The sequence below is a fragment of the Buteo buteo genome, chromosome 8 (genome assembly GCF_964188355.1).
Source record: "Buteo buteo chromosome 8, bButBut1.hap1.1, whole genome shotgun sequence".
NCBI classification, from domain to species: domain Eukaryota; kingdom Metazoa; phylum Chordata; class Aves; order Accipitriformes; family Accipitridae; genus Buteo; species Buteo buteo.
In genome coordinates, this window is record NC_134178.1 from 36207973 (window position 1) to 36320912 (window position 112940).

The following is a 112940-nucleotide window of genomic DNA, read 5'->3' on the forward strand; positions in this document are numbered from 1 at the left end:
GTCAGCAGCTGAACACCAGCAGCATGGGGGGGGCAGGTCCCCGGTGCCTGTCCATGTTTTGCATGAAGACTGGTACCTTAGTTAGCCTGTATAACGCACGGGGCGTTCAACAGCTGCCAGCTGTGGGGACACAGCCTCGACCTCTGCCCCGTGTGTCCCCGGTGGGGACGGTTTGACCTTCCCACGGGGGCCTGAACTCCTCTGACAGCCCCAGGCAGAGCCCTGTGGCCGTGTCCAGGGCAGGCTGGCAGCACGGGTGCTGCAGGGGACACAAGGGTGCTCTGCCTGGGACCAGTCACGGGTGCCCTGCAGCCGGTTCTCGCTCTGGCAGGTCCGCCACAACGTTTGGTGGAGCGCAGAGGCAGCGACAGCTCATCTCCCGGGTGGCAGAGCCAGGGCAGAGCCATTTGCATCTCATGCCTAGCACTAATGACCTTTATAGAAGTGTGTACCCATGATGATGCCATTCTTTTGTAATGTCACATTTTGTACTTGCCAATTTTATATTTATCCAGTGACTATCTGAAAGGCAATATGCACCTTTTTCTGTTTGATTAACTTGCCTAGAAAGCTCACAATTAGAGTTGGTAACAACATTTACTGTAAGAGTTTTCCACCAAAAGGTGTCTTCAAATAAGATCTAAAATTTTCATTAAAGGTTATTTTCATGTTTCATTTTGGAAAAGCTTGAGCAAGTACTTCTTGAAAGCTCCCCTGTTTCAGCATATTTCACCATATATTTCTTCCCTTAACAATTGTGGATAAATACTACTTACGTTTCAGAATCTCATCTTAAATGGTTGACTTTTTGTCCCCTTTGGGGTCAATGCTTTTTGAAACCTTGAACTTCTTCAAAGAACAAAGTGTATTGTAACTACAACTAGTCAGACTAATGGGCCTTGACAGTGCTTAGGGCAATGGAAACCCTCATTTCAGTGGCACCCTCTAGCTGCTACTGCAATAATTGCATAATCCGTTTTTCGCAAAAGGACTTACGAAGAAAGGAAGTCAAGCGCTCTTTGTATTCATTACTTGGAGTGGGTCTGCAGGGGAAAATGAGAACACTAAATGCAACAAGGACTGAAGAGACAGGAGGCTGTGAAATGAAAATAATACATAAATGTAAGGGAAGTGGAAAAATAAGTGGCAAGGAGAAGTAATTAGGGCAACAAAAGATGTATAGACAAACAGTGAATAGCACTGAAGTTATCTGCATGAAAGGGGACACGTCTGTAAAAAAAGGTGGCCCAAAAAGTAAAGGGAAAGAGGGATTTTCATCACTATCAAAATGAGGTGTAAAGACATGTAGGGAAAGAGAAGTGTGGTGAATTGATTAGGAAAGGAAGGTGGGTGGAGGAAGAAAAAGAAAATCTTCTGTTGGTGCTTTAAGCAGGTTTGGGCAAGCTTTCCAGGGGCTGGAATATTTCTGTCCCTTACCTGTAGCAAGCAGCTAGCACGTACTGTAGCTGGTTAGCACCTGCTGAGACGTTAAGTGACTTGCTGAAGACTTCAGTGAACTGCTGTCTGCTGCCTCCTCACTGGCCAAAATGCTTCCTGCCTCTGCATGGTAATATTTCTCAACAAGCCCAAGAGCACCCTAGTGGAAAATGCTTTTATTAGGGCATTAAGTAATGTGCCTAGCGGTCAGCTTCCAGAAAACGGCTCTGGGACTCTCAGTGGGCAAGAACGGTGTCTCAGAAATCACAAAGGGATTTGTGAGGCCGGATGCTCTGCAACATGCTGAACGCAGCTAGGCAATTTAGAGGACTTAGATAATGGTTTAGAAGATAAATGCCAAAGGTATGAGAAAAGGTCATTGACCTTTCATGATACGCAACCCTTGTTAGCAGCGCTGCTGCATACCGAATAATCTAGTTTCTTCATCTCAGCTGTCTGACTGGCTGATAAGCCCATTTAAACCTTTGCAATTCAAGCTGATACAATTCACCATACCCTCTTCGAATCTTAATTCAGTCCTCTACTCCTATCCTCTATTTCAGCTCCGTTAGAAACAGGTGAGGCTAAAGCCTGTATTTAAGTTTCCTGCACAAATTAAAGGCTAGCTAACCATACCGTGCAGACTCCTTTTAGCAGGAGCTAAGCAGCCCTTTTGATAGCAAAAGCAGTGTGTGGCTGGCAATGTCGTGCCCTGGAAAATTAATTTCCTCCTGAGGGTCTTGGCAGCATGGTTCCGAAGGCGACAGGCCCCACAGTAATACCTCTCAGCCAGTATCTTGCACCTTAGCCTTTCTCCTTTTAATTCCTGAGAGTAATTTATGTCAGGGGAGAGAGTGAGAAATCAGCTCCCTTTTGAGGGTCAGGAAGAAAACAACTGTAAGAGCTCCAAGTAAAGCAAGCTCAAACTCATTAGCCAGGAGCTGCACAAAAGATTTAAGGAGTTGCTCGGTGGGTGCATAAACCAGCTGCTGGAGGAGATATCAGCAACATCCATACAGAGAAGGGTTACCATGGCAATTCTGGGCTAAAAAAAGGGACCCAATTCAAAAGTCCTTCACTACTGGAGGTTGTGAGAACAATCTGTGAATCCTGCTTCCTCCTTCACCCACGCTGTCATTTTGAATGACAAGTTGTAATGAAGAAGTAAACTGGCTTGTGGTGAACAGAGCAGGCTCCAGGAGGACTGGTGACATGATGCTCTTTGCCTGGATGGCTTGAGCAGGGCACAGCAGGGCAAATGAATGTCCCTTCAGTGAGCTGTTTTGAACCCAGAAAAGGTGGGCTGTGGTCCTTTGAAATACCACATATTAGGGCAGGTATTATAATTTCAGTTGAACTCAGCCATTACAAGCTCTTGTCATTTGGTCAGTGCTGGGAACCCAGGGCCTAATAATTCTTAAAATAGTTCTGCATATTCTTGTAGCTACAGTTCCAGCTCTGCTTTTCTTGGCTCTAGTGTTTTCTTCATTACTGTGCTACTGTAAGAGGGAGCATGAAGAGCAAACTTGCTTTTACCATCAAGTGATCTGGAAACGGAGTTGCATTTGGAGAATGCTTGGGTTTACTTCTAGAGTTTGTTTGAAGCCTACACATGCATGGAAAAGGAGAGGGGTGTGGGGATTTGTGCATACAAATCACACGAATACTAAAATCTGGTGTTAAAAATGACAGTACTAGGTAAATTCTGGGTATCGTGCAAATCTGTTACGCAAGCAGTGACAGAGCTTGGAAATTCTCTGGCTGAAGGAAATGGCTGGTTTACCTAATCTTCCTTTCTGCTTTGTAAGAAATATCTCCCTTATAACTGGAAACTTAAGTAGGTAACACAACCTGTTTCTTCCTGTGTCTTCTTTTATTCCTCCTCATGCAAGGCTGTCCAAAGAAGAACTGAAAACCTGGATGACTGCTCAGTATGTGCTTATCCATATACGTTTTGAATATCTAGCTTTTGTAAGCTACTTCAACACAGAACTAGCTTAAAAACTAGCTTACAAACTAACTTACAGACAGAAATTAGCTTACAAGCCAGCCAAGTAGGTATGTGGTTTGGGGTTTCTTTTTTTCTCACTTCGGGCAAAACCACTGCAAATTGGAGAATGCCAGTGTGCTGAGAACAACTGTGAGAAAGACTTGGTTTTGATGATCATCTGGCTTCAAAATGTTTTAAGAAAAAAATCCTATTTTAATACTCTTGCCTACATTCCAAGCTTTGGTGCAAAACAGCTTTACTTCAGTTTTACTTACCTTGGGCTAAAAGTTATTAACGTTTTCAGGAAGCTTCCTTAGACTGAAAAACAACACAAAGATTTCCCTCTTACTTGCCTAAATTTTTGTGTCACCTTGAGTTTTCTGAAAGTCTTCCTATCCTAAATCACAGACTTATAGAATTGCTTGGGTTGGAAGGGACCTTTAAAGGTCATCTAGTCCAACCCTCCTTGAATGAGCAGGGACACAGTCAACCAGACCAGGTTGCTCAGAGCCCCACACAACCTGGCCTTCAGTGTTTCCAGGGATGGGGCATCCACCACCACCTCTCTGGGCAACCTGTTCCAGTGTTTCACTATGACAGAGTGTAGTAAAATGCAGTTCCGTGCAGAGCTATCTTTTCAGTAGGTCGCTCATGCTAGCAACACAAGGTTGTTTTACCTGTTAACTTCAAATCTTTACGCATACAAGGGAGACATAACTCCTGTTTCATTGTAGGGATAGAAATTAAACAGATCTGTAAACATTGTCTGTCTCTGTCTATTAGCTGTGTTAATGCTAGATGTTGTGCAGTGTGTCTAGGCTGTCATGACTCCTGGTCAAGTGACTGGGAAACAAGCATTGCTCTGTGACATCCAAGAGCAAACCTGCGTGGAAGATGATAGTATGGAGTACAGTCCATGGCATGGAATATGCAGGGTAGTTCCCTTGAGTCCAGGTAAGTATGCGAATTCCTGACTCCTTTTACAAATGCTGGCTAATATGAAACTAACAGGAATTTCAGGAGCTGGTAGTTATTTCTGGTGCTAGTGAATAACAACACATTATTTTAACAGAAGGGGAAATAAAAAGCAGTGATTTATGGTGTTCAGTGACTATTGCATATTAATGGATTGTCCTGCAAGGAGCTATGAGGTTGCTCCATAATCACTGAATATTCCTCTTGTGTTTTTAGCTATCTCTAAGAGCAGTAATACCTTCATAGAGGTACTACATATTGTTTAAGTCAAATAGAAAAGAACATAGCATCTAATCAAAAGCATTAATGAATGGAGGCATACTGAAAGCAAACATCCAGCTAGTATTTGACTTGAATGCTAGGTCTAAAAAAATATGCTGCTGTGAGAAGCACCCACTGGACCAGCTGGGTGGTCAGTGCAGCATGCAAACAGTATTTGCACCCTTACTGCTTGAGGAGTTCAGCTTGGGATTTCATTATTTTGATAGAAAAAAAGAACTGTTGATGGCTTGTTAAGATAATTATCTTAGAGCACTTGAAAGGCAACTTTTTTTGTTGAGGCCAAAGTACAAAAAACACCTTGAAATCTACAAAATACTTCTAAGGAGGTCAACATTTGCAATAAAAGAACTAGCCCCTTTACATCCATAAGACTTGGGGATTGCCATAATTCCAGGAAACTGAAGTACCATGTTGCCTCTGAGTCTGGCTTGCAAGTTGCTATATCAAAGTGAATTCTAAGGCTCTCAAGAAAAAAACAAGTGAGGCTTATGTTACCTGTATGCAGTGCTAAATCAGTAGGTTTTTTGATATAAAATGCACTATGTCTGTAATTTTCCTGGCAAGGTACAGGAAGAATAGGAGGAGAACATAATTATTTTTTTAGTTCAAGGTCATTCATCTTTCACTCCTGGTACTCAGACTTCTAATATTCATGTCCGTGTATATCAACGAATCTCTTGATGGTTGTGAATGTGATCTAGCAGATGGAGATTTTCTTTGAAGCTGGAAAGAACATAAAGGAAACATTAAGTTATTTAATGCATTATTTTGTACTTGCAGCGATAAAGGTACATCTTAAAAGACTTGCAGTTAGATTTTCTGTAACTAAGTTATTACATCTAAAGTTTAGGCAAGGATGTTAAAGTTTGTGGGATGCCAGAAGGAGGAGTGCTGTTTCTAAAACTAGATGCTGTACATAAGTGACCATCAGTATGACATTGCTTGCCAAACATTACTGCAAAAACATGAAAATAGGAATAAAGGACAAATTTTGTATATATTCTAAATATTGCACAGTCTACCCATGTGACTATTTTGCACTTAAAGTGTTCTGGACTAATATATATTTGCATATATACATATGTATATATGTATATATACATGCGCAAGTATACACACATGCGCATTTCTTTACATTCCAGTTCTCAGTGTCAGGCTCCCAGAGTAACTCAGCTGTTTACATGCACAGCTACTATAATATTTATGTAAAATCTTGTCACTATTACAATTTATTGCTTTTTCTGGCCAGTAGTCTCCTTTCTCTGAGGGCAGAAAGCATCCTGGAGGAGGAACTATGTTTATCTGTGATTGCAAAGTCTCAGACACACAGTAGGCAGAGCTGAATATCAACTGATAATAGATAAGTCTTTTGTGTGTTCTGTCCCTCTACTAAATAAAGGGTTCGGGCTTATGGAGATCATAGACAATATCTATTAAGCTATTTTCAAGTGATCTTCTTTTGGGAAAGCATTAAGCTGAAGTATCTTTTAGTTACCTTTGTCTTCTTCAGCAGCACAGCTACCTAGCCTGTAAGTGGTACCTTTCTTTCCCCCTCATGTTTAAACATTTCCTAAAGTTTGAATATACTAATGTCTAAACCTGTTCATCTAAGTTGGTGTTCCCTCTCCAGCACTTAGAATGCAAGCGCTGTGAAATAGTGTTGCATTAGAAAGTGCTAATTAGCTCAACATGAAACACTAAAATTAAGACAGTGTAGGTAGGTTATCTCCATCAGCCTACTAGATTTTTCCTAATAATTTTCTCATTCATTTAGAAATACATCTTCTAGTGTCTCGTGGCTATTGAATGAGTCCTACAATAGTTAAAAAATATGAAAAGACTGAATGCTTTGCAGGGCTCTAAATGGCCACTTGAAGTTATTTAAATCTTATAGCTGCTTTTCTTAGATAATATCTTCTGATAATGAAACAACTTTAAGCATTTTGAAAGCTCATCTTTCTTCCTTTTGAATATTAAAGGAGATCAAAACACAGTATTTATTGGGAACACAGTAAAAGCTTAAATTATGGAAAGTTCCTGCCTTCCATTAATATACCAGAGAGTGCAACAGACTCAGAGGGGAGCATGCCGAGTTTTGTAGTTTCCAGTGAGACCGTCCCTGGAAGTGGTAGGAAGGAAAGGGTGATTCAGAACCATTCTGAGTAGTCTTACATCAAAAGGGAATTTGTTCCCTGATTTCACCATCAGCAGTCAATAGGAAACATTCCCATTTGGATATTTTAGGATTTGAGATGGACTCAGAACTTTTCAACCATTTTCCTAAAGCTGTCTTAAAACACTATTTCATGTTTTGGTGGAACATTGGAATAACAGGGTTAACAAGAGAAAGTTAAGTCATAGAGAAACTTGAGGTAATGTATCTTTCAGCAGCTTAGGGCTGACTGTTTGTAATGATAAACTGCCTGAACTTTCTTCTAGTTTCCCTGTTTTCCAGATGAGAATAACACTGCAAAACAGTTTTGTCACACTGAAGTTTTAAGACACAACTGGTAGCATACTGCCTTTGCATTTAGGTAACAAGGACAGCAAGAGAGAATGCAGCACGATGTCCAGCATGAACATTTCTGGGGTGTCTCTTTCTTCAGATTATCAGGATTTTGGCAAAGCAACAGGACAGGAAATGTGACAAATTCAGAAGAAAAGAAGGGACCTGTAGCAAGAACTGGAGCAATACAGAGTTTGAGTTAATTCATCAAATCTGGCATTGCTTGCAGCTGGTCACCTCCATCCATTCAATCAAATATTCCTTAATTTACACCTGGGAGATGCATGTAAGAGACACTTAAAAACACTTCAGAACAAAAAAAGCAGCTGCTGCTTAGTAATATTTGACTTGTTTTCTTTAGATCAACAAAGTCTTGTTCAGTTCTACCAAGAGGGTTCAGAAATACTTTGTTGAAGACTCTTTGCTTTGTCTCAACCTTTCTTTTTCAGACTACTTTGGGACAAAGTAGGGAACGTGCATTTTGTCATGGCTCAGAACAGCTGTTGCAGGTGCCGTGCCTCTGAATTTGTGGGATCTTACGTTGGCTGTGTGTACTGGTTTTGGCTGGGAGTTAATTTTTTTCATAGTAGCTAGCATGGGGCTATGTTTTGGATTTGTGTTGAAAACAGTGCGGATAACACAGAGATGTTTTAGTTCTCACTGAGCAGTGCTTACCCAGAGCCAAGGCCTTTTCTGCTTCCCACCGCACCCCACCAGCGAGGAGGCTGGGGGGGCACAAGGAGTTGGGAGGGGACACAGCTGGGACAGTTGACCCAAACTGGTCAAAGGGATATTCCAGACCATATGGCATCATGCTCAGCATATAAAGCTGGGGGAAGGAGAAGGAAGGGGGGGGACAACATTTGGAGTGATGGCGTTTGTCTTTCCAAGTCACCGTTAACGCGTGATGGATCCCTGCTTTCCTGGAGATGGCTGAACACCTGCCTGCCGATGGGAAGTGGCGAATGAATTCCTTGTTTTGCTTTGCTTGCGTGCATGGCTTTTGCTTTACCTATTAAACTGTCTTTATCTCAGCCCACAAGTTTTCTTGCTTTTACTCTTCTGATTCTCTCCCCCATCCCACTGGGGGGGAAATGAGTGAGCGGCTGCGTGGTGCTTAGTTGCCAACTGGGGTTAAACCACAACATTATGGCATGCGAAAGGAATTGCTCAGGAAATTAAGCTACATGTGTCCATATGCAAAAAGCCATTGCTCAAATTTAATTGGGTAGGATTACAAGCCAAAAATGGCCTTCATTAGCATAATGCTATTTTCAGGATACTGTTAGGGATTAGGAGTTTCTCTAGAGAACATGAAGACCACATTTATCAACAGAAAGCAACAGCAATTCTCACTTCAAGAAAAACTTCTGATTTACATAACTAGCCTTGACTCATGATGCAGGTTTTATAAATGACTTTGTCAATCTAAAAGATGCTTGCTATTCAAATTATGAAGCCCCTGTGAGTACAGGCCCATTACTCTGAATAGAGAGGCCATAAAAACATCAGTAGCTCTGACATAAAACTGATGTATTATGTAATAATATTTCACGTAGAACCTGGAGCATCATTTATCAGCTATGTCTGTAGCTGGGTTTTGTACAGGTTACGAACGAAACCCTGAATGCTTCAGTCACATCACAGATGTTAATAAAATGGCATAATAGAGAGGCTGAGCAAGATGGATTCAGGATGTAATGACTCTTTCAAGCCAGATGCTCCCAAAGATTAGTGGAGGAGGATGGATGGGAACCTCTACCTTAGAATGACACTGAGCGTCTTCCTACCAACAGCAAATTGAGCTATCTGCTGTGGGAGCTGCCGAAAGACATAGGTAAAAGGCAGGTTTCTTATCTAACTGTCAGCTTGCATAATTCAGATCATTCTAGCAGCTTTGACATTACACTAGTTGCTGTTCTTGACCATTAAATTTCCCTACACCATAATTAAACTGGGAAAGCGAGAACTTAAAATCCAGTGGAATGCACATTTGGAAGGAAAGGTGAAACAGGGTAGAGAACAGGGTAGGAAGGAAAGGGTGAAAGAGACAGGATTCAGAAAAGTCTAAGGAGGATAAATGTAAAGCTAAAAAGCAAACCATCCCATGTAACTGAAAGCTGCTCTTTTTCTGTTACAATAATCCACGTATGTATCAACAGATTCAGTGACTTGGAGAGTAAAGAGTTAAACCTTCTCGACCACAACCTGGAGCTGGAACTCCTCTGATCAAGCGCTTGAGATTTAGTTTTATTTCTTTAAGAGCTCTGGGCACGTATGCAGCGTGGGAGCAACGCTGCTTCCTGATAGCACTGACTTGTGTCATGTGTATGTAGTTAAGTACGACAGTAAGAGACTCCAGCACACAGCAGGTCAAGCCTATTTAGTTGGTAGCCAGCGTGAAGGCCAACTGAAGCCTGGCTGCTCTCCTAAGTGAATGCACTCTGCTTTGTATCTGAAAGCAGCTGAGACAAAATCAAAGTAAGCAATGCCTCCTGTGAAGCGCACCTGCCCTTGTCTTTATGTCTCTTTAAATATTCCACTCCCTGCTCCTTCTTCTTCTCCAAATGCTTTGCTCAGGGAAGGGGTGAAGGCTTTCACAGGTATCCGTTACAGCAGTATGTCCTTACCTAGAACAATATCTTAAATCTGTTGTCATTTAGATTGCATTCAGACATAGGAACATCAACCAGGCTGTAACAGGATTGTTAGGTAATAGATCTTAATTTCTTTAGGCAGTTGTGTAGATGGATCTATGGGCTTCTGTGCTGGTATGCTTCTAATTAACTAGAATGCAGTGGGATTTCTTAATATTTCACTATTCAACTTGTTAGAAACTATTTATTCTTAGAATAAAGGGAAGTAGCTACATAAACCGCACAATTCTTGCAAATGTATCAGGTTCATTTTGAATTGCTTCTGAGATACAATGATAAATCTTACCCGATGTTTTTGCCACTATCTTTCTAAGGAGAAAACCAGTTTTAACAAGAACGTAAAAGAGCATATGGTTTCATTACTTCTCACGTTGAAATCTGAGATTATAGTTAATCCTGTGCTTTTCAGATTTATGCTTTTGATTCCCACAGGACCACAAATCTGCTCCTGAAAGCTTTTCTCTCCTGCCTCTCTCATCTAGATTCTCACATGCTGTTTTTCAAGGTGACATGCCACTCTTCAAACATAGGAGGAGGTGGGGAAGGAAGAGAGGGGACAAATCATTCCATTATAAATCAGTACCAAATGAAATAAGACTTTAAAACGTTACAAAGAAAACATTTAATCCCCCAAAGTATTACAGGAGCAGTGCATCCCCACCTTCTGCATCCCCCTAATCCTATTAGATAACACTAGGAATAAGCAGCTGGTACAATAACAAATGCCAAATAAATGCTTTTGAATTGCTTGAAAGTATGAGCAAAAAAACTTGAGATGGATGGAAAGCACTGGGAGCGTGACAAGAAGCTGGGAGTATATGGTCTCTAGTCTTCTTCGTAATGGCCACCACTGAAATGTGTCCAATTTAGACCCGGGAAGATTCTCCCAATGGTATTAAATCCAGTGGAGACTTTATGATCTGTGTATTGTCTTGCATGAAAGTTTTTATGAATTTCTGCTTTCTTTCAGTATTTCAATGATGTTTCTTTCTCAGCTAAACGAAGAAAAGTATTTATTGGGGCTCTGCAATTTGAATACATTTTCAAGTAATACGATTATCTTGAGTGCAGATCTCTTTTAGTGTCTGCTGTAATGCCCTAGGCAAGAACAAGGAGGTGATGAGGTGCTGCTGTTACCTGGTGCCCCTGTTCCTTGGAACACCCTTTGCAGCAGAATGCTCTGGTGAGTGTCCTGGTAATTGCTGGGTTTTTGTTGTTTTTCTTCTTTTACTCTGATGCTTCTCCATTCATGAAGTTCAAAGTATTTGCATAGCTGTCATTTCTGCTTCTGATTCCACACAGGAGACCGAGGCAGAGAAGAGAGGAATGAATTGCACTCTAGGAGACAATGTTAATGCAGAAATACAGTTTGCTTTGGTCCCGTCTTTTTTTCTGCCTAGTGAATTGTTTCTGTCCTCCCCTCCTCCAGTGGAACAGGATTAGTCACTCTCTAACAAAGGGAAGCGTGTTGAGGCTGTACAATATTCCTTTCAGATGCAAACTATTAAAAGCTGCCTAGGTGTCTAACCACAAACCAGTGAACCTATACTTTTAAAACACACCTGTATTAACACAGATTTTCTAAAATAAAGTTAGTTTGTAACGTAACTGAACTTCTGAAAAGTCAGATGTGACTGAAGTTCTCCTACTTCCTTATTCCACCCTATTGATATCAATAAAAACAGGTGCTTCAAAAATTTAATACGGTCCCTTTTTTTTTTTAAGGTGAGTTAAGACCTTGGATGAGGTGTTTTGGTGTTTTTCACCCCCTCATCCTCTTCACGTAAGGAGAAAATTCAACACGAACAGAATCTTGTTGCTGATAAAATGTCACTCTGTTACTTAGGACATACAAGACTTTAAAGCAAAACAAATACCTGTGCACTAACTAACGTTGCTGTTACTATGACAGATGTACAGGTTGCTACAATTTTAATGCAGATGACAAACTTATCATCCGATGTCTTAGAAGAGGCTTGTGATATGTCTTCTACTCCTAAATAGAAAGTAGCATGACTTTAAGACTGGGTTCCAGTGCAGGTAACTTTCGGTACACTTCCCTAAAATTAGGTCAAAGTATGCCTCCACCTACAAGCAGAGCCCAAATTCAGGAGCTAGGGAGGAATGAGGAGGAAGGGTGAAGAGGTTTCATTGTGAAAAATCAGACCCACGGATTGCAAAGGAGGTGAAAATGCATGCTTGTGATGAGAATGTTATAAAAAAATCAATGTCTCTAAATAGCAAGTGTATACACCTTTTCTTTAGAAGTCCTTTTTGTTTCAGAGCACCTTGTTAAAGTTGAATAGTACTAAACAGGAAAGACGTTGCCAGAGCTCAGGACACCTCTGCAAGCTTTAAGCCAAAAGCTGTATGTATGCAATCATTGTTTGCTGATTGCATGGCATAAGTGTGGCAAGGAATATAGGATTTCATTTCCAACATGTAAACTCTTGCTACTTTGATAAATGAGAAGTCACTTTCAGTGAACTGATATGTGAAATACATGATTTGTCCGCCACTTTGCTACTGCCAAGATTTCTAGCAGCTGCAGGACTTTCACCTGCTATAAACCCATGACTAGAGGACACCTTTGTGCCAAAACAGGAGCTATGTATAGGACTGTAAGGAAACTTGTGAATTATTCATGGTCACACTGGGTCTCAGCCTGTGGATAAGCACAGGATTTCAGTATCTGTGGCTACTGTTGCAGGTTTGAAGATTTAAGATTATGGTGAATTTAGCTTTTACTCATCGGCTGCCAAATTATTGCATTTTTTTTCTTTTGTGTAAGCACCCGATGTTTTAGCTATATATTGGGGAAAAGGGCTTGTAAATGGAGGTTAGCAAAATCCTACCGTATACGTACGTATGTTCCATTGGTGCTTGCTTCCAGGTATGGAGGTGGTATTAAGCACACTGCCTGGCATGTGTAGAGTCCCCTATCCCTTGGCTGGAGATTCTTTACTTCCAACAAGGCTATGCCACTCGGAAGATTGCCTTCAAACTTGTATTTCCCATCATATTCGGAGCTGATGCCTTTAGTTCCAGCCTGTCCGTGCTCAGATGACAAGGTTAGTTTCTTCTGGGTGGTGTTTAGGAGCTGCGTGTTCCAGTAGACTTCAAATTCAGCCTCAGACAGAGACTTGAAATCAAATGTACGAGCAAGTAGTGCTGAGGTACTATATTTAACACAGGCTGTGCTGGGAAATTGCTTTGTTGTCATACAGTCTGTAGAAATACAAAGCACACAGATCACTTAAAACATTTATGTTTGTTGTTCTGCTCCTTTTCTAGCTCTTCAGTTAATGTTTCAAAATTAGTCCTAGGTTTTTGTGGTAGGTTAAAGAATCGTTCACATCCTGGTGTAATCCCTTACTAGTGTTACTGTACAGTGGCTTAAAAATAGCCTCTATTATAAGCCTAAAACGTCTGTTAGGATTGTGGAAGCAGCACTGTTAATATTGTATAGCACTTGTCTGCCATACAACCTTGGAGTGGGGAGGGGCTCAAGAGTTACCCAACTGTTGTCCTACAACAACTAGTCTAACATCACTGGTTCTTGGGGAGGTGGGCGGGAGAATCCTGTTCAGTTTGTAATTCACAGAAATTATTTATTTCGTAAAAAGAGAGGTTTTGTGGGGACCCCACATAAACTAAGCCGCTCACAACTAAAAATGGTCTTAAATTAGCATTGATTAAGCACAAGAGCTGGATACCCAAAGTCCTTTCCTATGCTTCATCCGCTGGAGAAAGATTGTGCAATTTCTCTTTTTGTAGAGCCAAGTGCTGTAGTACTCATTGTCGTTTGGAGCACTTCCACTAGCACTGACTGTTGTGAGCAAAGCAGCAGGTACCTGCTTTGTGCTCACACCTCAGAGGGATGTTACACATGTCCGCGTCACACTGCAATAACAAAATTATGAATCGCTGCTTAATTTTGATTAATGTCAAAGCACTGGAGAAACTTAATTCCAAGCAAGCATCTTTGTGGGAAAGTCCTCTGAGTGGTTCTTGGTTTCTTTAGAGGGCGAGAGAGGTATTGCATTTTTCCAAGCTGTTCAAGGGCTTAGAGATTTCATAGTGAATTATTTCAAAGTAAGTTAACAGTGTGCTTAGTTTAATGTGGAGCTGCAAAGTATACTTCTAAGTATTAAGCAGTGCTTGTGCTACATGAAGTGTGAAGTACTTTACAGCAGCCAAAATACCCCCAAAAGTCAGCACACCTTTGTGCTCCTAAGGCTCTGGAGCATTTGTCAAAATGTTAAATTCAGATTCAGCTGCTCAAATATTATAGCCAGAAACTGTCCTATCCGCATTAGTTTCTTGATTCAAGAAAACTGCACCTTTTCTGCACATTTTTAGTGAAAAATAGCTAAAGATTTCTTCACAAGAAGTTGAGAGCCTACAGAACTGTCTGAGATGTGACTAATTCAGGTATCTTGGGAAAACACACAGCCAAGGAAAGGGATCAAAATAACTCTTTTTGAAAGTTTCTCTGTAAGAATCACGGCAATAAGCAAAAGGTGATTTTGGGGTTAGGATCGTGGTAAGCAGCTGGCTGCATGTGGAACAGACCTAAGAGCTTATTAATATTTCTGCAGAACAGGTATAATTCAGATTACTCTTTTAATGTTCATAGCCAGAACATTCACCACATTCTTGTGCAAGAGGCGTTGAAGAAGTAGTAGGTGGAGAAAAGATGGAGCAGTTTGGCTAACTCATGAGAACTGAGGTTTAAAAGTAAACTTTTCCTTTTGTAATCAAGACGGGTATATTTCCTAAGAGGAAAACAAGATTTCTTTCTTCTTCCCTTTTTAATCAGTACACGTCTCCAAAAAATGGGCATAATAATTAATCTGAAAGCTTTATGGAATAACAAATGTAAACTTTTATCATATAATATTTAATTACAAGTGTCATGCTTCCATTTTTTTTAATTGCCTTTTATTTATAAGGTTCTGCAGATCACTTTAATGGCTTTTCAATTATTTTTGAATTAATTGGTTTTGGTTTCCATGCTCCCTTATTATGGATGTCTGCAAATTACTTAGCGGATGAGTGAGGAGGAGTGTTGCAGAAGGTTCTGCTTCCATTTCTTTTTCTGAAAAACAAACTGGTGAAATGGAGTCAAGCGTTCAGCATAAATTAAAAGCTCATACACATGGAATTCAAAAAGTAGTTTGTAACTATAATTTTAGCTGTTATGATAGAACTGAATTGATGCCCTAGAAACAATATACTTGGTGAGTACTTGAAGTTTATAGAAATTGCCTTGCTGCCAGGGAATGGCTTGAAGTATAGGGGCTTCAGGTCTAGCCCAAGAATCCCACCCAGCTCCTGGACTCTCATGGTTAAATCAGAATGTGTTTTATTCTCAGTATTAGGAAGAAACCAACCAACCAACCAAAAACCAACAGAAAGTGTACAAAGTGTAAATGGAATTTTAAAAAGATTTGAGACAAAAAGTCAGATAGAGGTAAACTGCCATCATTTGCCCCAACTCTAAAAGGGCTTCCCAGAAAAGGGATGGCCTGTCATAGCAGCAAGAATACAGTATGCAGTTATACAGTAGAAGTTGCTTGTGATGCCACATTGCCTTTTGAACTGCTAAATGAAGTTTTAGACTACTGAAGTGCTGTGTCTGAAGACAGACAATATTTGATGTTCCAAGAGCTGATAAACATTTCCTGTGACCCATAAAACTGTGGGTTTTCTCTGATGTTGCAAACAGCTTGTTAAAAAAAAAAAAAAAAAAAAAGCCATCATTTATTTTTCTAGATGGTGAGAAAGAATCAGCATCCCACCGGTAATCTGTAAACCATTTACTTTGATTATTTCTGGTGTTTGGCTTCCTCCATTGCACTGCACTAGTCCTACACAGAATAACAATGCTCTCCTGAACTAGGGAACAGTAAATGGCAGGTGGGAAGGGGTAGCTGTTCAACACTGCAAAATGTGTATGAAAAGGATCAAAATTTTTGGAAGTCATTAAGGTTTTCTGAAATAGCTGAAGGTTCACTAAGCAGAACCACAAGCCACAACCAGTGACCTGAAGGAGGCACTCTTACATACAAATAGATTTTAATAACTATCTGTTCTACTTCAGAGGCAGACGGACCAAAAGCCAAGCTGATTATAATTAAATAGTCTCCCAAGGCAACAAGAAGTCTTATTTTGGCATGTGAAACTATGGAAGGGCTAACAAATTTCAGATTTCTCTTACAAAACTGAATGTCTGGTCATGAACATGAGCTTTTTGCATAAAACTGGGACAATTGCAGGTGCCCATCAAGAATTCTGGAAGTTCAAATGTGCCTCATCCTCAGAACGTAAAATGTATCAATATTGCAGTTGTTTTTATAAAGAAATGCCAGTCTTTCCTATTATAAACAATTTTTTTTTTTTTTTTTTATCTCAGGTCTGGAAATGGAGACAGCACAGACTCCTAGCAGTATAACAAGAAAAATGTGAAGATTCCCTGAAGTCTGAAATGCAGAGTCTCAGAATAAGTTTGCGGTCATAAAAGGTGTTGTTGAAAACTAAGGTTTTTAAGAGAGCAAGGCTAATGCAGAGATTCTTTTAAATTCAGATGAGATCAATTTGCTGTAATTTTGTATGCATATTAAGTAGCAAGACAATTTGAGCAGGGGGAGGAGGAGGTAGGAGCAAGTGAAACATTCGGTTGAAGACTAATGCAGCCCACGTTTCACTAAATCGAGGAGAAAAAGGAGCGAGCTGGTATGGACTTTGAGCATTGCCTGCCTACAAAAGATAGGCAAGCTGCTCAGGAGAAGCCTTTTGTGTTTCGTGCTTTGCCTATGGTACTTTAATATAAATTGCCATGAAAGTATGACTTAATAACTAGAAACGGGGTCTGTCCCTGAAATCTGAAAGTGGTGGAAATGGTTCAGAGCCATGGCAGGAGCTGCTGTTCAGACTAAGACAGACAGATTTCAGTCCATGGATGAAGCAGGTTACCTCCCAAGTCCTACAGTTTTATACACAAGGACTCTATTTGGTCCGTTTTCACTGCAGTATCCAGGTCTTTAAAGTACATGTATAGATGTGATGTTCTTACGATCCAGAGAAGAGCCAGCATCTCTGTTTTACAGATAAAAACTAAAATGCAGAATAGTTCTCTGCTCCCTCTGCCGCTAATGAATACCTTCAGAGCCTAAGTTCAACCCTGCTATGCCTCCTACCTCAAACTGCAGCATCTCTGAGAGTGTGAGAAGGTGTGGGGGGTGTGATTTTAGGTTTTTCAGGAAATATGGCAGAAATTTCAGACCTTAATAGGGTCAGTGAGATACGATGGTATGTTTTGAGGACTGCAGTCTTGAATTAGAGTATTACCTGAATGTAAATCCTGTGTGCAAAGATACACATGATACCTAGTGTGTGTCCTCTACTGCAGTCCCCTGAGGATTTGATGTAATAGGTGTGTCCTGGCAGCAGTCATTCCCATGGAGCATGATAACTTCTATTAAATTTAACTAAAGCCTGGTTAACTAAAAATGACACAGAGATGCTTGTAAACATCACCTGTGTGACAGCATAGCAGCTAGTTCACAGAAGTGGGAGATTTGCAGCTGGAGGGACAGAAGTTGTCTTGTACTTTTACAGGTCGTTGCACTACAGCCTCGGTGGTCTGCGTGATGCACGCTTCACCTTGCGTGCTGCATCTCGCCTGCCACGTCATGCTGGCCTGCTGCTGGGCCAGAGAAATGCAGTGTGGCCACCTAAACCAGTGATCAAGAAACTTCAATGAAAAGGCCAAACTGCTGTAAAGCCTGGAAGACCCTGCCCCACCGGGAAACGAGTGCTGCTCCTGCAGACTGTGGTACCGTCCGTCATCTGTAAGGGACCTCTGGGAGCCACAACCCTCAAAACGGACTGTAAGGTAGAGCTGTCGTATGAACTGCAGAGATTTGGGACAGACCTCTCTGGCTTCCTAAAGAACAAAGATTTCTTTCAATTGGGGAGCCCTCAGGTTTGGTAAATTATACTCTGCATGTCTTGGCTTTTCTTTAGCTTATCTCCTTCCCTCTTTATAGAGTTGTTAAGGTTATGGTGTGGGGAAGAAAAGGCCTGGCTGTATGAGGTTTAGATCCCATCAACAAGCTATTTGCTTAGTGTCATCTGATCTGTCACTTCTAATCTGACATTCACCCCTACCCAGCAAAGCAAAGCAAATGGCCAGTAGCTCTTGTATTGGTACTGCTATCAGCTCCTGAGACTAAACGCAGGATTATTCTCGCCTCTGTCTGTTTTGTTGACCGTTGCTTGGGGTAATGCTAGCATAGGACACCAGAAGGAAACACTACTGACTCCGTTTAAGCCATTCCTAAATAAGCATGGTTACTCCAATCTTGTTAAGTATATCGGACACAAAATTCAGTGGTCAGTGCTGAAGGCCTTTTATGTGTTATGGCCTGTGCTGGGCCATTCCATCAATGTAGATGTCGTGGTTTAACCCCAGCCGCTCACTCACTTCCCCTGCCACCCAGTGGGATGGGGGAGAAAATCAGAAAAAGAAGTAAAACTCATGGGTTGAGATAAGAACTGTTTAATAGAACAGAAAAGAAGAAACTAATAATGATAACACTAATAAAATAACAATAGTAATAATAAAAGGATTGGAATATACAAGTGATGCACAATGCAATTGCTTACCACCTGCTGACTGATGCCCAGTTAGTCCTGGAGTGGCGATCTCCCTGCCCCCATTCCCCCCAGTTTATATACTGGCCATGACGTCATATGGTATGGAATGCCCCTTTGGCCAGTTTGGGTCAGCTGCCCTGGCTGTGTCCCCTCCCAGCTTCTTGTGCCCCTCCAGCTTTCTCGCTGACTGGGCATCAGAAGCTGAAAAATCCTTGACTTTAGACTAAACATTACTTAGCAACAACTGAAAACATCAGTGTTATCAACATTCTTCTCATACTGAACTCAAAACATAGCACTGTACCAGCCACTAGGAAGATAACTCTATCCCAGCTGAAACCAGGACAGCAGACTAGTGAAGGGAAATAAATACCTACTGTTTAGTTCTCTCCATCCTCAGAGAGGAAAACTCTGTCTAAACTAGGTGGTATGAAATCCTCTTCCACAGAGTAAGATTTTTTTAGTTAGGAAGTTAACTACTATGAAGGCTTCAAGGTATCATCTTGTTGATTATCTCCTAGAAGCAGCAGGTTTTTAAAAAGTTCATTTCCTGGCTAGCATGCACTTCTTGGCTGAAGGAAAGCATGCCTGGAACCAAGCAGTGTGCACCCTGTTACATGTCACTGCTTCATTACATCTTAATTCCTGTCTTTCCCCACCAACCCCAAGATATTTCAGACTGCTTCACCAAATAGCTTTGGCTTTTTTTCTCTCTAGCAAACCGTTCTCATGCCCAGGAAAACATGAAAGAGAAAATTGGCAGCTGAGGTACAAGTCATTGCAAAAGCAAGACAAATGAATTCACTGAAACCCTAATCATGTTTCAGTAAACGAGCAGGAGAAAGGTTTGAGTGTTCCCATGGTAAGTTAACCCCATTTATCCATTGTTGTCTCTTGCCAAAATGCCTGGATCGCCCTTAACTGAGGGAAGGAGGGCAAAGGGAAGAACAGGAGATGTAAGGTTCTGGTGGATGGAATGTTAAGTGTTCCCTTTGCTAAGGCCATCCTTTCCCAACTTGTCTTGCTGAGAGACTGGAAGACCTTCAGAGCCTTTTCTCCAACATATGTGCTTTTCCACTTGGGACTCATGATGGCTACCTCACTCGGTACAGGAACCTGTCTCTGTGGCAGCCCAATTTAAGAGGAGCCAGACAGCCTTGTTAATGACACAATTCAGTCAAGCTACCTCTGGCTGGAAGGAAATTCTAGACAGGGTAGGCTGGGCTGTGCAGGGGTTTTGGGGTATGTCTGCAAAAACTGCAGGGATTAAGAGTCCAATTTATACCTGCTCTAATTACACCTCTACTCTTTCCTGCCTAAAATCTTGCTTGATCCCTTCCCACCTGTACCAATTGATTAATTTCTCTTTTGCACTCCTGCAAAAGCCCAGAAGAGAAAAGGAAAAGGTAGTGTGTAAGCAGTAGAGACCCTCAGAGCATGTAAGTGATGGCAAAGTTATTGTAAAATTGAAGGACAGCCTGGACCAAACAGATCTCTGCTATTTAGTAGCCTAACTGCAGAATCTCTGAATACTGCTGTTACACTACAGCTGAATACAGAAGTATATCCTAGCTCCCACTGAGACACAGAAGACCACAGACAGTGTTTGTGCTGATAGAAATGGTTCTGCAAATAGTTGCACATGTGAAAACACACCACTGAGGTAGCTGTAAATATGCTTTTTGCCTTCCAAGTTGAGCCATGAAAAGCACTTAAGATTAAGGCCCTTCCTAGACTGTAGCCATGGGGATTGATTTGCTATTTATTGAATCTCATGGATCTAGAGATAGGCTGTTTGTGGGGAATGCACTTGCTCTGGCTGCAGAGAAGGTGATGCACGAGCCTGGCCACATCAAGGTCTTGCTTTTAGCCCCATGTCTTTCATGTGACAGAAACCTAAAATCCTTTTCTCTTTGGGTCACTGACCATTTCTGTCACTACCGTACTGGAAAAGTCTAAAGCAGGCTTGCCAGGTTCCTACCCACTACGGCATTCTTTGCAGTTTTAAAGTTGCGAGTACCAGAAGAAGAAAGTATTTGAATCAATAGTGAAATGAATTCTGTCATAGTTCTATAACCATATCAAACCTGTAACAGATGCTCTTATCAAACAAATGGCTATATTTTGTTTTGTCGAGTAAAAGAAGATCTCTGACGATGCTAGTTCTGTAGAGATCACTGAAAACAAAAGAAAAGTTCAAGCTAGAAAGAACAGTATCCAGCTGCATGTAAAAGCAATTTTCTGTCTGGGGTTCTTGTTCTAAAACGTAAAATCCCACTTTCTCTATGTATGTTCCCTAGTGGTGAAACATGCAATATACAGTCTGAAATTCTAAACTGCTTACTTTCTTAGACTAAATTGTTACACTTTTCAGCCTGTAACGGCCTTAACAGTGATATTTCCATAAATATCAGTAGAAGTATTAATGACAATGGAAATAAGCCCTGTGTGATGTAATCCTGTGGGTTTTTTGCATTCTGGTCATCATTCAGCAAAGCGCTTAATAGCATATATTTAGTCTTAGATGCATGTATTGAACTCAGCAGGGGTATTTGCATAGTTAAAGGTAAGGATGCGTTTAGGCACTCTACTGAGTTAGATTTACAGCAGTTCTCACCTGTCAAGATCCTGTTCACTGTGAATAATGTAGCAGATTTTGCAAGACAGAAACACTGACATAGCACTGGAAAGCGCTGCTTTACTCTTCAGAAACCACCAAAGTAACTACCTACATATAACCACAGTTCAGTTAGGAGTGTTCCTCCCAGGTCATAAATATGTACTTAACAGACAGGGGACTGTTTATGTACAGAACAGTGCAATGCAACTAATTCTCAGTCTTGAGTGTTGCTCCAATAGAGATTCATTTCAAAAGAGAGACTACTACCTACTGAAATCCACCTAGTGGAGAGAACAGAGAGAATTATTCTAAATAAATGCATAAGTATGATCAGATTTGGGCCAGTTTATTGAGAGCTGGATTAACAGATCACTGTTACCTAAATGAGGATGTCCCTACCACCACCCTGCCCCACCTAAATCTTGATAGATTTTCTTCTGTTAGCATGTCACTACTAATTGCTGTATTTCTCTTAAAGAATTCATTCTGTCCTTTGTGAATCAGTAAAGTTTGTTTTTAGATCTTTTATTCTTGACTTGCACACAAATCACTGCAAAATATTTTCTTTGTTCTAAAGTCGTTCTCTTTTTTGAAAAAGTGAAAGGGAAAACTGTTTTCAGACAAAACATTAGGCAAGTCTTTAATCAACTACTGTATCAGGTTTGGGGGGGTAAATGTTGTTTAGCTTTGATTTTTTTTATATGATAGATCCCATGAAAAATCAAATCTTTTCAGTCAGTCTATTATTCTCAAAGTTTAAATATACCATGTTGAACAGGAGCATTCAACTAGCCTAATGACTCCTGCTAATAAATAAATGAACTTGTGATATAAGAATCCTGAAAATCTTCCCTTTCACTGAAGAAAATGCCCAAATATTCTTAAAGAAGAAAAGCATGCAAGTTTGCTCCTGACCACTAGTAATATATTAAAAAAGCACTAATAATACTTTGTTCTTGATTAAAATCAACATAACAATGATCAAGTAAAAGTTCAGACAGTGCCAACAGCTAAAAAAATGTATTTGTAACAAATATATCAGGATCATACCTTCACACTGGACATGCAAGCTCTTCCAACAAGTTTTAATTACAAAAATGTAAAACAGTGCAAAGACAGCACGAGAATACATTACTTTGCTGTGGCTGCCAAGTTAGACAAGTGGTACCTCTCATACAAATATGAAATGGAACTTAACTTTTTTCCTCAACTCTGTTGGTAATGCAGAAAGTGTACAAGTTTTTCAGTCACTTATGCAGGGCTTCTCGGTGAAAAGAAAAAAAGGTGTTAACCATAGAGGAAGTGTAAAGCTAGACCATTCTTACAGATGCTGGTAGGGGAGGGCAGAGATGGGAGGACTGTAATGAACAACAGCAGAGCAATGAAATAAGCCCATGGACATCATCAGTCTGTAAGTAAATAGTTTTAAAATAACCTTTAGCCTTAGGGAGATCATGTTTCGTTTAGACATTGAATGAGCCAGCTGAATCAGCGAGTCCATCTCTCAGGGGTTGCCATTTATTCCTGCCTGATGTTGAACTCTTGTTATGGGCTGCAAGCAATGAAAATTACTCATCAAAATTTGTGGGTTTTAAAATGCTTGCACTGGGGTAATAAACTTCAGTGAGCTATATTTGATGCTTCTTGGAATAAGGAAATAATGAATGATACAGTGGTAATGGTATTGGTATTTTATGAACCTCTCTGACTTGATCACAACTTGCCTAGCAATTCTGTCCTTCCCATTGAAATAAGATTGCATGGTCTAGTATGTAACCAAATGTTGTGCTCTGACTGTTTGCTTGTGGGGTGTTGTTTTTGGGGGTTTTTTTTAAGAGCTCAGCTAACAGGTCATCAGCCATTTGTTTCCAGGTTTTAGCAATCCAGAAGAGTCACCTGTAAGCAGCACCCTTGCAATGGGACTGTTGGCATGGCTGCAGTAAGAATATTGCCTGGTCCAAAGGATAATACTGACGGAGGAAGACACCCTGTACTAGTGTGTTAAACACATGGAAAACTGCCCAGTTCAGTGGATCACACACAACCTTTTGCAACCAATACAAGTTAAGAAGACAAAAACTCTAAGTGCTAATCATCTAACCCTCATTAATCCCAGTCACTGCTTATTTGTTGGAAGCAGTTCCCTCTGAAAATTGAAATGCTTGGAATTACAGTGGATTCGTAACAAAAAAATGACACGCTTACAAAGGTAAGGGATTCCAATCTCCAATTTCATCAATGCTGTACGATGTCTCTTTTGGACCTCTTGTTCCTCCTTGGAAAATAAGTTTTAAAATCTGAGTTGTAAAAAGTTTTCCTCATAAGGAGTATTGAGGGACATTTTACTTCTGTAGCCCAGCTCTGAGTTGACTTAGCATTTATGTCAGATTCTTTGAGGGTTTAATCCTCTGTGTTTTGGCAATAATTTTAATGGTTGTCACAGAGAGTCTCAAACCAGGGAATAGAGTCCAGATGGTCCTGCTTTATTGAGGATATTTTAATGTTGGGCTTGTCTATGCTGAATTGAGGTCACGCAATTAGTTGTGTATATAAACTGCTTCAGTGGCATCTGTGTGCCTAAGGACAAAGACGTAGTACAATGAAGTGTTAAATTGTTAGGGAACAATTTGTAATGTAAAGGGCTACTCACTACCTTCTGTGTCACCAAGCTCTTCCTTCAACCGATGCGTATGTATGAAGCATAAGCAAAGCTTTAGGTCTACTCCTGAGCGGTCCCAGGAGTCCGATGGTTTAGGACTTCTGTTCCAAAAGCAAAAATATGGGACGATTCCAAGCTATGCATGGACATGTACCTGCCTGTCCTTTTTAGCACATCCCCCAATGTTGGCCTGCATTATTTTTTGTAATATAATTGAACATGCTTTATTAAAAAGCAAGGATAAGGTGTGCAAAGATTTTTAGAACCGTTAACTATTGTGTGATTTGTACAAATGATTTTCTGCCATATTGCTCTGCTTTGTTCCATCCGAACTGGAATTTCTTTCTGGGGTCAAGGCTTGTCTGTAATAGGCAGCTGGGTAGGCTACATGACAAGTAAATGATGCATATCAGACCAGCAAGCACCAGTTCTTCCTTACTGATGTGGAGCACATAATCATAGTCAGCCTATGAAGTCATTCTGGGCAACTGTGGAAAGTTTAGGAAACAATGGGGAATATATTTCTGAAGTTGGCAGAAAAGGATTCTTGGGAAAGTGTCATGCTAAAACACTGATATAAAGAAATCTTTTGAAAAGCACTGCCTTTGTGCCCCAAGCATGTCAGAGAAATTTCCATGAAGTAGCTGTGCCTGCTTTTCCAATCGTTGTTTTGCGTGTATGGTGTATGGCAAGATGGCCTTCGTGTAACACCTGTAAGGGCTGAATTTATTAACCAGCAAGGCTGGCTGAAGGCTTTTGCTTTGTCTCAAAGCACCTAGTGGTGGTACAATTATAGTATTCAAGACTGACACCTGGAGTTATTTTGACCTTGGTGACATAAGCCAGTTATGTATGGTAACACAACTGTAAGTACAAAGAACATATCTGAAAGGCTGGGTAGGGGTACAGAGGTCAAAGGCATTATGAATGGACCCATTGACCATATCACAAAGTCGCCTTAAAATGTGTAATAATGCTTAGCTTGAGAAATTGAGGAACAGCCCCAATTTCAGCTCCTTATTTTCAATCACGTGCTGTTGAATCCTGTGCTTGCAAAACAATGAGTGCTAAATATTTTGCTCAAAGTGGTTTAAGAATAACTCTCCAGTTATTTTAGCCAATATCCTCAGTTCTATGCATAAATTTGCACTTCTCTAAGGAAATACTGTGATTGCTTGAAAGAGACCCTTCTACTTCTTACAAAACAGAGCTTGATTTGACACTTGAGACTGAAGTTCTCTCTGCACACAAAAAAGTTGTGGTTTTGCCCCCTGAATACCCTATATAACACACCCAGATATGCTGCAAACTGAACATCCCCTTTAAAGGGAGCCGTTGATTTTTGTCCTTACTGCAGTTAGAAACAATACTGTTCTCCAGTTTCTATAATTTGGCTCCACAGTAAATATTCTCCAGAAATAATGATTTATAATTAAGTACTACAAAATGTATGGGATTGATTACCATATAGGTGGCACTCAACTGTAGCTGTCTATATCAGGCTTAAAAGTATAAAAGATGTTAAATGTAAAATAATAATTACCTTGTTATTGCAGAAAATTACTGAGACGAAGTGCTTTGAAGGCTGAGTCCCTTCATTTATGCCAGTTTTGCACCATTATTTTAATCCCACAGATCACATCCTGACTTGCAATGGAATAAAAGAAAAATTGAATCCCCCTCTCCATTTAGCAGTGAGTAACATTATGACTGGAGGTCTGTATTGGCAAAGATCTAATGCCTAAGTTAGATTGCCAAATTTAGCAACCACAAGACCTTTCCTCTCTTTACTGACACAGCTGAAGGTGGCATTTCCTCTGCAAGCGATTGAAGTAACAGGCCAGAAAGCAAGCAGTATCTGCCTGCTACTTTAGCTGTGTTCCACATGGCATGGCAGCACGCAACCAGAAGAAACTTATTTCTGACTGTTCCCTCTTTAAGAGCAGGATATAATGTTTGATCAGGTAGGATCCCCCTGTGTTTCTGCAAATCTCAGAAGTCTTGAAGTAAAGGCCAGGAACTGATACAAGCACTTTCAAGAGGAAAACAATTATGTATTGGGAAGTGAGTGTTACTTGTGTCTCATGACAATTTTATACTTCTCTACTGGGGTGCAAAATAGTTGCTCTGAGCTAAGCTTTGAAAACAGAAAGAAGTCTTCCATGCAAATGACAGGTCAGCCATAACAGAAGGTTAAAATAAAAATTTACACTTGCCCACAGGCTGGGACCATCCCATCCCTACAGTACAGAAGCTTTAAATATCCAGCTCAAGGATGGTAAGGTCTCAGTGAAGAAAGCGATGGCCAGGTGTGGCACCAGTTTCAGAAGTACACGGGAAAGCAAGTTTGGCAGTTGCCTGCTTTCAGGCTCCAATTTGGCGATGCAGCATTGCCCCACAGGACATCAGACTTACTTCAGGGTACCCTGCAATGGAGTTGCCAACAACCAAACTACCATCCAAACACTTCCTAGGACAGGACTTTGCAGGGGCTGTGGCCCTTCTGCTTCCTCAGAAACTGGATGGATCTGGGGAGAGAGAGGGGAGAGAGGGAAAAACAAGCAGGTGGGAAGCAGTGCATGCAGAGCTCTGTTCCCTGCAGGTGGGAGACTGGGTGATGGATGTTAGTCTCCCTGCTTTTCCAGTCCTGCCTTCCTCATCCCAGAACAGTGCCTCAGATGCTAACCTGCCTTTGGGAGGAGAAAACACGGCTTTTCTTCTGGGACCCTCTCTGGCTGTCCCCACTGCCCCAGCCCATCGGCGCATCGTGCCTCCTCCCAGCCTGTCCCTTCTGCAGGAGCAGGCACTGCAACCCCTGCCTTGTTTGTCCCCTTCCTGCCATCCACCAGGCCACCAGAGTGTTGTTTCCCCATCACTTACACCCTCTTGCACCTTCCCGAGTCAAGCTGGGGATGGCTTCTCTCATTGCTCTCTCAGTAGGAGCGTATCTTCCTTCCTTGACGCTGACTGCAGGCTCCCGGTGATCTGGGGCCGTGTGCTTGGCTGTGCTTCCAGTCGCACAGAGCTGCCTGAGTGGCTCACCCCATCTCTGTCATGCTACCCCTCGGCTCACCCCATCCCTCTCACCCTGCTCCTCGGCTCGCCCCATCCCCATCACCCTGCTCCTCGGCTCACCCCATCCCCGTCACCCTGCTCCTCGGCTCACCCCATCCCTCTCACCCCGCTCCTTGGATCACCCCATCCCCGTCACCCTGCTCCTTGGATCACCCCATCCCTCTCACCCTGCTCCTCAGCTCATCCCATCCCCATCACCCAGCTCCTCGGCTCACCCCATCCCTCTCTCCCCGCTCCTTGGCTCACCCCATCCCTCTCTCCCCGCTCCTTGGCTCACCCCATCCCTCTCTCCCCGCTCCTTGGATCACCCCATCCCTCTCACCCCGCTCCTCAGCTCACCCCATCCCTCTCACCCCGCTCCTTGGATCACCCCATCCCTCTCACCCTGCTCCTCAGTCCCTCGTACCTCCAATCCGGCACAGCGTGTGCAGGGACGGAGGTGCGAGGTTGGAGCTTGGTCTGGGCTGGGAGCCCCCTCCTCCCCCCATACCTGGCCTGGGGAGGCCCCTGCCGAGGCCTCGCTTCCGTAGGTGACCACTGAACCGCCAAGGCTGAAACACCCTACGGAGAAATCGAGCGTATACAGGCGGGGAAGTGATGTAGGTCTTGCTGTTGTCCGCCAGTCTGGAATGGAACAGTATTTCTCGTTTGGGGGCTTGGGGGTTTAGTGGCTGGATTCCACAGTGTGTGCCTTACAGTTAGTTTTGCTAAACGTGCAAATGAGTGACAAGCTAGCTGACCAGAATTTGTGCACACAGCCAACTGTGTAACGAAGGTTATAATTTTTTTTTTTTTTCTTTACTTTTTAGAAAGGCAAGGTAAGATCTCTGGATTTTCCCAAGCCACAGTAAGACAGGACTGCAAGAAAGGCTTCTTACGAGCTCCGACCACTCAGTGAGAAAGATGTCATCTAACTTAAGGGACTGCTGCTGGCTTGGGAAATTGATTAGTGAGATCCCAAGTAAGTACAGTTAATTAGACCTCTGCCATGACAAAATGAACCATGGTCTAGTTCCTTTTAAAAGTGAAAGGATTATTCCTATATCCTACCCAGGGGTTACACTTGGGTTGTGGCTACTGCATCTGCTAGCGTTAGCCTGCATCAAGGAGCAGGCAGGACTCTTGTAACCAGTTGGGAGCATGCACATTCAGTGCAGGAAGCAAGAGCCACATCGAGTTTTGGTAAGCCATGTGAGATCTGGATGTGGCCTTCGACAGACTGAGGTTCACACTTGTCAACTCCTTTGCACTCTAGTATTACATCAAATGCAACCATGCTTGCTGTATGGCAAGACTAAAAAGTACATTTAAGGAACAAAATGTCAGACAGCACTAAGCCAGCTAACAGCAGTGAGCTAATAGAAAAGTCATTATCACAACAATTTAAAGTGGTACGAGAGAGCAGAGCTCCAGTTTCAAAAAGCTGGACTTGCACAAGCACGTTCTGATCCCCTTTTATGCTGTGATGTGAGAAACATCACTATGCTAACAGCTTGGGTGTTTTGTTTTGGTTTTTTCAAATGAACAAATCTAAAATCTATATGAAAGTAAACAAGCAAAGTCAAGCCTTGTTTCTCCCGTGAACACCTGCAAAAGAGAAAAAAAAACGATTGCTGTAAAATGAAGCACAAGACACAAAATGCATCAGAAGCACAAGAATAACATCAAGGAAGCTGAAGCAGCTGCTGGAGGTGCAGCAAAATACATTAGTGATTCAATAACAATCATCAAAATAAACAGTCCGTAAATTTGTACTAGCACAGTACCTCTTACAGATAAACAAGGAGACACATGGACAGGAAAAGAACCAAGAACTACAGCTAAGACTCTCAGGCCATGGTAAATAGGTTGGACTCCAAGAGAAGCTGTTGCCTTTCAGTAACTACTTGCACTCAACTAACCCCATCACATTATAAGCAAAGAAAAGAAAAATGAAATTCAAGTAAAAGCCAGGGAAAGTTCCAAGTTAAAATGCTGAAATCTTGTAATGAGTCCTTTGATTTTAGAAGTTTTACATGGCTCCAGCAAAGCCTGAGCCTGTGAAGAGTGTTCTGACAAAATACAATAAAATGCAGGTTTTTCCCTTTGGAAAAAGAAATTAATAAGTTGAATTAATTTATAGCAAATGTTCAGTTGTAACAAATCTCAATAACTTGAATTATCAGAAAAGAGAGGAAAATATTCAGGGCCCATGTTCAGAAGCGTGGGAGTGCTTAATTAGATGGCTGGGACAAACATTACCAATTCTCCACTGCCAGCTAGGAGGGATTACCGTACCGCTATCTAAATGATCACAACTGGTACACTAGGGCTGCTCTCTGTGTAAACTCCCACAGTCCCATTTTGCATCTAGGAAGCTAACATAACTTTTCCAGGACAAAGTGCTAATAGACATGATTCATAATATCAGGTAGATATCAGAGAAGCTTCCCAAAGAAGGTATTCCACTGTTCCCTCACCTCCATGCCTGGGCTGTATGATGGGGCAGGTGCTCTGGGAGCAGAGCGCCAAGATAACTCAACCCTGTGATGTCTGCCAAAAAACAAACATCGACAGCGTAAGAACAAAGCCGCTGCTCGACGCTTCTCCAGGCTCCAGGTCCTCAGCATACAGGCAAGGCACACTGATTGTTACGCCACATTGAAGATGGCAGCATACCAGGTGGTACAGCTGATACAACCCGGAGAAGCTCTGCTTAGCAGCGTGCTTACCAAAAATTGACAGCTAGCAAGGACCCTAGTTAAACCAGCTGATCCAGAATTAATCCTGAAAAAAGAGCTGACTGTAGCCAGTGCAAGCTCAAAAACATGGCATAACTTTTCTGTGATGCAAGTTCCCATTAAACTCCTCCCCAGATTTTCTAATTATTCCTTCATTTATTTCCCCAGGAAAGTTACAGCGTAACCATAACTAAGGTCTCTGTTTATGCTGGGGTTTTTATTCTATCATTACTTAACTGAAGAATACTTACATCAGTTTTCCTTCATTTAACTGGAGAATATTTTTCAATAATTGCTTAACAACAAGTTCAAGCAAAGTTTGTTTAACCAAACAGAAGACAATCACAGTGCAAATCTGGACATTTGCAAAATGGAATCTCCAGCAGGAAAAGGCAAAAAGCTGATATATTTTACTGTGAAGCAGGGCAACGGTTAAAACATTGCTTCTCAGAGCAAAGTTCTGAAATATTCAAATCATAAATCTTGAAACAAAATAATCTTTTGAAATCTTTGAACTGAAACAAAATGGTTTATGTTGGGTTTTTTTTTTTTTCAGTCAGAATCATTGAAGTGAAACAAAATCTGAAGCCTTTTAAATAAGTGGTATGGGATCAAAATCCAGACCCCTTTAAATAGGTGGGTTTGGATCAAAATCTGAACTTCATGGCACAGATATATTAGAAATAAGGCTTTTTTTCCTCTGAATCTTTCTCAATACAACTTTTATCTTTCATGATGACCTTTTACATTTTCCACTGAGTTGGAAGCCTGGTTCGTCAATTGTCTTTGAATGTTGCTTCTGTTCCCTAGATAAAATATACTTCCTATCTTGGCAGAGAACAAGCTTGGTTTTTATTTTCTGTAGTGTAGCAACAAGCCAAATGTGAATTTGTGTTCTGGAATCAGGAGCGTTAAATTTCAGCCCTAATGCTGACATTAAATCTGTAAGTAAATGGCATTTAAGAACAAGAAGCAGGTAGACCTTACTGGCAATTCATTTGTCATAGCTTTCTGGTATGATATAGCTCATTAAAAACAACGAATCTTCAGATTTCTGAGGAGCACAGTGTAAGCTGATAAATGAGAGGCAGAATTATTGAAGTGCCATTTTTTTACCATAATGTGCATCATCAGTTTCTTTATTCTTGTCTTTGAATGAAGAGGTGGGAAAGGGAGCTGGGACCAAAAACTGCAACTGCTGTTCCATTAATAAAAAGTTGTTTCACTTTTGTTTTTCTCTGGACATGAACAGTAGGAAGGTGGTATTCATTTTGCAAAATATTAACTATATTACTTCGGATTATCTTCTCATTTAATTTAAATTTGTAGCTAGGCGTAGGTTAGAACACGGTCTCATTGACACTGAGGCAAGAAGCAGGTATAAACTGATTTATTGCTGTAATTCTATGCCTGCCTTGGTCTGTTCCCATAAGTCATATGGCAGCTGAATTGCACATAATGCCTAGGTGTTGGAGAGGATTTTTGATCTTCAAATCTCAATTGGTTATAATCAGTAATTCCACCATGCTGCTGCTCATATAGCAGCAGATTTACACAACAAAATTCACTTGTTGATCTAAAACATTCCTCCCTAGGCTGTTCGGTGCCAGATCTCAAGCCAGCCAGCAGTGCACACTGTACCAGCATCAACTGGAGCCTGATCGTTTTCATCTGGCAGCACGGGACAGCAAATGGCCATCACCCCTCTCCTGCCTTGCACTGGCACCAGGTATCCGTACCACAGGTTTGCATCAGGGAATGTTCAAGCCCACTGCTGAGGACAGGGCACTGACTGGGTCTTCTCATTGTGGAGATATCTGCTAAAGCTCCTTGTTGCTGTGAAAATTTCCATTGTAGCAGTCCAAAATAGGTGATTAATCTTGGCGGAAGATTAGGGATCTTAGAAGAATTAAATGTAGGACTTGAAAACCAGCTTTGCTGGGCTGTTCCATCACTGTTGGGACTCTGTGTGCACGCGTATGCACACAGCCCAAAGCCAGTGAAACTTCGCTTTCTGCACAAAAGGAGTGAGAACGGGAACCCCGCTGGGTGACATTCTCCTGCTTCTACGATGTGTGTGTGCACATATGCAGATATCACCACATCATCTGACAGTCAGCTGAAGTCAAGGGGCTTGCTTTTAAAAAATATTGTTTCTGCTTATGTGGTTTAAGGCTTTTTAAGTTTCCTCTCTTAATCTATCAGGACTTTGCTAATTATATCTTACAGTTGGTGTGTCTCATTTTCCCACTGAAATCTGAAACACAAAATTATGAGTTGGCGGTATTTATTTACAATATTTGTAAGGATTATCCTTACACTCTAAGGGTCTCTGGTGCCTTTTGGGTATTGTAAAGAAATTAGCTACATGGAGAGGTTTGTTTAGGACGTAATGGAATTCAGCTGTGATCATTATTTCTCCCAGTCCTCTTACCGTTTTTGTTGATGAGTGTGCTAAGAAATCACTATCACAAAGGCTGAACACAATCTGCATCTATTCTTTGGATGACAGAAGCTGAACAAACTGACTGCCTCAGGTGTAGCACTATGGGCTTGACTTAGGCTTCTTCTTGCTTTCATAGCAGTGAAATCATCTTTGTGCAAATTGGAAACCTTTGACTTGAAGTTAGGAAAGATGCACAGCTTTGCAGCCCAGCAGTGAGTGGCAGAACAGCCAAGGACTCTTTGGTATGTGACCACAAAGAATTTTGTCATTTTTACTTGATAACTTTATTCCTACTGTTGTGTCTTCATTATAATATTTGTCTATATCTCCTGTTGAAACATAGTGTGCTCGCTGAATAATAACACATACCACTATTTTAAAGTATTTATTACAAATGAGAGAGGATTATATAATGCACTGGTCTTCTCAGTGGGTTGGAACAGATTAAGCTTCTTTGTAGAAAATTGTGTTCTTCTTTCATCCTAATTCTGTAACGTTCTTAGAGCTGATATCCAACTGCAGCCCAAACACACAGAATAATTATCAAAAATGCTAAGTCTGATCTTTCATCATGACAGCTATCACACTGCTTTCCATTAAGAAAATAACATTAGAGGCTTTTATCAATATAAATCAGGAGATGACTAAATACCAGTCTCTCTGATAATATAGAAGATCCCCATGATCTTGAATCTGCTTTTGGTTTGTGCATCACCCACCACCTACACTAGTGTTTCTGCAAGTAGCAATTCTGAATAGTAATGTAGATTGGAAAGTCGATTCATATTTTAACACTTTTAAAAGATGTTCATTTCCACTCTGGAAGCAGAAACAATATTATCTCTACCGATTTAAGAGCTTGGTTAATATATGTCTCCATGCCTTTAGCGAGATGATGGGTAGCAGTGAGTTCACTAACACTGATTGATCACACAGATACCCAGCAGTTGTGAACAGCCTTCAGTTAAGTGTTTCTAACCAGACATAGCAAACTGGCTATAGATAATACATCCTAAGAGTACAGGACTGAATGGTAGTCAAATGAGTCCCTAACTAGCTAATTCACTTTACTTAGGACAGAACATGTAACAGTACCCAGCTGGTTGTATTTGCGGTATTAATTGTGAACAAACCGAAGAGGATATCTTGTGAAGCACAAGCTTGTGCTGTGACCCAAGAAGTAAATAAGCACTATAACTACAGCTATTATTACATGTCTGATATATAAAGAACTGGAAGCTACTCACTTGCCAGCTGTGAATTCTTACCCAATTGGCAATGCAAACACTTTTTTAATAGGGTTGTTCATTTTAGATTAATCATTTATATATAGAGTCACAGTGCCATCTAGGGAGCACATACAGATTTTGAGCGGCTTTCAGATCTGATTTTAGAGGAACAGAGAAGTCTTTGTTGTCATACTTATGTTTAATACATTACTCCTTGAGAACACTCCTTTTCACTGAAACAATGGCTTGCTTTGTGGTTATTATTATTCAGTTTTGAACATGGGCCTATCACTTGCCTTTGTGGTGTGGGTTGTTGGTTTTTTTTGAAACCTAATCTTAAATATGAAAATGCAAAGACAACTAGGGACTAGCGGAAGCAGGCTTAAACAAAACTAACCTGACATCAAGCCCAACCTCTGAAGTATTCGCAACCTGAACTGCAGTGGTGGTGTTATACGCCAGAAGGCACTATGCACTTGCAAGATAATCCTTGCGAACTTCCAAGCTAATGCAGGTGGCATATGCTTTCCCTTGCTGTATTTATCGGGATGGGGGATAAGGCTCAGATAGGAAGTACTTTGCATTTCCAGTCTTCCTGGTAAGAGTTGTGTTGGGAAGCCTGTCTGTTTGGTGCTGGCTAACACGCTGTTTTCAAGCATGCAGCTTCACAGCTATCACAAGGAAGGGAATGCTGCAGGCACAGCAGGGCAAGTAGCTGGGGAGCACCACTTCTGCTCGGCTCCGTAGTCTGGGGGGAACAAAAGCTTGGCAAAAGCCACTTACCAGAAGGACCATGGTAAACAATCTGGGGTGAGCAATGGAGAGTAGTAACACATTTTAGTTTTTTTAATTAAACCCAGAAGATTTAATTTATGTCCTGTAATGACAGCGACCCAATCTGAATTTTCCTGAAACCTGAAGCCTGAGTGGAGATCTGCCCCTGTAACTAATCATGGGCAGCTGTGTCTGACAGTTTGGGATTCAGGTGGCCCCAGGGTGAAGATCCAGCATCAGGAGCTGGGTGACAGGGCTCTGTAGATCTTCTGTGGCCATAGTTTGTGTAATTCAGTCAGGCATCCAAAATCAGTTGGGTTATGTCTCTTGTCTCTGTGTACAAGATATAAACATTTCATTTAGTCCCCAAAAGGGCACTCAGGACCCACAGAGGTGCTGTTATTTGTGCTTACACTTCATGTTCTTGGCGCTTTGAAGGAGAAGGGAGAAGACGGTTTGGAGGTCTGGGAGGCTTTATAGATTATTTAGGGAAGCCCAGCATTTCCACTGTACTTGCAATCCCACACTCAGCCCTTCTCAGTGTCTGTAAAACTATTTCAAAACTGAGGTGACAGCTACCCCCGACCCTGCCAATTTGTTACTTTACACTAGATGCCCGAATACGTGTGTCTTCTTCACATACCATGCAAGCTTAAAATCTTCTTTTTTTCCCCTTTTAAAGTGTTGCAGATGGAGTCATGCACTTCACTCGCAAGAGAGAAGCAGCCATATATTTTATTGATATAAAACAGTGAGTTAACAAAGTTCGCTGGTAAACGCAACAGTGATTTAACAAGAATTGATGGCAATGTACACTTGAGTATTGACTGCATAGGGGACAGTGTCAGACAAAACAGTCAGAGAGACCCTCCTCTTGGGTTGCGGGGTTCAGAAAGGACCCCCTTGCATTCTAAACCCCTTCTCAGAGGGGAGTTTTGGTGCAGCTGGATCCAGACTTAGTCCCAGACTTGGCCAACTGTTTATGGCTAAAGGATTACATATGCGCAATCAATCCTTTATATCACTTAGCTAAGATTTCAAAGTTTCAGCACTCTCATTCCCAATTTGCTTACCAAGTATCTGACACCATAAGGATTTTCTCAACCTCAAGAAGTAACCTGGAGAGGCATCCCTGGTCAAGGGGAGATCCTAGCGTGCAGCGCACTGCCATGCAGGAGAGCTCAACAGGCCCTGGGCTGTCCACTATTTAGGGAGTAAGGTGATTGATGGACTTACAGTCATATTTGCATACCAGCCATATTTCGGTTAGTGCATGCTCAACTAGCCCTGTCTCCCCAGAGTCCAAGGTAAGCCCCATGCAGCCATTATGGCCGCCACTGGTGGCTATTGCTTAAGCAGATGGGCAGGGTAGGGGAGAACACCATCACATAAACAGAGTGTAAATGGAGGTTGGGTAACTGAATGATAACAATCAAATACTGTGTAGGTTGAAGAAAAATCACTGGTAGGCGACACTAGGCCTATCTGACTCTCCTGCCTCCCAAAAGTATGTCCCTACCTCTTCTTGAAGAAATTGCTCTTCACCTGGCAGAGGGAGACCCTGCTTTTTGTTGCTCTGGGGATGAGCATGTAAGGGTGTTTAGCTATCATATCCTGATCTCACTATGTTGTTTTTGTCTCAGGAAAGGGTTTTTTCTCTTCTGGAAGTGAAGGCAGAACAGTGCGAGGAACTTGACGGCTACCACAGCCAACCCAGGATTACCCTTCTGGAAGAAGAGCAATTGTGCATATCTGCATCCAGGGTCTTCCAGGTGATCACTACACAGAGTAAGTCTCAACCCTTCCTGAGACAGCTGATAGAGTCTCTATTGGAGGCAGCTAGGAATTTGGAGCCAAAGGAAGCCCTTGATAAAGGGCACAACACTGCTTTTTGCTCACACAGTTGCTGTGCAGCCCATGGGGCAGCCCTGCTCCTCCTGCACCACCACAATGATGTCTCTGAAGAAACCAGGATAGCCCCATGCTGAGGTGGGTGTGCAAAACACTGCCTTGCTGCCTTCTGTCCCTATTCTTTGACACGTAAGAATTTTTTTTTTTTTCTTCACCTTGTACAACAGTGGAATCGATCCATGAAAATGGGACATATTAAAATCTGGGGGATGGCCTCAGCATCCTGTTGCAGTCCTCAATCCAGAGAGTAAAGTCAAAGCAAAAGGGATGCAGCGTATTTGGGGTTATCAGTCACCACTGGACACAGGGTGCCATGTACCTGTCAGCCTGACTCTTTCCCATGCTGACAAAAAAGAGCCTTCCTTGGGTTTAGGGTTTTTTTAACTCAGCTGAGTGAAATGTAAAAAGAGGAAAGAAAATGACAGCATGTCCCAATCAAAAATATCAATGCAAGGGAGACCTGAGGAAGTCTCCTGAGCTCAGTCTCGATGACAGATCCCGTCCCTTCATACCCCTGCATAGGGCTAGTCTTAGAATGGCAGAAAAAACCCTCTCTGCCTTTCTTTAGATAGATTTATAGACAGATGTGTATTGCTTAATTATAATAAACTAATACAAGCAGGAGATCTCTTTGTTTTGTTGTTTTATACCAGTTACCTTGTTGGTTCCTTCTTAGTTTCGATACATAATTTAGTCATGGTTTAAAACAAATAATTGGACAAATTCTATAACGTTATCCAGAAATCCGTTTTCTTTCCCACTATGAAAGGAATGTCTCGCTTGGTTTTGGGGGTCTAAAATTTAACGGTTGAGTACCTGTCTACAGCCAAAGTCTACCTGCTGTTTGCCCAGTATTAAATGTAACCATTACACATTTGTCTGTAACAAGCCAAGTGAGATGTCATTTTATGAAAGTTGTTGAGGAAACGTACAGAGCACCTTTCATTTGACAGGGCAATTTGTTGAATCACTTCAGTGTGACAAATCAGCATGACAGACCTTCTGTATTTTTCAGCAGTCGAGAAATAACTCCAAGCTAAAACAAAATGCCCAGCATGTAGTAAAGAGCAAAGGCTGCAGAGCAGAGGGGTCTAATTGGCGTCTCTCAGAGGGTGCACAAGAAACTGGATCTACTTGATAGTTCACTGATAGGTCTGTTAAAAATGGCCTTTTAGTTTGAGTGTAATAATCTCCAAATTTGCAAGGAAGCCTGTGGGTAAAACCTGTTTTTGCTGTAAATCCAGATGTTCCACTTGTACGGTTTTACGGTCATGTTCAGGGCTTTCTTGGTGAGCTCGGGGACAGGTTGGCACCCATGGCCGGGACCAGGCAGGTCCCGCTGGGACCAGGGTTTCCTGCTGGGCCTCAACTGAAAGCAGATCCCAGGTCCAGGTCGCTCTCCCCTGGGGGCACCCAGGGTCCCCCAAAGCCATGCCAGCCACTCCATGGGGGCTGCTCCTGGGGCCCTTGCAGTTTGTAACTGAAGAGTTTCTGCATTGCATTTTCTTTCTTGTGGTCCTAATTACAGTTACAGAGCATCTGGGGGTTTATGCATTTATGTTAAGTGGTGTCTTATGGCAAGTTTTTTCTTCACAGGTGAGAAATAAAGTCTTTGTGAATTCACATCCAAACAGATGTCTTCTCTAGATCACAGAAGCGAGGCAGTGAGCTGCAAGTAGGAAGGACTCAACAAAACAGTGAGGGCTTGCCGCACTTATACTACCAAGTATGTCAGGTTGACAAGCTAAGAGCTGAGACACTCGGAAAATTGCTTAGTGAGGTTTATTTTGCTACTTTTTAATGGAGCACATCTGTATACATAGATTTATAACAGCCTTTATGTGATCACATATTCTTATCCTTCTTTCCTCTACAGGAGTTAAGTGAGCTTTGTTGATAAACTCCCAGATTTCCAAAGAAAAATTGAAGTGTTCATGCCACTAATTTTCATTCCTGCTTCCTTCTTCATGATTAATTTAACCAGTGCAGTGGAGTTATTTTCAGAGGCACCACAAGTCAGAGAATCATTTCACACAGCTTTCATGCTGTGAGATGGAGCATTTGGGTTTGAATATGAATTTGATAGTAGCAACAGTAACAGTGGGAAGCTTTATCTGCCAAAGGGAGTCAAAATGAAACAGAACTGAGAACTCCATCAGCAAGTTAGTCAGTTATAGCTGTGTTCCCATAGTTCAAGTCTTTTCTTTCTCCCCTCTTAATCAAGCGACAGAAAAAGTGTTTCTGCCTGGCTCAGCACTTCAAATCCAAGTATGCTGTAAAAACATAAAGCCCTTGATAATCATTGGCCTCTACTAATTTGTGTCAAAAATAACAGAGGCTCGCTAACTAGTCTGGGGATCTAGAAGAGCTAATTTTGGCTGAAGAGCTAAATGATAATCTAGTTTCCTAAATCTTAATCTAATTCTTTGCAAAGTAATGAGAACTAGTAAAAGACTGGCTGGGAGCTAGGGAGAATGTTTCTCACTGAGACAGGGAGGTGTCCTCGCAGGTAAATAGTAAGCTGCCAACATGATGCTCTTAGGCTCTGAAATCCACAGAACAGGTGGGAATCCTCACATGGCCTCCACTCAGGTCACTTTTAGAAACTGTCCTGGAAAAAGAGAAGAGTTTCTCTGCTCAAATACAGCTGTGCTGGAGAAAATCAAAACTAGCTATGTGGATTTGATCAGAGAAGCTGAAACAGTGCAGGGAAACCATATTGCAGAACAGTTCATGGGTTATGTTTACATGAAAGCCATAGTTCTAACACTTCTTACGGCTCTAATGAATTACTTGTATAATCAATGTTTGCTCATATGTCTTTAAACAAAATAAGGTTAAATGGTCTTTAGATATTTTCCCCCTTATATTATTGTCTTCAGCCTTTGATTGTTTTTAAGGGAAATTGGATTTTGTCTTTCTCACTCACCTTTTTTTTTGTCTATGTTCCCTTCCTTTCCCTTTTCTGGTGGCTTGCCTCCACCTTTCCCTTACCTGTGGCTTACCTCATCCACTGACCTGTTGCATGATTGTAAATGTCTTTGACGCATCTGTCGCTCTTCACATGGTTTTAATGTCCCCCACTTTAAGGACTCCTCCCAGGATCTCACTTATGCTTCCTATTGCATCCTGCTCATTCTGTGCCACTTTTGTCTATCTCTGTCCCTTCTATCCTGTGATTTGCTCTGTTGTGATTTGCACTGTCCTCAAGGGATTCCCTTTGCCTCTTTCTGGCTTTTCTTTGAGGAATCCCAGCAGATTCTGACTGAGATCTTTCTCCTGCTTCTTTTTGCTGCAGTCACAAATACATTCACAAGTTGTTAAAAACTCGCTGACAGACCCTCATACATTAAACCCCTCTGTCTAAGTTAACTGATGCATTCTCTGGAACCTCTGACTACCAAGCCAGCCTTTCTCACAACCATTCCTCCCCTTATTTTCTCCACCACAGAGCACAACAAAATGGACACAAAGCTGAATGTCAACTTCATCTCTGGGCATCTCTGGGCTCCTATATTCAGTCTTCATCTGAACTTTACCGATTCTGTCTAGCAACCCCAGGACATGTCCTTTCCTACTCATCTTCAAGATGAGGTTCTTATCCTAGCTGTTCTTCCACAGTTTTTATGCTTTCTTGTACAAAAACGGTATTCACTTTTGTACAAAGAAGTGTATTTCCTAGACTTTCTTTTTCTACATATCTGCTAGTGACCCTTGTTGGATGTGGGATATAGAAATGGGTTTTGGTTCAAACCAGGTGGGCAGTCTTAATGCTTTCTTCGCTTTTGATATGCTCCACAAATTCTGCTTTAAACAGTTCTCCTAGCCTATTCTTTTGACCTCATTATTTCTATGTCTATGACTTAAACTTCCATTTGAGTTTTAGCCTAGTTGATACTCTCAAGTATAAGCCCCTGTATGGGGATTCATGTCTGTCTGCCTTGCTTGAAGACATGGATTCAAGCCCAGGCGCTATATGAACTTGTCTTGTAAACTCTTGAGAGTTTGGACCATCATTTTGTCCTGTGCATGCACTGCATCGTGTACTTGGAGAGCCTAGTTCTCTGATCACCTCTCTATAGTGTTGCCTCGACAATCAGTAAAGGAATAGCAATATGTGAAGGAAGTTTGGTAGTTGAAAGATAATAATTAAATGCTGGCATCAAAGTGGTTCAGAAAATTATGCAAGAGCCCTCTGAAGTTTGCATGTTGTCATCCTGTTTGTTTTTCCTGAGAATATGCAGTGCCTAATTACTACAGGAAAAAGTGTTGGTTTTGAGATTACGCAAAGATGAGAAACCAGCAGCACTAGGACAAGTCACTCTTCCAAAGTGGCAAGCTGTAGTTGTCAGGTACACAGCTTTCCGGACAGGACAGTGGCAACTTAGTGACCAGGAAAATATTAGTCAGGGTAAAAAGATCTATTAGTAAGAGTAAACGGGGAAGGTAAAAATGATGTCACTGTTGATATGACTTTAGATGTGAAGGACAGAAGAACACCCTTGTCAGAGTCTTGCTGTCAAATAGTAAGAAAAAAGCTACAAAAGAAAGTTTTATAGTGAAGTTATATTTGACGTAGTATGCAGCAGAAGTATAGAAGTGTGATTAAGTGTAAGTGGGTTTTGTCATCTCCTACAGCTTTATTTGCACATTTCTTAATAGGAAGACAGTACTTTGGGGACATTGTGATGTGAACTGACTTCTTACTGCATTTAACAAACTGTTTTATGTGATATGTGAGACCAATGATGTTTTAGGAGCTGAATCTTCAGGGTGTATAACAGTTAGCATGAATCAGGACTGTCAAACTGGGGGAGGGAGCTGCTTTTGTGAAAATGAAGCCAAAGAATGTGCTTTCTAGGTCTTGAAGACCATGTTATCATAGTAGTGTAGACTTGTTACAAGAAAGTCTAAGTGTACTTCTTACAAAGATCTGCGTCGTTTAGGATGGATTGAATGAACTTCAAGTAAATAATTTTCTTGGTGGAACTGGTGTTTCACTGAAGTCTACAGAGGAATTTTGGTGGCATCTAACACCTGCAATGTGTTTCCAGTCAGGCTGAATTGTTCTTCTGCATTTGCACAGCAGCTGAAGAGCTCCAGTGCCAGTGGGATTCCACATCGCTCAAGCATCTGTTCCCCCCTGGCTGGCCAAAGTCTTTCAGGAGGCACCAAGGTCTCTTTGAGGGGCTGCTTTATGCCACCAGTTTCTTCAGTTTGAAGACACTGAAAACTCTTATGTCAATGAAGACCTTTTTTTCTTCCCCATCTCTCAGTTTTTCTGATTTTTCTTTTTTTTTCTTTTTCAAAAAGTACATTAACTTAAATACAAAAATCAGAAGTATAAGCTCAGGGAGTGACTGAATATGGATCACTGAGAACCCTGACAACAGGGTTGCCAGTGAGAAGGAAAATGTTATTTTGTGACTCTATCTTGCAAGTAAATTTTTAAGCAAAATTCTAGATAATTTCAAGAACAAAACCCACTACTTACACATACTCATGTATTTTATAGATATATAACCTTTTAAATTGTTTTGTTCTATGACTTTTTAATTCTAATTTTAGAACAGAGAGGTTTGCATTTTGAAGGATCATTTTTCAATTTACTTGTATTTTAAAAAACAGACAATATGTTAAGGGATTTATAAATCAGGCTTTTCCTCCTAGGTTTACATTTGAATAGAAAGCTAATAGCAGAGTTCTGGAGCCTTGGGGAATTATTCTGGCACTGCACAGACAAGTCTAGCAGCAATCCATAAGTAATAGACAGACTAGTTAAATTTTCTTCATGTATTTACATCGTAAAGATTTTTCTTTTGGTCTAAAGTAGATCTTGCCATCAACAAATATCACAAACAGACTTTGTACCCAGGTACAATACATTGCAAAAGTGCAGACTGGTGTAGATATCATGCTACGGTTGTGAATTTTGCAAAATTAAATGTAATTTTTTACTGTAACAGTTCTTGCAAAAACCTTCATTGGTTCAGTTTGTACAGTAAACCACAGTATTATGTCTGCCTAGCGTCATAGCCCAGTGAGACCTCAAATGTTCAGGAGACTTAGCTAGAGCTCAGCTTTCTTTCTGTTTTCTTGCCTTTTTTGCTATCTGGTCAAACAACAATTGACACTTCGGTTTCCTGCTGTATTCACAACAGCTGTCAACCACACTGGTTTTGCTTTTAGCTGCTTTTGACTACAGCTATCAGTCTAACCCTGATCTCCCATATCCTCCCAGATTATTCACTGAACATTTAACTCTCAATGTTGTCAAGCAAGCTAGCTCTTCCTCAGGTTTCCTATCCTTACAAGATAGGAAGAAAAAAAAGAAACTATCAAGAGCTTTGCTGTGTTAGAGCTGCAGCCAGGAGACGTTGTAGAACCAGAGCCCCAAATGTGCTTGGCAATATGAGGCATCACTAGGAAAAGGCCCCTCTAAGTTTTATGCCAACAGAAGGAAAAACTGGAAATGGGTAAAGGCAGCAGTATGGCAGAAAACAAATTAGATATACGGTCAACCAGGAGTTCGCACTGCTGTCAAATCGTTGCAGGTCTTGTTTCTGTAACAGCTGTTCTGTGTAAGGAAGAGTACCTAACTATCCTGGTCTTCGAACCAAAATATCTTGTTCAATTATAGGCATCAAATTTATAGAAGTAGTAGCCAAAGTGGTGTGACAGAAAAACAAAGAGAACAATTGCAGGAAAATGTGGCTTGTGGGAAAAGACTGAAGGAAGTGGTTGCATTTAGTTCAGTAAACACAAGACTGACTAAAGGATATAAGTTTTCTGAGGTATCAAGACTTTTAGAAAGTGATAATCTAGCTTTTTTTTTCCATGTAGGGGTAGAAGCAGGCCAAGAGGCAATGTCTCAGGAAAAAGAACTTTGCGTATTCCCCTTTCTCTGACACCTCAAAGGCTAGTTAGTCACTGCAGGACGCTATCCTAGGAACTGTGAAATCTCCTCCAGTGGATGAGGAGAAAAGTAAAATGATCTTAAGAGCAGATTCACAACAGCCACAGCTTGGTTTGGTGTAGCTAAGTTTTGAGCGATAATGCCCAGAGGCTTACCCTGGCATGGCCGCCTCAACCACTTGAGCCCCGCTGCCTTGGGGCATCACTGCCGTTCTACCTTCCCAGGCTGCTCATCACAAGTGCCACATAACTTGAAGCAGTTCTCGGTCTTTTTTTGCTCTGAAATGAAAAGCCCTTCTTGTCACAAACTGTCCACAACATGACTTAGAGTGCCTTCAAACTCTGTCACCCCTATGAGCACAGCCAAAGTGAGAAATGACACCAGGTTTGCCCACTGTGGTTTTTACCAGACAGGGTTACAGCAGTTTACAGGAAAGGGCTCCTCTGCACTGACCAGAAGACCCAGCTCCCCTCTGGATGTACAAAAACTATTGTGCCGTGCAGTATTCTGAATTCACTGAGAAAGACTCTGCTGCTAACTGTCATGTAGGCAACATGTCTTCCAGTTCTCTTCTGTTCAAATGAGAGCCTCTCAGACATCAGGCAGTCTAGAAATTTCTATCCGTGAACTGTGGCGAAGAAACCCAGGTGGCGTTCTCTCTCTGCATCCCCCTGGCCCATAAACTGAAATATACACAGATTTCATCATGGTTACTACCATCAGCTCGTATTTCTGACAGCTCCTCAGACTCAGCTGAGACAGCAGCCTGGGTATGCAGGTTTGTGTAAACCAAAAATACTTGCTAAATTCATTAAGCTAGAAATGCTTGTTAAGAAATGCTTGCTCAGAGTTTACATCTAAATTTGGCCCATAGAGGTATATTGTTATGCGACCCCAACAGACACGGTAAAGATTCAATGCTGTGTGATGCAAGTCGTGGTGAGACTCATGGCGCAGCTCTGTGGTGGCTGACAAGGACATCTCCCACCGCCTTCCAGGTATTACACAGCATCCATCAACAGGTATCCCAGGCTGTGATCTGCAAGTCCTGTTCTTTTCCAGAGCCTTGCGTTTTTGCCCTGGACTAGCCTACCTGTGCCAGAGCAAAGCGTATATATGTATTTGTATGCATATAAGACACAACGTGGAGTTCCTGTGTCTGGTCATTGAATCGTGTTTGTGGTTTAGTGACAGACCAGACTGTATTTACAGCCTCTCTCTTCTTTCTTCCTCCCAGACCTCTTTCTCTGGTGTATTTCTATGATTTCTGCTTTTAAACCAAGCTCCTATTCTCAGCTCTGCTTAAATACAACAGATAGATAGGTAAGGTAAGGTAAAAGGATCATATTGATTCCTGGGTGCCCTCTTCTACCAAACACTGTTAGGGAGCTGTGGAAACAGTATTGTCTTGATGTATCTTTTAAATTCTTAACTCTGCCAAAACCATGCTTGCATAGTGCACAGTGAACCACAGGAAGGTTTTCTGTGTCTGAAGTTTCTGTTTTACAGGTAGAACTTCTGCCTGGGAATATCACTTCTTTGTTTGAATAAAGGATTGGAAACCTTAAAAGGAAGCAAAAATCCACCTCTGCACAAATTGTCCTTCTTCATCTCATGATGCTTTTCAAGGGGACAGATTTTTAAAACAATGATCTTAGATTAACTAGAGCAAAGCTCTAATCTTGCCATGTCAAACACATCATTGCCCCTGCCTCCAGCTGACAAAAATACATCAGGTATGGGACCGTGGTTGTGAACAAATGGAGTGCATTGCACAAAGAAGATCGCCTGACTAGTGGCACAAGACATTTCTTACCTTTCTAACAGGAATTTACCATGATGGTTGGAAAATTTGAGTTGTTGATGAAGTTTTAACAAAGCTAGTTATGCAGTTGCACATCACTAAGAATGTCCGTGGTCCCAGGTTCTGACTCAGTGCTGTGGTTGATGGGACAGAAGCAGAAGGAGCTGGAGTTTCTTTTTCTCCTGGAAAGCACCACGGAATTGTTTCTAAAGAGGAATGGAGACAATACTTGTTTTTGTAGTAAGGAATTGCTGGATAGGTCCATAAATACAGTGAGGAAAGCAAACCTTCCTCAGCAGAGAAAACTGTTGAGCCTGTTGCACATTCTCTTGAAATGAAGCTGTTCATTTCACCTTCATTTTTCTGCATCCAGAGCAGAAACTAATTCTCTAAGAAGCAGTTAAAGGGATTGGCTTCCTTAGACACAAAAGTAGCCATTCATCACCCTCTAGTATTGCTTGAGATGCTGTAGTTATTCTGATTGACCTTTATCTTCCACTCCAAAAGGTCATGGGTGTGCCCATGCCCGTCCCGTGTCACACCTTCCAGCCCTGTGCAGCCATCAGATGTCCTAGGATATCTACTATGGCACTAGGCACCCTTTTAGGCACCCAAATCCACACTCTCAGAGAATTTTAGAGATGATTCAGTTCAGTGGTTTTCAGACTTAGGAACTAGGAAAACTGAGCAGAACATCATCAGTAGTAGTATCCAGAGTGGAGTATCAAGCTCAAAAATTGTCATTTTCACTAGTGTAAGTACCATTGCTCTGATACTATGTGAGCTCAGTAACTGCCCAGACCTTGAAATAAGTAGGGAGGTTGCCTGTATCGGTGAACATGGCTGATAGTATCTTTCACTACATTCAGTTATTTATTACCAAATTTACTAATCTTTGGTGTCTATTCCAGCCCCTTTTACTTATGCTAAGACCTTCTCCCAATTCTAACCCTTCCACTGTCCTTGTTTCATTTTCTTTAAAAGCTTTTTCTATTTGGCGTACTGAATTATTTTATCACAGGCTAACTCCTTTCTCCCCTTAACATGAGTTTTTCCTTTTGAAATCTTCTTTCTCAGTATTCTCAAGCTCCTGTCCATTTGCCCCCTTCATTTTTTTAGTCCTGCAAATATTACACAAATGAATATTTTTCCATTAATTTTCTAATAATCTTTAGCTGTTATACCACAACAGTACTAGCCCTTCCTTCAACTGTAGCTCCTGATTGTTATTACAAAATTTCTCATCCCACTGAGCCTCTTGAAATTGTTGCTTCTTGAAATTGTTGCAAGGTCTCTGATAAAGTCACTATCATTCAAGTCCCTTGATTTAAATTCTGCTTTATGCCCCAAATCCACTTAAGCATTTTTTCACTTTTTTTGAGGTCCATTGCTTCTTCCCTTTCAATGTTTTATCAGTATCCTTCTCCCCTTGCTTGATGCCCTTTGCCTGGGTCTCAGTGTCGTCTCAAACCTCACCATATCTTTCCCAGAGCTCATTCAAGGCTTCTGAAGAACATTGGTGAAACAGAAGCGTGCTGACTTAAAGAACGGCGCCAATGCTGCATCTGCCATTGGCAGGAAAAGGAAAAGGCTGGGCAAGAACAAACTTGCTGCTCCTGGTGTTGCCTGAGGAGGAAGAAGGTGGTCAAGGCTGTGGATGGTGACTGCTGCTGAAAGGAGCTCCCAGCCCCCATTTCTCCTCAAGCACTTTCTCCTTCTCAAGGCTTTTTGTCATCAGAGAAGCACTTTACTAAGCGGTCAGTGGGCAACGTGTGGCTGCCATTTCCCTTTAAGTAACTTCTAGCTTCAGATCTGCAAGATCTACTGAAATGACTGTCTTCTGTTTCTGCACCTAGCTAATGAGGTCTGCAGGGAAAATTGTGAAGAACATGTAGTCATTACCTTCCTAAAAGAGGAATTTGCCGTTGTTTCCTACCTGCTTTCCTTTCAGTGCAGAGGAGAGAGAACCTGCCTGAAGCAGGGCAGCGCGGAGCAGCTGCTGCTCTTCCTTTGCAGAGCTGAGCTTCTGGAAGAGCCATTCACCTCGATACCTCACAGAAAGCTTTTATTTACAAGATGTGTAGAAAAAAGCACCAAATAGTTTGAACCCATAGGAAAATACAGTTGTATTTGATAACAAGAACCTTTGCCACGTGCTCTTAAGGATACTTGCAAGGCAAGGGAGGGTATTTCAAGGGATGGTATTTTCCTCCCACTCTTACTATCCCCTTGGGGATGGGGACTTGTTTTATTGGCAATCTGTGGTCACTGCAGTACAGACCTCAGCTTTAGTTTCACCTTGGACTTGCCATTTCTAGGTTTCTCTCTTAAGGGAATCTCTTTTTCTAATGCCTTAATTTTTTTTGACACAAAGCCGTACCTTTTTGCTTTATTCCTGAACTCACTAGTATGTCATCTGGAAATGCTCTTAGTGTCATGCATGATTAACTTGCAGTTAAACACACTAATGTTAATATAAGATTTTTGTGTGTATAAAGTTGTCGGAGTAAGAAACATGAAAGTAAAAGCTGCATGTACAACATTGCTGTCCTTGCTTAGCTTACCAGCATTCAGTTAGTATTTACCTTGTTTTTTCTACAGGATGTTTTTCCCACTCTGTGGTCAAGATGCCAGCAGTCACTGTATCTCACACTTTGTTTCTCTGTTAAAACCCTTGTGTAGTTCTACAGCTCATTTTGATGAACTCTGTTTAAACCTCTGCATAAGCAGAGAATTGCCAATTCTTTTCTGGAGCTTTCCATGGCTTCATGACTGAGGCTGATCAGGACATCACAAACAATCATTTTTTTCCTCAAATTCACCTATTCATTTTGAACAAAAAAGACAAGAGTTCCTATAGATAATTTCCTCCTCCTCTACGCAGTCCTGACTTACTCCTGTAGCACAGCCCAATCTATGGCTTTAGTGAGGCAGACGACACACAGAAAAATAATAATATCATATAATTGACCATCCCCACCATCACACCTGATCCTTTATCATACTCATTTGCACAAAGAGGGGAGAACTGAGGTTTCGCCAGCAGCATGCTGTAACTCTGGCATATCCCAGCTGTCAAGTACTTGCCATCACAAGTCTCTTGGAGTTTGGTGAAATGGGAGAGGACTTGTGAAAAAGAAGGGGGAAATATCAGAATGTCATCTTTTGGCATTCCCTTGTCTTCTGTGTGGATCATCAGCAAGGTGGATCCTGGAATTGCGCCACACAGGTCCAATGTCACCGGTACTAATGGGGTAAGTGGCAGTAGTGGTGCCAGGTGTGACCACCTTGAACTGAAATCGGAGGGGTCACTGCCTCGGGGTGAGGGTGTCACTGGCACGGCTTAGCAGCAGGGAAATCATGACACATGACGAGGACTTCATAGTTCAGAAAGAGTTGGCCCCAGGTGTCAGAGCTGGGAGGTAAATGTGGAAACAGCATGTTTTGAAATCAGGAAGACCCTTGCCGTGCCAATACCCATGTATCTGGACTCTGTTTTGATCTCAAGACCGGGCTGTATTACAGGGGTCCCAGATCCTTCTCCCCTCCTTTGAGGACACTGTCTCTCCTGCCATTCTTGTCATCTGAATCACTGCTTCCCCCACATCTTTATGTCCTCCCTCAATCTGCTTTTCCTCACAAACACTTCCCAGCCTAGTTCTTGTCTCCTGCTTCTCCAGGTCTCCATGCTCCTCCCCTGGTCCTTGGCTTCCAGCAGGGAAAGTACAAAATGCCTGGGAGAGCATCTCCAGTGGAGCTGGACAGCATTTCCTTCATCAGGGAGCAGCAGTTCTACATGTGGTTGTACCCTGTCCTTCTAGAACTGAGAGCAGCTTCCCAGGGGTGGCAAAAGGCACTGTCTGAACCCCTTCTCCTTCTTGCCGCATTTCCTAAATCATGGCACAGAGACAGCAGAACTTCTTGATAAAATAGCTATACTTTAAAAATAAGAAAGGAAGGGGGAGAATGTTCTGTTTTGAAAAATCTCATTCTCAAATATTACTAACTTTCACCAAAACTTGAAAAATCAATTTATAAAGGGGGGGGGGGGGGAGAGAAGGAAAAAAACACCCTCCACAACAAAAACCAAACAACTGTCTTAGAAGGCAAGCGTGGCAAGGAAAGGAATCAAACCAAGCAGCATTTTTCAAAATGATGAGCAAGAACTCTATTTGCAGGGCTTTGAGCCACTTTAAACACAAAAGTTAACTTAAAATTATAACTAAACTTAGGTGTCAGCTTAGCTATTGCATAGGTTGGAAGGTGTGATACACAACTCAAAGGTCTGCTGATATAATGTGACAAAGACTCTTCCCTTCTGATGTGAACTGTGACCAGTGAAGACAAACAATTTTCCATTTCCTGCCTTCACTGCATTCATGAGCACCGGCTGGTCACCACCTTCACTACGGACAGGTCAGCAATAACAACACAGTTGAACTCGTGTATGTACTTAGCACCTCCAATTTCAGTTGTCTGCAGACAGCTGCATTTGGAATAAGTCTTCTTTTAACGCCAGGCTTCTGACTTTCTCTGGAATTGCTTCGAAAGGTGAGAGACCTTGCTTTCTTTTGTCCATGGAGTTCCCATTTTTTCATGGAAAGATAACAAGAAGAACCTGTGAAGAACTGCTGAGCAAGAATGGAAAGAACGGTAGCTATTTAATACGAGAGAGTGAAAGCGTGGAAGGAGCCTTGTGTCTCTGTGTTTTGTAAGTACTCTAATCCTATTTTTTTAACAAGTTTTCAGATAGATCCAAAGACAAGCGTTCATCTTGTCTAACATTAATAGTTGTTCCCTAATATTAACAGGCTCCAAGGGTGTGTGTCTATGTATTCAAGTAACGCTGGTTGCCTTAGGCTCCCTTTATAGTGAGCGATGAGAGGGTGGCATTTGCAAAAGGCATTATATACAACAGAGGATAGATGAACTGTAATCTGCCAATGCTGGTCTCTCTCTGCAGACAATAAAGGGAGTCCAGAGAAAATAGCTTAGCCTGCCAAAAACATGGTAAGTACCTTACTCAAAGTTACTGCCTCTGTAATGATGAGTAAATAGCATTTTAGCACTGCTGAGACACTGAAAAGTCTCATGGTAGGTTGCAAAACAGTTCCTTCTTCGTAGGCTTTCTATCTGATGAAAGCTTAGCCTTGTGGTTCAAAGGAATGTTCTCTGATGTAGGAACATAAGCTGAGACAGAAAGCTATAATGCCCTCTTTGAATTCATATGACAAGTCCATGAACAAGACGGGCATAGAAAATTGCTACTTCTAGTCCTTAACTTGAATTTCTACAATTAAAATTTTACTATTTTCTTTTCCTGTAGGGAATAGCACTTTTATTTCCCTTTCAAGAAGCTTGTTTTACACTTTTCATATATAATTGATCTGTTCCTAATGCGTTCAAAGTTTATAAATTAGTAACTCTGAGTCTTTCTCTGTTTGACCCTATGAGGCTTTACACTCTGCTTGAGGATGTGTTTGAGTGTGACATGAAAAAATTTTAACACCACATCTAATTAATTCAAAAATATCAGAAAATGTTTTTATCAATAATCAAAAATGCATTTCTTTTGAAACAAATCAAAGGAGAAGGGAGAAAAAAGGGAGAGGGAAATGGAGTACTATGGGGTTGGTAGGTAGAAGAAAGGAGGTTTGTGAAATGACGGAGTAAGGGGAAGAGAAATGGCAAGCGCTGCACAAACTGCGCTCGGGGAGAGGGCTGCAGGAACCTGCTTTTGGTATGGTGTGGAGGTGTGGGGAAGGCAGGGAGCATGGGAGGGAAAGGGTGTCCATACCCTGTCAGAAGGGACAAACGGGGATCCTGGCACAGAGGCAGAATGACAATATTAGTCCCTGACATGGGAAGATGGCCGTTGAGATCTCATGTGGTGGAGGTAGATGAGAAAATAAAGGTCTACTTAGGTGTGCGCAATGAGTTTGAATACTTCTGTAACAGAGGGCACTTCTACAGAGTACATGGTGGGCAGATGCAAGCTCATGTAAAGTTTAAGCTCAGTGCCACACTAACACAGTTGCTTTCCCTTCTTTTTTTTTTTTATTTTTAATTTTAAGGGCAAAGCAGATCTACCTTGTGATAGCTTGCAGACATGCTTTTGTCTGTCGACAGTGTTCTGGGCAGGCATATGAAAAAGCATGTGACTTCCAGCTAGCCTCTGTGGGGTTTTGGTGTTAAAAACTGTTAAGAACTTTAGTGTTTAGTGTATTTGGCTTTAACTCATGCAATAACAAATGTAATAGTTAAACTGTAGGGGTGGCAGGAATGGTATAAGAGACACTGGCTTGCAGAGGTGAAAGCAAGGGTTGTCTTCCAATAACAAATGGGACAGTAATAGTGTATTGGCTCAGAATTGCCTCAGAGAGTGGACTGTCTGTCAGGGGTTGACTAGGCAGAGGAAAGCTGTCCTAAAACTGGAAGCAATCAACACTGAAACTCTCAGCGCTGTTTCAAGACAAGTTTTGGATTAGAATTGCATCTTAAAACATTGATTAGCACCTAACACGGTTGATGCACAAACTGATGCACACCTCTCAAATTAACTGATCCATGGGCAGATACTGATCCACTTGCTATAGAAAACAACCAACTTTTTTTTGTCCTCTGCTGATTGGGGTATCAGAGGGGAGGGCACTCCCATGGAGGATCTGGGAGTCAGAATGGTGGGACCAGTTCAAAAGCATCTCTTCTCTAATCAGGCATGGTGCACAGCTCTGCTGATGTGTCTTCCTCCACTGCACACTGCCACGTTCATCCAAAGCTGTCCCAGGTCTCTGACAGTGCCTCAGTCCAGACCTACTGCTCTTGCTACTGTTCTTGTGGCTAAACATGTCATTCTCCAAAAAAAAAAAAAAGCTCCTCTCACCCTGCTTTTCTGCCACTGGATCTACCTTGTGCCCAGACCAGGCACTTTATTAATTTGTACCATATGCAGTTGTTGGTAAGAATTTAGTGGTTAATGTGGAAACAGAAGTTTCCATTTTAATGGTAGTTTTATGTTTATTTAGTAAAAATTACAGGAGCCAAAAAATATCCGGGCAGTAACCTTTCAAAATTTAGATGATCGGTAGAGAGCAAGTTTCAAAAATGATCGGTTTCTGTTGCCTTTTTTTTTTCCTCACTTCTATGTCTATGTTTAAATAATGAACACCTACATTTATAAAATACTCTTAAGCCAGGAACATGTGAATTTCCACAGGTATCTCAAGGAGGAAAAAAACCAAAAGATGTATCCCTGTGATGCAACTCTTTGAATTAAAGTAAATCTGTTCTAACTAGAACTCTTATCCTGATGTCAGTCCATAGTAACTTTTTTTACAGAAAATAGTTTATTTCTAGAGTGACTATTAATTTATGCACAAGTTCTCTGAGCTAGGTTTTCACCCTAAGATTCTCCCTGTCATGACAGCTCAATTCACATAGCTACAGCTGAAGTCCTTCTGATCAACATGCATACCAGTTAAAAGAACTTGTTTTCAGATATGGCCTCTCCCCCCTCTGCTTATTTGTGGTGTGTATTTCTTTGCAACTTTACTGCCTTTTTTGATCATGGTCATGATCTCCAGTTCATCTTCTGAATCGCTGCCATTGTGGTATTTGATAAAGCTTGTATTTCTGTTGACAAAATATATCCAAAGCCATCAGTAGCCTGAGTGTTCAAACACCTGCACATTATTAAAAATAATATTAACTAAAACCCTGGGAAACATAAAGGAAGAATAATTTTCTTAGAAGGAGGACCTGTGCAGTTATTTTCTGAGTGCTGGAGACTGAAGGCCATTTTCTGTTAACATCTCTCCAAGAATTCAACAACCTTCTTGTGATACAACTGCAAAATAAAGTTTAGGGAGGTATCGCACGTGAGGAGGATAAGAAGATAGGTGAGAGGATGGAATGTCTGTGGAATCAAATTACTCTTTATATAAAGGCCTGTGTTAGGTGTAGTTCATAAGTTCTTTGAAATCCCTGGTTAGAGTAATCGTAAATTGCAAGATATGAAACATTCTCTCATTTTGCAAACTCTAGGCTCCTTCCTGTTTTGCTTTTCTCTGTCCCATTCAATTCTACTGCGCAATTTCTCATGTCGTTAATACTACCTGCTGTTTGCAGACATTTCCAGTCTCATGCTTTGTTAAAAATATGATGTCTCTTCCTTCCACCACAATGTCCACTTCCAGCAGCAGCGGTCAGAGACTCAGCCCACTGTTAAGTCCCTAATATCATACATGCTCTTCAGTATATGTCCAGTATCATATATGTTTCTAGCTATACTCTGGTCAAATCAAAAATATTCTAGGTTGAAGTAGACTGGTACATGATCACATCTTATAGACAGCTCAAGGGGTCATTGTGTGGGGCAGCGGGGGGGAAAAACAGTATGAATTTGTGGTGCTGCAGTTACTTGAAGGCTCCCACAAGGAAAGCAGATTACATGAAAATCATTCTGCAACTTCACACTCCTGTGTATGCCGTGGCCACCTCCTCGCCTGTTCTCTTCTTCAGAGAAATGCCAGCAGATCTCACGCAAAAGCTGACTGCAAGTTTTCTACAAATCATTCTTTACCACTACTTAGCTTAATATGGTTTTCTTTCTCTCTCTCTCTCCCTTCACATCCTTCCCAACTTCCATCAATATGATAGAAGACGTTCGCAAAGACAGTCTTTCAGAGCATCACTCCATGCCAGTGTGCTTGTTTTCATACAGCGCTGCAGTCTTGTGTCAAACCCAGGCGAATCTCTCATCCTTGTTCTCAGCTGTAGATCAGTCTTTTGAAAGGTGACTGCTTCTCTTGTGGATGTGATAATTACTTGGAGGCCAGCCCATTTTCTCCTAGAGTATGACTTCAGGGAAAGAAGGGCACCTCAGTTTTGTCTTTGTAGCTATTTAGGTCTTCCTTATAGCTCCATTTTTGAAGGACAGGTGGATATTAGCACTGTATTTCCATTGGGAAAAGGTGGTCTGATCTTGGTCCAACATGGTGTAAAGTCTGAGAGTTGACCAGGCCATGGCTCCCCTTCTCCTCACTGCTGACGGAGATACTGCAGTTCTTGATGACATGTGTGCCAGCCCTTTTCTTGTGCTTTATTCTCATGTTGACAGATGCATAAAGGGGTCTCTAGTGCCATGAAGCAATTCTGCTGGTGGTGAGCAAGGATTTAGGCACCCCACGGAAGCGAGGACTCATCTCTTACATGGTACCTGCAGTGGAATTCTGGGGTCTATTTTGTGGTTTACTGCCTCAGAACAAGTCATACAAATTCTCAGTGACATCCAGCCCTTTCTGGATGTATAAACTTGAAGCATTTTCACTGCTTTGGCTTACTGGATCTATTTTATTGTAGCTGTAGTAGGAAATGCACCTAAGAAGCTGGAGGAAAGCTTGGGCAGTTAGTTGATGTGGAGATGAGCTAGCTGGACATGCTTTTTCAAGATCTATGCTAAGCAAAGTGCAGTGACTACAGACTGAACACAGCACTCTTAGCTACATTTACCGTATGTGGCCTAACTCTGCAGGGCAAAAAAAAGTGTCATAAATTTGGTGAAAAATCAAACTGATCTGCATAGCAATGTACAGGGGGGCAGATCTGAATTGACAAGGCAGATAAAGTAATATTTGGATTTCTGAGGCTTAATAACACAATATGCATGACTAATTTTGGCTAACAGACAGTTAAACATATGACTTAGAGAACTGCCAGTATTTTGAAAGCTCCGATATATGAATCAAATGGAAAAGTGAGTGCGCATATATATATATATATATATATGATGCTATTTAACATCAGGCATTCCTTTAGATTTGTTTCTTTGTTTTTCATCTTTCATTGTATTGCAGTTTACTTTAAGATACAAGCAAGCAAACAAAACCAAAAGCTGGCTGGCAAGATCAGCTGTAGCAGTCTAAGCAAGTTGCAGTGGTCTGAGAGTTGATAAAAAGAATAATGTGTACAACAATGTTTTTCACAGCTTTGAAGACCTCATCTACACTTACCGTATCTTCAGGGAACACCAAGGATATTTCAGAATACAGGTGAGTAATTCTCATTTCATCTGTAAAGATTGCACTAAAGATCATTGTCCTGATTAAAAAAAAAAAATAATATACATGAACACATTACCTTAGAAAATATTTCCAAGTTTGCTTTCTTCTCTACTCAATTCTTGACCTTTTAATGTTATGCTTATTATTACATATGAGCTCAGTAGCTATTATCTTTGTAGAATTCCTTATAACCTAAGTGGATCTGTTATTTGTTGACCAGCTGCTTTCCAATTTGACCATTTCTTTTTGATAACATTAAAGAAAAATCTATCACTTTTGTTACTTGTTCTTGTTCCTAATTAGCTTTTTCTATTTGAAAGCTCTGCCATTGCACCCAGCATCTTGTAGGGATTTGGAATATTGCAATGATCTTTTTGATTTAGAGACCTATCTATAATCCTGTGTGATTCTGAGGTACCTGAAGTGATGACCCCAGCTAATGCTGCTCATTGCTTGAACAAGCGTAAGAGCAGACTTTATGAATCAAATCCCTAGGCAAGATGAGAGGACACATAGAAAGCTGGCTCACTCTGCTTGTAGTAGGGCAACCAACAGGATTGCCAGCAATTAAGTAGTATTTAAGTGGAATGAGGAACTCACTCCATAAAGGACACACCAAGCTCTCATATGCTGTTAATTTCTTGCTTATTAGTGGTTTGGACTGAGTATGAAAGGCACAATTTCCCATGAAGAAGAATGGTTTGTTGACAAAAAATAATCTATTTTGGACTATAGCCACTCTACTGGGGTTTGTTGTCATGCCTATCAGCAGATAATAACTCAAACACTTTTAGATTTTTCAAACCCAATTTTCCTTACAAGGTTTTGCCAAGAATGTGAAAGAAGAGTTTTGTACTTCAGATTTTTAAGTCAGATTGTTTTGGCTTACTAAATTAATAGACTGAAATAATATATTGATGGTGGAGGGGAGATTGTTTGGGGTTTTTTTAAGGGCCAGATTTAGCCATGAACTTTCTAGGGTGCAGTAGGTTGACCTCGACCAGCAGCTAAGCACCCACACAGCTGCTCACTCCCTCGCTGGCTTAACAGGACAGGGTAGGGGGGAAAGAACATGAAGAACAAAAATGAGGAAACTCCTGGATCAAGATAAAAGACAGTTTAATAGGTGAAGCAAAGTTGTGCATGCAAGCAAAGCAAAGAAGGAGTCTAGTCACCACTTTTCCATCAGGAGGCAGATGTTTAGCCACCTCCTGGAAAGCAGGGCCTCCGCACACATAACGGCTACTTGAGAAGACAAATGCCATAACCATGATCACCCCTACTTTCCCTGAGCTTTTATTGCGGAGCACAGTGTCACACGGGATGGGATAGCCCTTCGGTCAATTCAGGTCCACTGTCCTGCTGTGTGCCCTCCCAGCCTCTTGTGCACCCCCAGCCTATGCGCTGGGGGAGCAGAGGGCGAAGAAGAAACAACCTCGAGGCTGTGCGAGCACCGTTCAGCAACAGCCAAAACGCGGGTGTGTTATCAACACTAGTTTAGTCACAAATTCTACACGCAGCACTACACGGGCTGCTATGAAGAAAGTTAATTCCATCCCAGCCAGACCCAGTACACAGAGGCAGTGGCATGCAGGTCATACAGAGCTGAAAGGAAGATAAAGGATGTGGATAAACAAAGAAAATAAAGACAGGTTTCTTTGTTAGATAGCAAATTAAGTGACACCAAAGATCCATTCACTTTTAATGACTAGTAGTAGGACCCTCACTGTGATTAGAGCTGATTAATGTGCTTACTGTCTGTCACTGTCCTGAAGTCACCAGCATTGCAAAGTTTCTGTACAGATCATGGCGGGGCTGTGCCACGGAAGCAGTTCAGTCCAGCTGTATGAACCCACACGTTAAAAAGCAGTTTGTGAGAATGCTGTTCCCCTGCTTAGGAGTGCCCTCCTCTGTGTTTGGCCTCACGGGTCTCCAAAGCAAGTCACAAAGCTGGACAAATAATAAATTCCTGCCTAAAAGTGAAAGCTGGTGCTGGGGACTTTCATATGGATGGTCAGACATGTCCGCTGCCTCTGCACATGTCCTTTGCTTGACAATGCTGATATTTTGTAAAACGTCTGCTTGTCACATAGTTGTTTAAATACAACATTTTAAATGAGAACTAAATAGGTTGCCCCTAAACTTGTGCTCTAAGACCAGAGGGAAGTCTGTAATGCTGTCACTCTTTGACACTCTGTTGTAGTGGTTTTCTGCAGTAAACATCTGAGCCAATATTTTAAACTGATGTTCTTTTTTCAAAAAAAAGATGGTGAGGGAGGTTACAGTTAATGCCATAACCATGCCACCAAACAAGTACCCCTAGTGTCTTAAGGATAGTACAATATTCTGTCACCAATTCTGTTTACAAAACAGCTCCTTGGTAAACAAGACACACCCTATTGTTCCTTTCATTTAGGGGACTCTATGTGAAAGGCAGTTGCAAATAAACTTTATTTTCCTTTCCTTGCAGACTTCTGAAGGTGTTCCAGCCAAGATCTTCAGAACATTAAAGGACTTAATATACAATTATCACAAGCCAGACCAAGGACTAATAACAAACCTCCGCTACCCAGTAAAGAAACAAAAGGCCTCACAAAGAAGCCAGAGTTTCAAGTCAGGAAAGAACGAAATTTATGATGGTGAGAAATTTAGCTCTGTCTTTGTGGGGTTTTCTTAAGATGACTGTATTGACAGGTTTGTGGTGAATAGTTGCTATGTGTCCTGTGAGACCAACTCACACGAACAGAAGTTCAACATCTTTCCTTCTCTTATGTTCACTGGAAAACAGTTATTCCCAGCTCACAGGTTACATACCCGCATCCACTACAAATTAACAAGTTAAAGTTGCAAGAGATCCAGAAGGCAAAGCATGATGTTGCCCACAGCTCGCTCCTGCATGGGTGTTGATGCTTCTGAGCTAGGGAAGGCTGAGGACTAGTTTGACCCAATGTGGTTCTACCAAGCTGCCAGGCCCCTGCACTTCACTGGGAGTTGAGGCTGTCCTTTACCTTCATTGTCCAAATTGAAAGGTATTTTTATATCAAAATCTAACTCAGTTGGTTTTGAGATGCTGGGGAAGCCAGCCAGCTTCTTGTTTGTTTTCATTTGTATTAAAACGTGACTAATGTTTTAAGCTAGTAAGTTGAAAATAAGAAGCATATAGCCTTGCACTCAGGATCACAGCTTTGGGACCAGAGAGTTCAGTCTCTGGTCGTTCTTCTGCTAATTTATGCTCACAAGTCCCAGGAAAAAAATAAGGATAAGAGGTTTCTACCTGGCAAATATTATGCAAAAGGATACAATAAAGATGGAGGTTTTCGCAAAGTGGTAGACCATGTTTTATAGTCCCATGTCATCTTTACCTCCTTGTTTTGGGAAGGATGAACAGAGATACTACTGGCAACTTGCCAGCATCCCTCACATTTTTGAAAGCCATTCTTCATGTTACTGCTGTGCAATGCTCAGCTGCAGTACCTATCAGGTCACAGGCTGCAAAATAACCTTGAAACTCTTCTAGGTCCTCTGACTAAGCATAAGGAGAGCCACAGTGAGAGCACATGTGAGCAAGGGAAATCCTTTAATTAAGTACAGTTATCGTAAAGGAAAAAAATCTTGGAGTATCCAATTTTCTGTGTGATTTATATCTCACGACTAACGCTAGCTCAAATGCAGCCGTGTGGGCCAGCCTCTCTGTGCTGCAGTCATACCTCCTGTCAGTACAACAGATCCTGGTTTTTTGCACACAACAACAGTGCAACAGCTCTGGCGCTCCCTGTGTCAAGCAAACAGGATAGGAAAGGGTGAGCTCTCCCCACCACTGCATGCACTAAGGTGCATTTTTAGGGGCCAGTGCAGCAACAACCTCTCTGCGAGAAATAGTAGCAAAGAGACATTTCCAGTGTCTCCAACATTACATTATCACTCAGGCAGATATGCCACATTTGCTCTAAAAATGTTTTTATGGTATCTTGTCATTGCTGCTCCAGGGAGATGGAAAATACTGCAGTGGCATGGATATATTTTTAGGAAAAATCAGGTTTAATACATATTTTATTGCCTGGTCCTGCAACATGAACTTTTCTAGAAGATGCACAATGTCCTGGTTTGGACTCACCTGGAGGAAAACAAACCCTTTCATTTCACTATCAAAATGTTTGTGGTTGTCCATAAAACTGGAGGCTTTTAGAAATAATCAAATTACATTTGAATTGTTGCTGTTCAATTTTAATTTAAATTTCACTTATACAGCATTCAAAACTTCCACCTCTGACTGCTTTATTACATGCTCACAGGGGGAGCTTAGGTTAATGTCATGATGGATAGCTCTCCAAAATGCAGGCACTACGTAAAACACCACAGTGCTTCCTAAAGCAAGCACCATACTTTTCTGGCCCAGTCCCTTGTGTTGCACCAGCAGCTGGCTTTGCAGCACATATAGGACTGAGCGCTCCAGTGTGACCAGTGGAACACCTCAAGGGACTGGGGTCACGATACTGGCTGTTGGACATTTCTGGACATCGTTTTCTAGCCTAGGAAGAGCTTGTCTGAGGGTGACTGCTTGACGACACCAGTAGGTTTCCATAGTGGAGACGGAGTTCCAAGCATTCAATTTCAGCCTTTCCCCAGCTTCTCAAAAAACATTGTAATTCTGACAAAGTGTAAGAGAGAAAGGGTTTTTTCAGGCTCTCCTCCCTTAGTTGGGAGGAGAGCTTCTCTGCTGGGTATTTAGAGAAGAAAGGGTGTGTTATGCTATAGTCATAGCTACCTCAGCTATTGATCTGATTTACTAAGTATGGATGATTTCTGACATTTGACTTTTCCTCGGGAAGAAGGGGTCTCACGTGGATACAACTGTTTCATAACAGAGCTTGCTGGCTCAGAAAAGACAATGCAGGCTCTGCCTCCATACGGGCTCTTGGAGCACCCAGTCCATAGGACACGGGGCCTAAACATTGGCCCTGCAATAGGAGAGAGAATATTAAGAAACTAAATTGAGTTACTGGTACCTGCCCAGCAACACACCCACAGGCCATCCTGCTTACCATGGGCTTTCAGAGGAGCCATTTGCAATAACTTTTTTTTTTTAAATTATTGATTTCTTTACAGAAATTGATGACAGTGATTACGTTGATGTCTTACCCTGAAGGATCTGCAACCTGCTGATTTGGGAAGCTGCTGTTTCAGGTTGTGCCATAGCACAATGGATCAGCTGGGGAGAGCTGCCAGCTGGGCATTCTCTGCTGTGGGTCTGTACCTCTGGAATTAGTCTTCTCCTTTTGCAGAATGTCAGAGCAGCTGTATTTTCTCCTAGTAGATCCAGTACAAGCTACTATATATTTTTGTTTAGCAATAAAAGAATTAATTTTTTTAACACACACATGCACAAATACACATACCTATGGCAGGGAAGGGTATCTGTATGCATGTATGCATATTTTGGTTTTTTAGTCAGCAAACTGTCCAAGATGTCTAGTGTTAATATGGACAATTTGTTAGAAAGCAGCAATACAAATACAACAAATGAATGTGCATAAAGCAGTAGTTTATGGCAGAACTGATATGTGTTGATAAAAATCATACACGACAAAAATTCTATTGGCATCATATGAGGCATAAAACCCTCTAAACTCTGTTAAACCTCTAAACTTTTATTTTGTGCATGATTCATGTTATCTTATTGTTGAATAACTATATAGTATTTCAGCTCTACTAGCAGTATCCTGTAGTTTGGAATAATCTAAATTAAAACAAAAAGGCTGTGTTAAATCCATGCCATAAATAATTAATCAGCAATATGAAAATGGTTTGAAATACTTTTAATATTGATGAGTGGTTCTGGTAGATTACAAGAGGAGTGCAAGTTCTACATGCATGTCTGTATGAACACATTTGAGTTTTTTCATAGGTACCGTAGATATGAGAATGCTTACTACATTTCATTTGCTACTGCCATTAGCTCTGTATTATAATATGTATGGCTTTGGGTATTTTTTTTAATGTAAGAATTTGCTTTAGTCTTACCCCTAATTTTAAATATTTAATACATACTTTTGTTCTGAAGGTGGCTGCAACTAGCAGCCAAAGCCGGAACTGGAACATATGTCCTGATTTTCCGAGTCGCTAGTACCAACTCCCTCTCCATTTGTGATCTTGAGGACGACATTTACATTGGTTGTGTGTTTGTTTAAGATCTTTCACAAATCATGTATGCATTTTAATAGGTAATACTAGTTAGATTTCTTTCTATTATGTTTTTTTCACACCACTATTTATTAAAGGACTTTTAGACCTTTCAGTGCTTTGGACTTACGAATTTTAATAGTGCTAACAGGTTTTGGTGCCAGGCTCAACTGGTACTTTTAGGATGAAGGAGACAAAAAATAAGAATATTAATTAACTCTGGCATTGCCAAAAATATGTATGTGTCCAAAAATCATGAATTGGAAAGAAAGTAGTTGTCCATGAAAGATGGTACTATTGGAGAGGAAAAAAACAACCCTTGCTCTGTAGAACTGCGTACACTGGTGTGTCTCTTTATTTGCAGAACTCAGCAGCCTGATAGTTGGTTATCATGTATATCAGACTGAGCAGCTGCTGTGCTGAGACATCCCAACGCCAGCAGCCTGGTCTGTAACAGAACACAACACCTCAGTTTTTCTGAAATGAGAGCCTCAGCAGTCCCCCACACGCTCAGTCAGTCGCGCTGATGTTCAACCTTAGGAAAAGGCCGAGTGACAGAGGAATCCCAGGCCATGCCTCATGACGCTGACTGGGTGACTCCTGATGGCTGAACAGACTATTACTCACAGCTGATGGGGACAAGGGGCTGGGCTGTGGTGCTTTTTAGCTGGCAGTTGCTCCGGTTAAAGCACTGCAGTGCAGGCAGCCGTGCTTCAGAATCAGATTTACAGCACCGTGGCAGCTGCAGCTCTGGATGCTGCATCTAGACCCGAGAGTGCATCCAAGCCCACGCTCCAGTCACTTCTCAGGCACTACCTCCGAGGCAGTCAGCTGAAGCACAAAGCGCGTTGGAAGGATCAAGGATTTAAAGGAGGAAGCAAGGACCTAGAGTGAAATGAAAACTACATTTCAATTGAACTGAATTCAATATTCAGCTGTGCTTTACAGACATGTACTCATTGACATTATAAGAAAATGAGGTTAATATACATGTTCCTACTCATCTTCGCAGGCCTAATACATTAGGAAACAATTGCTCCATGGGTTCCGAAAAAGTATGTTCAAAAGCTTCACACACCAGCATCTACCTTTCAACATCCCAAAGCAGAGTATGTGTGCGCGTGTGGGCTGAGCAGTGAGGGGTCGCATCCCGTTATCTGAAGGCTCGAAAGGGATAAGAACCAAATGTAAAACCACATTTGGGGTGCCGCAGGCCCATGAAGAAAGAATTACTCTTGCCACCCTACCCTTTCCATCCCAGCCTCCCTCCTGGGTGGGCGCGGGCCAGTTGTGAAATTTTGGTGACGCTGCGAGGCCCCAAGCAGCAGCAGCAGCAGCAAGGGTCTTCTGCTCTGGGAGCAGAGGGAAGTTTGCCGGAGGGGAAGCAGCGGGCAGGCAAGCGGCGAGGAAGGCGAGGGGCCGGGGGGTCCTGCCCGGCTGTAGCTTGGAGGTGAGGGGGCAGGAGGGGCGTGGGGGGGCGGCGCGTCGGTGGGGCGGGCGCGCAGGGCGGTGTGAGGCCTGTAGGGGTCGCTGTGCGCCGCCCGCCGGCGGGGATCTCCGCTGGACGAGCCGCCGGGTCGCGGGACGCTGCTCTAAGGGCCGCCGGTTCGATCCCCACCGCAACCTGCAGCCCGCCAAAGGTGCCCCGCACGCCTCGGTTTGCCTCCCGGCATCGCCGCCGCCCCACCGGGGCTAGCACTGCACGGGCAGCTTTGGCTTTCCTCCTTTACATGTCACCAGCCTGAGCCGGGAGGCATTTTTGCCCTCTTTCTCCTTCCTCCCCTTCTCATGGGAGAGAGCAGGGAGCCACAGGCAGGCTGGGTGCCTGGCTGCTGGCTGGCCGCCTGGCTGCTGGCCGGCCTCAACCCTCCACCAAAGGCATGGGAAAGGCTGACGTGGACAAGGAAGGCAGCAGCAAGGAAAAGCAGGGGCGTGGGTGCAGGTGGGAACCTGAGGCAGCTCCGATCCTGAGGCTGCCTTCCAGAGGTGGGGGGACTGGGAGGCTCAGTACCCCCCAACCCCATACACCTCCTCTTAGGAAAAGTCTCGTTCCCCAACTATTGTACCAATTAGTCATCAACCTATGAAGTCGTAGGGACTGTTTTGAGAGAGTTTACATCGTCATGCTACTGTTTTGGCTGGGATAGAGTTAATTTTTTTCATAGTAGCTAGCATGGGGCTATGTTTTGGATTTGTGTTGAAAACAGTGTGGCTAACACAGGGATGTTTTAGTTCTCACTGAGCAGTGCTCACACAGAGCCAAGGCCTTTTCTGCTTCTCACCCCACCCCACCAGCGAGCAGACTGGGGGTGCACAAGAGGTTGGGAGGGGACACAGCTGGGACAGCTGACCACAGGGATATAGATATCCAGACCGTACGACATCATGCTCAGCATATAAAGCTGGGGGAAGAAAGTCTCGTTCCCTAACTTTCTGCATCACCTTGGCCGCAGGCCAGCCCTGAAGCCGGAGGCGCCCACCCAAGCGGCTGCACGTCCTCAATTTCCCTCACTTCTCCCTCAGGACGCAAAACAGGAGCAGTCCCCGTTCCCCCAGCCCCGACCCGCCGCGGCTGTCCGCCGAGGAACACCCCGCCGGAGCTCCTCCCCACTCCCACCCGCCTTGAAGCAAGATGGCGGAGGCTGCGTCTCCCGTCGTGCCCCGCGGGGTCGGCGGCCGCTCCCCTTCAGTGGACGCTGCCATCAAAATGGCGGCGGCGGCGGGAAATACGAGTGGGGTTTGTGGCTCGCGCGTCTGAGAGGGTGGCTGAGGCGCCATGGACGCCTTGGGCTGCATGAAGTCCCTGCTCCTGGCAGCCACGCAGTACCGGGCTGCCAAGACACCGTCCAATGCGGCGCTCCTGCAGCGCAGCCTGGAGGTGAGAGTAGCGCCGGTCCTGGCCCCCCCGGGCCGCGGTGGGAGCGGGGCGGCGCGGCCGGGAACGTGGGGATGGCCGCGGTGTCCCCTCGGGCTTCGGGGCACGGGTGGATCTTCTCGGGCCCCGGCCTCGGCTGGCTCCTCTCCCCCGTCATCGCTCTGGGCGGCCGCAGCGCCGGCTCTGGAGCCGCCGGGGCCTCTGCCGGCTGCCCCCGCCGTTGCCTGCAGGCGCCCCATGGCGCCGGCCGGGCCGGGCCCGCGGCCTGCCCATGGCCCAGCGGCCGGAGACGGGGAAACTCGACCGGTGACCGATTGCCGGGGGATGTGGTGGTCCAGGGCGGCCGCCGGACAGAAGAAACGCTTCAGTTTTTAGCAATATGCCCGGACTATGGCTATGTCCTTTATTATAATGCCTTATGGCGGTTGCGTGTATTTACATATGTGTACAGTATGTTTATATGCACGTAGGCTAAACATATAGTGTGCCTTATGAGGGACTTCTGGTTTTTTCATATCCCCTAAATTCTGACCCCGAAAGATCATTTATTATCACAACTTAAAAATAGAGTTTGAATGATGAACTGGTCTTGTATCTGGAGTTTGCTAATTTCATACAATATGTAATCAAAGGTGTTTGCTGCTAAGGGGTAGGCCTGTCCATTTCCCTGATCTCCACGTAGAGCCTTGTGTACCACGCTTGTGGTGGGCACGCTTGGTATGGTGAGCGATTGACACAATGACTGAATTGCTTAATCTGCAAGGTACCTTTTTCAAATACAGATTTATTTTTAATAGCTAAAACATTGATATAAGAGTTAGTATTCAGCTTAGCTTTCTTTTCTGTATCCATTGTAAAGAGATATACAGGGAATATGCAAAAACAATGTTATGTTGCTCTATTGTGCAAGTATAGCTTGTGTCTACCTGTACTGATGTGCAAGTGTATCTTTTTCAGCACCTTATATAGGCTTCCTTAAACTCAGGTTCCATTTTTTCACCTCAAGCACACAGTGCTCCCAAACCAGCACTACCTGTACTAGACTGCACTTCTTATCCTTCCTGCAGAGTGGCACCTTTGGGTTCCTGTCCCTGTCTTTAGAAAGCTGGCTGTTGGGCTGAGCTGAAGGCTGATTGCTAAATGTCTATGTTGAGCAATCTGATTGGTTGTTCTTTCAAAATAAATAAACCCTATCTTTTGTCTATGTTAAAACATAGGTAGGAAGAGTAACCTGTTGTTAGTTCTGTTCTATGTGTGAAGAAACACTAAGTGTTGCTCTGCTACAGCTGAGATTAAAAAGAACGCTGTTACTACGAATGCTGTCAGCAAGCAAACAAAAGAAGCCTCAATATGTTATAAATTAACACAATGTAAACTTGGTACTTTCCAAGAGTAAAGGGAACACATCCACAGGAATGATAACCAGATTTTTTTCAGGAATTCTTTTTTCTTTTTTTATATTTTTTCAGCAAATGTGAATACAAATGTCCTGTTAGAGCACCACTTACATTTTCGGTTTGTCAAATAGGGCAAAATCTATTTAATACAACTCTGTGCTTTGACTTCTGTGTTAAATACTTTGTTGCAGTTGAGTAATTAAGGTTGGTTTTGTCCCTTTATCTCCAGGTTTTCTCTGGACTGAAGCTTACACAATTATTTGCTTCAAACCAGATTCTACCAAGTGAATGTCTCAGTTGCCTAATAGAACTCCTTGAGGATGCTGATATAAACCCATCTCTAACCTTGTCTGTGGTTACTTTGCTATCACAGCTAGGTAAGGTTTGCATCTGAAGTTTTTATCTTTGGTCTGGGAAAGGGAAGACAAGACAGGTGCTGATTCCGTGGCATGGGTGATGAACTTCTTGGAAAAAGCATAAGGTGTGAAAGATGAAGTGTTTTTCATTGTAGTGGAATGCTTGGCTGAGCCACCTGACTGTATGTACAAGGCTAGATAAGATGTTAAATCACCATGAGAAGCAGATTAGAAGTCATCACTGTGAAGTGACAATGATCATGCTTGTCAGAATTTGTTTCCTCACTGTGTAGGGTGAGGAATTATTTTCTTGACCTTGATTTTTGGAGCTTGAAAAGACTACCTTTTTTAATGAAGTGAAGAAACCTGCCTAGGGGATGCAAAGATAGGGAGAAGCCATGTTGCATCAACAACTGTCACCACCTCAGTTTACCTTTCCCATTGCAGCATTTGCTGGATGGCTGTTTGGGCTCTCCAATGGCCTGGGCCTGTGTGCATCAACTTTCCCAATTACAGAATAGGTTCTACTGCCTCTTACTTGTTTCTTGAGATGTGTTTGGTTTTGGGGTTGGATTTTTTTGGGGGTTTGTGTTTTTTTCCATTTCACAGAAGTGGGATTTCATTGTTAGGGCACTCAGTGCTCACCATAACCTACATATATAGGGAAAAATTATTACTTCACTGCTTAGTTTCTCATCATGTATGAATAGTTTTTCAAGATTTGAGTCCTTTATGATGACCCTTTGTTTCTCCTCTCCAATGCTTGGAGTTTTTAGCTTCTTTGAGCTTCCTTTTAGGTTTTTGAAACAGTTACTGTAAAATTATGTTTGTTGCTGGGGTTCTTGACTATCTTTTCCAGCCTGTTGGGTCTGGAAAATTTTACAAATTAGTCCTTCTCTAACTGATCTGTTACTTTACCTGTCATCGTTCTTTGCTACGCCTTTTCCAAGACTGCCTAAGCGGAACTGGCTTTTTTAATGTAACTATTAGTAGATAACCCTATCAAGTTACCAGTTTTAGTCTACTTGCCCACCATAGCACAAAGCAAGAAACTGTGATAATTGATTTTTAACTTTAAAGCCTTTTAAGTGCAAGTTTCAAGATCTCAAACAGAACTAAAACTTTGTAGGTAGGAGGTAGGCCATTCCTTCAGTGTCTAAGCATCTTAAGCAAAAGTATTAATGTTTCAATTAACTGTAAGTTCAGAAGTAAGATAGAGATGCAAGTGCATAGGAGCTGTGATTTATTTGTAGTTATTTGTGAAATATACATGAAAAACTGGTCAAAGACTTTGGCTTCTGCTTAGATTGGTAGCTAATACAACAGTTGCTTTTGCTATTTGATAGGGTGTTTTGTTAATAATTCTTAAATTCTAGCTTTAGACAATGAGACTAGAGAAGCTCTTCAGAATACCTACAATCTGACCAGCGTGCTGGCAGGAGTGGTTCATCGAAGTTCTACGAATCTTAGTGACCCAGTCTTATTACAGGTAATAGGAACTAGTGCTTAATAATGTTTGGCTACTATTACATAGTATACATTATACTGTATGCATATAATAACTCTTTAAAAGCTCTATCTAAAATAATGTGTTGAGGGAAAGTTGGTCTTAGCTGTATATTTTATTTGCTGTATGAGGCTAGTATGACAGGATTTTAACACTGCATAGAGTTCTCTGTATCCTCTCTTTAATCTTGCTTGTCCCTCTCACCTGCTCGAATTAAAAAAAACAAAACAAAAAACCCACCAAACAAACAAAAAAACCCAAAACCTGTTTCTGAAATTATTTCAAGAAATCACTGCTTGAGACCTTGGAAGGTTATTTTCCAGTTGAGGTGTTTAGTTGTCCTAACGTTCATAACAAAACCCTGGAGACTTCTGTCTCATCAATACTTTGACAGGTAATTGTGAAGGAGTGAAAGGAAAGCTGTGGCTGCAAGTTCTCATGGAAGGTTTGCAGGGCATGTATGCCTCCTTCCCTCTGGTCAGTGCTATCTGCCAGTGAATGCAAGGGGGGGCTGTGCTAACGGAAGCTTACTTTTAGGACCCAAGTGCAGAAATTACTGGTTTTATGGGGTTTTTTAATTTTTTTTTTTAAGTGAACATGTGACATCTCCCAGTCTGACTTCACCAATTTTAACCTGTCCTTTCTGTGCATTTAACAGTAAAGTTTTCTTTACGTTTTAAAAATATGCACAGGTTTTCTCATATGTGGTTCTAAGCTTTCAGCAAATACTTGCTGGCTACCTGTGGTCACATCTCCTTCTGGAGAGAGAAAGCAGAAAATGAATTTGCTAGTAGTTCTGTTGCCCTTGAACTGTGGAAAAGCAGTCAAGCATCCAGTAAAGAAGACTTTTCTTATGGTTTGCATATTTCTCAAAGCGCTAGGTGTACCAGAAGACTTGGAGATCCAAGTGACTTGCCAGTCAGTGGGAGAGATTTTTGTGGTCACCAAATAGATCCAATTATATATGCCTTTAAGCTCTTATATCAGATATTTACATGGTGAGACTTTGTTTCAGCTGCTATCATATGCTGTGATTTTTGTCATGTTTGAGTATATTAACTTCACATTAACTCAGTTATGTGCCGAAAGAATGCTGTATGAAGGACTTTACTAGCATTAGATCTGTTGGCAATGTTTACAGCAAACCTGTTTTCCTATAAACATACTTTCTGCAAGAGGTTGCAAAGTGCTTTTTTGGATTTTGAGACTTCTAGATCTTTCAATAGGACAAAGTCCCTTTCTCACTGACAGAATGGAGAACTTGCTGATGAGGCAAAGGGGAGAATTGGATGGGCTAAAAAGGTAACTCCTCAGTCAAAACCTTATTAATCTGTCTGGGCTTTTAATAAGTACATCAGTGTGGTAGGATGTTACTCAATGTGCTTGCAGCAGCTCGTGTAATTGTTGTGTTAACATTACAGAGTCTGAAAATTAAGTTGTGGTGTCTTGTTATTTGTCCTTTCAGTTTCAGCTTTTGTAACTTGTAACATTCTTCAGAGAGATGCTATAGGAAAGAGATAAGTGAATAGCTTTTTATTTCCTCAGAGTATTCAGTTGCTGCAGAGGCTAACCTACAATGTTCCAGTCTTTTGCGCTGGTGCCAACATCGATGAATTAGTTTCGTTTCTACTGCATCATGTGTAAGTGTGTACTTGGTTGTCTTTTCTTGTGGGAAATATCTAGTGAAGTTTTTAAACTTTCTGAAGGCCATTAGCATATTGCGCTAACCTGGTCTCCAGAGTGAGCTGTAGCATTTTTGCTCTGAAGTCAACAGAGGTTTTTCTTTGAAAACCGTGTTGTTACAGATTGTCAAATGTAGTGATTGTAGGACTTTGGGTGATTTAATAGTAATTGGCCTCTTAGCCCACCCCACTGCGAGCAGGGAGCTAACAAAGAGAAAAGCCAGGAGAAAATTCATGCTTGTCATTAGGAGCAGACTTGTTGGATTAATACAGATTTTGTGCAAGTGTCCTTGTAAGAGGTTTAATGACTATTAAAAGCACCTGCAATAAGTGACCTTTGATGGCACTTGTCTCTGATACTGGGGGTTCTTTTCAGATGTACTCCGTTAAAAACTGCCCACACTGTGGGGATTGCAACCTGAATTTTGCTGTGCTTGGTGGAATGGTGTCTAATTAAAAAACAAAACCCTCCAAAAACCCAAAACAAAATAAGAAGTCACCCACCCCCTGCCCTACAATTTCTTGTAATTAAATTATGGATGCTTTAATAAAAACACCTTTATTTAAACTTGTGAACTTTTCTTTTAAGTCAATCCGCTGAAGATGAGTTAACGATACCATGTTTAGGACTCCTGGCAAATCTCTGTCGTCACAACTTACCTATTCAAACTCAGATAAAATCTTTGGTAAGAGTTTTGATTTTGTGGCATGATTCTCTGGCTTGAGGGCAAAAGACTGTTACTTGACAGGGTTATTACCTTAGTATTTCTTATGCGTTTTTTTTCGGCAATAATAGCCCTGACCTGCTTGTTCAGCAGAGTTGGTGGCTGTTTCTCCCATGTTGGAGAGAATAACCAGTAGAACGGGAAGCTGGTTATTCTCTTTCCTTCTCTACATTCCTGTGTTGTTGCATTAGCTTGTGTTATACATTCAGTTTCTGCAACTGTTCCCTGCAAATGAAAGGTGAATTTAAAATTTGAGTGTTCTTCCTTACAAAAACTAAATGTTGCTAACATATAAAGCCTTTAGTTGGATTTTTTGTAAGCTGCTCTTGACGTCAGGTCAGGGCCCTTAAATCCTCAAATATGCATCTATATCTGAGCTACTCAGTTCCTGTCTCTTCATAAATCAGTGCAAACATAACTTATTTTTTAATTCAGAAATACAAATTCATCTACATGGCAGTGAATGGTGTACTGTTTACCTTGGAAGAGAGGTAGGGAGGAAAGGAGGAACTGTTGTCAAATCCAGTCTCTGAGCAGAGAACAGATGGGGGTCAGTTTTCAGTGGTTATTTTCTATTAGAGACTTCAGCAAAATTACTTTCTCATCTTTCTTTAAAATTATGACGGAATTTCTTCCTTTTTTTTTTTTTTTTTTTTTCATTTTTCTTATACACGTTCAACAGAGAATTTAGTCGTTGACATCAACACCAGTATTGTACAGTAGAACACTAAAATAGTTTTCCTAGAGAACTGTTATCATTCTAATATATTTTTTGTTTTATTCATTATTTGTATGGCTTACTTATAAATATGTATCACCTGTAAGTCTGGTGTTTTTATAGAACAGAATAAAATTTATAATGCCTATGTTTCTCCTTTTTGCTTTAGAATAATGTGAAGAGTTTCTATCGTACCTTAATAAGTTTCCTGGCCCATAGTAGTTTGACTATGGTTGTGTTTGCCCTTTCAGTATTATCAAGCCTTACTTTAAATGAAGAAGTAGGAGAAAAAGTAAGTGATACTTTTGAAGTCTGTTCTATTCTTAAATTGTAGATAAAACTAATAGTCACACTGGCCAAATAAAATTCTAATTCCAGCTAGTTTTAATAAGCAAGAGACCCAGCAAAGTAAGTATGTGCCCATACGTAACATTCTTCTTCCTTTCAGCTCTTTCATGCTCGAAATATCCATCAGACATTTCAGTTAATATTCAATATTGTTGTAAATGGAGATGGTACTCTAACAAGAAAATACTCTGTTGATCTACTCATGGACCTTCTGAAGAACCCCAAAGTTGCAGATTATCTTACCAGGTATGACTTCTCTTAAAAGCACAGGATATTTTTCTGAAGCTCTTGTTCAGTTTCTTTGCTGTATGCTATTTGCATTCTGAACCAAGCATTGGAAGAAAATTCCCTAGATGCTTTTTGAATGTTACTACTTGATTATAACTGCTGCACCTGAAACTAAAGGATTTTTGTGTTATTAGTTTCACACAGAAGTGTGAATCAAAATCTGTTTCTTTCATTGTCACTTAGGAATATTTAATAGTGTGTTAGTAATTCTTTGTCTGGACAGTATCAGTAGTCACTCGACTTGATGAGTAGCCTGTATTATCTGGAAGTGGAATAGTATGGTTGAAGTTGTAATAATATTACTGGAGGGCATTACAGAGTAGCTCTGTGGAGAGCTTGACTAGTGGTTCTGCAAATTCAGTTAGCAGAATTTATTTGCTGAATTTCAATCTAAATCTAGCAGTAAAAATAGCTGGAAAATCTTGGCTTATTTTAAGCAATTTGCTTTCATTCTTAGAATATTTTTAAAGCTTAGTCTATTTTAAATAGAAATTACATTATCAAAACTATCCCTGTACTTGAAGTGTTTGGGGGTAAGAGGGAGAATAGAGCACTTGCATTCATCAGTCGGTATAAATGTCTGAGTGTGAAATTCCAATATTTTTTTTTTCTCCTCTATGTATGCTGTAGATATGAGCACTTTACCTCATGCCTTGGTCAAGTATTAGATCTTCTTCATGGAAGGGATCCTGATTCATCATTTAAGGTATTTATACTTTTTCAGCTTAAGAATAAGAGGGTAAAACTCCTAATCCAGTTCCACTTCTGTAGTCATATGTAGGTTCCTTGTGTACAAGGGCTCATAATGAAATACATTGTCTTCAGGACTCTTAAGTGACCTATGGTATTCACCAAGTTTATATTTTCTAGTTGTTCAAAAGGCTGTCAGGTTGAATTTGTAATGGTTGGGTTTTTCGCCAGACTACATGTGTCTGCTTTCAGGCAACAGACATAAAGGCAAAAAGCCAACATAAACACCTCTTGTGCTTTGGCTAATACGAAATTTGGGGGATGTACCAGAAATGCAATGTGTACCCCACTTCACCGGCTAAAACTTGAATTAATACTACTCAGACATTGAACTGATGATCAGGCAACCATGATGCGAATTTCAAAGACTTAGGAATAAGTTCTGTCGTATTAGTTGAACAAATTGATGCCACATTTGGTTAAAGAGTTAACCGTTACATTCAACTTTGTTTCACTACAACCTTATGTAAATGAAGCATTGGCTGTCTGTTGCTAAAGGCTAAAATATGAAATGTTGTGAACATATTTGGGCTAAATATATCTGTGAAACAAATCTTAAGCTTTTTTTAATGAATGTGTTTCACATCATAGTAAATAATAAATGCTAATGTCTCTGTGTATGTGATTTCTTGTTGTTTGTTGGTTTTATTTAGAAAGACGTATTGACAAGGAGCTTTCCAGCGTGCTTTCCTGTTTGTGTGCATCCATTCATGTCGCAGCATATTTTCCCTTCCATAGCTTTCTTCATTCTGGCTTTATATGCATTTCTACTGCTTATTAGATCACTAGCCAACAGTCATGCTTTTTTAAAAAAAAGAAGAGAAAGCAATACACTGAATACTGTCAGAAGCCTTCACCGGTCTAATGAACTGTGTTTCTGCTGCTGACTTGGCTTTAAGGAAAGAAAACTATTCTTCAGAAAACTTTAAAGTGCTAAAAGGAGTTGCATAGAACTTAACATATCTCTTTAGACTTGTGCTATGGGCGTTGCAATTTCTGTACAAGTACTTGATTTAAAAGCATTTGAACTCTCATTCACTTCACGCAGATCTTGGAGCTGCTGCTTGCCTTCTGTTCTGTGATAGAACTGCGTCATACCCTGCGGCAGGCAATACTGGAACCATCTGGCTTGCCAGTGTCTGGAAATACCAGATTTGTGACTCGCTCAAAGACTTTTGAACCATCTGTTGCACTGGTGCACTTGTCAAACCAGCCATTGGAAGGCTCTGAAGACTGTTCAGTTCTAGCATTGCAACTATTCAAAGAGATTTTTGAGGTACCAAGACTGATAATTGAGTTTAAGAGCTTCTTAGCAGCTATATTTTTAATTGATTTTAAACAATTGTTAGCATTTTACTTGAAAAATAGCATGCAAAAATATACCTGAAATAAAATATTCTTACTGTTTGAGAATTCCATGCTTTCTAAAAAAACTTTTCTTTTAAAAACATGCTATATTTTAGAAATATGTCTGTGTTGAAAGTTAAGTGGAAGATGTGGTAGTTCATAGTCATGAGGTAGATACAAAGCTATCAAAGAATGGCTTTCTAGTACTTGTAGAATTGAGGAAGTTTCTGCTGTTTCTGTGCTCTTTGTTAAACTTCGTCCTCTGTTATGATACTGATCAGCAGTCTTAAGACTCAGGTTTAAACCCAAAATAGCAAGAGGCTGGGAAATCTAGAAGACAGGCTGGTGGAGGAAGGGGTAGAGTAGGCTTCCTTGTTCCGTAGTTTTATACATTGACATAAAATACAATGTTTCTATTACAGGATGTTATTAACAGTGGGAACAGTGCCTCAGCTGAACACTTTGTGGATCTTTTGCTGCCTGTTCTTCTTGATCATCTTCAGATGCCAGAACAGATTGTGGATGAGCTATTAGTGAAGAAAAAGTGTCAAAGAGTAATCAAGGCTATTGATGTCCTGACAAATATCCTTTTTATGTGCCTATTGGCAGTTAATTTATTATTGCTCCACCGTGATGTTAGAAGAAATGTCCATCTTGGATCACTTTAATAGCTTTTAGACAATAACTGCCCTAATTTTATTTAGGACTGTCCATCTTGAAAGACCTTAAGTAGCTTTCTAATGCTGTGAAATTATTTTGTAATACAGTGGTGCAGGATAAAATGTGATGGCTATTCAACAGTATAGAAGCACTTTGCAGATCAAAAATGAAGATGAGTGTTTTCTGTTGAAATTGTAAGGGGAGTTTGGGTGGCCATTTTCTTGATCAGTATAGTATTTTTCCCTAGCTAAGTCAAGTGCAGGTCCCAGTTAAATATGATAGAAATTTAGATCAGTGGAATGATACAGTTTTACACTCCTGTTGGATTCCTTAGTGTCCACAGTGTCATGTAGCAAGGAGGACATGACTGCAGGATGTAGTCCTGCATCTAAGCTGAATTCTGTGAAGTCTCACTTCGCTCCTAGATAACTCGTCCTTGTATTAGGGACTGATTGTTCACTGCCTTTTGTTCATCATTTTTCTTTATGCCACTCATTTTATTGTGGTTTCCCTTAGTTTCCAAGTAATTTAATTGGTCAAGTATTTTAATGTTTTAATTGAAAAGTGAAGCTTGCTTGGCTTGTGAGTTAACCATGACTTAAGTAGTTTATGTAGTTGAGTTTTAAAAGCATTTTTGGAGGCACTTGTGCTTTGATACACTAACTTTTGTGTTCTTTATTATTGGAAAAAGTTGCCTTTTGGTGCCAATAGCACCAAAGTGTAGGTATACTAAGTTTATTCTTAACTCAGTCTACTGCTCTGTAGAGATGAAGTACTGAAAATGCATGCCTCAAAGGTACTGACTGCCAGCCAATGTATATCTCTAATAGAACACCAATTTACCTATAGTGGGATTGATACTGGTTTTGGGACAAAAGCTGTGGACTCTAAAATGTGGTGAGCACATAAATTTTATCTAAAATCTAATTTAGCAAGACTTGTATGAGAGTTGTGATGTTGTTCCAATGGAAAGTATATTGTAGTTGAAAGTACCATTTAAATGCATGTAAATCAATACTGGTTTTAAATCAAACTTAGCATTTTTGTGGCAATAGAAAGTAATGTTGCTGGTCAGTTCAATAAGTAAAACCTAGCTTAAACATTCAGATATTGTTTTCAGCATAACCTGGAGATCCACTTATGTAGAACAGTGACCTTAAGCCTCATGCAGTAGTTCAAACTTACCCAAGTTGAAGCTTACCGGAACTGCTTATGGCACCTCATTTTTCATTTTGATTTTATGCAAGAAGAGTTCAAAAATCACACATCAGTATGGGAGGGAATTATTGCACTGAAAATGGAATCTACATTCTTTCAGCTCAGTGTCATTAACCTGAATGTTGATATAACTAATAGTTATATGGCCAAAAACCAGCGAAATATAATGGAACCTATGATTAAACCCTCCTCACTTTCAACTTGAAAGTGGTTTTTTTTTTGGTCTTCACTGTTGCCATCCTTGGCATGCTGGAGAAGTTCAGCAGCATGTCCAAGGAATTCAGTGATTTCTCTTGGTATTGGCGTTGTTGCCTTACTAGACACGTTTAATTTCTTTATGAAGGTATTTATTAATTTTTTTTAAATTTACTGAATTTGTTTATCAGTGCTGATTTGACAAGCCTTTTTCTGCTGGGTTTTTTTCTCACCCACTTTGCTTTTCTATTTTTATGTTTAAAAGCAAACTTGCTGCTGATACTATTTTGAAAACACTTGATCTCATGAGCAGACTGAAGCAGCATGTACCTGGTATGGAGGTCAGCTTCTACAAAATCTTACAGGTATGACTTTAAAATGTCTTAAGAAACATATCTGTGAAGGAAGGTGTCACTGCACTACCATAGCTTAGTTCTGAATGGATTTGGATGCTTGTCTCTGAAGTGGTAAAACTTCTAGGAAAATATAGTCCCCTGGGCACAATTCTTAAAGGTTGTTTCATTGTTAGTTCTTCTAAAAGAGCAGTTTGCTTTTACTCCAATCATTTATTTCAGTAATGCCTGTGAAATCATACTTCGGCTGCCTAGTAAGTATTATCCTTTTAAGATTGCATTAGGACTGCAGTTTAAAGATGGCAAACTAGAAAAAAGTTATCACAACCATGTAATTATTTGTGAGGTTGGTTACTATTAAATATATATGTCTAATTTGTGACTTTGTGTAGTCAAAACAGTTTCTGGTAACTATTGGTCATACCTTAACAATTTACTTTGTTGATTGAAAAGTAATCCAGACAGTCAAACAGTTCATGCTGTTTTGGAGGGGTTTCTTTCAATAATGAGAATTATGTAATTTAATGGGTAGCAATCAGTGTTTCACAGTCCTCAGGAAATCCTTATAAAACTTAAGCTTGTGACCCTTTATCATGGAAATCAAGCACTTGAAAACTTGAAGCAATTAAGTAGCTTCTTTACCTGTTGCATTGGCTTTAATGGGAAAACATGTTTCTAAATACTCTGAAGTGTAAACTGTTTTTAAAATTTCTTCTCTTCCATTGACTTCAGGCTCAGAAACTTAGAAGGGCAAACTTTAAGAAGGTAGCTTAAGTTTTGAATAAAACACTTCTGTGCTCACGGGCTTTAATAGTGTGACGGCTGGGTGGTTTGGGTTTTTTTGTTGTTGTTGACTGTTATATCTTGTTTTGACCGAAGCAGTTTCTTTTTTAGGATCAACGCTTGATTATGCCTTTGACGTTTGCTTTAACATCAGACCACAGAGAGCAAGTCCAAGTGGGACTTAAAATATTGTTTGAGGCTGCACCCTTACCAGATTTTCCTGCCATAGTGTAAGTTTATTTTTGTGATAGTCTAGTAGGATTTGACATTTTTATGGGCTTAGTGATATTCATGTTTCTTGGTATATTACTTTTGGTTCATCAGAGACAGAAAAATTTTTTTAGAAAAAATTGTCTTGTTTCTTCTTTATCTGCACTTAAGAGACAGTAGTGATCTTGGAGGCCAGAGGAAGTAGTTCAAATGCTGACGGTATTCAATTAACATCAGATCCTAGAGAGCATAGTAGTAACTGACTTCTGTCCTTCAGGGTTCTTTTGTATGAAGTCTGTGCTTGCAACTTACTAATTGGAGTGCATCTAATATTCTGACTGTCAGATTTCTCTCTCTACTGAACTTTGTCAGACACATCACTCTTCAGTTCCTAAAGCTTTGCTTACCCTTTTGCAGTAACTTCCAAGAAAGAACAGAATAGGATAAGACACAGGCAGATGGTAGTTCAGGTAGTATTTAAGGTGGCCTAAATAGGGGAAAAAGTATTGAGAAACTATTTGATGGAGTCCTTATTTCTGTAGACGTAATAAAATAGGAAAAACCGTCACAGTCTTTGCAACCTAGAAAACCAATGTGACACTTCTTCCCTTTTTGTTAGCAGAGCTTTTTAAAAACAAAAATGGGAATTGTTTGAAAGGACTTCCAAATTGGATGCCTTTTTGGCATTTGAGCTGCTTTTCTCGAGTGAAAGATTTATAACATAACTAGTTAATGTTGGAACAGTGACTGCATTACTACTTATACGGAGGGGGGGAAAAGTAAAGGAAGATGACCTAACCAAATCGTGGTAATTTGCTTCACTGTGGCTTTTTGGTTGTTTTTGAGAAAGCTTGTGAAGTTAGTGGCATGTACAGGAACTTTAAACAACAAATAAACAAAAAATCCCCACACCCTAGGGAATCGTACTCTTTTCTATCATAACCCCAAAACAGGCCAGTGATAAGAACACAGTAATAAGTCTAAAACTGTGTTCATCCTGAAAACATCAGTGCTGTTTTTATGATTACCAAGTAGTACTACATATCAATAATATCAATATATCTAGTTAGCTGTAGACTTCAGGAGAGAAATACAGAGTGGGTGCTGGGGGTAGGGTATGTTAAGTAGAAGAATGTCTGTAAAACCATCAAAATGGGTACAAAATAAATTTTGAAAGCTGAAGCACCAACCCAAATAGGGTTTCAGAAGAGGTATGCAGCTCTGGAGCTCTGAGGCTACAGGGAGTGCTTGGGATCTCTTACTAAGGCTGGGCCAGTAGGAGGTGGTCTTCTAGCCGACAGCAGGTGTGCAGTTGCTGAGGATTTGTGGTGCCAAGTAAAGGAGCTGCAGGAGGTCATCAGAAATGATGAAGAGGAGATTGACCAGATCCTTCTTCAAGACCTTCAGGTTCAAGTGTCTGAGACTCCAGATGTACCAAAGAAGGGGCAGACAGAATCTATGCCTACTGGGTTGGGAAATGGAGACTCCTATGATGGCGATGGCTGGAAGCCATGGGGGCACAGGTGTGATATTCCCCTTGATTCCACCAGGGAGAGGGGAAGGGCTTGAGGAGAGAGAAGTGGACAGATTCTGTAGGTCAACAATTGGTTGTGCAACCAGTGTTGGAAACAGTTTTGGTTTGGTTTCCATGACCATGAGACTCAAGATCAAGGACTGGCCAACATGCTGAGGAGACCTTTAAACTAAAAGTGACAAGGGAGGGGAAAAGATGACCAACAATCAAGTGAGGAAGTGGTAGAATGGGTTGAATGGTGTCATGGTTTAATCGCAGCCAGCAGCTAAACACCATGCAGCTGCTCACTCATTTCCCCCACCACGTGGGATGGGGGAGAGAATCAGGGGGGGAAAAAAAAAAAAAAAAAAAAAGTAAAACTCATGGGTTGACATAAGAATGGTTTAATAGAACAGAAAAGAAGAAACTAATACTGATAATAACACTAATAAAATGACAATAGTAATAATAAAAGGATTGGAATATACAAGTGATGCACAATACAATTGCTCACCACCTGCCAACTAATGCCTGGTTAGTTCACAAGCAGTGATTTTGCCCCCCTCCCCACCTCCCCCCAGTTTATATACTAGATGTGATGTCACATGGTATGGAATACCCCGTTGGCCACTTCGGGTGAGCTGCCCTGGCTGTGTCCCCTCCCAACTGCTTGTGCCCCTCCAGCCTTCTTGTTGGCTGGGCATCAGAAGCTGAAAAATTCTTGACTTTAGTGTACACATTACTTAGCAACACCTGAAAACATCAGTGTTATTAACATTCTTCTCATACCTAACTCAAACATAGTACTATACTACCTACTAGGAAGACAATTAACTCTATCCCAGCTGAAACCAGGACAGTTGGAAAACAAAGCGTTTGGGTTTATGTGAACAGGAAGAACTGTACAATCAACACAATAGAGCTAAAGCTGGGTCACCCCAATATGCACATAAATAAGAGATTGCCTACAGGATAGTATTGGGGAAAAGCCCTCATACTCTTCCTGGGAGATCAGTGAGGTGGGGTTCCTCTCTGAAATGCCTGCAAAATAATGCACACAGCATTTGAGAAGAAACAGGAGAAACTGGAAGTCTGCATGCAGTTACAGGGCTATGGAATCACAAGAGCTGTGATGGGATGACTCACATGACTGGAGTGCTGCAATGGATGCATACAGAATCTTCAGGAATGATGAGCCAGAAGGGTGAGGAAGGAGAGTTGCCCTTTTTATGAGAGAGCAGAGGGAAGGTATGGAACTCTCCCTTGGGACAGATAAACCAGCTGAGTGAGTTCTGATTAGGAGGCAGACCAAAATGGGCAACATTGTAGTGGGTGTCTGCTGCAGACTGCTGGATCGGAAAAAAGTAGTAGATGAAGCTTTTAGACAACTGTAAGAAGCCTCACATTCACAGACTGTGGTCCTTGTAGGAGACTTTAGCCACCTTGGTATCTGCTGAAGAGGTAACACAGTAGGGCACCAGCAATCCAGGAGGTTTCTGAAGCACTTTGATGAACGTTTCCTAACACAGAGGATTGAAGAGCAGATGATAGAAGACATCCTGCTGGACCTGATTGCTTACAAACAGGGAAGAACTGTTTGGGGATGTGAAGATCAGTGACATCCTTGGTTGCAGTGACCATGAGATGGTGATGCTCAAGTTCCTGAGAGGAGGGAGCAGGGCAAAAAGTTGGAACACAACCCTGGACTTCAGGAGAGCAGATCTTGGTCTCTTTCATGATCTGCTTGGAAGAATGTCATGGGATACAGCCCCGGGGAGAAGAGGGGCCAAGAACAGCTGGTTGATTTTGTTGTTGTTGTTGTTTTTATTTTTTTCTCACCTCCTGCCCCATCCCCTTCACCCCTCCTCAGCAAAGGATCATTTTCTTCAAGGCCTTAATGGTCCATCCCATTCCAACGAGCAAAAAAATCAAACAAACATGGCAGGAGGCCTGCAAGGAGTGCTTGACAAAATTCAAATATAAAAAGGAAGCATGCAAGAGGTGGAAGCAGAGACAGATGACCTGGGAGGAAGATAAAGTGTCCCAATATACAGGGATGGGGTTAGAAAAGCCAGAGCTCACCTGGAGTTGAACCTGGTGACAGACGTGAAGGGCAACAAGAAAGACTTCTACCAGTATGCCAGCAGCAAAAGACAGTATGCCTTTCTGCTGAATGGGGCAGGGGAACTGGTGACAAAGGACATGGAAAAGTTTGATATACTCAATGCCATGTTCACCTTGGTCTTCACTGATATGATTTGCCTTTCGGAATCATAGGTCCCTGAGAGCAATGGGAAAGTCTAGAGGAAGGAAGACTTACCCTGCGTGGCAGAGGATCAGGTTATGGAACATTTAAACAAACTGAACACACAGAAGTCCATGACACCTGACAGGATGTACCCATGAGTGCTTAGTGAGTTGGCTGATGTCATTGCAAGGCCACCCCAGATTATCTTTGAAAAATCATGGTGATTGGGAGAGGTTCATGAGGACTAGAAGAAAGCAAATATAACTTCTGTCTTCAAGAATGGCAAAGATGGTCAATAGCACCCTGGACTGCATTAGGAAGAGTACTGCTGGAAGGTCGAAGGAGGTGATCATTCCCCTCTGCTCAGCTGTGGCGAGACCACATCTGGAGTGGCGTGTCCAGGTCTGGGCTCCCCAGTACAAGAGATACAAACATACTAGAGTGAGTCTAGTGAAGGGCCATTAAGATGTTTGAGGGATGAGTGTGTCTCGTACAAAGTGAGACTGAGGGAGCTGGGATTGTTTAGTTTTGAGAAGACTTGGCAGGGGATCTTATCAATGTATATAAAAGTCTGTGGAAATGAACTAAGAAGATGGAGCCAGAGTCTTCTCAGTGGTATCCATTGACAGGACAAGAAGTAGGTACAAACTGAAATATAAGAAAAAAAAAATACCTTTTTAATTTCTTTAAATGTATTAAAAACAAAACAAAACACTTTTACTATAAGGGGAATAAAACACTGAAAAGGTTGTCAAGAGAAGTTGTGTAGAGTCTTCATCCTTTGAGACAGACAAAACTACTGGATGTAGTCCTGGGCAACCTGCTTAGAGCAGGGGAGTTGAACTAGATGATCTCTAGAGGTCCCTTTCAACCTCAACTATTCTATGATCACATGATTTTGTGGATATAGGAAACATTTTTATAATGGCCAGTAAGAAATAGTGTGGCTGGAAGAATGATGGATCTGTACAATGCAATATGCCCAGAGTTGTACAATGGAATAACCAAACAACTTGTGTATTTAAAAATGGACTCTGTTCACTTAGGAATCAATTGAGACAGCACTTCAGTGAAGTGTTTGGTATAACTTAGTAACTAAGGAATTTATCTAGAAGAAAAGATTTTTGAGTGGTGCCTCAGAAATCAGCTCTTTTCACTTACCATTCTCTCTGATTTGAAACATGTCATTAGTAGCTGCCTCAAAAATACCAACCTCAAGTAACATACAGACACTGGAATATAGGTACTGTAATTACTTCTGTCTAAGCTTTTGTGTTCTCTTCCCTGTACAAATTTTAACCGATTGTACTTTTACCTGCATACTTAAATTTTGGTTAAAACTTACAAAATGAAACGTGTGGTACTCAATATAATATGTAAAATAGCATCACAGACAAGGAAAAACTAAGGTTTATTGGTAGCACTCTGCCTTTTCATGATTTAATCTTCTTATTTTTACACCTCATACCTTCTCAATCTTCCTACTTACAAACAGTGGCCTAGTTAAGTTGAATAATGACATGTGAAATAACCTGTTTCTCAGGCTAATAAGGGACAGATGATCTGTTCTGCCCTTTCTGGTGTGATACTGCATTTCTTTCTAAAGGTTAGCCATGACAGGCTTTCTCTTTTCTTTTCTTTTTTTTTGTTTTTTTTATTTTTTGGTTTTGTTCTACTTTCTGTATCTCTGGACAGTTTGGGCACATGTCTGATACTACATCTTAATGTTGTGTGATAATGCAAATGTGACTGTTCTGTAATCTGTTTCCAGTGTAAGGGAAGTTGATTATGTTATGAAATTGTTCTCATCTTCAATTCTTGCAATGGTATTTGTAGCAGGTTATTTCATTATGGCCTTTATGTTTATATAGGCTTGGTGAAAGCATTGCGGCAAATAATGCTTACAGACAACAAGAAACAGAGCATGCATCAAAAAGAATCCAAATGCAGTCACCCATGACCAACGTTACTTCGGTGAGGTCCTGTCCTTCAAGTGATGGATCCACAACTTCAAATATTCAGGAATTAATACAAAAACTTCATTCTGGATTACAGGCTAGTAGAATTTATATACACTTGTTAAATATATGACACTTTTTTTTGGGGGGGGGGGGGCGGAAATTAAAGTCCAAGTGTCAGGCTATAGCACATGTATCAGATTCCTACCTATTTAGAATGTGTTCCTTTTATTGAGCTCCTGAGCAGAATTCAATAATAATTCTTTGTGCTACTTCAGAAGCTGGGCTCCTTATTGAGATCCCTTTCTCCGGTGGGGTTGCCCACACTCTTCTAGTTGTTAGATGTGGAGACAGGTGTCAGATATAGTCACAACTGCTTAGACTTGCTGGGACACTTACAAGGAGCCTTCTCCCCCTGCTTCCTAAGATATAGCCTGTGATAAAATAGAGATCATATACTGCTTTAGAAGAGTATGGTGCATTTCTTATATGCCTAAACACGCATACGAACATTTTCCTTTTCTTGCCTGTAGCTGACTCTAGTATTTGTGGCCTTCTTGGAAAGGCACTGTTATTACTTCAGAAGAAAGTTTTTGCTTCCCTCTGCAGCAATATGCATTATGAATGAGATGCTCAAACAGGCACCACATATAGCGTGCTTCTTTGTGGGCCATGCTGTCAGATACTAGCTATATTTCCTCTTTCTTTTTTCTGTTCAAAGCAAGTTAATTGCTTTGTAGCTGCTTTAGACTGAGTGATGAATCTGAATGGTTGCTTCTATTTTCTTTTGGCTTAAAAGAACAGTATGCAAATTGGGAAAACAAACAGAATGTGCTTGATAACAGCTTGATATCTGTATTAGTGGCATTGCCTCCAGCCTTAGCTTTGCAATGGTCCTCCCTCTTGTAACAGATAAGAATGAAACTCGGCAAGCTACCAGTTCCAGGCAGCTGCTAGCATAATAGTGAAAAAGGTCGAGTGAGTCTTCATTGGCTTACTTCGTACTCTGCCATGGGATGCTCCCATTGATCATCCTTTTGAGGCCGCACACAACAGTCTGTAGGTGCATTGCTGTGTATATATCAATGTAAGTCAAAGCAGCCACAGGTGCCTAACAGCACTTGTGCAGCACCTTCCAGTAATGTGACAGATTGTAAAACTGCTTCAATTTTTGAGGGGAGAAATTGAGTGAATCTTTTCTTAGACCTTCTAATTAGTAGAACTTTCCTTTAAAAATGAATATACACACTCACTTTAAAATATGCAGTACTTCATCTCTGTGTGTGTTCTGTATGTTATATGAAGCTCAAATGTGTGTTAAAACATAATTGAGAAAACACTTTTAGTAGTATTACTGTACAGAGAGAGGGAAGGGAACTTACAGAAACTTTTCTTATAGTAGTAATATCTAAAAGGACATAGAGATTAGAGGTTTGGAAGCAGGAAAAGAAACTACTTGTTTCCAACTTTAGGGACAGGAAAATGAGCTGAGAACTGGAGCCATGCAGGGGCTACTGTTAATATGCAAAGAAATTCTTACATAATGGTTCAAAATGGTGCAGAGATGGTAGGTGTTCATTGTATGAACAGCTGGGATAGCTTGTACTTGGTAATGTATCAGCATTTATGAACAGCTGCTCAAAACTGCTGTTATAGTAGCACTGCCTAAGAAAAAATATCCTGAAATCACCAAGTAGCATTCTCACTTGACTCAGGCATATATTTTAATAAACACTTAGGACTTGTACCATATATGGTAAATTTCCTCTAGTAAGTCAGTGGATTAACATAGTAAGTTCTGTTCTGGATAGTATCCTTTCAGAACAACTTACCTGGGCCTTTTCTGATAATCTGTATGTTGAGAAGGCCGTGGAGTATGAACAGAGATTTTTAGCCATATGTATTTCATGCTGTTAATACTAGGCCAAATTACTTTAGGTGTCCTATGAGAGGACTGCTAATTCTCCAGCAAAGATTAGACCAAGGGGAACCATTTTAGAGTGGTGATGTTACCTTTTCATAGTGCTGGACTGATAGTCTTCTGCAGATGAATCCTATTCAGCTTAAGTAGTTCAATTATTCACAAACTTTCCACAAAGAGTCAGGTGGATGCATTTGAGCAGTCTCAGACATAAGAACTCAAAAAGCTAGTGGACAAGTGGAGTTCACAAAACTACTGCGCTCTTTAGGCCCACGTTACCTATCTAAGTAAATACCAATTTACAGTAGCAGTAATTGGAAAACATTTCCACAGATGAAGGAGCCATTCACTGATATGAGGATATCTGACATAATGGATGTCTATGAGCAGAAGCTGTCGGCGTTAGCAGTGAGTACAACCTAATGTGTATGGGTACATTGCTGTCTGTACATTCAGAAAATGTTAATGAAAAATGTTCTTCCTATGTACAGTCTAAAGAAACTAGGCTGCAAGACCTTTTAGAAGCAAAGACATTAGCTCTGGCTCAGGCGGATAGGCTTATGGCTCAGTACCGATGTCAGAGAGCCCAGGCTGAGTCCGAGGTAAGTAGCAGGAGCTTCCTTCTGGGACTCTGAGGTGGGGCTGAGTAATAATTGTCTGGGTAGCTTTAACTGTGATTACATGTGTAGAAACTATACAGCTTAACTGTAAGCTATGCTTGCAAGTTAGGGCAGTCTTAATTTTTATCATAAACACCCTGTTTTCCTCTGGATTGTTCTTTAGCGCAGTTTTCTTTTAATGTCCTTTCCCCTATAGGAAGTCAACAAAACAAACCTACTGTATTGATTATCGTTTGTTAACCATTAGTGTTAATTTAATGGTAGTAATCTTGAAAATTAATAAAGCCACTTACTAGAATCCTATATAGAATTTGCTGGTATATGAAGAACTGTTTCCTGTTTGTGCCTTTTAATCACTTGTCAAAGATGAACTTTCAAATAAAGCTTGCTTCCATGGGGTATATATTTGAGGTGTTGTGTCTTAACCCCAGCTGGCAACTAAGCACCACGCAGCCGCTCACTCACTTCCTCACAGTGGGATAGGGGAGAGAATCAGAAGGGTAAAAGCAAGAAAACTCATGGGCTGAAATAAAGACAGTTTAATAGGTAAAGCGAAAGCCACACCCACAAGCAAAGCAAAACAAGGAATTCATTCACTACTTCCCATTGGCAGCCAGGTGTTCAGTCATCTCCAGGGAAGCAGGTGTCCATCACGCGTGGTGGTGACTTGGGAAGACAAATGCCATCAGTCCAAACATCCCCCCCCTTTCTCCTTTCTTCCCCCAGCTTTATATGCTGGGCATGACATCATATGGTCTGGAATACCCCTTTGGCCAGTTTGGGTCAGCTGTCCTGGCTGTGTCCCCTCCCAACTGCTTGTGCCCCTCCAGCCTTCTCTCTGGCTGGGCATGAGAAGCTGAAAAATCCTTGACTTCGTCTAAACACTACTTAGCAACAACTGAAAACATCAGTGTGTTACCAACATTCTTCTCATACTGAATCCAAAACATAACACGATACCAGCTACTAGAAAGAAAAAAACTCTACTCCAGCCAAAACCACGGCAGGTGTGCATTGAAAACTGGGAATCATTTCTATTTTTTAAAGGTTATAATAAAGATTGGGCTACAGATTACTAAATCCATAGCTAAAATGTATCAGCTTTTACTTTATTCTTTCCTCTCCCCTCCCACTGTCTATAAAGGGATCTAAAGGAATTTAGTGAACAAATTAATTTGTAGTTAATACTAGGTGAGAGAAATCCTTTTCTTAATGTAGCTGCTGGCATTTTAGTGTTAGATCTATGGTCTCAAATATGCCAATTACAAAGTGACTTGTGAAACAGAATTGCTTGTAATTGTGGGTTGGGTTTGTTTTTTTTTGTTGGTGGGGGGTGTCTTTCCACTCAAAGGCAAGAACTCTTGCTGCAGTGTTGAAGGATGCAGAACGAAAAAATGAAGAACTTAATGATTTGCTGAAAGCTCAGCAGGTAGAATCTGAAAGAGCACAGACTGATATTGAACAGCTCTTTCAACACAACAGAAAATTACAAACAGTTGCTGAAGAACATGAAATACTGAAAATATCCTCTGTCGATCTTCTTCAGAGGTAAGGCACATAAGATCTCTAAGTGAATACTTCGTATCCAAAGAGTGATGAAGCCCTTTACTGGGCTAAGCGCATTAGAAGGTCAACATTACATGCTACTTCATGTTTTTAAGTGAAAAATTCATTATTTTTTCTTTCTTCTGTAAGCTTGTCAATGAGGTTAACTTAAGTCATTCAAGAAGTTAATATGTTAAATGGAGTGAGAACTAAATTTGTAGATGTTGAAGGTCCAGTTCAGGAAATAGCATGAACTTTGTATAAAAGAGAGCATTGTTCTCTAACAAACAAAATTAACAATGCTTAGTTTCTATTAGTATTATACCATACTCTCAGCTTCTTTCTTTGATCTTATATGCTGTCTTGATGACGTGCTATAAATAGTTTGGTGAAGCAGCTAATAACAGTATGTCTGCATCTTTTATCGCTTCTGTAGCAAATTTGACTGAAATTAGGTTAAAGTGAGGTAGGGAGGAAGGAGGCACATTGTGTGTCCCAAATTATTTATAAGCATTATTTCTTTAGGATCTTAAGCTAAAAAAGGACATGAGGCACAAAAAGTACATAAAGTTAGAAACTATTTATGAAAATATAATGTGCTTTGGAAGAATAATGCCTTTAAAAAGCTTTGGCTTTTCAACTCATGAGCTGGTCTCGTCACTAGGTGTCAGCAAGGCAAAGAAGCTGATAAAATTGAGAGCGAGTTTATTGCTTAATAATGGGAGCAGGCATTGTATTAGACAATTTTGAAGGCATATTGCTCCCAATAAGGGAGTCATTGAGGGAGGAAAAATATGTAAGACTTTTGTCCATTATGGGGTTTCTTGAGCAAGTAGCTAGTATAGTCGCTGTGGCAGTGCCTGCTTTTGTGCTTGAATTGTATGCAGCCATACACTGTGTGAACATGTATTTGACTAATTTATGTGAAAGAAAACAGCCTCAATCTAGTATTGAACAGTTGTAAATTCTCCAAAGAAGGAATAAAATAGATTTCTGATCCTTACAATGTGTTTATAAAGCAAAAACTTGCTTTCTAAATGATCTGTGCACTTTAAATATACTGTTCCTTAAAAACAATCAGATAACTGACATCAGGGGAGAGAGTTTTCCTTTTGGTAGGAAAGTAGAAAAACATTTGCTTAGAGCATGAGATCTGCCTCAAACTTGTATTAAATGCACATTGCATTGTCTTCAGTATATTCAGTTTTTAGTATCACGAGACAACTGGAGATCATAGACTGACTCAAAGGGTCCCTTAAAAGGCGACTGCAAATAGCTAATTTATGACAGTTTGTGTATGACAAATTTATAAAAGCATCTGTGTGTTTTGTCAGTTCCTAAGAGTTTTCTGCTGGAGAAAGGTTGTTTCCTGATCTTTAGTAGTTAAGGATATGTAAGGGATCCACTGAAGCTTGGCTTGTTTTTTTTGTTTTGGTTTTTTTTTCCTTCGTCTAAGTATGTTCATTTAAAAAACAAAACAACACCCAAACAAACAACAAACTACCACTCAACTGAACCGCCCTTCCCCACCCTGCCCAAAACACCTTGTTTTTAGCTTGAGTGGGATGATTGCACAGATGATGTCAAGTATTTTTATTTGACAAACTATTAAAGTAAAAGCTCTTCAAAAGCACTTACAGTCTTCAACCATAACCCCCTAATTCATTTGTAGGTATGAAACAACTGAAAGACAATGTAAAGATCTACAGATTACATGCAATTCACTAAATAAACAAATGGAAGCAATGAAGAAACTAAATGAATCACTCAAGCAGCAGCATGACAGGTAAGTTCAATTTGGTCTTTTTAAAGCAAATTAAAGATAAACAGTAAAACTAAATAGCACTTTAGTCTCAATTTTTCAATTCTGCTTTAAGTAATGACTGAGAAGTGGAGTTAGAGGAAGCAAAAGATGCTTCAGTGTTGCTTTATATGTATGTGTTAGATGAAAATCTGTAGTTTGGTTTATTTTGTTTGCTCCTGTATTGGTTGGGGGCAGGGAGGAGTACCCACAGATTTCAGTGACAGGAGGAATTAAAAGGAGCAATGAAGACAACCCAGTTCTTGGGTGCATTTAGTGGGGTGGGGAGGTATCTTTTTGGTTGTTGTTGAATTCTTAAATGCTGTTAGCGCCCAAAGATTTTCACATATTCCCTTTTAGCCTGCAAGGTTTCTCTGTAATGTTATCAGATCAGAAAAAAAAACAAAACCACCCTACTAAACTAATATATTTAAAGATTATATTAGAAATAGTGGTGGTTGCTATTCTGTCTGTGGTATAAAACATCATTCCTCAACCAAAAAACTAGCATTACTTATGTCTTCTTGAGGACTAATTATTTTTTCCCTTTTGATGGCTTAAAATAGAGGTCTGATGTACCTTTCAGCATTGTAACTAAGGGAATAGGATTCCTCTTTGAGAAATTTTTTTTAATGCTTAATTTTGCAGAAGATATCTTTAAAATATGCTCATAGGCAGGCCTTGTATTCAGTTTAGAAATAAAATGCTATTCTTGGTTTGACTTGCAAAGTTCACTTCATCCTTCCAGGCTCTTGCCTTGTCAGTAATCAGAGCAGTCCAAATCACTGCCTTGAGTTCTGATTCAAATGGAAACATTTTCATACTGATACATTAGTTTGCTACTGAATAAATCTGGACACTTACTTTCACTGCTGCAAGATGCAGCTCAGTGTAGTTGGGGAGATATTCTGACAAAAGGTGCCCCTTTTTAAAGGCAGGTCAGGGGAGCATTTATTATACAGATATTCTCAAACTGCCACGAATAAAATGGAGACCATGGAAATACACTCTCTTCCCCGCCCCCCCCCCCCCCCCGCCTTGCTAGAGGCTGCAGCTTAGAAACTGGTAGATAGGAAGTGAGTAAACAAGTAAACAAGAGTGACAACAGACGTCATCTAGGCAAGGCAAGTGGCAGATAGAATATGCCTTAGAAATTAGGCTAGCTACTAATGGAAAAAGTACATTACCTTCATAAAGTTCCCAGGTTACAGCTATAATGCTAGTAGATGACAGTACCTATATATTAAATGATTGTGGAAACTAAATATTATCCTAACTAGTGAAGACTGACGCAGACCTGTATATGGGCTATGATGATACCTTATGAAATGGTTGTTTTTGCTGAGTGACAATCAGGAAGATGTTTAGAATGGTATTGGAAAATCTTTATGCATAAATGTGCTTGCATGGATAATAGCTGAAATAGGTTTTACAAATGGTATTGTCGATTCAGGAGCATACTAAAAGCTAAATCCCGGCATCCTTAATCACTAATGGCAGTGAATTTTTACTCGGGCTGAATGACAATTTCAGTTCTGTTATGGTATTTTGAATGCTTTGTGGCTGTAATCAAAAGCAATAGTTTCTGGTGTTTAAGCTCCAGGTATGAACCTTTTTAGTAGTTTCTACTGTGTCTCCATGATCAGAGAAGGGAAATTACTGTTTCATGGGGGGGGGGGGGGAAGGAAATAAAATCTGTCTATGCTCCCACCCTGCAAATTCATACGTTTGATCATTTGAAGCTCCTGACAGCAAATGGAAATGATACAAAAATCATTCTAGCTTCTTAGGACAGAGAAATGGTGGCATATCTCACTTTGATCATCAAAATTTATTTCTCTGCAATTTTAGGACTGCTGCACAGTTGATAGAAACTGAGGATCGCAGAAAAGAATTACAGCAACAGCTACAGGAGAGAGATGGAAAAATAGCAAGTAAGTCACTTACCTAGAGGTCACTGAACCTAAAGAACTAACTAGGTGGTGGTGTTATGGGCTCTAGATAAGCAGCTATATCTTATTAAGTAGCTTGTAAACCTTAAAGTTAGCCAGGGATATACAATTTAACAGTTGAATGAAACAAATGCAGTTTTTTATTTTTTAGAAGGATACGTAAACTTCATTTCCCAGACTACATGGACTTCGCTGAATCTCTGTACAGTATCATATGTCCCTTCAGGATCTTCTTATAGCATGTCCATTAGAACTATTTTCTGTATGAACTGCAAATTACAAGAGCTTAATTTAACTCTTCCACAAATGACTGGCAGCAACTACTAAAACTTAGCAGTAGGTGGCACTACGCAGTAATTCAATTATTAGCAGCCATGTTGAGTCAAAAAAAAAAAAACCCCACCACCAACAAACCCAAAAACTTGTTTCCCAGGCAATGCAGTATCTCTTTTCTAAGTTTGGCAACCCATCTTTTAATGTGTTCATTTTCTTAAGCCTTGCAACAGAAAATAAAAGTTCTGGAAGAAAAACTGAAAGCTCAGCAGAAAGAAAAAACAGATCTGGAACAAACTATAGATACTCTTAGAAAGGAATTAAGTAAAACGGAACAAACAAGGAAGGAACTGAGTATCAAGGTAAGGAATTATTTGCACCTGCATTCTAGAGACTGGAATTTCAGATACGTATTTAACTGATGGAGTTGGTAAATCAATATTTCAGTGGTAAAGTAGCTAAAGAAACTAGAGCAATGTATGTAGTGGACAAGAACAAATTCTCTCAAATTTAATTGTATACCTTTTGAGTTTTAAGTAGGTGAGCTTGAATTTAAGAGAAAAGAAGTCAGGGTCAGGTTCTAATGAGGCATGTTGTGTGAGTACATAACGTTTGGAAGAAAAAAAAAAAACAAAAAAACCAAAACAAACCTGTAGTACAATATTAAATAAGAGAATGTAGCCCATTCCTCTTCAGTGGTTTTAACTACTGTAAAATGTGGATTGGCTTGCTTTCTCCCCTTTCTCATGTCCTGAATTAAGGTATATATGCTACATGTGTGCTCCAAAATGCATCTGATTTTCTTCTTGATCTTTGAAATTCTAATAAAAAATCTATTTTTATCTCTAAGAAAAATAGTCTCTTTTTTCAAAACAGAGACCAGTTTGTCTATACCAGGTTAACAGGTTAATGTTTAAAAAAACAAAACGAAATCCCCAAAACTTCAGTGCAGCCTATCTGTCCTTGCCTGTAGGTTAGGCTACCTGTAAACTCACAAGGCAGAGATTCATTTTACATGCAAACTGATCAGCAAACACAAAGTGTGCAGTCTGGCAAATGCATTTGCTCTATTTACATTCCCTGGAAGCAAACTCTAATCTCTCCAGGAAATATTATCCAGTATATAGCAAATATTTCCCTTGTTCACGGTAAATATTTACTGGTGTAGGACTTGAAATGAAATGTAGATGGCTTAACTGTGAACAATTCTTCTGCTTAAATAGGACAATAACATGGCGTTGGTGCTTTCCCATGATATCTAACATTTTAAAGTGTGGCAGTAGCTGTAGTCATTCATGTGCACCAAATGTAGAGCTGAGAAAGATATCTGAAACAAGCTTGTAATTTTAAAACTGCTTTTTAATTACTTGCTTAAATTCACCATCAGGCCACTCAGCTTTCACTGTTGTGTACGTTTTTCAGTTGACAATGGAGGAAACTGCAGTGTTTTGTTTGTTTGTGCAGGCATCTTCTCTGGAAGTTCAAAAATCCCAGTTGGAAGGACGCTTGGAAGAAAAAGAAGCACTTGTAAAACTACAGAAGGAAGAATTGAACAAACACTCCAATATGATTGCAATGATTCACAGCCTAAGTGGTGGCAAGTTAAGTGTAGAAGCAGTGAACCTCAGTTTATAGGGCTCTGTTAAGATTTTAGTATTTTATACATATGTATGAATATATGTAAAGATTTTTAAACCTGAAGTTAGCATATGATCTGCCTCAAAAAAACCTAAAATTTAAGTAGCCTAACTATCAATTGAGAAGAAAAAGTAGTAATTGTGGAAGCTTTGATCTGAAAAAAACTGAGCTACTATATAGCAAATAGGTCTTCTGATGGTCTTGGTAGAAATATTATCATCTGTATTGGGAGCTGAATGCAACTTTTGCTGGTGACTAACCTTCCTAAATATATATAGGGAAACGTAAAGCAAAATAGGAGTCGCTGTTAACTTTTTTGTCTGTAAATTCTTCTACTGGCCATCTGGCAAGCAGCATGCTTCATAGGTTAAGCACTTTTATGATGTAATCTTGTTAATTTTGACTCTTCTGAATACCATTATTATTTGTACAGTGTTGCTTCCTGACGTCTAAGGTATAAACATAAAAATAAAATGGATTATATCAATTAGAACATGTTACATTGAAAGCTGTATTTAGCAGCGTATTGGTGCAAGTGCTTTGTGTAGTAAATATGTGGAGGCATTTCTAATTATGAGGAGATATGAATTTGAGCAAGTAGAACACCGCATTTGAATGACTCTTCAGCAAGTAGCATCTGTTAGGGAAGGCATGCTAAAATAAAATATATGAATGTACAAATATTTCTTAAATACTAGATAATACTTTCCTAATCCTACAATGCTTCTCTTCATTCTTTGAAAAGATCTGCACATTTTTGACAATCCTATCCGATGCATGCTAGCTGTTGTCAGCATTGTCGTTTTCTGCTGTACACCAACAGGATTGCATATATTGCTCATACTATAACTATTTAGATAATTTTGGTCTCTTAAAAAATGTACTTTCATATGAAAGACTAGTACTAGAATTGGATGCACATTTTTGAGTGGCAGAACACTTTCCTGTCCTTAGTTTACATGACATGAATAACATGTCTTTTAGCAGTTGGCAGAACTATTTCATTAGTATCTGTATTTTGGCAGAACTGCCAGAATTTTGGGTGATCTAATATATATCTTTTTCTGTAGCATTACTGCCTTTATTTTTATCTAATTTGTAATGGCTAGATTTTAAAATACCTGAGATTCTTTGTTTTTCAGTTGTGTAATAGATGTGTCTTACTGAATCTGTTGAACTTGCGTCTAAGGACAGCCTTGCACGTTCAGTTGCAATTTTCCAATTCATCTGATGTTGTATCTATTTTAACCTGTTGCTGAAATATAGTTTTCATGACCTAATCACAGGTAAGATTTATAGACATTGTTCTGGTCTCTGTGAAGACCAGGGGAATAAAAAAAAAAATTGCTCTGTTTTCTGTGTTTTATGTATTCTGCTAAGTGAGGTAAATTACAGGGATGACTGCCAACTTTGTGCACAATTCATGTAGTTTGGTTGCCTTTTTGCATAAAATGCAGTTATTGCTTAGGAAGGTAAAAAAAAAAAAAAGTTATCAGAATTGCTGAAGTGAGGGGTCTCGTTAGAGTTTTGCAAACTCAATGGGGAAAGAAAGCTTCATTAACCATCAATTTTTACTTCAGTCTAGTGGGTTAAGAAATTTGAGTGTCAAAAGTAAATTTGCAAACATGGTTTCATTTCTGTTTAAGTCTCTTGGTCATGGGGAAAGTGTAAGGAAATGGTTTTTTTGCTCCTTTTCTGGCAGAAACTGCTCATGTAAAGAAATTCAAGTAGGAAATGTCAAGCGTGTTACTAATTAAACTGATAAATGCTGGTCTGACTTTGTTTTCAAATGGTGGAATGGGAGGGCAAAAATGTCAAGCTGCTCACCAGAGTAAGGTCATGCAGCAATAAGGTTCATGTCCCCAGAAAATGGTAAACGAGTCTTTGGAGTTTAGATGATAGAATCCACAGTAATAAGCACGGTGTATAAATATTGATTGTTTTTTTACCCTGGAAAAATGTGCTGCTTCGGTATGCTGTTCCAAGCCAAGTGTTGCTGAACTCTGTTGGGCTGCATAGCAAATGAATGCATGGACACATCAAGCTACTTTGTCGTGGTTTTGTGTTCTTTCCTGGCAGTGCTTTTCCAATTGGTAATGAATAGTGGCTAATGGAACTAGGAAATAAATTGATGTCTGTTTAAAATTTTGTTCAAAACATATAGCTCTTTTCACTGTAGAAAAACCTGTGAATCTTTACACTTAATTCGTGCAGAGAAATAGCTGTGTTCTGGGGTTTTGCTTTTAGGCATCTTGATATTATCAGTGTTCAAAATAGTTCTGTAATAAAGTCCCTGTGCTGTTTTAATATTCTTGTTACGTGCTGTATCCAATATGCTGTTGGACTTTTTTTTTCTTTCCCCACAGGCTCCCTCATTTAGTGCAGGAGTAGCTGGCACCAGCACAACGAATAGCTCTTCAACAGAGTCGATTTTTAATTATCTGTGTTATGTCAGGTTGTCAATTGTCTGTTTTACAAGTACAGAGACTCATGAGCTGTCTTAGTTCAGAGCAACCTCATGTCTCAATATTGGGCACTCCAGTACTTATCTGAAAATAGCTGCCTTTTATTTACATAATCTGGAGAAAGTTTTTGATTCAATATGTGGTTCTGAATAGCTTTGTACATTTTTACAATCCTGCTGTAAAAACAGTATTTCTTTTTCTGTAGTGTGTATTTTCTGTGTTCTCTAGTTCATTGCTGGTGTACTTTTTGGGGACAATGAGATAGTAAGCAGTTTGGAGTTGATGCTTTTCAGTTCATAGTCTATTATATGTCGTCTTCATCTTACCACTCCCCTTTTCTTTTGGTCTTAATTCTGCATTTTTTTGATCTTTTTCTACTTCCCTGCTAGTGGTTTATTTTAGGCTTTCACTTTCCCCCACTTCTCCATCTCTCCACCTCTCTTTCACCACTGACTCCAAGTGACAGTGCCTATCACTTGCTTTTCTCTGGTGAAGTCTGTCTTGTATTGAAACTGGGAAGCTTTTCTCGTGTGCTGTTTGGATCTAGTAGTGGAGTCTTTCCCACCTCTGGGATAAAACAAGCTGTGGAATTGAACTCTGACTTTTGAATTAAGTGCAGTTGATCATCCTTGCCTACACAGAAGACGGAACATGAAGCTTTTCCTGAACCAATTCTCATGCTGTCATTGTCCTCCCCCTATGCTTATCTCTGTTATAAACAAGGCAGAGCATTTTTTTTTTTTAATTAGTGTGGTCAAAATGTCTATGCTGTGGTATTTGTGCTAGCATGTGCAACTTAATGTAGGCAAAAAACCCTTTCCTCCCAGGCTTTTGAAACTTTGGCTGGAATTTTCTTAACTTCAGGATGAAGTTAATATCCTGCACGAACGGTAGGACTTCTGAGCTTTACAAACTGAAAGCATGGCCTTGCTGTAGGAAGTGATCCTAAATGTAAGTGCTGGTAAGTAAGCCTGTTTAAAACAAGCAATATAATGAACAGCTGATACCATCTTTGACAGATTTTTCAGGAAGTATTTAGTACTGATTGTGAGTAGTAGGATTTATTTAGTGATGGTGTAAACAAAATATAAAATTCTGAGTAAACAAGTCTAAAAACTACTTATGCTACAGATTCAGCAGTGCCAAAAGTGTTAACTGCTGGTCAAGATTTACATCTTGTTTATGCTTACAAATTTCTTGATTCAGAGGTGTGTGTCGTTCTCCAGGAATTCTCTAGCAGTGCACTTTTCTGGAATAAATGCAGGCCAAAAATGAGACAAACTCCACTGAAACTGTGCCACCTAGCTTTTTAGGTTTGATATAAGCGTTCTTAAGAAGATGTAAGGAGAGGTTCTCTGCTCCTTTTTCTTGGAGTTTATTGTTAGCAGCCAAAGATCAAGCATTTTTAGGCAAGTACTTCACAAAAAATGCTTTCAACCTTGCAAAGTTGGTTTATATATAAACTCCATGCATTCCCATCTGGTTACTTTTTGAAACCTTCAGATTTGTTCACTGAAGCAGACTTCCTTTCCAACTCTTTCTCACCAATTTCCCTTCTGCAGCGTGATGAAGTTGGGAACAGTCTGTTAGCTTTACATCCCCAATGACACATTCGTATCTCTCTACCCCAGTCCAATCTAAATTGGCTACTTTCCTAGGAGTACATAGAAATGAGAAACAACTAGTTAGGCTGAATTATGCCACACTGAAAACTGTGTAGCTGTTGATGTAAACAATCTGGTAGTCCCAGACCATGCCTGGCAACCAGGGCAAGGTGCTTTCCCACCTCCTGAGTGGCAGTCTGGATTGTTCTGGTCACTGCTGGAAAAGTTAGGCACCTTTATCAAAGAGGCTATCCATTTCAGAACAGAAGTAACAAGGTAGTATGGTCCTCATCTTTATGTCCAGTTTCTGTTTGAATCTGCTATGCCTGAGTTTCTCATAGTTGCAATATGTTGAACTCTTCCTAAGGAGCAATCTCATGTCCCTTCTGACACGTTGCCCTTTGACCTGGGATTAACTGATGGTCTTGGCTGAAAAGCTGGTGGTCAGCTGGAATATCTTGTTTTATTATGAATGATTCTTGTCAAGGGAGATCAGTAAGAAGAGCCAGCTAGATCCATCCATGTGTTTCATGCTCGGCATTAGTGTCGTGTATGTGATTAGAAACTCCATGTCTCCTTTTATGCCTGCATGGCTTTCGAACTGACCTATAAATGCAAGTTTGAGTCTAGGAGGTGGGGGTTGGGTTGGGTTGTTCTTTGGTTGGTTGGTGGGTTTTTTATGGCTATTTGCTTTTGTCTGAAAACAGAAGGTTGGGAATTATGGGAGCCCTTATATACATTGCTACCATTGATGTGTTTACAGTTTGTCTCCCTGACCCATTGTTATTGGGCTGTGTTGGGTTTTGAGCAAACATTGCAGCCACTTTACTCATAACAATAGATTTTTTTAAATTTTTTTTTTTCTTGAGGATGTCTTTGGAAATGGAAATATACAAGTCTACTGGTATATCTTTATTAAAACCTTTGTGGTGTTTGCCCTGCTACCCCATCTTTTCAGGAGAATGTGTAAGAGCATCGCCGCATGCTGCATTCTTCCTTCTGCCAGTATCTTCCCTTCTAAACAGAAAGTTTGTGGAGAAACCACTAAAAAGGGAAAACAATGTAACAAAACTAGTGGGGCAGCAGCTTTCTCCTTTAGCCTTATGTATTCTCAATGTTGACTGGGGAAACAAACAAACAAAAAAGATGGTGTTGGGGGTAAGGCACCTGGCTGGGAGGAAAGAAATCTGGGTTCACCTACCACAGAACTTTAGTCTTGCAGTGCAGGCTCTGGCCTAGCGTGAAAAACGGACTGCATGGACAAAATTGGCCACAGTCTAGGCAAGAAGTCTTAATGGCAACAGGAAGTGTTCAACCTGGTTGTATCAATCGTGCATAGTATTACGCTTGTAAAACTGAATCCAAAGCTGTTAGGCTAATAGCTGAGCCTTTGCACAACCTTGAGGAAAGCAAATCATGAAAAAACTTTATTTAGTGTATGGGGCAGGAAGGAAGACGGTACAAAGCACCTTGAAGCATATTTGGGAATAATCTGAAGTATCTTTTCAGTGAGTACACAGTCCCAGTCCTGAACACAGCATACTACGTGGGGGTGTGTGGGGGGGTGTGATACAAACCTCTGGGGCCCTTAAAGAAAGGAGAGACAAAACCAAGGACAACGTAATGTTACTCAGCAGCAGGCATTGTAGCTCTTGTTGCTTAGATGGACTTTGAAAGCCCTGCTTGCTTGCAGGGTTTTAAAACATCTTTTCCTTCTAAAGCTCTGCAGCAGAAATGAACTCTTCAGTGTTTGAGAAACGTGATGAAGGTGGCTTACACATTCCTTATTGCAACGTGGGAAGCCTAGGGAGACAGCCAGTGCAATTGTTTGGTTTTTTTTCTGTGAGATGTTCCCAGCACTGCTTATGCTCTGGGATAAGGAAAGGAGAGAGTGCAGGGAAGAGGGGAGATTGTGTCAACAGATCTTAAACAAATTGATAGGAGTAGAAAAATCCCAGATTTCCTTGGCTAAGCTACTGTAGTATAATAGTTGACTGCAGTTTTCTTTTAACGTGGTTGGCCTGTGATACAGAGTCTCTGTTCTAAGTCCAGACTGTGGGTTTGTCACTTAATACGCGCTGATTAAATTCTGTAGGATCCTGTTCCTTTGGGCCAAAGTACGTCTTTGAAAAGGTTATCTCTGCATGAGAACAAGCACCTCATACTGCTGGGATCTCCCACATAGCAGGGATGGCTAGCCCTTGATTTACCCATACATAGCTAAGCCTTCACATGAGAGAGCAAATACTGTATTAGTTAAATTTTTCTCAGAGTAACTGAGCTAACAATCTGGTTTAGGGTTTTGTGGTGTATTAAGTTATTAAAAACTAATTTTGTAAGTAAGCAGCTGTTGTTTTGGCTCAGTTTTACTTCAGAATAATCTATCTGGGTGTATTATTTGCTTATATTGATACTCAAGTGTTGCATTTCAGTTGTGTTTTACAGTACAGCCAGAATGTCCTATAACCTTTGAAGGAAATAGAAGGCTATTGTAATTTAAAAATCCAGAGGCTTCTGATAAGCCCCAGGCGAAAAAAAATCCAGTGCTGCTCAGTTACAATATATTTTGTTTAATCTTGGTTGGAGGGTGGGGGCCATGGTCACAACCCATTTCTGCTTGCTTATGTCTTGTATCAAGTACCTTAATTGTTTCTCTTTTTATCTTTTAAGGATAAAGCTTAGAAAAACATACTTGGGTTATTTTTATCATGCATCTAGCAGTTGGAAGTGAGTCTAGTTTTAAAAGAAGCCTTTAATTTTCTTACTTATATTCAGGATGAGGTGAACCAATACAACTTCTTTGTTGTGGCTTTTTAAGGCAGTGGGAAATCTCAGAGAGCTATTGTGTTCATTTCAGTATCATTTTAATGGTTTGCTTCAACACTTGAAAAGCTCCTCAGAATATGCTTCAAGGTATTGTGCTGTTGCCTTGCTTGTGTTCTGCAAAGACCAAGCAAATGCCTTTATGCCTTTCACTGGCAAGAGCAGAAGTCATTTTTATTGGAGGGGGGGTTAATATGCTGGGGAACGGCATCTTCTCTGCGTGTGAGGCTGCTGTCACTCCTTCACCTGTTTAATGTCTGTGGCTGAAGTGCTGTATATTTTTAGGCATGGTGTGCTTAGAGAGCACAATCTTTGGGCTTGCTGATGCATGCTATCCTCCAAGGTGACTGTTCTCCCTCAGAGAGAGTAACAGGGTACTCGCCTCTGTGGAGTACCAGAATAGAGGTTGCTCCTGCCTCTCCCTGCATGAGCAGAACATGGCTGCAGCTCATAACTGCTCAAACACATGCTGCTGCTTAGACTCTGCTCGAACCCTTGTCTGTGTCTGAAGAACCTTTGCCCATATGTAGTTATTGAACAGATGAAGGTAAAATATCTAACGTATAGCCTTTCTCATTCATTTCCATACAGTACTTATCATTACAGTATCTACATACAATTACCTTCGTGTTACCAACAGAGAATCAAGATGCAAATTGGGGTAAACTGCTAATTTGGGGCTCCTTGTGTGAGAAGTTGAAACCCTCCATTTGTTAGTACATAACACTTCATACATGCATGCACGGATGTGCTTTCTTCAGCTCCAGAAAATGATTCCTGGTGGTTTTGACTGCAGCCCTGGCATGCAGTACTTGCATGCGCTTCCACTCAGCATTTCCGTGCAAATCGGGGGTTTTCAACCTAGTTACACAGAAAATAAAACCAGTTATGGTGGTTGCCTATCTAAAAGTTGGTGTAAATGGCTTGCTTGCCATCACACAGGCACTTTGCGGTGAAGCCTTCTGGCATACTAATGCAGCAAGCAATTACCTGAGTCTTAAAATCGTCTTTCTTTTCCTACTTCTGACTCATACAGAAGGCAGCTTCTGCAACAGAGTGAAAAGGGACATGCAGACAGCAGTGTCTCCTTCACCACCTGACTTTGCCTTCCTCCCCACGCAGGCCTATCTCATGCAGAATGAGGCAGAGCCCCCAGGGGAAAAATAGCATCTAATCACATCACTGGAAGCAGAGCACTTACGCACGCAGGTGCTGGAGCGAGGTCGCACAGCCTCCAATTTTAGTTCTATTTCTGAAGCCTGGAGTACTCAAATGACATTTTTCCTTCCCCCTTTCCCTCCTGCTCCCAAGCCTTGTTTATTATAAATCTAACTACTCAAGGCCTGATGATACTGTCATGTTTATTCATAAGCTGGTGAGAAGAAAGGATAGAAGCTAGACCTAAATTGCAGATACAATTTTATTAGCTTACCAAGTCTGCACACAAGGAGGATTGCTAGAGGGTGAAAAGCCTTTTGGCTGAGCTTTTTGGCGAGTTCTGAGGTACAGTTCTCCAGGAGATAACTTCACTGTTTGGTGGGGGGGGGTGATACTTGTTAAGTCTCCTCTGTCTTAAAATCATCTGGAGGTAAAACTGATGTTTTATGTCAATAAGTCTCAGGTTAGAGGCAAAGTGTTTAAAATGTCGGTGTTTGAATTCTGTAAGAATTCTTCCATTTCTCAGAACTTAAGGTAGGAAGTGATTACAGGAGAGATAGGATGAGTGGCACTAATCTTTGGGAAGTATTTTCCATTCATTGCAGTGTCGAAGCGTGATAAAAATTTTAGATCAGGTAGCTGAAGGTCTGGCATTAGTCTCTGTCTGTTGTTGAGTGATAACATTTTTCTGGATTTCTCCCAGACTCGTTAATCATCATCAGACCCAGGCAAATCTAGCAAGGATGTGTGTTTGGATGAGAACTCTGCTGGACTGAAATATTAAACAATGACCATTCATACCACTGATACAAACTGGTAATTTTTGGTTGGATAGTCACAATGATGCCTCACAACTTAGGGATAAGCTAATGGATCCAGTGGGCTACTGATGCCAGCTGGGATCTGGTAATTTCTGCACTTGTGCATAGCCAAAGGTAAAGTTAAGCTCAACAATTTACGTCAAACCTGTTTTACTGCTGTCTAAAATAAGTTACTTTCCACAGTTCATGCATACGGCCAGCTTTCCTTTCATTCAGTAAGGTACTGTGTAACAATTAAAAATATCAGAATAGCTTCGAGCTTTTTTCTTAGTCTCTACATATTATTCCTCTATGCAAAGGTCTCTGTAATCTCTTTAGTGCTTTCTGGGGAAGGAGGTGGGATTTTCCCTTCTCCCAGAACAGGTCTGTAGTCTAAGCCACCATCTGAATCATTAATTTTATATATAAACACCATTATTTACTATAAAGAGCTCAACAACTAAAGTAGTACTTGCTGCATGTCCTTTTGGGGTAATCTTTGCTGCTTGGCTCAGGTCTTCACAGTATACATGTACTTCCTTCTTTGCAATGTTTTCATCTCCATAAAGGCAAAGAAAGGATGTGTTTATTTTTACCCATTTAGAAAGGGCTAAAGCTTAGATCAGATCTGGGACTTGAGTTTGGCACTCAGGTAGCAACACTTAACAAAGGCTGATCTAGGCAAGTGAAATTGGATTTTGTTATCTTGTGTTAAAGGCTCTGGCATGCTTTGTATCTTTAAAACGTTAAAAGCTAAATGTCATCAGATTCAAGACTCTTTAGCAGGCGCAATGCTAATGTGAATGCTAGCTACAAACCTATTTTGCTGTAAAACTCCATGAACTCAGTGAAAATGGTTTTCCAACACCTTAAAACTATTAATACCTTGACTGGGAAATTTGTTTGGAGGTATTACTGCACATCGATGTTGCATTTTTAATAACCCTGTTTAGCAAAGAGAATATTGGCTGGTTTATATAGACTCAAGTGAGTCGATAAGTGGGTAACAGATGCATGTGACGTGCTGGAAAACCACTTACAGAACAATAGCCAAGGTCACTCCGTGTCATTTCTGCAGCGTGTGGCAGAACTGCGGAGCCAGGTCTCCCTCACCTACTCTTCCAACCAGGAGAAATGTAAACTCCTCTTCACAGACCCATGCATAAATAGATTGACTTCAGAAGAGAAGGAAGACTCAGTGGCAGGAGCTGGTTACTATGGCTATATGCATTACTCACTCTAAATGGAGAAATCAAGCCAACAATCGCTGTATACATTAACTATATTTGTATATGAAGGAAGCTCATTGCCAGCAGCTGTGTGAAGGTGTCATGCTGAAAATCCAACTTTGTTCGTGCCAGTCAAGGACTTAGTGACTTTCATGCATTGAAAGCAGTGCATACTGAAAGCAGCAAAACTTCTGCACTGTGGGATCGGGTCCTTTGTCCTCCTTAAGCCCTTGTTTTGCTCTATGCAAAAGTGACCTCATATTCCTCACCGCTGTGCCCCCAGTGATCATAGAACAGCCCGAGTGGGAAGGGACCTCAGAAGATCATCTGGTCCAACCTTTCGTGGGAAAGGGAGCCTAGATGAGGTGATCTAGCACCTTGTCCAATTGCATCCTAAAGCCCTCCAGTGACGGGGGCTCTGCCATGTCCCTGGGGAGGTTGTTCCACTAAGGTGGAAACAGTATATCATGATGCTGGCTTGGAAATTATGGAGGTGCTAGGTGGCCCAGGCTCTGGTGCACAGAATATGAGAAAAACAACTTCCACCCATGTTGGCTTCAGAGTCCAGCTTCTAGCCAGCTACTAGCTTGGAGGACTGTCACCAGAGCCACTTTGTCAAATGTCATTGGAATTGATTGGTGAGGACAAAAGTAACTGTAGGCAGGGAGAGATCTACAGCGTCACCACAGCCTTATCTTTGTTGGTTACAAATTTAAAAAAAATATTTTTCTTTCTTTTTTCAAGTTATCCACTGAAGCTAGTGTTTCTGTAGGGTACCTATCAAATACAGTTCCCTTATTTTGTTGCAGGGGGCTGTCAGTGGCTGTCAGGGCTGGGTGTTGGTTTCCCCCTTCATACAGTGCTGCACAAACAGGTAAGTGTTTGGCAGGTGAGGGGGATGAAGCTAAGGCTGTTACCACCAAAGGCTCTGGCTAAAGCTCTTGTTCCTGTCTCCAGTGCCCAGGTTTTCATGCAAGTGGGAGCAGTGGGCTGGGGTATTCTTGAGAGACAGTTTGCAGCTTGGAGCCCAAACTGATGGAGCACTTCTATTACCTGCCATCAGTTGTAGTTCCACTGTTAGGGCTGGAGGAGGTTTTTGCACTTTTTTTTTTTTTTTCTGAATCTTTAATCTGAATGGAAAATAGAGCATATTTGCTGTAGATGTAAAGGCTTGCCTTTTGAAAATGGACTAGATTGTTGCAATCTGCAAATCTTTTAATTAGCCTGAGTTCAATTTAATTAAAAACTGTCATTTAAAGAATTAAGCATTTGTGGGTTTTGCCGAGTTCTGAATGACCTTAATGGAATAAAACAGACACTTGGAACTTTCCATATAATTAAAAATAATTGAAATAATCTGCCCACATGTATATGAAGAAATCAGCTAATAATTAAGCCAAGTTATTAGCTGTGGCTGTATTTAATGTTACATATAGAGTACAGCCAGGCTAAAAATTCTTAAATAAGTCCACTGTGATCTCAGAGATAACACAACTTATTATCAGTCTTCTGCAGTGGCTCAAATGCCACTCTAATGGGGGAGAGGGCACACACAAACTTTCACTGGTGGATTAACTGTTACTTAGCTTTAGTCTTTAAAGGTTAAATGGCTTAATGGTTGAGTGGCTTGCGTGTTTCCACTTGAAACGTCCCCGATACCACTGAAACCTTGCCTGCTGGTGGGAATGAAGGAGAACCACAGAGAACACCAGAAGTTTGGTGCTGGCAGGACTCAGAAAGTAGGATCTTTACACCATTTCTTTGTATGTGTTCTCCCTTTTTTTTTTTTTTTTTTTAAAAAAAAAAAAAAAAAAAAAAAAGCCCTAAGCCAGTTCTTTTAGTGCAAATTAAAAGTCAAACCTGTGAGTGGAATGGGCTGCTTTGTGAGGCTCCAGTCATGGAAAATAGGTGCAAGCCTCTTTAGAAGACTGGCAACCGCTGGTTGTCTTATGCTTCTCCAGTAGCTCTGCCCTTAAAATAGTGCTCTGCTCCTCCAGAAGGCCAGAAATCTGGTGCAGGAGCCCCAGCTGGTGCTCCTCGTTCAGTCTCCATGCAGTCATTTTGAAATAGGAACTTCCTGAAGGGAGGAAAAGAAAAAAAGCCTGATAAAATGAATGAATGCTAGTGATTACTCATTCAATGAATTCAGAAAGGTGGAATCGGCTTTAAAAAAGCTTGCAAGAATACAAACACTCAGATGCCTTAGTCACAGTCTGCCCTCACTATACAGCAGCATTAAGAGTTTTTGAACTCCCTAACTATATGTTTCTTATTTCAATTTAGTTGGATTTCTTTTTAGCTAATCTTGTAATTTCCTGGATCAGTGATGCTTGGTTGGAGGTTAATGGCAACATCATTGTCTTATTCCTAACTGTAATTCTGTCCTTAATATGTATTTTTCTTCAAGTTGAATACATAAATACTGGGCTGGATTTACTTAGCCTGGCTGGCTGGAAATACTGTTGGTGCAGGAGGATGGTATATCCTCTGTGTATTTGCATTTTTAATACTAATGATCTGTTCTTATCATCAGTTTACAGAGAATTTTCAGCTTTTTCAGTTTTTCTTTTATTTAAGGGCCCGAATCCTTTATGGCTAGGAAGATACTCTTTTAGTAAGTGCTGGATTCCTTTTTTGGTATTTCCTGTCTCTAAGGAAATTCTGATAGACATGACAAGTGCTGAACCTTGACAATGATGAATTAGATGTCAGTTCTTAATATGTTTTGTCAGGTTGTAAAAACATCCAAGGTGATGTGTCCATCCTGCTGTTTCAATGAGGGGTTTATTGTGGGGGAGGAAGGGGGCATCTCTGAAGGCAGTAATGAAGAAAGGAAGAGTAAGTTTGAAACAATTTCTGCTAATTATTCTTTCTTGCCCATATGTGGTTGTCTTGTTTTGTAAATGCAGAGCCCCAAGCGATGAGCTCTCCTGGTGCTGCTCTTCTGCCGTGCACTTCCCCCAAGTCCAAAAAGAGAATTGTGTGAAGGGAGATTTCAGGCCGGCTCCTAGATCACCTTGTCCTTAGGTGAGGGCAGGGAGAGAAAGGAGATGATGCGAAGGAAAATGAAATTATATGAATAAGGTAAGGTGTGGCTGAACGGTTGTCTTTCGGCTTGCTCTTTGAAGGCACGCTGCTGCGAGCAGCCGTGATGGGTGGCGGAGGTCCTGATGCCTCTCCTCGCACACACACGCTCTCCGCCATCAGCCCGTTGCTGCTCAGCTGGACAGTGGAAGTCAGACACGAACCCCATCCAGTGAAAGAGCTCTGTGCAAAAATATCTTTCCTTTGCTAACACCTTTTCACCTCTGGTTCTGATAACGGTGGTGGGAGACACTTAGTGGAAGTAGCTGGATTAAGGCGGGCATTGCTGACTCCCAGAGCTTGGCTGTTGTGAAGGGACTTGGACAGCCCTTTTTTCCATGTCATGACTTTATCAGTGATTTGGTGTCAGAGGTCTGGAGCTCAGCTCAGCGGAGCCCCGTGTGACATGTCACACGTTGTTACTGCTAACAAACAGGCAGTGCTATGGGCAATAGGAAGAGAGTGGAAGGTTTTGTTTCATTAGTCCTTTTGGAACCTCCTTTCCATAAGCTGTACAAAAATGCTCATTCATACTTGTTTTTTTTTAATGCTCATTAAAACACATCTTGAAGCTGTAGTCTGAAAGAGCGTGTCCTTTCTGGTTACAAGAGTATTTGGGTGTTTTTGTTCTTTGAACTTTATCTGTACGCTGTGACCAAATCACTAAGACCTGTCTGCATTGCGTGGGTATGGGATAGAATTCTTGCCTAGCGTTGGACTCTGTCTTAATTGGCATCTGGTTTATTATTTCTGGGGAATGGATCTATACGTCTGCCTTCTGATTCTTTCTCTCATTCAAATAAATTCTACTGATTGGTCTCATACTCCAATTTGCATGCTTTTTTCACCCCAAGGCACAAACACCCTGTGTGGCAATAGAAAACTAAGTAGTTCAGGTGTATTCAGGATAGTTTTCTGATTGCTGCAAGTAGCTAAAATTCAAGTCTGTGTGTCCAATGAAGAGTGAGCCAAATTTCCCTGAGCTGTAACTTGAAACATAATGGGCATTGCTATTATCTTTGAATGTATCTACCTATTCTGTTTTGAACACTAGTGCCACATAGTGCTATTGCTCCTTATACTGTCAGTATCTAAAATCTGCCCCTCTCGTTCTTGATTCAGAATGAACTGGTCGGGCAAGAACAACTTGCCATTAGTTTTTACATAGGTAAGCTTCTTACTTTTTAAACCAAGTAAAGGTGAAAGAGATGACCCATCTGGTGAGAAGCCTATCTCCCCATGGAGAAGAGTGGGACTTGCTCTGAGGGCACTGTCAAATTCTCACAGCCCTAGTGCCCGGTCATTTTTCCTGGTCCAGCAAGCATGATCATGAACAGACTGCATAGTCCCTCTTCTTTGAAGGTAGTCAGCTTTGTAACTCCACACAGAGAAAGCAGTGGGAATTAAGTGCCTTATTGTTTATATGGATGTAGCCCCTATTTTTGCCTCAATCAGCTTCCCTTTCCTAGAAAGGTGTTGTAATTTCTGTATCATGGTGATTTTTTATTTTTTTTTCCTGAGGATGGATACATTGCAGATCTTGAATTATGAAGATGTGTCGCTAATGGATGAATGTAAGTATCCGGACCATGCTAGTGATGCAACGGAAATCATCTCCACTTAAGTTCTGCAATCCCTCCTCTGCAGTTCTGGTGCACATTTGGGTGAGGATTGGAGGGGGGATTTTTCTGCTCTGGAAAATCCCTGTTCATCAGCTGCAGTACAACAAGAAGGACCAGAATTTCTGCCAGGACCAGTATATCTTGACCGGCAAGAGGCAGAATAATCAAACTTAAAAAATAAAGCTTCCTTTTCCTTTTTTCCATAGCATATTTTCATACCCCAAAATAGCCTATATTTTTGTCAAAGTTCTGTGTTAAATTTTGCAGCTAAGCCTTCTGCTGTAAATTTTGATTCTCTGAACAACATCGGTGATGATTTAAAAAAAATTATATACATCTTTCTATAGCTACAGAAATAAAAATATTATTTTATTGCCCTGCAGGAGTTATTGTTAGGATTGCATTCTCTCCTCTAGCAGAGGCAAGGCAAAGGCACTGGACCTGCAGAACAGCATTTAGAAAGGTGAGATGAATAACCGTCTGCATCCACAGGGCAGTACCGCAATAGCTCTTCAATCAAGACTATTCCAAAATGCATTTTCGGTGAATAGGCTTGAATACCTGGAGCTGCTGGTGAGAAGTTTCCGTGGGATGGGCTGGATAGATCAAAACCTGAGGTGTTCTGTTGAGTGAGTTTTAATGAAAATTTAACATGTTACTCAACAACTGGGCTGGTGGTCCTGTCAAATGAGCTGTTTAGCATTTTCATGCTGCTAAGCTACTGGTATTTAAAGTGAAGCTTCAGAGGCCCCCACTGAGGCAGGCATATTTTCCATTCTTGCTCAGTGTTTTTACAGCAATCTAGCTTTGCCTCATCATACCAGAGGTGTTATTTCATTTCTTCTTACTCTCTTTTTTTTAAGACCATTTTGTGAGATCTAAAAATGTGTATGTGGCAGGTACTTTGGCTTTGTGCAATATGCTTTGTGTAAGCATATAACTTTACCGTATGTTTTTCCCCATCTCCTTCATTTTTCCCCTATAAAGACAAAATGTTTATTTCAGTTGCAAAACCAGACATTTAAAATCAATTCTGTTACAACAGGAATAGCTGCTGCTGGGGAGCTGGTGTGACTCTGAAGAGAGTTAATGCCCGTAACCTCACTGGAAATCTCAGCTGCTGCTGGCTGTTGTGGCGAAGGCGGTCCTCCTCCGCAAAGGCGATGGTCTCTCGGTGGGTTTTGGTCTAGATATGTAGCATAGCCTGTCTCCGAAGGGCTCTGTGGGTTCCTCTGGGTGGTCTTTTCTCACCGCGGCCTCCCCGACCCTCTCTCCTGCCTCCGCCCTCCCCAAACCGTGCTGAAGTGGTGGGAGCGCGCAGCAGCTCACCCCTTAACGATCTCGCCCCGCCGTGCCTTTTCAGAAACTAATCTGGGGTTAGGCACGACGTGCTCGTCCAGCAAAATAAAAATGCCCAGCGCAGAAAAGAGGCTGAGCCTAAAGCGCTTGGGGGGGGGTTTTGCTGGTGGCAGGGTTTCAGCTCTGGCATCAGCCTCTGCGTCTCGCTGGTGCTGAGCCTGGGTGGCAGGAGCCTGGCGCGGTGATGGGGGGGAGCGCGGCGGCGGTGGAGTCTACCACGGCTCGGCTGCGGTACGGCGACCACCCACGGGGTCGGTTCGGCAGGCCTCCACGGGAAAAGTTCGTTTTAGCTAGTAGTGCGCTGTAAGCGTGGAGCATCGTAGCCGGCAGGGGAGAGGCTAGAAAATAAACTTGTTTGCACGTTTGTGAATATCTATACATGTGTGTATATATATGTTTAGATATACACACAGACATATAACTATACACATGTGTGTGTTTATATATATTTATATGCACACACCAGCCATTCGCTCCAGAGCGCTGCTGCTGGAGAGAGGGATGTCATGTCCATTTTTGGAGGTGTTTAAATTCGACTGACAAGAAGCATCAAATCATTAGACCATGTGAGAAGCAGAGACTTGTGCTTTTTCGAGCTCATGGTAGAAAGTAATACCTCTGGAAATAGATTTTCTTTAAAAACTCGCCTTATTTTTTCAAGGAGCTTTGCTGACTGAGTTTCCTGGCGGAGGTGACCAGCTCGGCTTAGCTGTGCATGGAAAGAAACAGCATCTTGTCTTTGCTTTACAGAATGTAAATGCTGAAAAACTCACACAGTCTGCTTCCTGCAGCGCCTTCTTGCTATTTAGTGTCGTGCCAATCACATTGGGTTAATTCTGTCGGCGCTTGCAATGTTAATAAAGCATTCCCCCCGTGGCAATTATTTCACCAATTAAACTGCCACTGCATTTTTTAGTATAGTTTGCAGTTGGCATAAGGTAAACACAACATAGCAAACAATCCTCGACAGAAAGTCTAGTTACGGCTCAGAGTTACAGAAGCAAAAAATTGAAAAATCATTTGTGTCTAAGAAGGCATGAATATTTTTCCTTTCTTTCCCCCTCATCTCCTCTGAAAAATAAACTTTCAGGGCAGCAAAGCCAGGCGATCAGCAAGGTCTGTACCGACCTCTGCCCATACCTGAAAGGCAGGCTCTGAATCCTTGAAGCTGAAATGTGAAAAAGGCAAAGAAAGGCAGGTTGTCTTGCAGGAGCTTGGCACCGGCAGCTAGAATATGTTGTGTCTGAAGGCCTAGGGGTATTTTAGGGTAGTGCTGCCTATTGAAATGGAAATGTGGTTTTCAGGCTGCTTGAGCAGAGAGAGTGTATCCTAGTCACAGGCTGAAGTAGGGGTAATGAAGTACCCTCTCTTTGAAGCCAGATTGCGTAATACAAACCCTAGAGAGACATGTATGGATTTTTATTCCCTCCCCCCCCCCCCAAGGCTAAAATACTTCTGACTATTAGCTTCAGAAGGGCATAATAGAATTGGTGAATGGGCTATGGTAATTCTAATGACGTGCTGTGCAAAAAAATGCATAGTTAATGAATACTGAAAAGATTAACCTGAACTACTTACATGCATTATTAGAGCTTTAACTCCCTGTCTTGCCCCAGTGGTTATGGATAATATAGAGCAGTTTAAGGTGGGGGAAAAGAACCCCAAAACTTGCTAATGGCAATTAGGATATGTGAAAGTTGGGAAAAGGATGCACAGCAATTCTGAAAACACGCCATTACACACTCTCTGACCTGATGGGCAGGGTGGGATGCTCAAGATTGTTGGAGACTGAAAACTTTTTGCGGGGGGGTGGAGGAACATCAGCTTTTAGAGAGAGAAGAGTGAGAAGGCACATGACAAAAACCTTCTTTGCCTTCCCTGGTGCATCTCCAGAGCCAAAGACCTGAGACCATTTATTTAATTAGGCTCACTTTTTACTGTTTTCACCTTGCTGTTTTTCTTAGGGCTGTGAGTCAGTTTGAGATTGATTTATCAGCGCTGTTAATCTGCTCTCAAAGCGCTGTCACTCTCGCTCCCAGAAGCTGAGCTCTCCCATTAAAACCCTGACCTATTTAAACGTTCTTAAGATACCATAATGATCAGATGTCAGCAGGGGAGAGGCAGCAATGACAGCTCTGAAATGTTTATTATCCTAGCCTGGGTTAGGAGGGGAGGGTGCTGATGCAGCCCGGAGCTCGGCACTTGGCACAGGATGAGAGGAGGGGGTCTGCTGCCAGCGCGGCCGAGGGATGGACGCTGCTCTGCGCTACCGTGCTAATAAGATCAGCTACTCTCCTCTTGCGGTTTCGTGGGTTAATTCTACACCATCACCGGCGATTTCAAGTTGTTCAAAGAGGGAAGAGGTATTCTGTTTCAGGGGTCTGCATACTGATAGCAATAGATCATGGATATCAGTGGCTTAAAAGGCACTTAAAACATTTTTGGTGGCTTAGAAATTATTTCCCCAGGCATGTTTGCGTGAAAGCAGATGCTTTCCATAGAGAAATTTAAATTTCCTTTATGCTATCGCACCACACAGTAGCTATCAGCAAAGAATTAATTGGAGGAAAGTGTTTAAAAGGATGATTCTGAAAGGAGCGTGAACAGAAGCTCCATCGCGATACCTTTTCAGGTTGCAGACGCTTGCGTCCACTGCCTAGCATGTGCACTGCGGCAGGGGGAGCACAAAGGCTTGCAGAAACCTGAAGATCTCCAGTTCTAACAATGCGAATCTAGCTGTCATAAACACACTTTAAATGTACTGTGTAGTGCCAGTTTTCTCATCCTTTAAAGACGTAGCAGAGTGCGAGTATTCTTAAAGCTAAGCTTCTCTCCCCCTCCAATTTCTCCTTGGGGCATCAACGGCTTGAAGAATTAAACCATAATTCTTCACAAGAGAAAATACATCTACTCGTACAGAATAGGCCTGGATTTGCTGCTGGGTATGATGTTCACATTTTTTTTCTACCAAAACTATTCCCATGTCACTGACCTTTCTCTTTCAAAGAGCATCTGACTAGATCATTCTGGCTCTTTCCCATTTGTCCTTTAAACAGAGACTGCAACAGCAGCAGGGACCAGTGACCAAAAAACCCCTCGAGGTAAATAATAGGTTCTCAATCTCTTCAGATGAGATCCCTCTCGCAGAGAGACAGTCTTTCTGCTTGCTTATGGAGCAGTCCAGAGGATCCTGACTCAGGAGACCCTTTCTCCAAACATCTGTATCTTGAACTACTGTCCTTCTATCTCATTGATCTTGCTTTTTCAGAGTGCCAGGTTATTACAGTGCACATTTTATTAAGAGTAGTCTAAAGGCCAGCTTTCAACAAAACGCAGCTGGTTGGTCGATCTTTTTTCCTAAGAAAATAGAGAGAGTTCATAACTGGGCTTTTACGGATCCCAGTTGCCAACTTTTCTATATAAGACTACAATATTGACACTATCTGTGTCTAGAGCTGATAAACCTTATTGCATTCCTTTCCAATATGTAAGGTTATTAAAAATAGGTTAGTCACAAGGGCTTCTTATCAAAGTCCCTTGTTTCCCTAGAAACGGTGACCAGCATTAACCTTTCTAAAAGTAGCCTCTGCGAGAGACAAATGTCTTTGGTTGTCACCATTACAAATTTAATCTCGGGGAAATGTGCTGCAAATTCTGGTTCATATTAAAAGAAAGCAAATAAACTCCAGAAAGGTAGGAATAACATGTGCAGTATCAATTCCCATCAGGCTAGCAAGGAAAATAAACTGATCATGTTTGAAGCAGTGCTGGGTGTGTCCCTTTCCAAGTGAGACAAGCATTGAAATTGCATTGGCATCAGCTACAGAAACAGTTGTTTGCAGCCCCAAAAAAGAAAAGGGAGGCGTGGGAGCAAGATTGTAGTGTTCATGCAGGACTGATGAAAGCTGAATATTTGCAGAACAGAAAAAACGTAAGTGATAACAGCGTATTTGGAAAAAGATGCCTCCTTCTAAGCAAAGTAGGTGGTAATAGGAATATGGTGTTTAGAAGTAAAGCTACTGGCAATGTGAGAGAGGAGCAGGAGGCAGAGAACATCAGTTCTACCTGATGGTTATACCCTCGTGGCATGAAATAATCATATTCTCAGTCTTCACAGCAGACTAACAGCATCCATAAACCTTGGTGATGCATGCAATTTACCTTGTCCCAAATTACATGATCAGGACTGGCTGCTTGAGCTTTACATGATCACTCACTGTTCAAAGCAGCTGAGATCACTGGCTCTATTTTCTTTTTCACCAGATATAAAGCAAAATGGTGATGAGTTCGATCCGACATCAAAATATATCCATGCTGCGGGGCACCGAGCAGCTCTAAAGCAGCAGGCTGGGAGGGGTGGGAAGCGATTCTGGTTTGAGGAAACGAGTGAGAAGAGTGTGGCACACAGCGCTTGTTTCCAGCTCAAGCGCAGGTTCCTTTCACAGATGTATCCAGACCAGGACTGAAAGCTTCATCCCTAGATTTAGCAAAGGCCCCTCTTCTCAACTTCAGTCTGCCTGGAGGTGGGCATGTCTCTAGCAGAGCAGTAGTGATTCTTTGCCTCTTAGTTGCATACCCCAAATGCTAAAAATACCAGGTTACTAAAGCACTCAGATCCTCAGACCTGCCACACCAATCTCCTGTCTTTGAGTCTATCGCTTCCATAAATTCCTCTGTTTCTTACAAACCAACTTTGTCTGTGCAACCTGTCACTGTCCAGTCATCAGGACAACAGCTTTAAAAATAGCAGGCTCGGTATGCAAACGTTTTTCTTCTTGCCTGGGCACAAACCAAACCACTTGCTCTTGTGGATATCTAAGAATTCAACGAAGCTGTAGATAAGCTCCCTCCCTGCTCCCCCTTTGCTTCCTTGGAATAGAGTTTTCTAAAGCCCTAATACATTGTCTTCCCTTGTGGCCAACAGGCATCATCTGCAATATTTATTTTCCTTTGTGCTTTTATATTCAGTTTATGCTAGAACCAAAGGAAACCTATATATCTGCCCATGC

General features: G+C 41.1%; 2 protein-coding genes and 1 long non-coding RNA gene across 4 annotated transcripts; 2 read left to right on the plus strand and 1 right to left on the minus strand.

Moving 5' to 3' along the window:
• Positions 1 to 49242: 49242 nt before the first annotated feature.
• SH2D1B (SH2 domain containing 1B) lies at positions 49243 to 59925 on the plus strand. The gene is made up of 4 exons (XM_075034752.1): positions 49243 to 49376; positions 54651 to 54714; positions 57197 to 57365; positions 59833 to 59925. The coding sequence occupies exons 1-4, from the start codon at positions 49243 to 49245 to the stop codon at positions 59868 to 59870; spliced, it is 405 nt and encodes a 134-aa protein (XP_074890853.1). The 3' UTR covers positions 59871 to 59925.
• Positions 59926 to 63374: 3449 nt separating this feature from the next.
• On the plus strand, positions 63375 to 94075 carry CIP2A (cellular inhibitor of PP2A). 2 transcript variants are annotated; one of them, XM_075034112.1, is made up of 21 exons: positions 63375 to 63784; positions 65408 to 65555; positions 66911 to 67023; positions 68587 to 68681; positions 69313 to 69409; positions 70336 to 70458; positions 70615 to 70760; positions 71433 to 71508; positions 72601 to 72828; positions 73322 to 73481; positions 74315 to 74456; positions 75238 to 75337; positions 76220 to 76338; positions 81951 to 82134; positions 84292 to 84366; positions 84450 to 84560; positions 85930 to 86126; positions 87796 to 87909; positions 89776 to 89858; positions 90372 to 90511; positions 91614 to 94075. In XM_075034112.1, the coding sequence occupies exons 1-21, from the start codon at positions 63683 to 63685 to the stop codon at positions 91782 to 91784; spliced, it is 2724 nt and encodes a 907-aa protein (XP_074890213.1). In that variant the 5' UTR covers positions 63375 to 63682; the 3' UTR covers positions 91785 to 94075. The 2 variants fall into 2 exon arrangements, with proteins under 2 accessions (XP_074890213.1, XP_074890214.1); XM_075034113.1 differs by lacking the exon at positions 70336 to 70458 and having other exon boundaries at positions 63376 to 63784.
• A 5240-nt stretch (positions 94076 to 99315) lies between these two features.
• Positions 99316 to 112642, minus strand: LOC142033776 (uncharacterized). Its single transcript, XR_012651329.1, has 3 exons — positions 112149 to 112642; positions 103727 to 103943; positions 99316 to 99540 (listed from the first exon to the last, which is right to left on the minus strand). It is a non-coding gene; the product is annotated as an uncharacterized LOC142033776 (long non-coding RNA).
• Between the last annotated feature and the right edge of the window lie 298 nt (positions 112643 to 112940).

Excerpts from the sequence above, each read along its gene's own strand:
- SH2D1B (XM_075034752.1), top strand. The coding sequence starts at position 49,243 with ATGGAGTTCCCATTTTTTCATGGAAAGATAACAAGAAGAACCTGTGAA. Across the intron at positions 49,377-54,650 it reads GCCTTGTGTCTCTGTGTTTT|CTTTGAAGACCTCATCTACA; the intron begins GTAAGTACTCTA and ends TGTTTTTCACAG. Across the intron at positions 57,366-59,832 it reads AAAGAACGAAATTTATGATG|AAATTGATGACAGTGATTAC; the intron begins GTGAGAAATTTA and ends ATTTCTTTACAG.
- CIP2A (XM_075034112.1), top strand. The coding sequence starts at position 63,683 with ATGGACGCCTTGGGCTGCATGAAGTCCCTGCTCCTGGCAGCCACGCAG. Across the intron at positions 70,761-71,432 it reads GTTGCAGATTATCTTACCAG|ATATGAGCACTTTACCTCAT; the intron begins GTATGACTTCTC and ends TGTATGCTGTAG. Across the intron at positions 75,338-76,219 it reads GCTTCTACAAAATCTTACAG|GATCAACGCTTGATTATGCC; the intron begins GTATGACTTTAA and ends TTTCTTTTTTAG.